Source organism: Lepus europaeus, chromosome 12, assembly GCF_033115175.1.
Source record: "Lepus europaeus isolate LE1 chromosome 12, mLepTim1.pri, whole genome shotgun sequence".
Taxonomy (NCBI): Eukaryota; Metazoa; Chordata; class Mammalia; order Lagomorpha; family Leporidae; genus Lepus; species Lepus europaeus.
In genome coordinates, this window is record NC_084838.1 from 91,675,057 (window position 1) to 91,805,531 (window position 130,475).

The window sequence follows — 130,475 nt, forward strand, 5'->3', positions numbered from 1 at the left end:
GGCCCTGCACCCCATGGGAGACCAGGATAGGCACCTGGCTCCTGCCATCGGATCAGCGCGGTGCGCCGGCCGCAGCGCGCCAGCCGCGGCGGCCATTGGAGGGTGAACCAATGGCAAAGGAAGACCTTTCTCTCTGTCTCTCTCTCTCACTGTCCACTCTGCCTGTCAAAAAAAAAAAAAAAAAAAAAAAAGAAGGGGCCATACTCCTGTGGACTGAGGAATGAACAGACTTTGAGTTTCTGTTCCTGAGTGACTTGACGTGTCGCCACCCAAGTCTTCCCTGTGGGAGAAGGTGGAGGCTTGTCTAGAGATTCAAGGGGCTCCAGGCCCAGACCCCGAGGAATCCCAAGGCAGGTCTCAGGAATTTGGTTGACTCCCAAAGCCCCAAGATTCCATTTATTTCAGATTCATTTGATTTGAGAATTCACCAAGAACTGAGTCAACTTAAAATCCTGAAATTAGTGTGTTATTTCAATTGGTGAGTGGTCTCATCATTTAGCAGTTCATTTGTGCAATATTTTAATTTGAAAAACTGGAAAAAAGAGCTATCATTCTATATAAAACATTAGTTTGAAAAGAACTGAAAATAAAAAGAATATTTTCCTGCTCTGGGCTGTAGATAAACTGATCAAAAACAAACTGGTTGAGATGGTGATGAAAGAGCAGAAAATATTTGGTTTGTCACAAACTCATAATTTTTTTACTCCACGGGCTAGCTTTTTTATTTTATTTTATTTATTTATTTATTTTTTGACAGGCAGAGTGGACAGTGAGAGAGAAACAGAGAGAAAGGTCTTCCTTTTTGCCATTGGTTCACCCTCCAATGGCTGCCGCGGTAGGCGCGCTGCGGCCGGTGCACCGCGCTGATCCGATGGCAGGAGCCAGGTGCTTCTCCTGGTCTCCCATGGGGTGCAGGACCCAAGCACTTGGGCCATCCTCCACTGCACTCCCTGGCCACAGCAGAGAGCTGGCCTGGAAGAGGGGCAACCGGGACAGGATCGGTGCCCCGACTGGGACTAGAACCCGGTGTGCCGGCACCGCAAGGCAGAGGATTAGCCTAGTGAGCCGTGGCGCCGGTCAAGCTTTTTTATTAATTGTAATTTTTTTGAGTTTTTTGAGGGAGTAATTTTTGTGAAAGCATAGTGTCATGTCCTTTTTAGGATTTTTATTCTTCAGTGTTTTTTTCTTTTTTTTTTCTCTCTTGGGGCAATCTTGCGCAATTACAAATTTCTTTTGTAGTCTATGTGACCGTCCAAATATTAAGAGGGTGGAACCATTCATTGTGAAGATATAACTTTGTATTAAACACAGACATTTGCTTTTCCCTTAATATTTCAAAAATTTACCTTTAATCAACTAGTGAATTTGAGCTGAGAATACAGTATGTAAATTATTTGCTAGCCGACTATTTTTGCCAGTCGTTAGTAATGATACTTAAAAGATAAAAAGAATGCTCTTGGCCGGCGCCTTGGCTCAATAGGCTAATCCTCCGCCTTGCAGCGCTGGCACACCGGGTTCTAGTCCCGGTTGGGGTGCCGGATTCTGTCCCGGTTGCCCCTCTTCCAGGCCAGCTCTCTGCTGTGGCCAGGGAGTGCAGTGGAGGATGGCCCAAGTGCTTGGGCCCCTGCACCTGTGTAGGAGACCGGGAAGAAGCTCCAGGCTCCTGGCTTCAAATTGGCCCAGCTCTGGGGCCATTTGGGGAGTGATGGAAAATCTCTCTCTCTGCCTCTGCTTCGGCCTCTCTGTAACTGTTTTTCAAATAAATAAATCTTAAAAAATACATAAAAATTTTGTTTATGAAAATGAATTTTAAACTTTCAAAAATTAACTGGCCCATGTTCTCAAGTGACAAGTCTATTACAATCACAGTATGTGGAAATGGTAACTACAAAAGCCAACCTTTACTGTGCATTTGTGTAACAACTGGGAGGTGCCACGTACTATTAATATCTTCATTTCACAGGTGATAAAAACCTGCTGGAAAAGGTTAAGTAATTTGAGCAAGGGCAGTCAAGATTGTAGGGGGTCTGACCCCAGACCCTTAGCATTTTACACGGCCTTAACGTGAAAATAAACTTATTTCCGGAGTCCCAGACACCCACACTAACGCTTTTTTTTTTAAAATAAAAACTAGACCGTTTTACGAAATCAAAACAGGTACACAGCGGAGGTGAATACAAGAAACGCTAAGCATGAGAATAGGAGCGATTAAATCTCTTAATCTTGTATCCCTACCACGGGTTACACAGGGCAATCTGCTATTTCTGGGGAGCTAATTGCAAAATGGATTCCTCCCTCATTAGCCGAGTGCCCGGGTGAGCGGCATGGGTGGCCACAGTTTTTAAACATCAGAGCAAACTCGTGCACCACCAAGCACACGTCGTCCGTGCGCGTGTCCTCGCGGCCTGGGCGCGGGGTCGTTACCGGAGGCCGACAGCCCCACCTGCCCGGCCCTCGGCGGGCAGGTGCCAGCGCTGCCCGGCGCGGCCGCCGAAGCGCGCTTTCCCGCTCCCGCGAGCTCCGGGTTCCCACACGCCGCGTTCGGAGAGGCACGCATCGCTTCAAGAACGTTTTATGGAAGCCGAACCTACAGACAGCCTAGCCTCGCGTTCCCGCAGAGCCCTGGGGCAGAAATCGCCGACGCGACCTCCTCACAGCAGACGCCGGCGGCGCGCCGAGCGCACCCCGGGCCGCCCCTCCGCGGGGACCCGGGCCCCGCACTACTTGGGTCACTCAAGTCTTTGGTTCCCGGCGGCCGCCGAGGCTCACGCAGCTCCGCCCGGGCCTGCGCGGGCGGCAGCCCTAGCGTCGGGGCCGCCATCTTGCAGCTCCGTCCGGACTCCCGCGCCGGCTCCCGCGGGGGGGAAGCCCGACCAGCCGAGGCGGACTCTCGAGGCGGGCGGGCCCGTCCCGAGCGCAGCCTCCTCGGGCCCGCCCCAGAGGCCCACCCCCGGAGCCCGGCCCGCCCCTGAGGGCCGGAGAGGAGGCCGCCGCTTCCTCCCCTTCCCGCTCCTCGTCGTCGGCCGCCGCCGTCGGCCCGCACGCCGGGCCAGGCCCGGGCCCGCTCGGCGCCGCCTCTTCCGCCCCGGGGCCGCGCGGGCGGGTCCGCGACGTCAGCGCCGCCCACCGCGCCCGCCCGCCCGCCTGCCCGGCCTAGCAGCGCGGCAGCGGCGGCGGCGGCAGGTCCCTCCCAGACTCGGCCCAGGGAGGCGGCAGCACATGGCGGCCGCGGCGGCCATGAGCGCGCCCCCGACCCGCCCCAGCCCGCCCTAGAGGCCGCCGCCGCCGCGCCACGGCCCCGCCGCCCCGCGCCCCGCCGCCCGCGCCGCCGCGCGCCCCCAGCCCCGCCGCCGCCATGGGCGTGCAGGGCTTCCAGGACTACATCGAGAAGCACTGCCCGAGCGCCGTGGTGCCGGTGGAGCTGCAGAAGCTGGCCCGGGGCAGCTTGGTGGGCGGCGGGCGGCAGCGGCCCCCGCAGACCCCGCTTCGCCTGCTGGTGGACGCCGACGACTGCCTGCATCGCCTGTACGGCGGCTTCTACACCGACTGGGTCAGCGGCGGCCAGTGGAGCCACATGCTCGGCTACCTGGCGGCGCTGGCCAAGGCCTGCTTCGGCGGCAACATCGAGCTGCTGGTGTTCTTCAACGGCGCGCTGGAGAAGGCGCGGCTGCACGAGTGGGTCAAGCGGCAGGGCAACGAGCGCCAGACGGCGCAGCAGATCGTCAGCCACGTCCAGAACAAGGGCACGCCGCCGCCCAAGGTCTGGTTCCTGCCGCCCGTCTGCATGGCCCACTGCATCCGCCTGGCGCTCATCCGCTTCCACGTCAAGGTGAGGCCGCGGCCGGGAAGGCTGGGGGTCCCTGGAGCCGAGCTTCGGGGCGGGGTCCGCAGAGCTGAGGTCCAGAGTATCCGGGGTCGGCGCTGGGCCTGGGTCCGGGAAGACTGGGGTCGCTGGAGATTGGGTTTGGCGCTGGGTCCGGGTCCAGGGACCCAGAGCCAAGAGGGCCGGCGTCAGCGCTGGGCCTGGGTCGCTCGGGTGCGAGGTCGGAGCTCGGCCTAGTCCATGGGTGCCGGGGCTGGTGGTGGGGGGTCCAGGAAGCCTGGGATTCGTTTGGGGCCGGAGTCTGGGAGAGCTGAGGCCGCTCGAGCTGAGGGTCAGTGCTGAGCCAGGGTTCTGGGCTGGACCTGGGTCTGGAAGGGTCCGACGGGTCGAGATCCAGGGGACGTCGGTAGTCAGTGTTGGGTCTGGGTTCGGAAGGCTGAGAGCAATCGGGCCGGGACCAGGCCTCGCTGCCCCTGAGCCTTTCCCGGGCGCAGCTGGTCTCCGGACCACGGCCGCCCGGGGATCCCCGGAAGGCTTGCGGGGGTCCCTGGAGAGCTGGCTGAGGGCCGGCGGGGCCGGGCGCAAGATGGACGTCCGGCGGTGCAGGCCGTGCACTGTTGCAGCCCGCCTCCCGCCGGCCCTCCTGCCGGGCCTGCTCGGGCCCCACGGGCGGCTGAGCGCTCTGAGGATCGGGGGGAGTCCGACCGGAACTCGCTGCGGTGGTGTCATCACCCCCGATGTCTTTAATATTTCCCCTTCTTTAGCTTTAACAGAATACTCATTTTCCGGATTTCCCGTTCTTCCCTAGCAACAGGTTTATCGCGGAAGCCAGAGGGAGAAATCGCAGTAGTAGGGGGATGCCAGGGCCGGGGGAAGGCGGCTGGAAACGGTAGTGCTGTCGCTGCCCTCGCAGGTGACAGAGAAACGTGTGTAAGACCAGTGCACTCGCCTCTTCGTGGGAAGGAAGAACTTAGAGAAATTGTGGTTTCTTCTGTTGGATTTCAAGGAATTGTAAATTTGACAAGATGGAGTTCTGTCAGTTCTGTAACTTAAGAGTCTCTGTTTTTAAAGTAGTTTCACTTGATGTATCTGATGGAAAAAAGAAGTGGTATAAATCCAGGGACTAAGCTCATTTGTGGACCGTGCAGTACAGGGTGAACCTGCGGGATTACTTTTCAGGTGCACAGTAAATGTTCAGTGACCTTCAGCGGTGCCCTGATGGATGGGAAATCAGAACTCCTCATTGTGGGCCTCTGCTGTTCCTTTGGCAGAGGGCTCCATGGCTGAAACTGGACCAGAGGAAACCTCGTGGCCCAGCCCTGACTGTAAAGATAAGCACGGCAGTGATCCTGGACTTCGGATTTGAATGGTTGCTTTTTAGTTGTTTTTTTAAAGATATTTTTGGGGGGCTGTTTTTTTCTTTCGTTCTTTCTTTTTTTCTTTTCTTTTTTTTTTTTTTTTAGCCCTGGCCACTCTGTTTTCCATCTCGTTGTTCTTTTATTTCTGCTTGGAATTGTGCTCAAGCTTAAAGTTTGTGAAATTCTCCTTCTTCCTGGTTGCCCCGGCTGCCTAGGATGAGATGGTGGTAGGTAAGCCTAAGATGACAGCGGAAGTCCCACCCAGGATCCTGTGGCAATTGGTGAAACGGTTTCTATGCCTGTGGGAGGAGGTGGCTGGGAAGCTGGCGATTGGCCTGTGAGCCTGGCAGGCAGGCAAGGCCATTCTGCAGGCAAGTTCGTGTGAGAGGAAATGAAGTATGTGCCTCTCACATTTTCTGAATTGGAGCCTGGGGCACGGAGATGCCATTTCTCCGCTGTGATCTGCCTCCAGAAGAGATCACAGAAGTGTTCACGGTTTTATCTTGAGATGGAAGATAGCACTTAAAGACAGGATGAGCTTTACTTGTTTTAGGTAACAACAAGGCTGTATCCACTGTAAATACTACTTAGGATTAGGATCAGTTTGCGGATGTCTGGTCATATAGCTTTGGAAGAACTGTTAGATTCTTTTTCCATTGTAGACTTACATTCCTCTTTGTGCCTCTTTGAGTGCCATGCAGACCTAGCAGGTGCTCCGAATTTTGACCAGTGCTTGATTTAAACTACATTTAAACCCACTTGGGTTTCTAGGCATAGGATAATTTTGCTTATATTTTGCTTTAGACGAGCTTTTTAAACTCCTGATATGAAATTGTAGTGTAGTGTTGATCACAGGTTAATATTGTGAAGACCCAATTAACCTGGTGAGGTCACTTACCTGGCAACTTGACCTTTTTGAGAAGTACCCAAGAAATTTAGCTGTTAAGAATTTCTCACCAACCAAAATACATAATCTGGAAGTTCAGGTTCAGTGACAGGAAAAAACCAGATTCTTCCTTTCTTCACTGGAAAATCCTTTAAGCTCCCATTCTCAGAGGAAGGGCTGCTTTTTTTTTTTTTTAAACTTTTATTTAATTAATATAATTTCCAAAGTAGGAAGGGCTGCTTTTTAAATGGAATTCTGACGAGCTTGGTTATCTGGAAGAGGGTGAAGGGGAAAGCCTGCCAGAGGCAGGAGCACCATTAATAGCAAAAGGTGACAACAAGGGAGAAGAGTTGAAAGCTATAAAAAGCAGATATAATTCTAGGCTATTTTAGAAAAAGGAAAACAACCCTATGGACTTTAGTAGTTTCTGAGTATAGCACCATGTATTTAAGGATGATTTTGAGTCAGTTAGAAAAATGGATGTTCAGTGTTCTCTGTTCTGTTTAAAGGAGTCAAGCTTTTTTTTTTTTTTTTTTTCTTCTGTTTTAGGTGTTCTATTCTCACAGATCAGGGGGAACATATGGTATTTGTCCCTTTGGGACTGGCTTATTTCACTAAGTATGATGTTTTCCAGATTCATCCATTTTGTTGCAAATGACTGGATTTCATTTTTTTAACTGCTGTGTAGTATTCTTGTAGTGTACATATCCCATAATTTCTTTTTTTTTTAAAAGACTTATTTATTTATTTGAAAGTCAGAGTTACATAGAGAGAGGAAAGGCAGAGAGAGAGGTCTTCCATCCACTGGTTTATTCTCCAGTTGGCTACAGCAGCTGGAGCTGCATGGATCCGAAGCTAGGAACCAGGAGCTTCTTTTGGGCCTCCCATATGAGTGCAGGGGCCCAAGCACTTGGGCCATTTTCTACTGCTTTCCCAGGCCATAGCAGAGAGCTGGATTGGAAGAGGAGCAGCCTGGACTTGAACTGGTGCCCATGTGGGATGCCTGCACTGCAAGTGGTGGCTTTACCCACTATGCCACAGTGCTGGCCCTTCCCATAATTTCTTTATCCAGTCTTTGGTTGGTAAGCATTTAGGTTGATTCCATGTCTTAGCTATTGTGAATTGAGCTGCAATAAACATGGAGGTACATATAACTATTTTACTTGCTGATTTCATTTTCCTTGGGTAAATTCCCATGAGTGGGATGGCTGGGTCATATGGTAGGTCAGTATTCATATTTTTGAGGTATCTCCATACTGTCTTCTATAGTGGCTTTCCCATTTACATTCCTACCAACTGTGGTTTAGGGTACCCTTTTCGTGAAGCTGTTTTTAAAAGATGCGTATTAAAATGTTTAAAAAAATAAAATTAAAAAAAACCCTAACAATACCAAGTCCTGGCCAGGACGCTAAACAGCTGGATTACACATGGCTGGTGGGATTGAAGAAAGGCATTGCCACGCTGGGAAAGTTTGGAAGTTTCTTGTAATGAAACATGCATTTATCACATGATCTAACAATGTGGCTCCTGGGTGTTTTCTTGATGAAAACTTCCTATCTTTTTAATTTGAAAAAATAAAAAGATTTGAGCGAGGCAGATAGCTCCTATCTACTGTGTTACTCCAAGTGCCTGTAATAGGCAGGGTTGGTTCAGATGGAAGCTGGGTGCAGGAACTCCATCCAGGTTTCCCACATGGGTGGCAGCAACCCACGTACTTGAATCATGGCTTGCTGCCTCCCAGGGTGCTCATTAACAAGAAGCTGGAATTGGGAATCGAGCCAGGAATTCATCCCAGGTACTCTGCTATGGGGCACGTGCATCTTAACCAACATCTTAACCACTAGACCAAACCCATACCCCTTAATAAAAACTTTTTTTTTTTAAATGATTTTATTTTTTTTTTTATTTTAGAAGCAGAGTTATAGACAGTGAGAGGGAAAGACATCCATCGGCTGGTTCACTCTCCAAATGGCCACAACTGGCTGGAGCTGGGCCAATCTGAAGCCAGGAGCCAGGAGTTTCTTCCTGGTCTCCCACGTGGGTGCCAAGGTCCAAGCACTTGGGCCATCCTCTGCTGTTTTCCCAGGCTGTAGCAGAGAGCTAGATTGGAAGAGGAGCAGCTGAGACACAAACTGGTACCCACATGGGATGCCAGCACTCCAGGTAGAGGCTTAGCCTACTATGCCACAGTGCTGGCCCCAATGATAACTTCTTAAAAAAAAAAGATTTCTGGGCTGGTGCCGCGGCTCAATAGGCTAATCCTCCGCCTGCGGCGCTGGCACACCAGGTTCTAGTCCCGGTTGGGGCGCCGGATTCTGTCCTGATTGCTCCTCTTCCAATCCAGCTCTCTGCTGTGGCCCGGGAGTGCAGTGGAGGATGGCCCAAGTGCTTGTGCCCTGCACCCGCATGGGAGACCAGGAGAAGCACCTGGCTCCTGCCTTCAGATCAGTGCGGTACACCGGCTGCAGCGGCCATTGAGGGGTGAACCAACGGCAAAAGGAAGACCTTTCTCTCTGTCTCTCTCTCTCACTGTCCACTCTGCCTGTCAAAAAAAAAAAAAAAAAAAAGATTTCTTTGGGGCCGCTACTGTGATGCAGCCGGTTAGGCCACTGCAGGTGGCTTACAGTGTGGGTGCTCCTTAGTCCTGGCTGCTCCATTTCCATCCAGTCCAGCTCCCTGCTATTGCTCCTGGGAAAGCAGTGGAAGATGGCCCAAGTTCCTGGGCCTCTGCGCCCACATGGGAGACCCGGATGAAGCTTCTAACTCCTGGCTTCAGCCTGACTCAGCCCTGGCCATTACCTCCATTTGGGGAGTGAACCAGCAGATGGAGGACATCTCTCTCTCTGCTACTGCCTTTCCAAACTCTCCTTAACTCTGCCTATCAAGTAAATAAATAAATCTGTTTTTTAAAGATTTATTTATTTATTTGAAAGGCAGACTGATAGAGGGGGAGAGAGTGATCTATCGGGTGGGTCACTCCCCATGTGGCTGCAACAGCCTGGGCTGGTCCAGGCTGAAGCCAGGAGCCCAGAGCATCTTCATCCTCTCCCATATGAGTGACAGTGGCCCAGGCCCTTGTGCAGTGTTCCACAGCCTTCCTGGGCACATTAGCAGAGAGCTGGACTGGAAGCAGAGAAGCCTGGACTCAAACTGGCATTCTAGTACAGGATGCCACAATGCCTGCCTCTTAATGAAAACTTTTGTTCAGACCTAAGCCATCTCATAGCTTTATTCATAACAGCCAAAAGCTGGAAACAAAGTAGTGATGTGTGGTCCTTCCATACCTCAGATTACTATTTAGCAAGAAAAAAAGAGCTATTGGTGTATGTAGCAACTTGCATGAATCTTTAATGGAGCTTTTGGGCTGAGTGACAGAAGCTGGCTTCCAAAGATATGATTATTTATTTGACATTCTTGTAAAGATAAAACTATGTAATGATAAGTGGTTGTGGGAAGGAAGGGTGTGAGTATAAAGGGACAGTGGGCTGATGGAACTGTTCTGAATCCTGATGGTGATGTGGTGACTTGTCTTAAGATCAGAAGTATATATCAAAAACAAAAATTTTACCATATAATAATTTTAAAAAGTTAAATAAAAGGTATTGGCAAAGGAATTGGCTTGAACGCTATATAATTAGAGGTAAATGGGATATTTGTCTTGCAAAAATGTACCATCTTACTGGCCTCCTGTAGTGTTTTGTAAACTGGCAGAAAGGCCTAAGTTCCTGTCGTCTTTACGTAGAGAAACTTGTTTTGATTTAGAAAGTATAGCTAGAGTAATAATTGTATTTTTTGTACAGAAACAATTGTGCTCCTTTAATTATTAGTAATTGACTATGCATCAACTAATTTTATTTAGGTCATTGAAGAGCCTAACTTCAACTTAGCTTTCATTAGTTACTTGGAGAATTACCTTCTGTTTCTTGAATGAGAACCTTTGAAACTTCAGTGAATGACTTAAGTTTATTTAAAATATTGGTGACATTGAACCACTGGAGCTTTCCCAGTGTTTCTGCCATAGACCTGCATTTCGGAAGAAGTCCTGATATTTTTAATTTTTAAGATTTACTTTCCTTTTATTTAAAATGCCCTGAAACAGAGATCATCTACTGGTTGGCTCATTCCCCAGATGCCCATCACAGCTGGGGCTGGGCCTTAGAATTCAACAGAGTCCCATATGCTGCCTCCTAGGGTCTGCATTAACAGGAAGCTGGAATCAGAAGCAGATCCCGGACTAAAGCCCAGGCAATCCGATATGGAATGTGAAATGTGGGCATCCCCAGGCAGTTGTTAATGCCTGTGCCAAATGCCACCCCAGTCCTTTAGATCTTGAGCTTGCTTCCATTGGAATTTTGTTAAACCAATGCTCTGGGTACGAATACTCAGATCCTCCCTAAAATGACACTTGTGTTTTAAGGCAGTGGAAGAATCTGAGATTAGACTGTGGTTTCAGATTTTCAGGGTGAGCATAACAACATGCTTGTGTTTAGGGCTGATGATCTCTCTTGTGAACTTCATGGCCAAGTAAGTAACTACTCTCAGACCAGGTTCCTGCCAACTCCTTCCTCATACTTGCTGTCTCCTTTAGCCCTCAGAGCACATTTTACCCTATTTTATGTGATCTGCTGATTAGGTGGCATCTAGGGTCAAGTCACTAGTGATCCCTGCAAGAGGGAAGTGTGGTGCTGAAGTCAAAGTTCAGGTTCATTGTGTAAGTGCTTTGGGGTGTGTCTACCTACTTCAGCGCAAGCCAACTCTGATAACAGAATGCTTCTGCTCCTTTTTCCAGTCAGAGCAGGAACAGCAGAGTTTCTAAATGGAAGGAAAGTACTCATCAGTAGACCCTCAACTCTGGACATATTCTTTAATTGACCAGGAAATACTGAAGGTTCAAAATGGAACATATTGGAACTCAAACCAGTCATCCATTTAAAATGTGTACTTTTTTCTAGTGTACCAGTTTTGTGTCTGTAGTCATGCATTCTGAGACACATCATTGTGCAGCTTGATTGCACACCATGGAATGTGCACTTAAACAAAGCCGATAGTACAGCTGTATGCTCAAGCTATGTGATGTAGCCTATTGTTTCTGGGCTCCACACCTGTGCAGCAGGTTACTATACTGAATGTTGTAGGAAATTATAACATGATTGTTAGGTATTTGTATATTTAAATGTGTCTAAAGATAGAAAAGGTAAACGTACGAGGCCTTAGGAATTTTTTAGCACTAGTAATTTTATGAGACCACTGTTGTATATGCTTCTGCTGTTGACTGAAATATTGTTACACAACACATGAGTATAGTAGTTTAATTCACTCAGCACAGTGTCTTCAGGGTTCATTCATATTTGTAGCATGTGTCAGAATTTCTTTTTTAAGACTAAATACTGTTCCATTGCATATATACATACACACACACACACACACTCCATTTTGTTTGTATATTTAGCCATTGATGGACACTTGAGTTGCATCCTCCTTTGACTATTGTGAATCCTGAATAATGCCTTCATTGAATGTAGCATCCAAATATATGTTATAGTACCTCCTTTTACTTCTTTTGAGTATATACTCAGATGTAGAATTGCTAGATCGTATGCTAATATGTTTAACTTTTTCCAGGAAGTACCATACTGTTTTTCACAGTGGCTGTGTAAGCCGTTTATTTTATATCGTACATTATACAATGTGTTATGTATTATTACAATATTGTTCTAATGTTTAACATTAATGTGTTAACACTATACTGTATTCAACAATTTGCTTTTTTTATAAGTAAGTAAAAGGTCTCTCCACACCTGTACTTAGAATTTTAAGTTCTTTTTAACATCTCCATAGTGTTGCATAATTTATCCCACCCCCTGCAGATGGTACACTCATGCCATAAATCTAAGGGTGTGCACATTTTAAAAACTATGCAGGATGATAGAGTCAACATTGCCAGACCTTCAGATTTTTCAAGAAATCCAGATTTTATTTGAAATGATCCCATTTTAAAAAATGCCAGCCAAGCAAAACAGGGCTCCAAGCCAGACTTAGCTTTTTTTTTTTTTTTTTTTTTTTTAAGATCTATTTATTTATTTTGAAAGAGTTAGAGAAGCGAAGAGGCAGAGAGATCTTCCATCTGTTGGTTCATTGCCCATGTGGCATCAATGGCCAGCGCTGGGCCAGGCTGAAGCCAGGAGCTTCATCCAGGTCTCCCACGTGGATGGCGGGGGCCGAAGCACTTGGGCCATCTTCTGCTGCTTCTCCCAGGTCGTTAGCAGGGAGCTGGATTGAAAGTGGAACGGTTGGGACATGAACTGGTGCCCGTATGGAACGCTGGTGTCACAGGTGGCAGCTTTACCCGTTACACCACCACACTGGTCCCCAGATTTAGCTCTTGAGCTACCAGTTTGTGATTTGAGTGCTGAATCAGCAGTTAGCATCCTTCTTTTTCTGTCTTTAGTTTCCCTAAGCCCACTCTGTCTTCCCTACTGGCTCGTTGAACTGTTTTGCATTATCAAAGCACTTGTAGTTGGGAGATCCTGATTGACTCCTGGCTTTGACCTGGCCCGACCCTGGCTGTTGTAGGCATTTGGGGAGTGAACCAACAGATGAAACATCTCTTTGTCTCTGTTTCTCAAATAAATGAAGATTTTTTTTTTTTTTTTTAAAGGCAGAGGGAGGGAGGGAGAGAGAGAGAGAGATCTTCATTCTGGTTCACACCCCAAGTGACTACAACTGCCAGGGCTGGGCAGACTGAAGCCAGAAGCCTGGAACTCCATCCTGGTCTCCCACATGGATTCAGGGAGCCAAGTACTTGGGCCATTTTCCATTTCTTTCCCAGGTGCATTAGCAGGGAACTGGATCAGAAGTGGAGCAACTGTGATTCACTGGCACTCATAAGGGATGCCAGTGTTGCAGGCGGTGGCCTACAAAGAAAGAAAGTAGTTACATTTCTGAAATATGACTTGACCTAAATGCCACCATTCTCCAACCTCCCCTCATATGTGTTTCCCTGTCATGGTTCCTAGTGTCACCTCTGAGGCTGATGCTGTCTTTGTGCTTAGTCTACACCTGAGAGCTCCCTGGTGCTAGAATGGCCCCTCTGTGTCCTATTGATACGCTCTGAGTGTTCTTGTTTTGTTAGCTGCCTGGTGCTCAACTTGTATGGACCCTTTACTCACTGAATAAAGTGGCCTTGTTCTTGGGTCTCCCTTGTGAGCTGTTCATTGTGTTTCCCACCTGCCTTCTCCTTCCTGTGTCCTCTTTTGTCCTCTGTCCTGTTTGATGTCACTGAGCCTGACCCATTTGAACCTCATGGTCACTTAGCACTGGGTCATACCTAAAGTCTCACAAGTGCTTTGCAAGCCTGTTGGTGGGTTATGAAGCCAGATTACTGGGTCTTGATCAGCATTTAGAAAAAAGTAGCATCAAGTGGAACAAAAAAACCTAATGCAAGGCATGTACTATGGACTAGCTTCCTGATCCAGTTGTCTTGCACACCCGGCTGAGTAGCCAAGGCTTCAGGGAGACTCCTGTTCACACCAAAACGAAGCCATTAGGTCTGAACCCCTCCTGAGACTGTCTGGGCCCCCTTCCATCTTTCTTTCCTGTTGCGCATTTCTCTGCTGTGCTTCTTGAATGTTCCCAACCAAGTTGCTCCTTGTTCCCTCAGGAAATGGCCTCCCCTGCTTGTGTCAGTCCCTCCTGTAGTCACCATTACCCATTTTTGTAAGTAAGTTTCACTCATTCTTGAGTCCATCTCAAATGCCAGCTGCCTTCACCACATCTCTTCTGATGATTGAATGAAGAGGTGAGCCTGAGCACACCCAGCAGCTCTATTTGCAGTGGGCACCTTGTGCTTCCTCCCACTCACCTGTGAGCTGCCTGTGTCCCCTGTGTGTGCAGGGTGGGCACTCAACTAACTTTCTAATCAGTATTTGCTTTGTTCTATCATATAGCCAGACAAAATTATATTATTTTCTTTCTCTCTCTCTCTCTCTCTTTTTTTTTTTTTTAGATTTGTTTATTTGAAAGGCAGAGAGAGAGAGATAAGTCTTCCATCCATTGGTTCATTCTTCCAGTTGGCCGCAATGGCCAGAGCTGTGCCTACCCGAAGCCAGAAGCTTCTTCGGGTTTCCCACACAGGTGCAGGGACCCAAGCACTTGGGCCATCTTCCACTGCTTTTCCCAGGCCATAGCAGAGAGCTGGATTGGAAGTGAAGCATTCGGGACTAGAACCGGCACCTGTAAGGGGTGCCGGCCCTGCAGGTGGTAGCTTTACCTGCTGTGCCACAGCATCGGCCCCTATTTTCTTTGAATATCTGGGTCATTGACCATTTTGTGAGTTTTTTTAATGTTTCTTATACTCTGGTTCATTTCTTTTCCTTCTTTAAAAAATTTATTTTTCTAAGGGCAAAGTGACAGAGAGACCGAGAGATCTTCCTTCTACTGGATCACTATCCAAATGGATGCAGTAGCCAGGAGTGAGAACCTTCTGAGTCTCTCATGTGGGTGGCGGAGGCCTAAGTACTTTTGCCATCCATCTGTTGCTTTCCTAGGCACATTAACAGGAAACATGATCAGAAGCAGAGCAATTGGTACTTGAACTGGCACTCTGAAATGGGATTTCAGTATTACAAGCAAACTGAAAGATGCTCACAGTTAAGGGTAGGGGGAGGCATTTACTTAAATAATTTTCCTGTTAATATTTGAAACTTTCTCTGATACTGTACACGAGTGTGTTTACTCAGTGAAGACCTGTGAGTGGTTCTCAATTTGGCCTGATAGTTTAGACATTTTGCAGTGTCTGGAGGCATTTTTGATTGTTGCAGTCTGGGGGAAAGGTTATTAACTGCAGGCATCCATTGGGCAGGGGCCAGGGATGCTGCTAAGCATTCTACAATGAACAAGAGCCCCCATAGCAAAGAACTTCCTGGCTCCAAATAGGGTATCAGTGGTACCAAAGCAAGGAGATCCTGGTGTGAACAAATCAAAGAACCCTAAGATAATACCAGGTAAGTGTTGAAGTAGAGACTTCTAACTATATCAGAAAGATGAGGCCGAAAGTATAACTTAGTTTTCTAAATTAGAATATACCCATAGAGAGCGATTCAAAAGTTGGTGAAATTGGAATTAAATGATACTTTTATTTTGGTACAGAAAATTTTGAAACCATAAATATGAGAGACCGGTCTGCAAAAAGGTCATGGAAAATGAAGATTATGAAAAAAGCATGCAGGGACCTGTGCTGTGGTGCAGTGGGTCCCCTGGCCTTTGGCGCCGGCATCTCATGTGGGTCCCAGCTGCCTACTTCTGATACAGCTCCCTGCTAATGGACCTGGGGAAGCAGCAGAGGATGGCTTCAGTGCTTGGGCCCCTGCAACCCACGTGGGAGATCAGGAAGAAGCTCCTGGCTCCTGGCTTTGGATCTGCACACTTCTGATCCAGGTCTTAGCTATAATGCACCTGGGGAAGCAGCGGAGGATGACCCAAGTGCTTGGATCCCTGCACTCGCTTGGGAGACTCAGATAAAGTTCCTGGCTTTGGCCTGGCCCAGCACCAGCTGTTGTGGCTGTTTGGAGAATAAACCAGCAGATGGAAGATTCTCTCTCTCTTTTTCTCTGTAACTGTGCCTTTCATATAAATAAAAATAAAATTCTTATAAATGACTCATCTGAAGAAAAAGAATTATAATAAAAAATTCATCTTTTAATTCTATTTGCCATAAACTTTTTGAAGAACTCCTGTGTATACATCTTAGCTCTAATATTTTTAAACCCACATTGTTTTTCATTTTAGTTTTCTGAAATTTGTACTAATGGAAATTTTTACATACTCTATACATTCCAACTTTACACAATCAACCATAGGAATATGTGTCAAATATGCTAATCTGAAAAAAAAAGATATTTTAGAATTAGAAAAATTAGTTTTCTAATACGATTTATAAACAATTTTCTAAACAAAACAGATGTATGGAGGCCGGCGCTGTGGTGTAGCGGGTAAAGCTGCTGCCTGCAGTGCCAGCATCCCCACATGGATGCTGGTTCGAGTCCTGGCTGTTCCACTTCCAATCCAGCTCTCTGCTATGGCCTGAGAAAGCAGTAGAAGATGGCCCAAGTCTTTAGGCCCCTGCACCCACATTGGAGACCTGGAAGAAGCTCCCGGCTCCTGGCTTCGGATCCACACAACTCTGGCTCTTGTGGCCATCTGGGGAGTGAACCAGTGGATGGAAGACCTCTCTCTCTCTCTCTCTCTCTCTCCCCCTCCCCCTCCCCCTCCCCCTCTCTCCCTCTCCCTCTCTCCTTTCTCCTCTCTCCTCTCTCCTCTCTATGTAACTCTTTCAAATAAATAAATCTTTAAAAAAACAAACAGATGTATAAATGGTTTAGATAAAAGTATTCTTAAGTTCTCTGAATGTTTCCATATAGCTCGTCGTTTATTTCAGTTTTGTTTTTGTTTTCGCTAGAAGTAAGTTCTGGGAAGACCTTGCTCATTATTTAGCTGTGAGAACAGTGTCTGGTGCACATGGATGTGACTCACAGTTACCCGTGTCCCCTGGAAGAGGGGCTGCAAGCAGCAGGAGGGGTGGGGAGGCAGGTCCTCCAAGTGCAGTGGTGTGCATGGCTGGGGTCAGCCTGGCTCCTGGTTTGGAGGGTTGTCTGCATAAACCTTCCCACTTCTGTTGTATGAGTGTGAGGCAGAAGGGCTGACTGCTGGGGTGGATTGGCTGAATTTAGCTGTCTTTTCTCATTGTATCTAGTTTTGTGACGTGGTTTTCAGGTGTTCGAGGGACAGGGTAGAGTTAATCTTGATACACAATGGTATCTACAAAGGAGGAGGTCAGTTTGCAGATGGTAGTGAGGGAGCTGGGATTTAGAAAAAATACGCCCGCGCCCCGGTTGTTGGCATTTCTCAGTTGTCTTGGAATAGAAGAACTTTTTTGGGAAGAATAAATGTTTCAAGTTGGCATCTTGCTGGTAAGTGAGGGCCAGTGTTCTGGAGTGCTGTTGCTGAAGGAATGACTGTTCACAGGTGTGAAGTGCTCCTGGGAGCTGAAACCCATCTGTGGGAGGGTAACACCAACCCGGCATGAGGGGATCACTGGCCCCTTGGAAGATTCCGATCACTTGAGCATATAGGAGTTTGTAGGTGTCACTCTCTTAAAACAAATTGTGTAAATCTGAGATGCATTTTTCGTAAATTCTGATAATTTTGTCATTTCATTTTTTGGTATGGAAACTTTTTATGAAGATTTATTTATTTATTAGAGAGGAAGAGAGAGTTTTCCATCCACTGGTTCACTCCCCAGATGTCCGCAACTACCAGAGCTGAGCCAATCCAAAGCCAAGAGCCTGGAGCTTCTTCCAGGTCTCCCAATTGGGCGCAGGGGCCCAAGGACTTGGGCCATCTTCTGCTGCTTTCCCAGGCCATAGCAGAGAGCTGGATCAGAAGTGGAGCAGCCGAGAATTGAACCGGCGCCCATATGGGATGCTGAAACTGCAGGCAGAGGCTTTATCCATTATGCCATGGCACCGGCCCCTTGGTGTGAAATTTTAACAAGAATAATATTGCTAGGGTTTAACTGAGTCAATAGACTTATCATAAGCTAAATAGAATCTGAATACAAACATTGTGGATATTTCCTTCTATTACCTTTTTTTAAGATTTTTTTTTATTTGAAAGAGTAAGGTAAAAACAGGAATCTTCTTCCACTGGTTTACTCCTCAGGTAGCCACAATGATTGGACCTGGGCTAGGCCTCAGTTAGCCTGAAGCTAGGAACCTAGAACTTCATCCTTGCCTCCCACTGTGGGTAGCAGGAGCCCAAGCACACTAGGCATCCTCCACTGCTTTCCCAAGCACATTAATGGGGAGCTGGATCGAATGTGCAGCAGCCAGGACTACAACTAGCACCCCATATGGGATTCCCATGTCACAGGTGGCAGCTTAATACATTGAGCCACAGTGGTGGCCCCCCCTTTTACCATTTTATATTTTGATTTTAAAGGTCTATAAAGTTTTCTTTCAACTTTTTTTTAATGAACCACTCCCCCTTTTTTTTTTTTTTAAATTTTCGACAGGCAGAGTGGACAGTGAGAGAGAGAGAGAGAGAGAGAGAGAAAGGTCTTCCTTTGCCGTTGGTTCACCCTCCAATGGCCGCCGCGGTAGGCGCGCTGTGGCCGGCGCACCGCGCTGATCCGATGGCAGGAGCCAGGTGCTTCTCCTGGTCTCCCATGGGGTGCAGGGCCCAAGCACTTGGGCCATCCTCCACTGCACTCCCTGGCCACAGCAGAGAGCTGGCCTGGAAGAGGGGCAACCGGGATAGGATCGGTGCCCCGACCGGGACTAGAACCCGGTGTGCCGGCGCCGCAAGGCGGAGGATTAGCCTATTGAGCCGCGGCGCCGGCCCACTCCCTTATTTTTTTAAAAGGAAATAAAAGTTTTATTATTGAATAAGCATTGAACCAAATTATCACATTACAGGCACTTTGATAAAGTCACAGAGAAAAAAGAAATCTCATCTTTTTATTTAGTCTGGCAGGTATCCATTACATGTGTCCTAATTGCTGTTATCCAAAGGAAAAATAAAACTGCCTTTTCACAGGTGGGAAGTTCCAAGCACCTAGGCCTTCTGAGAAGACAGGGTAACAAGGCAATGCCCTTGTTTTTATTATTGTTTTGAATTATGGTAAAATACAGGTAGCATAATGTTACTTATTTTTATTTATTTTAAAGATAAAGTTACAGAGAGAGGTAGAGGCACAAAGAGAGGTCTTCCATCCACTGGTTCACTCCCCAGTTGGCCGCAATGGCTGGAGCTGCGCCCATCTGAAGCCAGGAGCCAGGAGCTTCTTCCAGGTCTCCCATGCGGGTGCATGGGCCCAAGGACTTGGGTCATCTTCTTCTGCTTTCCCAGGCCATAGCAGAGAGCTGGATTGGAAGTGGCGTAGCCGGGACTAGAACCAGCACCCATATGGGATGCCGGTGCTTCAGGCCAGGGCTTTAACCCACTGCGCCAAATTGCCGGCCCCAATGTTACTGTTTTTAAGTGTACAGTTCAGTGGTGTTAAGTACATTCAAATTGTTGTGTAACCATCACCAATATCCATCTACAGAATTTTTTTCGTTTTGCAAGACTCTATACCCTTTATATAACCACTCCCCCCATTCATCCCCAATCCAACCCCTGGTAACCACCTTTCTACTTTCTGTCTTTGTGAATTTCAGTTCTCCATGAGTACCTCCTGAGTAGGATAATACAATATGTCTCCTTTTGTGTCTGACTTTTTTTATTTTATTTTTTAAAAAGATTTATTTCTTTATTTGAATCAGAGTTACACAGAGAAGGAGAAACAGAGGGTCTTCCATCCACTGATTCATTCCCCAATTGGCTGCGATGGCCAGAGCTGCGCCAGTCCGAAACCAGGAGCCCTTCATGAGTGCAGGGGCCCATGAACTTGGGGCATCTTTGCTTTCCCGGGCCATAGCAGGGAGCTGGGTGGGAAGTGGAGCACCAGGACTCGAACCAGCGCCCATATGGGATGCCAGCACTGCAGGTGTTGGCTTTACCTGCTATGCCACAGCACCAGCCCCCATGCCTGGCTTTTTTCACTTGACATCATGTCCATAAGGTTCATAAATTTTGTAGCATGTCACATGTCAGAATTCCCTTCCTTTTAAAGGCTGGATAATGTTCTTTTTTTTTTTTTTTTTTTTTTTTTTTTTTTGACAGGCAGAATGGACAATGAGAGAGAGACAGAGAGAAAGGTCTTCCTTTTGCTGTTGGTTCACCCTCCAATGGCTGCCGTGGCTGGCGCGCTGCGACCGGCGCACCGCGCTGATCCGAAGCCAGGAGCCAGGTGCTTCTCCTGGTCTCCCATGGGGTGCAGGGCCCAAGGACTTGGGCCATCCTCCACTGCACTTCCTGGCCACAGCAGAGAGCTGGCCTGGAAGAGGGGCAACCGGGACAGGATCGGTGCCCCGACCGGGACTAGAACCTGGTGTGCCGGCGCCGCAAGGCGGAGGATTAGCCTAGTGAGCCGCGGCCCCGGCCGGATAATGTTCTATTATATGGATAGATCACATTGCTTATCCATCTGTGCGTGGTTATTTGGGTTGCATTAATTTTTGTTTATTGTGAATAACACCGCCATGAACATGAGTATGCAAATAACTCTTTGAGACCAAATGTGCAGTGGCTGGACTATGTGATAGTTTTATGTTTAACTTTATGAGGAGCCACTACTATTTTCCATGACAGCTGTACCATTTAATATGCCTACTAGTAGTGCATAAGGCTTCCAGTTCCTCCACGTCTTGCCAATACTTTTTGTCTTGTCCTGAAGGCATTGTGGTATTGATTTAATGTATTTTTAGTGTTTTTTTTTTTTTTAAGATTTATTTATTTATTTGAAAGGCAGAGATATAGAGAGAGGAGACAGGCCTTCTATCTGCTGGTTCACTTCCCAAATGGCTGCAATGGCTGGGGCTGGGCCAGGCTGAAGTCAAGAGCCGGTAGCTTCTTCCTGGGTCTCCCATGGTGCAAGGGCCCAAGCACTTGGGCCATCTTCTGCTGCTTTCGTAGGCACATTAACAGGGAGCTGGATCAGAAGTGGAGCAGCTAGGACTCAAACCGGTGCCCATATGGGATGCTGACACGGCATGCAGAGGTTTAACCTGCTATGCCACAGCACCTGCCCCTTGATTTAATATTTCTCTAATGACTGGTGAGGCTGAGCATTTTTTTCATGTTTCCTCCCTCTCTCCTTCCCTCCCTCCCCTGCTTCCTTCTCTCCTTCCTTCCTTCCCTTTATTTATTTATTTGAAAGGCAGAAGCAGAGAGAGAGAGAGGTCTTCCATCTGCTGGTTCACTCCCCAAATGGCTGCAGTGGCTGGAGCTGGGCTGATCCAAAGCCTGGAGCCAGGAGCTACCTCTGTGTCTCCCATGTGGATGCAGGGGCCCAAGGATTTGGGCCATCTTCTACTGCTTTCCCAGGCCATAGCAGAGAGCTGGATCAGAAGTGGAGCAGCTGGGACTCGAACCTGCGCCCATATGGGATGCCATGCCACAGCACCGGCCCCTCCATTTCTTTATTTTAAAAGAAATCTTTTTCCTTGGTTTTCAGACTGTTGCACCCATTCTTACAGAATAAACACAATAAAGTAGGTAGGAGAATCTCATTCAGCTATGATTTCAGGTTTCCTGACATTGTTAAGGTATGTCATAGCATTTGAATAGAACTTTTAAAGAAAACAAAAAGATCTGCCACCAAATTGTAGTTGGTTTTTGTGTTCTCATTTGTCAGTGGGACAAGTTTGTAGCAGCAGTGCTTGAGTAAGCTTGACCCACCTGCCTAATACCTGTTGACTAGGTGGGTGGTAGAGGTCCAGCCTGTTTTGTAAACTCAAGAATGTAGGCCAACTTGTGCCCCTGGGTGATCCAGGCTGACTTCTGCTAGTTGGATTGGAGAGAGAAGGCACACTTCCTGATATGGTGTACAAGTATTCTGAGGGGAAAAGCCGCATTTTTCTTGGTGCCAGCAGCTCTATTTATGACAGCCCATAGTGTTTCAGGCGCTTTATGAGCAGCACAAGGGAACCTTTTTCACATGACTTATTCAAGAAAAAATAGTGTGGGCATTTATGGAGTGGTTCCTGTCTGTGAGTGATTCTGAGCTGTTTCATGTAGTTTGTTTAATCATCCCAGCTATCTTGTGAGGGAGAAGAGTGCTGTTACATTGGTAGGTGGAGGGAAGGGGGTGCAGAGAGTATTCCTAGGGTGGTGGGATTTCCCGCCTGGAGGCACACACAGACTCTCCAGCTGTGGCTTCACTGGCCATCAGGCAGTGATGGTTCTGGGTTTTCATTCTCAGGGTTTGCCCAATCACTGTTTTTCAGAATTAATAAATACTTCTACTTGTCAAGTGAGTGGGACAGCTTTAATCATTGTTGCTTGTAAAAATGCCAAGTTTTATTTTCCTTTTTAATGATGAATCTCGAAGCTGTTACCCAGGAATCTGGGATCAGTTTATGTTAGCATGGAACTATCATTGTGAGCTGTGTACAGAGTACTTCCTTAGGAGCCGAAGTGGATCCTTTTTGCTGCAGCTTGAACTTTTCTGTGCTCTCTGTGCTACTGTACTTCTTAGGATGAGACTGTGGGCAGGTGTCTTACCTGTTACTGTCTCAGGCTGGTGTTGGTTGAGAAGACTGAAGTGGGTGCCCCTTAGGCTGTGTACAGAAGGAGTATCTGAGTTTTACCTCCTCCATCTTTAGTTGCATTTTGTTATGGTAATCATGGCAGCCCTGGCAACAAGTAATCCAAGTCTGGTGCTCCTGGCAGGGCAGATGGTCTCCTTGGGTGTTAGCCTGGGGTTTCAGTAAAGAGGCATTTCAGAATTCAGTCTGCTCTGCCTTTGTTGGAGAGTGATTTTACCCCCTTTTAAAGGCTACTTGTAAGTCAGTAGTTTGGGAGGGTTTAGTGTTTTGGCTTCTTTATACTTTTGAGGAGTTAAAATGCAATTATCTTCTCAACCTTGTTTAGTAGTTTGCACTTCTAAAATTAAAATTAAGAACTAGAGTTGCAGGGCAGAGGACGAGAAGAGGCAGGTGAGGAGGTGAGGAGAAGGGAGAAACTGAAGACTGGAGGAGAAGCGACGACCCTCCAGTCCGCCAGGCTGTGGTTCCCCAAAGCACAAGTCCTTATACTTCATTTTTATTTTTAATTAAATTGTCTGTTCAGTCCCAGAGTCTTTTTCCTTTTCCCATCCACACTTTTTTTTTCCCCTGGAATCAAATCTTCCACCAAGGTTTTTAGTAAACTTTTTTGAGTTAAATTATTTTTTTAAAGATTTATTTATTTGCTTTGGAAGTCAGAATTACAAAGGGAGAGAGAGAGAGATAGAGATCTTTGATCTGCTGGTTCACTCAGTTAGCCGCAATGGCCAGGTCAAAGCCAGGAGCCAGGAGCTTCTTCTGAGTCTCCCATGTGGGTGGCAGGGACCTATACACTTAGGCTATCTTCACTGCTTTTCCCTGGCAATTAACAGAGAGCTGGAGCTGCCGAGACAGGTACTGGTGCCCTTATGGGGTGCTGGCATTGTGGGCAGTGGCTATATCCACTACACCATAACACCAAACCCCTTTGACATAAATCTTACTAGATGGTTTATGAGTGTCTTATAAATACTATCAGTTGTTTGATAGCATTTATTCATTCATGAATTTACAGTTAGCCAAGTTCTATGCCTTGTAGGCTTTCCTGTTTCTCAGCTGGACTGTCGGGGAAGATTTCTGTTTTCTGGCAGTACGCTTTTTGAGATGGCTGTTTAGGCTAAAATTCATTTTTCAGGATCTTATTTTTGCTTTATTCATAAAAATTTTTTTTTTTTTGACAGGCAGAGTGGACAGTGAGAGAGAGAGACAGAGAGAAAGGTCTTCCTTTTGCCATTGGTTCACCCTCCAATGGCCGCCGCAGCCAGCATGCTGCGGCCGGTGCACCGCACTCATCTGAAGCCAGGAGCCAGGCGCTTTTCCTGGTCTCCCATGTGGGTGCAGGGCCCAAGAACTTGGGCCATCTTCCACTGCACTCCGGGGCCACAGCAGAGAGCTGGCCTGGAAGAGGGGCAACCGGGACTAGAATCTGGTGTGCTGGCGCCGTAGGTGGAGGATTAACCTATTGAACTGCGGTGCCGGCCTCATCAAATTGTTTTGAGGTAGTCTTTTTGATGATATCTTGTAGAATATTAACTTTTGGGGCCGGTAATATGGCGCAGCGGGTTGATGCCCTGGCCTGAAGCGCCAGCATCCCATATGGGCGAAGGTTCGAGACCCGGCTGCTCCTCTTCCGATCCAGCTCTCTGCTATGGCCTGGGAAAGCAGTAGAAGATGGCCCAAGTCCTTGGGTCCCTGCACCCAGGTGGGAGACCCAGAAGAATCTTCTGGCTCCTGGCTTCGGATTGGTGCAGCTCTGGCCATTGCACCCAGTTGGGGAGTGAACCAGCGGATGGAAGACCTTTCTCTCTGTCTCTCTCTCTCACTGTCTATTACTCTACCTCTCAAATAAATAAATAAAAATCTTTTTTAAAAAATCTATATTCAATTTGGCCAGCGCTGTGGCTTAACAGGCTAATCCTCCACCTTGCGGCGCCGGCACACCGGGTTCTAGTCCCGGTTGGGGCGCCGGATTCTATCCCGGTTGCCCCTCTTCCAGGCCAGCTCTCTGCTGTGGCCCGGGAGTGCAGTGGAGGATGGCCCAAGTGCTTGGGCCCTGCACCACATGGGAGACCAGGAGAAGCACCTGGCTCCTGGCTTCGGATCAGCGTGATGCGCCAGCCGCAGCGGCCATTGGAGGGTGAACCAGCAGCAAAAAGGAAGACCTTTCTCTCTGTCTCTCTCTCTCACTATCCACTCTGCCTGTCCCCCCCCCCCCCCCAAAAAAAAAATCTATATTCAATTTGGTCATCTCCAAGTCCACGAAGCATCCAAAGGGGTTTACCTCTGATGAGAGTTAGTGGATGCAGTTTCCAGCACTTAAATAAATAAAAAACTAAAAAAATTCTTTGAATTTTGGATTTTTTTTTTTTTTTTTTTGTAGAAAAGTTGCAAAGATAGTAAAAGAGTTCCTGAATATGCTTCACTGGGCTTCCACAATGTTAACTTCCCACTGGCTCACACAGTGATGAGAATGAAGACCTTGGCCTTGGTGGAATACTGTGAACCATAATGTGAGCGTGGATGTCAGCTGTGTTCCCATCAGGGCCCTCATCTGTCTGGGGCACCTGCAGGACTCCATTCTGTGTTAGGTCCCTATCTCCGCAGTCCATTCTGATCTGGCATGGCTTCTCTGGTTGTCCTTTGTGGTCCTGACACTTTTGAGGGTACTGATCAGGTATTTTGTAGACTGTTCCCCCATTTGAGTTTGTCTGACGTTTTTTCAGGATTAAACTATGGCTGTGTTGTTTAGAGGAGGAGTCACTCAGATTGGCTGCTTTTGTCAGTTGCCCTGCAGTATCCACAGGACCTGGATCACCCTGCTGGGGTTCTGTGTGCAGGTAGTGGCTCTGTGGGAGCATTTCTCCCTTTGCATATTGGTAACATCCATACTCTTTGGAAGCCACATTCAGGGAAGGGGGTGTGAAGTTAATCTCCATCTACAGAGATAGGATTATACATTGTTTGAATCCTTATGTATGGAAAATGTTGTCTTCTTACCCTCTTGTTTAATCATTTATTTATTTACTGTGGAGTGTGTACTTAAAGGACTATGATCGGTTTGTTTAGGCCTGGGATCCAGTACTGTACTACTTGTCCTCTTTTTTTTTTTTTAAAAAAAGATTTATATATTTATTTGAAAGTCAAAGTTACACAGAGAGAGGAGAGGCAAAGAGAGAGAGAGAGGTCTTCCATCTGCTGGTTCACTCCCCAACTGGCCACAACCGCCAGAGCTGCGCCGATCCGAAGCCAGGAGCTTCTTCTGGGTTTCCCACGTGGGTGCAGGGGCTCAAGGGCTTGGGCCATCTTCTACTGCTTTCCCAGGCCATAGCAGAGAGCTGGATCAGAAATGGAGCAGCCAGGACTCAAACTGGCACCCATATGGGATGTAAGCACTTCAGTCCGGAGCGTTAACTTGCTGCACCACAGTGTTGGCCCCTGTCTTGCTTCTTACATTATCCCAGCTCTGGTCTTGGGAGCGGTTTTTTTTTTTTTTTTTTTTTTTTTTTTTTTTTTTTTTTTTTTAAAGATGGCTGCATCCTCCAGGGGCTGGGCCAGGCTGAAGCCAAGAGCTTCATCTGGGGGGTCTAATGTGGGTGACAAGGGGTCAAAGTACTTAGGTCATCTGCTGCTTTTCCCAGACCATTAGCAGGGAGCTGGATGGGAAGTGGAACAGCCGGGACTTGAACCAGCACCCATATGGGATGCCAGTGTCACAGGCAGCAGCTTTACCCACTATGCCACAGTCTGCCCCCCCATCCCCCTCCCCAAGTAATCTTAAGTTGGCTGCTAGGACCCTTGTCATCCTCTGTTTGGGAACTTCTCCTTGCTTCCAGGCCTTACAAGATACTTTGGACATCTTAGCTTTCCCTGCTCCTGGGAGATGCCTGGACTCAGGGCTGGTCCTCACCACTGGCAGACAGGAGATTTGTGTGCACTAACCTGGGTGTGCATCAGCTCCACCTTCCTTACCTGTCTGTCTCTTCTGAGCGATAGTCTCATGCCAAGGGCTCATTCCAGTCTTCTCCCATGTTTGTGCCTTCTTTTTCTGATGGGGAGAACATGGCTTAGGTACCATTTACCGGACCCTGGCGCTTCTGCAAAGTGGCTTCAGAACTATTAGTCCAGACCAAGTAGACACACTTGCCAAGTAGAGCACAGTGTTTGTCTTAAGTTCCTGTCAAGTAGCTTCCAAAGTTTCCCAGGCATCTCCTCTGAGAGGTGATTTTGTACACTTTATAATACAGTTAGCTACATTGATGAGACTAAGTTTTGTCCTGGCATTCCCTCACACATTAAAAATCTAGGTGATTTTTAATTTTTTATTTGAAATGTAGAATTAGAGCAGAGGAGAGGGGAGGTAGGGAGAGAGACAGAGAGAGACAGAATGAATCTTCCATCTGCAGGTTCATTCCCCAGGTGGTTGCAACATCCAGGGCTGGGCCAGGTGGAAGTGAGGCGCCTGGAACGCCATCCTGGTCTCCCACATGAGTGCAGGGGTCCAAGCACTTGGCCATTTTCTGCTGTTTGCCCAGGTGTATTAGGTGTGAATTTGAATTGGAGCAGCTGGCACTTGAACTGGTTCTCAGGCCCACTGGGGCACAATACCACCAGCTCTGTGACCTTTTAATTTACATATATTAAAATTCATTCTTTGTGCTATACACTTGCAAACATTTTGACACATGCATAGAGTCATCTTGTGCCCATGGACTTAAACTCTCATTTAGGTTTATTTGTTGTTTTCCCATAACTAACTAACTAAATCACATTTTGTCAGTTGCCCATTGGAAACGAGAATTTCTTGGTTTTCCTTGGTGGTTTTTAATGCCATGTTGTATTTCCTCAGATAAGGTAAAATGAGTTTTAGCATGGAGGAAGAAAACAAGAATTTTAGAGTTTGAAGGAACATTAAAGATCCATCACATTTCACCATGGTAGTTGGGCTGGCTCTCCTGGCAGGTGGGGTACTGCAACAGAGCTGGAGCCCCAACAGTTTTTGTTCCCTGGAGGAAGGTGAGTTTGGAGTGGGCTCCCACCTTTGCTGCAGGTGTTCCTGGGTTGTTTCCTTTATCTTTTCTTTCAGGACATTGCAGCCTGCTGTTTCTTTAATGCTTTGCATACTTTTGGGGAGGATTAAGGTATTGTTAATCATTTGTCAATTAGAGTTGGTTGTGAGTAATTAGTAGTTCATTCACTTCAAAAATGCCAGTCTGAAGTTAAGTGTTCTGATGAAGAAGGACTTCAGTTGGGAGCTGGGGGAGGTGATTCTGCAGAGCCTCACATACCATTTTGCTCTGTGGCCTGTGGGAAGAGCTGTAGTTTACTAATTTTGTTGGATTATTTAAGGAATCTGTGGGGACTCACAGTGGGCCTCAAAATGGAACAGTTTTTAATCTTTCTGTGTCTTTTGGGTGTCAGGTGCCAAAGTTGTGATCCTTGTCCTCTGATGAGACAAATGTGTGAAGTGGGAATTCATCCAAAATGTGGAAGCAGAGAGAACCAGACTGTGGGTGTGGTTTATAATAGAACTTCAGCTTTGTTTTAGTTTTTTTTCTTTTAAAAAAAGTTTATTTTAGGGACTGGTGTTGTGTCCTAACAGGTTAAGCCACTAGCTGAGATGCCGGTATCCCATATGGGTGCAGGTTTGAGCCCTGGCTGTTTCACTTCCGATCCAGTTCCCTGATAATGTGCTTGGGGAAGCAGCCAAAGATGGCTTATAATACTTGGGCCCCTGCACCCATGTGGGAGACCTGGATGAAGTTCTTGGCTCCTGGTTTTGGCCTGGCTCAGTCCTGGCCTTTGTAGCCACTTTGGGAGTGAACCAGCTGATGGAAGATCTCTGTGTTTCCCTCTCTTTCTGTAACTTTCAAATAAATAAAAATAAATCTTAAAAAATTATTTTAAAGCATAACTTTACCACTTTGATAGAACTATGTTGAAGTTTGCTTTTCCCCCCCAGTCTTTTTCAGCAATATTATATTCTGAAATGATTTTGTTTAGTATTTTTTTCAAAGCTTTTCCCAGGTTTCTCCAGCACAGTGTTGTTGCTGTGTATACCTATCTCAGTAGTGGTAATTTATTTTTTCCATAGAAGTGTATACCATGATCCTTTTTATGCTTTTTTTTTTTTAAAAGATTTATTTATTTATTTGAAAGAGTCAACACAGAGAGGGGAGAGGCAGAAAGCGGGGCGGGGGGGGGGGGGGTCCTCCATCCGATGGCTCACTCCCCAGTTGGCTGCAATGGCCAGAGATTTGCCGATCTGAAGCCAGGAGCCAGGAGCTTCCTCTGGGTCTCCCACATGGGTATAGGGGCCTAAGGACTTGGGTCATCTTCTATTGCTATCCTAAGCCATAGCAGAGAGCTGGCTTGGAAGTGAAGCAGCTGGTCTCGAACCAGCGCCCATATAGGATGCCAGTGCTTCAGGCCAGGGCATTAACTAGCTGTGCCACAGTGCCAGCCCCCATTTATTTATTTTTAAATCCCTGTTTGACATACCTACATTGAAGAAACTATTTTGGGAGTTGGTGTTGTGGCGCAGTGGGTTAACTCACCACCTGCAACGCTGGCATCCCATATCTGTGATGATTTGAGTCTCAGCTGCTCTACTTCTGATCCAGCTCCATGATAATGGCCTGGGAAAACAGTAGAAGATGGCTCAATTACCTGGGCCCCTGCACCCACGTGGGACACCCAAAAGAAGCTTCTGGCTCCTGGCTTCTGCCTAGCCCAGCCCTGGCCATCTGGGTAGTGAACCAGCGGATGGGAGAGCTCTCTATCTCTCTGCCCCTGCCCTAACTCAGATTTTTTTTTTTTTTTTTTTTTTTTTTGACAGGCAGAGTGGACAGTGAGAGAGAGAGACAGAGAGAAAGGTCTTCCTTTTTCCGTTGGTTCACCCCCCAATGGCCGCTGCGGCCGGCGCATCGCGCTGATCCGTAGCCAGGGGCCAGGTGCTTCTCCTGGTCTTCCATGCGGGTGCAGGGCCCAAGCACTTGAGCCATCCTCCACTGCCTTCCTGGGCCATAGCAGAGAGCTGGCCTGGAAGAGGAGCAACTGGGATAGAATCCGGCACCCCGACCGGGACTAGAACCCAGTGTGCCGGCGCCACAGGCGGAGGATTAGCCTAGTGAGCCGCGGCGCCGGCCAATAAATAAATCTTTAAAAAAATAAACTATTTTGATTTTTCTGAAGGGGACAGTACTTTCTTCTCTCTTCCTCCTTCTCTTTTTCTCTTCTGTTTTTCCTTCTTTCCCTCCCTTCCTTCCAATCAGTATCAGAAGCTAGCTTTATGTATTTTAAAGTAAGGGAATCTTTGTGCTCAACAAGAATGGCAAGAATCATAGGGTACTGACGAGGTGCTTTAATCTGACTTCCCACAGAGCTGTTGGAGCTGTGTGCTGTACACTTGATCCTGGCACTTTTTGACCTTGTGGATTTTTGGGTAGTTTTCCTTCAAGTTTTCAGCTTCTGTACAAACATGTGCTTTGAAGTGTGCCATTCTGATCTCACCCCATGTCTGATGTTTGCTGTCCCCTTCTGTTGCAGGTCGCACAGAGCATTGAGGATCACCATCAGGAGGTGATTGGCTTCTGCAGAGAGAATGGCTTCCACGGCCTGGTGGCATACGACTCTGACTACGCCCTGTGCAACATCCCTTGTTACTTCAGCGCCCATGCTCTCAAACTGAGCCGCAACGGGAAGAGCCTCACCACGAGCCAGTACCTGATGCACGAGGTTGCCAAGCAGCTGGACCTGAATCCAAACCGTTTTCCTGTTTTTGCTGCTCTGCTAGGTAGGTGGGGCAGCATGAAACCTCATCTTATTTTATAGAGGATGTCTACGCTGTGAACACATCGGTCTTTTAACTTGTTCAGTTTTGAGATGTGTGCCTTACATGTAAAAGAACCAAGGAATGGGCTCTTAGCATTTCTTCCCATTGCTTTTGATGTAGCTGATAATGTACTGCTTTTGTCCTTCAGTGTTTTTATGTATTGTTCTGTTCTGGTTGAAAAACTAATTTTGTGAATAAACTTCCTTAAAGTTTTAGAAAAATAAATAATATTTCTAAGTCACAGATGTTTACACATGCTCACTAAGATAATCAGACATTTAAAACTTTGCCATAAACTGTGTTTTTAATAGAAGCAGACATGCTGTTAGCCCTGTTAGATTTTCCCTCATTTTCAGGACCTTCAATATTTTAAAAGAAAAACAATAACAAAAAAAAATCATCTTCCCTTGTTTCCGTCACCTACCCTTTTAGTAAATGTATACATGTTTTTAAAAGTTCCCTTGTGGGTAGATGTTTGGTGCAGCAGTTAAGGCTTCACGTTGGGTACCTGCATCCCGTATCAGCGTAGTGCTGGTTTGCGGCCTGACTCCTTTGCTGCTAATCCAGCTTTTGGTAGCAGATGATAGCCCCAGTGCTTGGGCTCCAGCCACCCATGTGGGAAACTAGGATGGAGGTGCTGGCTCCTGGCATAAGCTTGGCCTAACCCTGGCTGTTGCAGGCATTTGGGGGAGTGAACCAGCAGATGGAAAATCTTTTTCTCTGTGTTTCTCCCTCTCCCTCTATCACTTTGCCTTTCAAATAAATCTTTAAAAAGTTTTTTTTTTCCAAGACGTAATTTATTCATCTGTCGTTTTGTATCTGTCAGCTACTTTTTCTTGTGTGCTAAGTGTCTCAGTCTTGCTTTGATTTGCTGAGGGTTTGTAAGAATTGTGTCCAAATAGAGGTGTGTTCTAATCACTGCTGTGATTAGAATCCTGGTTCTGATGGGATAAGGGCTGTTGGTGATTCACAGTTCTGGAAGCTGTGTGGTTTCCACTGAAACTATTGTCTGGTTCTGTTGTATCCCACAGAGGTCAGCAGCTCCATCCATCCTGCTTAAGAAGAGAATTATATTGTGGGTTATTTTTAGAAATCCCTGGTTACTAGAAAGATTGTTATACGTATTCCAAAATAGTTTATACAGTTAGAAATTTTATTGAAGGAGTCACAATTTTGTGTGTTTTATTCTTGTGGTAGCATTTTAAATTATATAACAATGAACAAAATTCTAATTTTACAACTTGTTTTTGTATCTAATCTCAAATTCTTAGGAAATTTGGGGGTTTGGAAGACTAAGACTAATCTTATATTTTCAAATATTAATATATAAAAATATTTCCTCTGAAATTGGATAACATATGCAAAGCTGCACATTTGCTTCAGTACTACGCAGTATAGCTTGGCAGATAATTGACTTTCAGTGAATATGAAAATTGCATACTCTTTGAATATGGATGCTTGAGCTGATTTGAAATATAGAAAAATATCTTATTTAAGAAACCTTAAATGTATTTCTTAGGCGATAATGCCAACTCATACTTTTCTACCTAATTGCCTTGTGGAAATTTAAAGTAAATGAAAAGTACAATCAGTTGTAATCATCAGATTACTTTAAGGCTTGGTATCTCTTAAAAAAAAAGTTTGTGCCAATTATAAGTAAACTTTTAGCTGGATGAATTTTTTTATTTTAGTTTTGAAAGTTTCAGTGTCTTCAAATATCAATGTTTATTTTCTCTCCTGTAATATAAAGTATAAGTGTAATTTTGTTTAGGAAAGTTTTGTGAAATAATAAAGGTACTTCAGAAATCTGGTAGAAAAATGGAATTAAAAGATAAATTTATTTTGGTGCAAGAAGTTTTTCATTAGTTTGCATTTTCCATGAACTTTTTGAAGTTCTCTTGTATTCATTTGTGTATTTGACCCATTTCCAGAGACTACTTGTATTACTGATGTTGGAATTGACTTTGTAGTTTTTCAGAATGACGATTCAAAGATAATCTCTGGGCTGGCGCCGCGGCTCACTTGGCTAATCCTCCGCCTGCGGTGCCGGCACCCCGGGTTCTAGTCCCGGTTAGGGTGCCGGATTCTGTCCCGGTTGTTCCTCTTCCAGTCCAGCTCTCTGCTGTGGCCCGGGAAGGCAGTGGAGGATGGCCCAAGTATTTGGGCCCCTGCACCTGCGTGGGAGACCAGGAAGAAGCACCTGGCTCCTGGCTTCGGATCGGCGCAGCACGCCGGCTGTAGCGGCCATTTGGGGGGTGAACCAACGGAAAAAGGAAGACCTTTCTCTCTGTCTCTCTCTCTCACTGTCTAATTCTGCCTGTCCAAAAAAAAAAAAAAAAAAAAAAAAAAAAAAAAAAAAATCTCTGACACTTCAGACTTGACAGTAAAATTCTGTGCAGCCCATTGGGGGAAAACCACGGGAAGCACAATAGTGCTGGACATGTGGGCCAAGCCTTGCTCATTGTGTGTGCTGGTCGTTTGGGAGCTCTGTGCTATGTGTTGCTGTGTTTGGAATAATATATGAAGAGTTGCAGATGATCTTACCTTGTTTGTTATCAGCTAATTAATGAATTTGCTATCTTAATGTGGATATGATTAGATCACATTATATATAAAGACCACAGGAGTTATTTAAGAACTTATACTGCTTTTAAATTGTTTTCAGAGAACTGATGTACTAAGGATGTTAGTATATCAGGCATTCAGGCACTACCACGAGAGTGGAGTATTCCCCTCAAAATGTAGTTTCTGCAATTGTAGACTGTGCACAGTACAGGTGATGAGGTAGCACAACATGACTGTTACTGTGGGATGTGCTTTGTCAGATTGTTACATGTACTGGGGGGCAGTAAAGGAAATCAGAGGAGCAGGTATTAATCCTTTTACAGTCAACAGTCACTGTCTAATGTTTAATCTTGCTAAGATTTTGTAATCATGCAGATTCTACCTTTAGTTTTTGAACCTAGTTCACATAATTTTGAACCACACTTGTTGCATGAATAAATGAAAACAGCTTGGTCAGTATTTGGCATCCTGGCATTACCACACCTGTTTGCAAACTGGTATTTACTGTTACTACTGTGCTGGGAAGTTGCTGAGGTTGGTAGCACTGTGCAGCTCCCATTTCGGATGCTGTTGGGACCACACTGGGCATCAGGTGGAACTCTAGGCTGCCTTGCGGATTGTCCCTGCTGTGTTGCCTTCTGTTAATACATGGAAGTTGTTGTGGTACATAGGGATCATCAGGTTGCCTGTATCACTGTGATGCTTGCTTTTACGTCACCTACTTTTGTGTTTCAGGAAATCACATTCTACCTGATGAGGATCTGGCGTCGTTTCACTGGAGTCTGCTAGGTCCAGAACATCCACTAGCCTCACTAAAGGTACAGACTTCACCTCCCCTCCAGTCACAGATCAGCATCTTTCAGTAGAGTTTGATAAATTTTATAGCTTTCTTACTAATTTTTTAATAATAATAAAGTAATCTTATTTAGGCTTAAATGCTTTTTGGATGATAGAGGACCTAAATTCCTTAGAAAAACCTCCATTTGTACTGTTTTATTAAACATAACTGGTTTTCTTATCTTTCTCCCTTTCAATTCCCTTCCTTTCTGTGATAGTAAAGAACATCAAAGAAGCACTTCCCTTGATTCTCTGAACTGGGAAGGTACATGTTGTTGTGAGTGTAGCAGTAGTGAGTGAGTTTGGGATGAGCCACCAGGAAATTCCGGTATACAAAAATACTCCTTATGTGTAGGACAACAGTGGGATATGTCATGACATACCCTTTCCCTAAGTGGAAAATACTGTAAGCTGGGGGTCATCTGTACTTGGTGGTGGTTCCTGTGACCTTGGCTGTCACTTGTTAGGTGCAAAGTGCCCTTGGTGACAGGGAATCAGGGAAGATGGGCTCATATCTGCTCTTAGCTCTGCAACTGCGAGAGAATGTTTGAGCAAAGACTTCTGGAGGCAGGCTGCCCTGTAAGATTCTCAGTTCTGTCAGAAGTGACCTTCTCTACAAACAACTTTAACTGGCGGTTAGTTTCCAGTTGGAAGTTTTCTGCCCACATTTTAATTCACACTCATAATTCCTGAATATGCAAGCAGATGTTCTTTCCCACTTCTGTCTGCCCTTGGCCATAGTGCCTCTCCTGAGTGTTTTTAGGAATGAAGTGATGGGTCTATGAAGCCAGCGACTGTGCTCATCAGCACTGTTGGACACTGGTTTATATGTACAGACACAGATAGAAGCTCACTTCTCGGAAGGGTCCTTTTCTCTTGAAGAGCAGGGTGGGAAACTTGCAAGATCTCAAGCCTGAGTGTATGTAGTCTAGAAGTGTAGTCTGACAAAAGTGGAGGATGGCCCAAATATTTGGGTCCCTGTACCCTTGTTTGGGACCCCGAGGAAGCTCCTAGCTCCTGGCTTTGGATTGGCCCAGTTCTGGCAGTTGTTGCCATTTAGGGAGTGATCAAGTGGATGGAACACCTTTCTTTCTGTCTCTCCCTCTCTGTCTCTGTGGCTCTGCTTTTCATAAATAGATAAAATCTTTAAAAAAGATTCCTTTAAAAAAGGAAAATAACCTGTAAATCCAGCATACTGTTTTTAAAAAGGAATTAATAAAAATCAGGAGAAAATTTCATTTTGTTACCTAATGTAAATTTCCATGGATAGGAAATCAGGCATCAGTAGTCCATCGGTTGCCTCTGTATGGTGGCAGCACAGTGACTTTATTTACTTGTTTTGTGCATGAGCAGCCCTCTTAGACTCATCTTATTTATTTTTTTAAAGATTTATTTTATTTATATGAAAGACAGAGTTGCAGAGAGAAAGGTAGAGCCAGAGAGAGAGGTCTTCCATTCCATTGGTTCACTCCCCAAATGACCGCAACGGCCAGAGCTGAGCTGATCCGGAGACAAGAGCTTCTTCCGGGTCCCCCACGCGGGTGCAGGGACCCAAGGACTTGGGCCATCTTCTATTGCTTTCCCAGGCCATAGCAGAGAGCTGGATCAGAAGAGGAGCAGCTGGGACTTCAACCAGCGTCCATATGGGATGCCAGTGCTGCTGTCTGGGGCTTTAACCTGCTGCGCCACAGTGCCAGTCCCTTAGACTCACTTTAAAAAAATTATTATTTGAGAGGTAGATACAGAGTGAACATTCCCATCCACTGGTTTATTCCACAAATGCCAACAAGGGTCGGGGGGACTAGAGATGGGAGCTGGTAACCCAAGTCTCCCCAGTGTGTGGCAGGAGCCCAGTTACTTGAATCATCCTGCTGCCTCTGGTGTGAGCATTAGCCGGCAGCTGGAGTCAGGAGTGGAGCCAGGTAGAGAACTCTGGCACTCTGATGTGGGATGCATGTCTTAGCCTCTCAGCCCACATGTATGCCCCTAGGCCCATTTTCTTTAGCATGTCTTTACCTGCTTCACCACTGCATCGTATCTGCTCACTGTGAATATGCCTCTCAACCCCTCAGCCGGGTGGATCAGCAAGAAGCTGTCTACACCTCTGATGACATGAAAAGAACTGTGTGTCTCCTGTAGGGTGGTGAGCATAGAACAACCTGGAGTGCCCAGGGAGAATAGCATGGGTGATGAGATCATTGGATAACACCTGAAACTGTGTTTTGTGCTACCTTGTTGATCAGTAGGTTGTGCTTAGTATGAGATTACGAATGCAGTGCTGAGCACGCTCATGGCCTAGAATTGCAAGAAAGCAACTGGAAATAGGAGTGATTTGGCTCCTCTAGCTTTATACATATCCACACTTCACAGTCAGTATTGAGGTGCTAGCAAAAGGTGGGCGTCAAGTTTATTACATTTAGAAGTCAAAAATCTTTCATTTAGGACAGTGGGGGCCATTTCATTTAACACATAAAATTCTAGGTTGGGGGGGCAGCTTGTAAGACAGGGTCTACTCTCTAGTGAAAGGAAGAATGTCGGGATTGTATGTCAGCCCTGCTGCTGCCAGTGGGGAGTGGGGCTGCTTTGTGAGCCAATGGGCCGCACACTGGCTGGGGGCCCAGTCCTGAGGCTGAGTTTTCCTTACTTTGCTTTAGGAAACTTACTCTGTTTTGTTTATAGGGACTTAGAGGAGAATGTTCTGCACATCTGTAATAGTTGAACTGTGCTCCCGTGATGCCTTGTTTCCAAATAATGGGGAGAGCTTCACTTATTTAAACTTTTTTCCGGTGAAAGTATTTCAGAAAGGATCATGCTTACTAGCAAAATGAGTGAAGCATTGTTACAATGTGTTTGTGACCCTGTGTTAGCGAAGATCTAGTATGGCATCTGAGAATGGAGACCAGGCCTGTGTGTGCTGACCTTTGGAAGAGGCTTCCAGATCCTGTCTTGCCTGGGCTACCCTGCCCCTTCAGTTGGTCTGTGAGAGATGGGAAAGGCCTTGGCAGCCTAGTGCTCTCCTAGAAAGCCGAGCAGGTGGAGCTCAGGCTTTAGAGTCCACGGCCTGAGCTTTGCGTGTTCGTGCCTCCTCTGGTCACTCTGCCTGGGTATGCCCCTACATAGCCTGATGTAGCTATGAGCCCGCAGGTCTGTTGGGTATAGGCAGATACCAGATGAGTGGTTTCTAGAAATGTGCTTTTGGAATTTCTTTTTTTTTGACAGGCAGAGTGGACAGCGCGAGAGAGAGAGACAGAGACAAAGGTCTTCCTTTTCCGTTGGTTCACCCCACAGTGGCTGCTGCAGCCGGCGCACTGCAGCCAGCGCACCACGCTGATCTGAAGCCAGGAGCCAGGTGCTTCCTCCTGGTCTCCCACGCGGGTGCAGGGCCCAAGTACTCGGGCCATCCTCCACTGCCTTCCCAGGCCACAGCAGAGAGCTGGACTGGAAGAGGAGCAACCGGGACAGAATCTGGTGCCCTGTCCGGGACTAGAACCTGGTGTGCCAGCACCGTAGGCGGAGGATTAGCCTATAGAGCCGCGGTGCCAGCCAAATTTTTTTTTAAGATTTATTTATTTATTAGAAAGGCAGAGTTAAAAGAGAGATTTTCCATCTGCTGGTTCACTCCCCAAATGGTTCCATCAACTAGGGCTGAGCCAGCCAGAAGCCAGGAGCCTGGAAATCTATCCTGGTCTCCCAGGTGGGTGGCAGGGACTGAAACCCTCGGGCTATATTCTGTTTTCCCAGGTGCATTAACAGGGAGCTAGATTAGAACTGGAGCATGGCTGGCGCTGTGGTATAGCAGGTAAAGCTGCTGCCTGCAGTGCTGGCATCCCATATCGGTGCCGGTTTGAGTCTAGGCTGCTCCACTTCCACTCCAGCTCTCTGCTGTGGCCTGGGAAAGCAGTGGAAGATGGCCCAAGTCCTTGGGCCCCTGCACCCACATGGCTTCGGATCAGCACAGCTCCAGCCGTTGCGGCCAATTGGGAGGTGAACTAGCAGATGGAAGACCTCTGTCTCTCTCTCTCTCTCTGCCTCTCCTTCTCTCTGTGTAATTCTGACTTTCAAATAAATAAATAAATCTTTTTTAAAAAAAGACCACAGCAGAAATAAATAAGGGAGACTCTTAAGCAATATTAAAATTAATAAAATGAAGAGCTAGTTCTTTGAAAAGAAAAAAAGAACTGGAGCAGCTGGGACTTGAACCAGGCCTCCAGTACCAGATGCCAGTGTTGCGGACTGTGGCTTAACTCTGCCACAACGTTGGCCCCTGTTTTAATTTTTTAAGGAAATGTTTCTGTAGGTCTTTGCTGGGCTTCAGTTGTTTTTTACATGTTATCTTCTGTTGCCTCTGGTTTTTCTGAAGCTCAAGTTTTTGGATTGGTTTTCTTTTCTTTTCTTTTCCTTTTTTTTTTTTTTTGACAGGCAGAGTGGATAGTGAGAGAGAGAGAGACAGAAAAGGTCTTCCTTTTTGCTGTTGGTTCACCCTCCAATGGCCGCTGCGGCCGGCGCATCTCGCTGATCCGAAGCCAGGAGCCAGGTGCTTCTCCTGGTCTCCCATGCAGGTGTAGGGCCCAAGGACTTGGGCCATCCTCCACTGCCTTCCCGGGCCACAGCAGAGAGCTGGCCTGGAAGAGGGGCAACCGGGATAGAATCCGGCGCTCCAACCGGGACTAGAACCCGGTGTGCCGGCGCCGCAAGGCGGAGGATTAGCCTGTTAAGCCACGGCGCCGGCCTGGATTGGTTTTCTTAACACACCTTATATTTGGTATACTATTTATGTGGTATCATTAGTTACAGAACATCTGTTCATCAAATGTTTTTATGTGTTCCTAAAATTGTGTTCCTTAATTTCCTATGTTTTGAGATTCTGTCCCTAGGGGTTGTTAGTGATCAAGTTTCCCTGCCATGGAGCCCCTTTTGCTGCTACGAGCGGATACGTAGCCTGGGGCCTATGTCTGTGCTCATACTCCCCAGCCCACCCTTCTCCACAGCCCTTCCCCATGCTTCTCCGGAGCCTACTTTTTCCCCAGGAGTTCCCTCTGGCCCTGGCATTTCTTCCTTTTTGGTTTGAATATCTTTATCTTGCACTTGGGTTAGTTTCTTCCTTTACCAGCTTATCTTCCTGGAGGCCACTGACCATCTTCAACCACAAGACACTGAGAATACTTGCAGAAAGTGTCCATTAGAGATGTATGGCAGTGGGGTCTGGTTCTGAGAGGAGCGAGGATGCTCTGTGTAGGTCTCTAGGACATGGAGCAGACAACAGGCAGCAGTGTGGTGCTGGGCTTGCCAAGACTGTGTTGCTTCCACAGGGAAACGCACAACAGAGCACACAGCAGCCAGTGTGTTGTAGCTCAGTGTCCTTCAGGACAAAGAAGTCTGACTAGCCCTCCCTGGGCTTCCAGATGACTGCTCTGATACTGGACACTGGTGGCCCAGTGTCACCAGTCTGCGGCCCTTGGGCCCATGATGCCTGACTTCTTCCATGGACCTCTGGCTGGGCAACCCTGTGGGTCACATGTGCCGCTTGGTGCCAGCTGCCCAGAGGGGCTGCCGCGTGTAGAGCATGTGAGGCTTTATAGTATGCTATATGTTCTCTGTAAATTTACGGGAGCTAAACTGACTACCAGCAGGTAACCATGTCCTAGATTGCTATTTGATTCTCCAGAATTTAAAAAAAAAAAAAAAAAAAAAAGTACATCCTGCAAACCTTTGTCATGAGAATCATCATCATCATCATCATGCGTGTCTGCCTGCTGTGTGTTCTTTCTGGTTAATAGAGTCACTGTACTGAGTTTAAGCTTTTGGGTCTTGAAAACCTGCATGTAAGGAGAAGCTGCTAATTTTTAAATTATGTGGAATTGTTAGATGGAATGATTTTGAATACAAGACTGAACTCAGTATTTTCTGCTTCTTTATATCTTCAGTGAGAACTTCCTTCTCTGTTCCCTGTTCATTTTAAAATAAGGGTGGAAAGCATGAAGTTCTGAGGGATCTGCTGGAGTCTGTAGGGATCAGGACTAGTGTTTCTGTCTGTTTCAGTCCCGGCACCAGGGGCCAGGTCCCGGGAAGAGATTGCACTCCTTACTTGTCACATCATTCCTTTAGCTTGGCTCCCCTGTGCAGTGAGGGGGATTGCCAGGCAGTGGGAGTAGGGATAAGGCCAGCAGAGTGGGCTGCACAGCCTGAGTGGTCTGAGAAACCAGTGCTTCTGATGGCCTGGGGAGATTGAGAGTGAGTGGGCCACAGGAGGCTCAGCATTGCTTTTTTTTTTCTTTTTTTTTTTTTGACAGGCAGAGTGGACAGTGAGAGAGACAGAGAGAAAGGTCTTCCTTTGCCATTGGTTCACCCTCCAATGGCCGCTGTGGCTGGCGCACCACACTGATCCGATGGCAGGAGCCATGTGCTTTTCCTGGTCTCCCATGCACTTGGGCCATCCTCCACTGCCTTCCTGGGCCATAGCAGAGAGCTGGCCTGGAAGAGGGGCAACCAGGACAGAGTCCGGTGCCCCGACTGGGACTAGAATCCGGTGTGCCGGCGCCGCCAGGCGGAGGATTAGCCTATTGAGCCACGGCGCCGGCTTCAGCATTGCTTTTATAAATAACAGTGTAGAGGTGGGTATTTGGTCTAGTGGTCAAGATACCTGCGTCCCTTATTGGAGTACCTGGGTTGGATTGCTGGCTCTACCCTTGATTCCATCTCCCTGCTACTGCAGACCCTGTGGGGATGGCTCAAGTAGTTGGATCCCTGCCACTCATCTGGGAGATATGGATTGAATTCTTGGCTCCTGAGTTTAGTCCCTAGCTCATGGCTGTTGCAGGCATTTGGGGAGTAAACCAGCAAAAGGGAGCCCTCTATATCTGTCTCTCTAAACATATATTTTTAAAAAAACCAAAACAGTGTAAACAGTTTGTAATTCATTTCCTACCTGATGAGTCCTTGGCCTCAGCCTTCTCGTTGCTTCCTGCAAGGACTCTGGCCTCACTGTGAACGTCATGACAGTGCTTGGTGCTGCTTATCCTCACCTGATACCACCTCCTCTGCCTGGGCAGATGACGCAGACCCTGGTGTCATCGTCTGGTGAATATTAGAGGCTCCAGGACAGCCAGCAGCCTGGGGAATGTCACCCTTTACTGATGTTAGTCCCTGTATGCCCACAATCTGGCTTACCTACATATCTCCCTCTCCCTCTCCCTCTCCGTCTCCCTCCTCCCCCTTCCTCCCTCTTTAGTATTTATTTATTTGAGAGGTAGAATGACAGAAAATAGAAATCTTCTCTTTGCTGGTTCATTCCCCAAATGTCTGGGCCAGGCTGAAGCCAAGAGCCTAGAACTCCATCCAGGTCTCCTACGTGGGTAGCAGAGTCCCAAGTACTTGGGCCATCTTCTGCTGCTTTCCCAGGTGCATTAGCAGAGAGCTGGATCAGAAGTGGAGCAGCCGAAACTAAACTGGTGCTCAGATGGGATGCTGGCATCACAGGTGGTGGCTTAATCCACTGTACCACAATGCTGACCCCATTTTCCCACCTTGAGGCTGGGGTGTTTCTGGCATTCTTTTTTTTTTTTTTTTTTTAATTTATTTGAAAGGCAAAGTTACAGAGAGCAGAGAGAAAGAGAAAGAGAGAGAGTTCTTCATCTGCTTATTCACTCCCCAAAGGGCCACAGTGGCAGTAGCTGTGCAGATCCAAAGCCAGGAGCCAGGAGCTTCTTCCAGGTCTCCCACATGGTTACAGAGGCCCAAGGACTTGAGCCATCTTCTACTGCTTCCCCAGGCGTATTAGCAGGGAGCTGTATTGGAAGTGGAGCAGCTGGGACTTGAACTGGTGCACATATTGGGATGCTGGCACCGCAGGTGGTAGCTTTACCCTCAGTGCCACAGCACTGACCCCATTCCTGGCATTCCTGAACTCTTAATCATGAACACACTTTGTAGGATAAGTACTTCTGGTATACCTCTGGTACACTGTCCTGTGAGCACCTTGGTCCTGTGTGCTTTTTCTCTTGCTTGCTTCTCAGCTTCAGTTTGTAACTATAGTTAGTTTTCTCCTGTGTTCCCCACCTGCCTGTCTCCCTGTTCTCACTACATCTGTCCCTGACAGTTTAATCTCTCCCTCATTGGAGGACTTGCTTTTGAGATTATTTTGATCAAGACTGCTGATACCTCCATTGCCTAACCTTGAATGTGGTTGTCAGCCTTACCTTCTCCCTCCCTGTGGCTCTGTTGCCTGGCTCCCCACATTGGTGGTGTGTATGGTCCTTCTGACAAGTTCTTTTTGGAGAGAACTGTGGTTCTCACCCTCTTGGCAGGTCTTCATTGAAATGTCCACCAGGGCGTTCCATTTACACGTTCCACCGCATGCTGAATTTGATATTTTGATTAAATGTGTCATTACCCTTCTCCCCCTTCTCCCCCCCAGTTATCTTCCTGTTTTGCACTTCCTAGGCTGTGATACCATTGCCCTGCAGTCATCAGGGTAGAATTGCAGTCATCTGATTTTCCCCACTCCTGGGTCTGTTCTGACTATTCTTCTCCATACTCTGCCTCTGTTACCACTCAAACTTGGACTTGAGCTGGAGCTTTGTGTCCTCTCTGTGACTGCCTCCTTCCTAACATGGCCACCTATTTCCATCTGCCTTATCCCCTGCTTAGGGTCTCAGTGACTCTCATCTATAGAGTGGTTTGAGTTTCATAAATCTGTTCAAAAACTAAAAAAAGATGAGGGACTACAGTTGTTGATTTCCAATTTTTCTATGTAAGAATATTAGAAGAGGGGACTGTGCACTGGTGTAGCTAGCAGGTAAAACTGCCGCCTGCAGTGCCAGCATCCCTTATGGGTGCCGCTTTGAGTTCCAACCGGTCCGCTTCTGATCCAGCTCTCTGCTATGGCCTGGGAAAGCAGTAGAGGATGGCCCAAGTCCTCAGGCTCCTGCATCCACGTGGGACACCTGAAAGAAGCTCCTGGCTTCTGGCTTCAGATTGGTGCAGCGCCGGCCTCTGTGGCCATCTGGAAGCGGGTGGAAGACCTCTCTCTCTCTCTCTCTCTCTCTCTCTCTGCCTCTAACTCTGCCTTTCAAATAAATAAATAAATCTTTCATATAAAAAAAGAATATTAGAAGAAAAAAGAATTATCTGTCTGCCATCTTTTCATTTAAAGAAAGCACATCCCAGTGTAAAAGGAAAGGACCAGCCTATAGTGGCCAAATGTGTTGAATTCACTCAGAGGCTCACCGGCAGGTCTGGCATAGGTGGTGGCTCCTATGGGGTGGGGTGGGAATGGTGGTGATGATAAGTGAGAGGCATGTGCTTAGAGAAGTTCCTGCACACAGTGCTCACTGAGCTGCTAGGATGTAGCACAGCCTTCCTCCAGGCAAGAAGGACCTCGGGGCACTGTGGGCTCATGGCACTTCTTCCTTAGGAGACCCTGCCACCTCAGTAGGAGGGTGCCCAGATTCTCCTTTGGGCCCTTAGCCTGCAGAATGGGGTGAGGAACTGGTCCATTACAAGGCGCATCAGCCTGCAGAGCTGTGATCACTCTTAGTATTATTTGTGATTAGTTGCATTTGGGCAGCTTACTCATGGCTTTATTTGGGCAGATTATAGAAGGTACTTATATATCATGACTTTTTAAGAGTTTGGGAGGCGTAACTATTAGTGATTATCTTTAACAATTATAGCATTAAGTATTTTCTTTCTCTTGGCTGTTTTAATAGAAAACTTTGGTCCTGCTCAAGGGCATGCTAAATAAAGCAGAGATTATTGGAGCCTCTACCGTCTCCCCTCCCCTCCAGTAGATCTGGGCTGAGGCCCAGGACTGTAAGGGTGACAGATTCTTAGAGACCGCACCTTGAGCCCTGCCTACCACTGCCGCTACATCCAAGGAAGCCTTTCTCTCTCTGTCCTCCTCCTGGGTCCAGCGTTTACCTCATCCGTTCAGCATCTTGCTGTCAGGGAACTTGGAGAGCCTTGGCATTCTGCTGTCTAGTGTGTGCCTCTCCCACAATGGAGTATGGAAATTTTGCCAAAAGAGTTATTCATAATCCTTATACTTTAGTGTTCTGTGTGTGATGAAGTGGCCAGGTCTCCACCTCCATGTGCTATTTGGAGCTGCACACTGGTCTCAAAGCCATTCAGTTCTGGTTCCATATGCTATGTTAATCAGCTTGCGAGAGCTGCAAGTACATGCTGCTGAGGGGTGTTGAAGATCTAGGTAGACGAGCACATGAAGGGTGATCCTACTGTTGGTGTCACTGTCTGGGTCTCTGTGCTATTTCTGTTGTTGCTGGGAAACTGATGCATGTTCTTGTCTGTGCATTGCATCATGGTGACTAGGTGGTCTTCAGAGTGGAGATAAAGCATCCAGGCACCATGGTATTCAGTAATGCACATGACGAGTCGCATTCACAAGATGCGGGTCACGGTCTTGGTGAGCCTCAGGAAGGGTCTTCTATTGTTCTTTTCTTGTAATCAAGCTTTACTTCAATGCTTAGATGCATTCAGCTAATCATAATAGTGGTACTACACTTTCCTGTCATATACAAATACTTCATATAAAACCTTTGAAAGGGTAGAGACTGTTTCCTAAGCTCTAATAGCACTTTTCCTTTTTTTTTTTTTTTTTTTTTTTTGACAGTTAGAGTGGACAGTAGAGAGAGAGACAGAGAGAAAGGTCTTCCTTTTTGCCGTTGGTTCACCCTCCAATGGCCGCGGCGGTAGGCGCGCTGCGGCCGGCGCACCGCGCCGATCCAATGGCAGGAGCCAGGTGCTTCTCCTGGTCTCCCATGGGGTGCAGGGCCCAAGCACTTGGGCCATCCTCCACTGCACTCCCTGGCCACAGCAGAGAGCTGGCCTGGAAGAGGGGCAGCCGGGACAGGATCGGTGCCCCGACCGGGACTAGAACCCAGTGTGCCGGCGCCGCAAGGCGGAGGATTAGCCTAGTGAGCCGCGGCGCCGGCCTCTAATAGCACTTAAAAAAAAAAAAAAAAAAAAAACAACTTATCTATTTATTTGAATGTTGGAGTTACACTGAGAAGGAGAGGCAGAGAGAGAGGTCTTCCATCTGCTGGTTCACCCCCCATTTGGCTGCACTGGCCGGAGCTCCACCAATCCGAAGCCAGGAGCCAGGAACCAGGAGTTTCTTCCCAGTCTCCCACATGGGTGCAAAGGCCCACGCACTAGGGCCATCTTCTGCTGCTAAAGCAGAGAGCCATAGCAGAGAATTGGATTGGAAGTAGAGAAGCTGGGATTTGAACCAGGGCCCATATGGGATGCTGGCACTGCAGGCTGTAGCTTTACCCAATATGCCACAGCGCTGGCCCCCCAATCGCACATTTTAAGATGTCCTTTAAAAGTAAAATAAAATGCCAAAGAATTTGACATCCTTACAAGGATATAATTAGCAGTAAGAAAATGGATATATGACATACTACTATTCAAACAAAGCAAATAGACATCTGGTTTTATACTTTGTATATTTTTAACTTTGAAGACTTTGCTTCATTTCTTTCTTTTTTTTTTTTTTTTAAAGATTTATTTATTTGAAATATAGAGTTATGCAGAAAGAGAAGGAGAGAGAGAGAGATCTTCCATCTGATCCAAAGCCAGGAGCCTGGAGCTTCTTCTGGGTCTCCCACATGAGTGCAGGGGTCCAAGGACTTGGGGCCATTTTCTGCTGCTTTCCCAGGCCATAGCAGAGAGCTGGATCAGGAAGTGGAGCAGCTGGGACTTGAACCGGCATCCATATGAGATGCTGGCACTGCAGGCAGTAGCTTTACCCGCTACACTCCAGGGCTATTCTCTTCATTTATTGAAGTTTCTAAATTTCTAACTTTTATTTAGATTTTCTAAACATGTAAAGAGAATATCTTTTTTTATTTTAGAGATAGTTTTGATTTTTCTTTAAAGGTTTATTTATTTATTTGAAAGGCAGAGTTAGAGAGAGAGAGAGAGAGAGAGATCAATCCTCCATCCACTGGTTCACTCCCCAAATGGCTGCAATGGCTGGAGCTGAACCAACCTGAAGCCAGGAACCAGGAGCTTCTTCTGGGTCTCCCACGTGGGTGCAGGGGCCCAAGCACTTGGGCCATCTTCTGCTGCTTTTCCAGGCCATAGCAGAGAGCCGGTTCAAAAGTGGAGCAGCCGTGTCCATATGGAATACTGGTACCGCAGGCAGTGGCTTTACCCCCTATGCCACGTCTCCAGCTCCAGAAAATGTCTAGTTACTATCCTGTAAAGTAGAACACAGTCCAGCTGAATGCATTAATCTTCCTCTATTTAGATATCAGTTTTAGACATCATTTTAAAATACCTTTTATAAGCAATTTACTAAAGTCAGAGTTCTTATTTAAGGAAATTTGGGAACACTGATTTATATTGAATTGTTATCACTTTAAAAGTTGCTTTCCACAAACTTTATTTCGCACCCCAAACATAAGTAAAACCTGCAATGCATTTACTGCTTCAGGAGCTCTGATAGTTGTGGCTTTAGTTTTCTGGGCATCCAGAAATTCAAATTTCTGATAATAAAAGAAAAATACCCAAGTGGCTAAAAATCAAATATTTTAAATTAGGTTAATGGAGAGGTTGAGGATTATTTAAAGAATAATTTGGGGCCGGCGCTGTGGTATAGTGGTAAAGCCGCTGCCTGCAGTGTCGGCATCCCATATGGGCACTGGTTCAAGTCTTGGCTGCTCTGCTTCCAGTTTAGCTCTCTGCTATGGCCTGAGAAAGCAGTAGACGATGGTCTACGTCCTTGGGCCCCTGCGCCCATGTGGGAGATTCAGAGAAGGCTCCTGGCTCCTGGCTTTGGATTGGTGCAGCTCCAACCGTTGTGGCCAATTGGAGAGTGAACCAGTGGATGGAAGATCGACCCCTCCCTCCCTCCTTCCCTCTCTCCCTCTCCCTCTCCCTCTCCCTCTCCCTCTCCCTCTCCCTCTCTCTCTGCGTAACACTGACTTTCAAATAAATAAATAAATCTTTATTAAAAAAGAGTAAGTAAAATATTATTACTTGTGCCTTTTGAGAGCTGCGTGCACTGGCATTAAGTTACATTGTGCACACACACCTCCAGTAGAGTTTAACTGGTCTTATATACTTTCCTGGGGTGAGGACACCTCATTTTTTGTGTTAAGAAGCTGGTGTATATAAAGGTGTTTATCTAAATTTTGTAGCCAAACTAATGTTGAAGTTTTTTTCCTTGAAAATGCAGTACTGATAGGCATGGTACTCCCTGTTCATGTGGAAAAGGGAATCAAGAAACCTAACGGATGTGATTATGAGGTATTCTACATAGAAAAACTGACATAATTGCTTAAAGTAAAATGAAAAAAAATTTTTGAATGAGAATTTGCGTCCTTAAAAAGGGGAAATGGGGGTGGGCCTTTGGCACAGCTGTTACAGTGCTGCTGGGGGCAGTCCTCTCTTACGTTGGAGAGCCTGGATTCAAGTCCCAGCTCTGTTTCCAGTTCCAGCTTCCTGCAGCGATAGCTCAAGTATTTGGGTCTCTGCCACCTGTGTGGGAAACCAGATTGAGTTTGGGGCTCTAGGCTTTGGCTTGGCACTTGCTGTTTGTGGGCATTTGGAGAGTGGACCAGCCAGTGAACGATCTCTCTCTCTCTCTCTCTCTCTGTCTCTCTGTCTCTCTGTCTCTTTTTCTTTGCCTTTCAAATAAAGAATAAATTTTTAAAAACTAAGAAGAGAAAACTGTTAGCTAATATAAAAATAAAACACTTAATTTGGAAAATGCTTGTTTTCTTTGTCTTTAAAACATAAAAAACATAAATAGAATGGTCTGAGTGGGATATTGAGATCACTTAGAATTTGGGGCAAAAAGTCTATTACAAAGGCTTGCTCACTGATGCAGCCTTATGAAGGAAATGACATTAAAATGATACTTCACAGTTTCCATGAAGTCTAGTAATTTTTTAAGATTTTATTTATTTATTTTAAAGGCAAAGTTACAGTGAGAGAGGAGGAGAGAAGGGGTGAGGGAGAGAGAGAGAGAGAGAATATCTTAACCAGTGGTGCAGTCCTCAAATGGCCGAAAGGCCAAGGCTGGGCCAGGCTGAAGCCAGGAGCCTAAAACTCCATTCAGGTCTTCCATGTGGGTGACTAGGGCCCATGTACTCGGGGCTGTTTTCTGCTGCTCTCCTGGGTGTATTAGCAGGGAGCTGATTCAGAACTGGAGCAGCTGAACTTGAACTAGTGCTCATATGGGATGTCAGTGTGGCAAGAGGGCGAGGCTTAAACAGCTGTGCCACAGGGGCAGCCCTCTATAATAAAATTTTGATGCATGGTATACCAAAAGTCTGGATTTCCCCACATTCTGTGGGATACAGATCGTGTAGTACAAGCAGACCTCAGAGACTGGACCTACATGGTAGGGAGGGGCTGGAGAGGGTTGCCTCTTCACACCTGTGCCTTTTTAGTCCCACTTTTGAAAGATCCCTTTTCAAGGTAAATAGAAAAGTTGTGAAAGAGTTTTTATCAGTGTATTACATGAATTTTGATCTAATCGTTTGAGTACTAGCTTGATAAGCTTCATAAAGCAATTGGATGTAATATGGTGACATCATTTAATCAGATTCACAGCTATAGGAAAATACTTGATTTTTAGAACAGAACAAAGAATAAAGTTATAAAAGTAAAAGCCGTGAAATATTAGCAGCAAATGAGCAAATAAATGACTAGCAGCAGTCACTTGCTGTTTTTGCCTTCAAGAACTTGGCAAGTGTTATTTGGGTTTCAAGTGTTAGGGTATAGTTATTTTGTAGTTTCTTATTTTCCCCCTTGAATAGCTGAACAAATTGACTAAACAATCAAGTCTTTTCTGTCTGGGGTGCCAGCAAGTGGTCACAGTGAAGGCTTTGTGTTAGTCCTTTAATAAAAAAAGGAAAAGATTCATTTATTTATTTGAAAGTCATTACAAAGAGAGAGAGAGATCTTCCATCTGCTGGTTCACTCCCCAGATGGCTACAGTGGCTGGGGCTGGGTCAGGCTGAAGCCAGGAGCTTCATCTGGGTCTTTCACATGGGTAACGGGGGTCCAAACACTTGGGCCAACTTCTGTCGGTTTTCCTAGGCCATTGGCAGGGAGTTGGATCTGAAGTGGAGTGGTCAGGACACAAATTGGCACCTGCATGGGATGCCATTATCACAGGTGGTGACTTTATCCTTTTGCCACAATGCCAGCCCCTTTTTGAGGACATGAATGCCTGGGGTTTCTGTGGACTTGCTGTGTTCTGGAATGTGGGAGCCATCCTGTGCTCACCACTGTCTAGGTATGTCTCTGCCTCCAGCCGTGTGGTAAGAACTTGCATAGTGAATATGTCCTGGAGTGTGGCTGGCTGGCACCCATGCTACCAAACCAGTTCTAGGGCTTGCAGCCTCATGCTGTTTTTGTTTTTTAAAGATTTGTTCATTTGTTTGAAAGGCGGAGTTACAGAGAGAGAAGCAGAGACAGAGAAGGAGGTCTTCTGTCTGCTGGCCCGAATGGCTAGCGCTGGGCCAGGCTGAAACCAAGAGCCTGGAATTCCATCCAGGTCTCCCATGTGGCTGGCAGGGGCCCAAGTACTTGGGCCATCTTCTGCTGCTTTCCCAGATGCATTAGCAGGGAGCTGGATCAGAAGTGGAGCACCTGGGACCTACAAATCAGTTGCGAGTGTTGTAGGGAATGGCTTAACCTACTGTGCCCCAGTGCAGAGGTTTTAAAAATACAAATTAGATTACAGGAGCTTATCATGAAACAGGAAATGTCTACTGTCTCATGGACTGTGATATGTCAAAGAGATGGAGCCTGTGCAGTAGGTTGCTAGGCATCTTTTGTTCCGCAAGCACTTTCCATATTAGGCCTGTCACTGATGGAGGTTGCAGCACAAAATTTTTCAGTATGGAGTGGCTAGAAGACTGGGGGAAAGATGATGCCAAAAGTGAAAATCTCATTTAAGAGAATCTTTTTGCCTAGAGACAGTCATTAATTTCCACCAAACAGTGCCTATGTATTATTTAATTTTCTCTTCTGCAGGAAGAGGAATACCTGAATCTATGTCTTCTGCAGTCCTAAATTTCTTTTTTATTTTTAAACATTAATTTTATCTATTTGAATAGCAGAATTAGAGGGAGAGAGAGAGAGAGAGAGAAATCTTTCATTCACTAGATCACTCCCCAAATGGCTTTAACTGCTAGGGCTGGGCCAAACCAAAGCCAAGAGCCAGGTGCTTCATCCAGCCTCCCGTGTGGGTGCAGGGGTCCAAGGACTTGGGCCATCTTCTGCTGCTTTTCCAGGGAGGAAAAAGCAGGGAGCTGGATCAGAAGTGGATCAGCAGGGACTTAAACCAGCACCCACATAGGATGCCTGCAGCTGAACCTGTTATGCCATAATGCAAGCCCCCTAAATTAATTTCTTTGCTTAGGAAGCAAGTAACTAACAACTAATGAAATTGCTGCAGAGTCCCATGAAAAAGGCAACTGATCATGAACATTTGCTTTCTTTTTCTTAAAGATGATGAAAGAAAAAAGAGGAAGTAATGAAATTTTCATTACAGTATTTTTGTAGTCTGTGTTTTTGAGCAGAAAGGGCAGTCTTCATTAACCCTCCTATGCAGTTACGGCTGTGATGAGATGAACCGAGGCTATTTTAGAATCCAGCACAGCCAATGACATGTTTTGTGAGTAAACAAGTCTTGGTATAGTTTTCCCAGTTTAAAACATGTTGATAAATAGCTTATCTATATGATGCATGTACTTATGTAGTTACTTGTAAATATCAGAGCTCTTCAAAGAGTTCATGGAAAATATATATTATGAAAACATGTGGATTTCAAGAATTTTTGCACCAAAATAAACTTTTAATTCCATTTTCTAAGACCCTTTTGAAGTAGGGATCTTCAAAAAGTTTGTGGATAAATGGAATTAAAAGATAAAAATATAAACTTTATCATTTCTCGGCATTAGCTCTATAATGTTCAAGACACTTTTTTAAGTGATAATAACAAGCACTAATTGGTATTAGAACAGAGGGGCCTGTGAATTTAGCCATGTCAATGCAGTGGGTTTTTTTACATTATTAAATGAAGACATTAAGAAACAAGAATAAGAGGAACCAAATCAGGACTACAGAGCGGGAACCTCATGACTTCCTGTTAAGAAATTGCCTTTGTTTGGTATAGAGGCGTGATGAACTTTGTCAAAGCACTCTGGTAGGCGTGATGAACTTTGTCAAAGCACTCTGGTGTTTCGCCTAACAGGTAAGATGACTGCATCTCAGATGGCAGTGCCTGGGTTCAGTTCCTGGCTCCAGGCCCTGACTGCAGCTTCCTGCAAATGTGGACCCTGATGGCAGCAATGATGGCTCAAGTGATTGGGTTCCTGCCACTCACATGGGAGGCTTGCATTGAGTTCCTGGCTCCTGGCTTTGTCCCTAGATAGCAGCTGTTGTAGTCATTTGGGAAGTCAACTAATAGAAGAGAGCTCTCTGTTTCTTATAAAAAGAAGAGGATTCAGAATAAGCAAATGTTATTTCCCTTTCGTTTGGAAAGTCAACAAGGAAAATACTTTGAGTATCCCAAAAAACTGTTGCCACAACCTTCTGCTTTGTCCCGGTCTGCTTTGGATAGACCACTTTTACCTCTTTGTGCTTTGTCTTTATGATTGTACAGGTAAAGCCATGTTTCATACCCTATTCCAGTTATTGGAAGAAATACCTCAGAATCCTAATGATACTTTTTAAAAATTGCCCTTGAAAGTTCTGATCTTTTCTGCAGTTGATCTGGGTGCAACAATTTTGGCATCCTCTGAGCAGAAAGTTTGTTCTGTTTGAATTTTTCATTCAAAATGATACAAGCTGAATCCAGCTTATATTGAGATACCCATGGTGTTGGCTGTTGTCTCTGTAGATAATCATTAGTTTTCTTCAGTTAGGGTGTGAATAAGATTAGCCACTGATGTGGACGGTCTGCTGCTGTGGGCTTCAGCATCACCTTGTCTCTTAAGGCAAGTTATCTATTTGTAAGCTGCTGACTGGGGGGAGCATTGTCCCCATAAACGTTTTGTAAAGCATCACCAGTTTCACTATTCTTTACCATCAATTTGATGCTTGTTTTTGTTTCAATTTTAGCAAAATTGATATTGTTTTGATCTGTACAACAGATGTACTTCTTAGGACCTCAGACTAGATCTTGTCCAGATACATTATAACAAATTAACATGAGTTTACTTTGGTGCAAAAGAATTTTGAAATCCATGCAGTTTATAAGCTGCATTTTATGAACTTTTTGGAGATTCCTTATAGATTTTATGTTTGTAAATATATGTCTTCATTTAAGTGTATCAGGGAATCTTGTTACTACAAGGAATTCTCTGGTAAATCCTGTTGAAAACGTCACGTATAGAATCTAGGTGTTCAGTTGAGTGCTGTGGTAAGTATAAGTGCCTCAGTGCAGTAAAATCCTCCTGCATGTCCCTGTAGCATTATATTTTTCTGTCCCCAGCCGCTTTCTTGTGGTGGTGGGGGGGGGATCTACTGTTATGATCGTGCCCTAAGGATGTTCCTTCAGGATGCTGTCAGCAAACTCACTCTCAGCTGGGTTGGAAACCAGTCAGGTATGGCAGGTGTATGTTGGGCTACAGACACCATCTGGGCTGTGTTTTCCATGTCTAGGCAGAGTCCCAGCTTTGGTGTTGTTTAGCCAATCAGAAGGGTTTAGGGAACACTTTAGTTTTTTTTTTTTTTTTCCTAATTTTCTTCTTCCTTTTTTTGTTTAATGATCAACAGATTTGTTACCTTTTTGTTAGAGACCAGAGGTACAAAACGAGGCTAACTGGGCTAAATCAAGGTGTGGGCAGGGCCTTGCTCCTTCTGGGAAAGCCTAGGAGAATATTCCTGACCCTGTCCAGCTTTTCCAAGTTTCTTGGCTTGTGGCCCCTCCTTTGTCATCCAGGCCAACCACAGGCAGTGACTGACACTAACCCCTCTGCTTCCTTTCCTAGTGGTTGCAGTGGCCTGTCTGAATTACCCATGACAGTCTTATTTTTTGAGCAACCTTAATCCCGTCTTGCTGCCCAACACAACACACAGGCTCTGCAGAGTGGCTTTGGACAGCCTGGGGAGGCCGATACTCTGATTAACATAAAGCCTCTCCTTTTAGATGTATTTTTAATCATCATTAGGTGTTTTTTTAGACGTCTCATCAGTGATGGAAGGCTGCTGGTTGTGCTTTTAACCTGATGGGTGTAAGCAGCTGTATTGTATGTCATCTGTGAAAAGTAAAGCCTAGTTCTTAAGCTTCACAGCATGAGAGCTCCGGAGGAGAAGCGCTGGGGCCAAGGTCTCATGGATGGGTGAGAATTGGGGGCTGACAGGTATGTTGTTTTCCCAGGTCCGGGCCCACCAGCTGGTCTTGCCACCCTGTGATGTAGTGATCAAAGCTGTCGCCGACTACGTCCGCAACATTCAGGATACCTCTGACCTGGATGCCATAGCTAAAGATGTTTTCCAGCACTCACAGGTAAACCTCAGATTTGCAGGGTAGGCTTTGCCCAGTGGTGTACTAGGTGAGGAGGGCTTAGGAGGCACAAGCTGATTCTTTGTGTCTGAGCACGTCATGGCCATCAGGCCACTCTGAAGAAGCTCTGGGCTCTGGGCTTCCAAATTCTCCATCTTAATGGGATTTGTGTTGCAGAATTTCAAGTTATCTGTATCACATGGGTCCGAGGGTATTGAGTCTGTGATGTGTGTGTTCCCGTCAGGGGATTGTCGGGGTTTTTCTTCCCTTGGGGAGTAAGGCCTGCAAGCAGGTTAGCTTTAGGAGAGAAGGTGAGGTTGAGGGACTCCTGTTCTGCCTCTGGAAAGCTGGAACCTTGGGCAGATGTGTTCAAGTTGCCGGCTGCTCTCAGCTCCGTGGACTGAGATGGTGAGTGAGGCCTCTCTGCGCGGGGCCAGGGGCGTGACAGAGAAGTCGGAGGTGGTGGTGCTGGAGCCCAGGCTTGCTGCCGCCTCACAGTTCTGCTTTCCTGCTGTGCCACTTTCAGAGAGTTAAAGTTCAGGAATAATCTCTTAACTTCCTGGAAGATTTTAATGTCACTCTAACTTCTGTCTAACATGAAAAGCTGAATTATAGAAATGTTAGTGCACATGACCAGTGTCATCCTAATTTACAAAGGCTTTCCTACATCTGTTTCAGTCTAGAACAGGTGACAAAGTCACTCGATTTAAGAGAGCGATTGGATATTACTCAGCAACTAGTAAGCCTGTGTCATTTCACCCACCACATTACTTAGGTAAGTAAATACGGGCCTCAATGATCAATACTGACCATTCAGTAATCCAGAGCTGTAGATGTTCATGGAGCATGCTTGTTTTGAAGTGTCGGTTTTCTGTGGTTGTACAAGTAAGTGCAGCTGAGCTTCCTGGGCAGACTCAGGCAATCCCTGACCCTGCTGAGGGCATCCCTAGAGTGGAGGAGATGAGTGGGCCACCTGACCAGGCACGGCCCTGCAGGGTGGAGCTCTTACTGTCTGTGTTCCTCCAGGGCACAGGCGGCTGAAGGAACTGCAGAGGACTTCATATGTGCGGTGAACTTGTCACTGCTCCTTTATTGCCTTTTATTTATTTATTTTTTGGAGAAGAGACTTGGAATTGGGAAAAGGGAGTAAATGGAAACTGTCAACCCAGGGCCTGCTTGCAGGTCCTGTCTCCTGGGGTTATGAAGCCCTTAGCTGAGCACTGACTCCCCAAGGTGAATGGGCCTCCTGTGAGTCCAGAGCACCACCGTCTGGGGAGTAGTTCCCAGCTTTGCTGGGATTGTGAGGTTTGCTTCGTGTCAGCTGTTAACCAAAGAAGGCATGTGCGGCTCTGAGGGGAATCAGACTAATTCCAAGGTTGAAAATGCCCCTGAGAGCAGTCCTTTACTGAGACAGTGTCCTTGTGTGCACTGTATTACTGGCTGCCTGTGCCTGACACTGGGGCCACAGCCTAGAAGACAGTGCTGGGTTAGGGTAACTGTGTGGGAGGTGGGTGGGCAGCTCACTGTGACCATCACTGCCTGCCCCAGCCTCTCTTTGGGGCACGTTCCTTGCTGCCTACTCCCCTTCAGTTCAGCCTCCTCACAGCAGCCAGAGTGACACTGACAGTGTATACTGGACAGCTCTAGCACCTGAAACCCTCTGTGGACACCCATCGCACTCAGATAAACTCCTAGCTTTTTACCTGCTCACACCCCTCATCTACCCCTGCCTGCTGTCTGTTCCTTACACTGAGGCCCATCTTCCTTGAGTGAACCAAGCTGCCTCTGCTGTGGCTGATGTGTTGGGCTTTTCTGAGGTAGGAGAACCTGACTTGGACGTCCCTACTCTTAGGCCACGAGCTTGTCAGGTTGACTCTGATTCTCCTCACACTTGTTACTCCTCCAAGAATGTGGATTCTGGAGGAACTCTTGTATGACTTTCAGTCTTGTGTCCCCTGTGAATAAATATTTGCATTAATCCACTAACAGGTTTTAAATCTGGGGGATGAAGTGATGAGTTGTGTTGTAGGATTACTGCTAGAAAAGTGATGTGAGCTGTTGGGAGGATGCAGACTAGCTACACATGTTAATTAACATATGTCTACTGTATACATCACACACAGAAGACTTCAATAGTGGGTTATGGAGACAACGGAGAGCAAGCAGTTGACACCAAAATCTGCATCTGGCCCTGCTGCTTCTGTGTTTCTGAACAGAGGTTATTATGTGACTGTCAGGAAGAAAGTGTGCTGCAGGGACATGGTTGTTCCGGGCAGGTACTGTCGCTGTTGCTCCTCAAGCAGAGTGACCTCAGCAGGTATTGAACTGGACAGTCAGGAAGGCAGATGGTACCCACGGGTGGGAGGAGCACCCTTCATGGCCCTGCCAACACTCGGCTCCTTCTCACACTGTCTTTGTAAAGAGTTGTCACCATGTGCTTGGGATTAGGATGGTTTGTTCAGGAGGAGGAAAACAGGAATGTCAATGTGGGTAGGAGCAGTCTGCCTTACATTGGCATTGGTCTGGGATAACAGTCACAGTTTTGAATAGACAAGGAGAGTACTAAGTCACGTTAGTATGTGGTAGACTACCAAACACCTTCCTGCCCTCTGAAACCATCAACCTGGCATTGCTGGTGAGTATTTTCTAGATGATACTGACCCTGGGTCATTTTTTTTAATATTCAAAAATTTTTTTTAAATTTTATTTGACAGATAGACAGTGCGAGAGAAAGGTCTTCCTTCCGTTGGTTCACCCTCCAAATGGCCACTACAATTGATGCTGCGCCGATCAGGAGCCAGGTGCTTCCTCCTGGTCTCCCATGCAGGTGCAGGCACCCAAACACTTGGGCCATCCTCCACTGCCTTCGACCCTGGGTCATTTCTACTCAAGAGTTTATGGAGAGGAAAAGTAGAATTGATAAAGAATTTGGGATGTCTAGAAAATTATTTTCAGGCAGGCAGATGCACATGGTAACTGCCTGTAAATCCTTCTGTACAATACTTCTTGATGCTCTGACTGTGGCAGATCAGAATCATATGAGGGGCTCAAATCAGTGCCAGGTGCAGAATTATCACGTTGGATGTTGGCAGTGCTGAGCTTGTGGGTGGTGGTATGGCCTGGGGCAGCAGGAGATGAGGTTGAATGGAGCCAGAGCAGGACTGGGGCAGGCTTGTCTTAGGCTACATGTGTACCATGTAGAACCAGTAGAATTGACTCTTTAACAACTACCTTGGTTGTTTTTCTGATAGTTCTAAAGAAACAAGTACTGTGTAGAAGGGTCTTGCTGGTTTCACCTCTGCACCCTGCCAGGGAAGCCAGAGGGCAGGCCTGGAAACCAATAGGAGTCCACAAGACGCTGCGTGTATGTGGGAGGGCACTTTTTGGACACCTTGGTTGGAGCCCAAGAAGTATTTCCTATGAAGTATTCACTTGAGTGGCAGGTGAGGCATGAGTGGCCCCTGGCAATCTGTGTTAGAACCTTCCCATGGTGCACTGTGTTGAAAGAGTCCTACTAGAAGATTAGAGTATGGCCACTTGGGGAGGTGGTGGTTAGTTGACGTTAACTGGAGGTTTCTAATCTTAGCTGGAATTTCTGATTTACCTCAAAACTGTCGGGCTCTTTTTGGGGCCTCAGGAATCTCTGTTTACAAAACAAAGTATCCTTGGCCTGACCCCAGCCATCTTACACTTTGGGAATCACTGCTCACCCTTCCTCCTGAACCTGTGGGTCTTCTTGCAGTGTTGAGAAAAAAAATTCAGATTTCCAGGAGTTGGCGGCAGTGCAGTTCATAGGAGGAAATACACACCTTGTTCTGTTGTCCCAGCAGTGCTGTCTGGGCAGAGGCAGGGCATTGTTCCTGGGTGGGAAGGGTGGGCTCTGGTATATACTGACTCTGCACCATGCATTCATGAAATGTTACTCCCAGCTCACTTACTTGTGTTGGCTCGTAAAGTGCTTCCTTTCAGGCTTTCACTGTGTCATAGATACTGTGGGGACCTGCAGACCAGAGGCAGTTGCAGCTTGTCCTTGCTGTCATAGCGCATGGTCTGCTGTAGCTCATTGGGAAGCACCCCTCCCAATGCCAGCACACAAACAAGATCAGCCACAATCAACTTGTCAAAATATTTGGTTCCCTGGTTACACAAGTAGCTTCAAAATCATTGGCAGAATTTTCATAACACATAACATAGGTGCTGGGATCCCGCCTCTGGTCGTGCATGTAGAATTTGTGGCACTAGCTAGTCCTGTCATATATTTAGAAGCTGCGCAGGTGGAGCTGAGGCCCCCTGAGGCTGAAGGAGCAGCTGCTGTGTCTCACTGGCCTTTCATGGAGCACTGTAAGTAAATGAGCTCCCACTGCACATGTGTTGAAATGACTAAAGCATAAAACTGCACCTGCACCCAGTGCAGGTGAGGTTGTAGAGCAACAGGAACTCCTCATTCACCACTGGTGGGAATGCAAAGTGATACAGCCACTTTGGAAGATTGTCAGTTTTTTGCAAAACGAAACATGAGTGTACTCTTGCGTGTGATCCAGCAATCATTCCTTGATGTTTACCCAAAGGAGCTGACAACTGAGGTTTATACAAAAACCTGCACTCAGATTTTTATAGCAGTTTTACTCACAAATTGCAAAATTTAGAAGCAACCAAGATGTCCTTTGATAGGTGAACGGATAAATAAACTGACACAAGTCATGAAAAGACAGGGATTTTAAATACATTATATGATGTCAACAAAACTGATCCGAAATACTCCCTGCTGTGTAATTGCCACTCTCTGACCTCAAAAAAGCAAAACTATGGAGCCAATAAAAAGATCAGTGGCTGCCAGGTGTTAGTGAGGATGGGGGATGAATAGCTGGAACACAGGACTTTCAGGCAGTGAAACTGTTATGTAACTGTCAAAGTGGACATATGTCATTATGCATTTGCCCAAACCCATAGAATGTACATCTCTTAAGAATGTATCCTAGTGAAGACCGCTTCAGGTGATAATGTGTACGTTCCTCAGCTGCAGCAGGTGAACCTCAGCAGTGCAAGGTGTGTGCTTCCTCAGGTGTCCTTTACACCTAAAAACGCTCAAAGCAATAAAGTCTGTTAACCTTTGTTTAAACAGAAGAGAGTACATTGACTTGTTCTTTCCATGCCAGGCATTGTGCTGGGTGCTGGATTATGTGGCAAACAAGAGAGCTCTCATTGTTGCCCTTATAGGTGAGTGTACAGACTAGTGGGGGAGACCAACACCAAGGATCCTGCACGAGTAAGAACAGGACGCTCAAGGAAAGCCAGTCTGAGGGAGCTAACACAGGATGAGCTCAGCCCTCTGATTCTGACGGATTAGATTGATGCTGAGGGTGGGATTGGAAGTTGGTGGGGATTTAGTGAGGTGCTGATATGGGAGATAGGGTACTCCTTGTAGCAGAGACAGTGTGCAAAGGCCTTGAGGTAAGAGGACATGGTGTGGAAGCAAAGGAACACCATGTTCAGAGCCAGGAAGCAGAGAGGAATGGGCTGGTGATGCTGAAGCTGTGGTGCTGGGCCATGCACCACCATGGATTTCAGACTTTGATCTTAGGACAATGGAAGTTCATCCAAGGAGTTTTAATTATAAAAACTCACAAGTTTTGTAACTACTGTGCTATGATGCATTTGTTAGTAGAGCACTATTAGTATTTTAACTCTCTTATATATTTTTCTCTGGTTGCATTCCCCAGTGAATTTGGTATTTATTGTTCCCTTTTCTGTATAATTTTATCTTGTCTCTGTCCCTCAATACTAGATAGTTTCATTTGTCTGTCATTAAATGAAATCTCATGGCGTGTAGTGTTCTAACTTGCTCTTTCAGCTCGATAGCAATGTGACTGGATTTCACTCATGTTGGTGTGATTCTATTTTGATTGCTATATGGCATTCCATTGCATCAATATATACTTGTGCATTCTGCTGATGGAAGTTGGGCTAATTCCAATTGCTTGGCATTTACTGACAGCGACGTTGAGAACATTCCTCAGGGGCCTGCTGTGTTCCAGGCAGACTGCAGGGCAGGGTCCTGCTCGTGCTCACAGTGTAGACACTCTCGTTTCTTCTTCCAGCAGAAGACAGGAAGCTCTCTAGTTACTCCACTTTTTTTTTCCATCTAGTGATTGTGAAACTATATTTCATGATGGTTTCAGTTTTTGTTTCCCTGGTTACTAATGGGGTTACATGTCTTTAAGATCAGAAGTTCATAGTATTTCCCACTTTGAGAAATACCTGCTCATGTTGTGTGCCTGGGTTTCTATTGGCTTGTTCGTCTATGTGTGTGTTGATTCATGGGAATACTTTATATATATATATATATATATATATATAAAGTATATAAAATATATATAAAGTATATACATACACACATATATATATATGAGGGGACTTCAAAAAGTTCATGGTAAAATGGAATTAAATAAGTTTATCTTGGTACAAAAATTTTTTAAAATCCATTCTTAGTTTTTCACAATCTCATTTTCTTATGAATTTTTTGAAGACTCCACATAGGTGTGAGTTTCAGAACTTTTTTTTTTTTGCACCAAAATAAACTTGTCTTTTAATTCCATTTCTCATTAAATTTTGAAGTACCTTCCTTATATGGATGCCTCTTGTCAGGCCATGTGGATTGCAAATATAGTCTCCCAAGTTTAGCAGTGTTTATTTTTCTCTTTGTGATGTGCTTTTATTTCTATTATTTTTTTAAATTAAGATTTGTTTATTTATTTGAAAAGCAGAGAGTTCCAGAGAGGTAGAAAGAGAGAGAGAAGTCTTCCATCCACTGGTTCACTCTCCAAATGACCATAAAAGCCAGAGCTGGGTGGATCTGAAGCCAGGAGCCAAGAACAACTTCTGGGTCTGCCACGTGGGTGCAGGGGCCCAAGGCCTTGGTCCATCTTTTACTGCTTTCCCAGGCAATAGCAGAGAGCTGGATTGGAAGTGGAGCAGCCAGGTCTGGAACTGGCACCCATATGGGTTGCTGGCACTGCAGGCAGCAGCTTTACCCGCTATAGCACATTGCTGGCTCCTGTGCTTTTATTTATTTATTTATTTACTTACTTACTTACTTATTTATTTTTTATTTTTTTGACAGGCAGAGTGCATAGTGTTATTTTTAACATCAAATGCATGATTATTTTCCTTCATTGTGTGTGCACTGTTGAGAAATTCTGTTCTGTGTTGGTGAAATGATATTGTGTCTGAGGTTTGCTTCATAAGAATGTAGCATTGGGGAGGAAGGCTAGACATGCAGATAACAGGCCAAGTAGGTGGGTCATTGGCTCATCATGTGTTCCTTTCCCTCTTGTGTGTGCTTTGAAGATGTATTCAATTGAAAGGCGGGTGGTGGAGGGGGACAGAAATCTCTTCCATTTGGTTCTCTCCCCAAATGCTCACAATAGTCAAGGCTGAGCCAGGTTAAAGCCTAGAGCCTGGAACTCAAGCCAGTTCTCCTATATAGGTGGCAGCAACTGAAGTATTTGAGCCATCGTCTCCCAGGGTGTTGATGAGCAGGAAGCTGAATCGTAGACCATTCTGAGACTCAAACCGAGGGCCTCTGAAGTGGGATACAAGTGTCCAAGCAGTATCTTTAACTGCTGCACCAAACATCAACCCTGATGCCTTTTTTTTTTTTATCCTTAAGTTTCCTGAACCAGCTGTGACCTGGAACACACTATATAATAGAACATAGGGATGGTGAATATTCTCCTGTAGTTCCTGATCTAAGGAGGAAAGTTTGAGGGCAGGTATTTAGTCTGGTGGTTAAGATGCCGATTAGAATGTCCATTTCCCTTATCAGAATGTCTGGGTTTGATTCCAAGCTTTGCTTCTGATTCTAGGTCCTTACTCACAGACGTCCTGAGAGGCAGTCGTGATAATTCAAGTACTTAGGTCACCTGCCACCCGTGTGAGAGACCTGGGTTGAATTCCCAGCTCCTGGCTTCCACTGGCCCAAACCCAGCTGTTGTTGGCATTCAAGGAGTGAACCAGCTGATGGAAGTTTGCTCTTTCTGTCTCACTCTCTCTCAAATAACTCACTCCAAATTTTAAAAATAATAAAATAAAGGGGAAAGCTTAACTTTTCATCACTTAACATTTAGCACTATCTACCCACCTTTCCAGATGAACAAACATCCTTGTTCAGGAGGTGTATTCTGAGGAGTGCTATATGCAAGCTCATCTCAGTCACTGGGCTTCAGTGTGTCGTGGGCAGGGGCAGGTGTGAGGAAGTGGTGAGGCAGGTATAGGGCCACCAGGCTGGACCCTACACAGAGCAGGAGGAAGGAGAAGGAGCGGTCCACAGACTTGGAAGATAGCCTAGCAAGTGCTGATAGTTTGGTGAACTATCTCCCAGGTGTTTGGCCTGAGCAGCACAGATGCAGGTACCATTTGTGAGCCAGAAAATTAGAGCTAGGGCATATCCAGTTTTCAGTAAGCAGGTGAATTCCCAGGTGGAAGCAGAGTAGGAGTGCCAGTCCTGACCTGGGATTCCTTGGTACATGATACTGTCTGGAGCTGTGGGATGGCATAAGTACTGAGGAATCTGAGACAGTGTCTCAGGCCAGGCCAAGGAGAACAGTGCAGCAGAGAGTGGCCCTAGTGAGGCTAAGGAGACCTGTGAGTCATACGAGATGGGACTAGGGAAGGCGACAGACCACCAGTGGAGAGTCAGCAGACAGCAGCAGGCCTTGGCCACACGCCAGGTGCGTTTGGTTGCTTGGTGCAGATGCATTTGGTTGCTTGGCTATCAACAAGGAGCCAGGAGTCCTAAAATATAGTGTTTAGCAGGGCCGGCGCCATGGTGCAGTGGGTTAAGACTCTGCCTGTGGCGCTGGCATCCCATATGGGTGCCGGTTCTCGTCCAGGCTGCCCTACTTCCGGTCCAGCTCTCTACTATGGCCTGGGAAAGCAGTGGAAGATGGCCCAAATCCATGGGCCCCTGCACCCACATGGGAGACCAGGAAGCAGCTCCTGGCTCCTTGCTTCAGATTGGCGCAGTTCCAGCCCTTGCGGCCATTTGGGGATTGAACCAATGGAGGGAAGACCTTTCTCCCTATCTCTTCCTCTCACTCTCTGTAACTCTTAACTCTCAAATAAAATAAATAAAATCTTTTAAAAAATAGTGTTTAGCTTTCTACCTTGTTCAGCAGGGAAAGCCAGAAGGGTATGGCCAGCGATGTCCTCCAAGTCTGCCTCTGGTCAGACCTACCCATGAAGGGGTGGGATTCTGAAGTGGGATGGGGGATTACACATGCTTAAGTTGTGACAGGGCTGAATGAACTGAGAGGGGAGACTTGATGACCCAGAGCTGTTTTTGCAGAACTTATATGGAGAAAGTAGCTTGTGGCAAACCGAAGTGTGCGTTGTGCACTCCCTTACCTATACTTTAAATGTTGCTGCAGCCTGCAGCACTATCACTTTGCTCTATACACTGTGCTAATGGTTATTTGGGAAATAAAGTGCACCTCCAAAATCTGAGGAAACAAAGAAACAATGTATGAAGAATGGTGTTAGCCACCTGCAGAGACCCCCAAGCTGACAGAGAGGTGGTCAGTGTCCAAGGGCAAGAGCTGGACCCTCTGGTCTAACTGAGGCCATGCAGACCCTCCAGAAAACAAGCCACTTGTGACCTGAGGCAGCTCGGATGTCAGTTACAGGAACTCTAGGAAAAGGGCTAAAAGTGAGAGAGACTGTGTGGCACTGCTCAGCTCCGGGCCTCCCCTCCCTTGGCCTCGCAAACCCCAAGGCCGACAAGTGGCCCATCATGCAAGCTGCACAGTAGCCAGCCTGCTTTCACTTCCCAGCAGCCTGTGCTTATGAGAACAGGGGCATGGTGCTCAGAGGGTGCTGCACTGTGGTTCACCCTGCCCCTGCTGCCAGCACCTAGAGCATGTTCAGTTTTTGCTATTAAAAACGTTTTGTCTCCACCAAGTACTCTATTTTATTTTTGCTCTACTTGACTAATAATTTTTTTTTTTGAAGACATATTTATTTAAAAGGCAGTTAGAAAGAGGTGGGGAGGGAGATCTTCAATCTGCTGCTTCATTCCCCAAATGGCTGCAATCGCCAGAGTTGGGCCAGGTGAATACCAGGAGCCTGGATCTCCTTCTGGGTCTCCCACATGGATGGCTCAGGCCAAATCCTCTGCTTCCCCAAGCACATCAGAGGGAGCTGGATCAGATGTGGAGCCAGCTGGGACTCAAACTGGCACTCATATGGAATGCCAGCACTGCAGGTGGTGGCCTAACCTGCTACATGACAATTGGCAGCTCCTACTAAAGACTTTTTTTTAATATAATGTTGGAGGGAGCGGATTTCTTTTTCTTTTTTTAAAACATTATTTGAAAGAATTAGAGAGAGACCTTCCCCCAACTGGTTCATTTCCTAAGTGGCTACTATGGCTGGGCCTGGGCCAGGCAGAAGCCAGTAGCCCCTTAGAACTTCATCTGGATCTCCCATGTGTGTGACAGAGGCCCAAATATTTGGGCCATCCTCCACTGCATTCCCAGGCACGTTACCTGGTAATTAGATTGGAAGCAGAACGGCTGGGATTCAGATTGGTGTTCCCGTATGGGATGTTGGCATTGCAGGCAGCAACTTAGCTGTGCCATAACATTGGCACCTCTTTCTGCTTTATAAATACATCAGGCTATAATGAGAGTCATTATTTTGCCCCTTGAGCTTGCTTTTGTGTTTTTTTAACTCACACTTATAGAATAGTAAATAAGATTGTTTTGATTCAGTATTATCCTTACATGTTCTGCACTTGATTTATTTTTTGAAATATGTCCTGTTCACCATTCTGTTTTTATCCTGTTAGAGCTAATGTGTTGAAGTCAAGAGTTTGGTAGGACAGGCAGGTGGCATCTGCTGCAGAGAAGCGGGGCACTGTTAAGGCTGGGTGGGAAGTACACGGAGCCTTCCTGTCCAGCCCAGATTTCCCAAGTAAAGGTTGGAGTTTCCTGAGTCCCACTGGAGCTTTGCTTTCCAGACCATGTTCTTGCAACCTATCATTTCATTTTCAGTGTGTTTATTTTAGCTGATGGGTAAAATAAAGCTGTCTGGTCTTGTGGTTTTGAAAGATCTTTGTGGCCTGTGGAAGTTGTGTGTGTGTGTGTGTGTGTGTGTGATGTATAACTTAAAAGTTAGTTATTTTGAAAGAACCGAGAAGATATCCTTCTTCCTATGCAGCTGTGTTCTGGTCTGAAAGAGTGAAGATGTGACTGCCCAGGAGGAACATGGTTAGGGTTATCAGTGTTGTTTGAATGTTAGGTCCCAGGACAGGAATCAGTTCAGTTAACCAGTGACTCTGATTAAGGACCCATAGACCCTATAGGTGTACTTTCTAGATTGCCTCCAAGGACGGACATTAATTTATCTTATTTAATTGCTGACTGCTATACCACTGAGGCTTCTTGCTCTGTTTCTTCTGCATCCTGAGCTTTCCCCTTCAGTGCAACTGTCCTCGACTGGCCAGACTCATGTGAGATGGACTGTAGGAAGTGGAACCCACGATTGAATATATGTAGGTAACGTTTGCATCTCAGGACTCAGGTGCTGGGTGGACTTTGTTAGCGGGGCTGTGCCTCTTGAAGTCTGTCTCCCTCTTGCCATCCACGTTCAGCAGCAGGAACGTTTGGGTAAGAGGCTTGAAGCTCTCATGTGCAGCCTCACGTTGTGAAGGCAGCCCCTCTCAGTGTTGACTCATCTGGTTCTGGAAGTTCTTGCTTATGCTGACTTGATTGACTTCCACAGTTCAGTTATTTTCCATTGTTCCTGGTTCTTCAGGTGCTGCAGAGTTGCCTGTTGTGCCTGCTCACTTTACCAGTATTTTTTTCACTTCTTTGCACAAAGCTATCCCCAAGCTGATTACCCCTCAGGGTCTGCAGCTTCACTCTCCAGGATGGTGACTTTGCACCTGGTCTCTATTGGGGCTTGGCCACCCAACTTATGTACCTGGGCCCCCTCTGCCTACAACTGCAGCCAGACTGTCCTTGCCCCTTCTCTGGCTATCCAGGGCCACCCCTGTCTTTCCAGAAACTGTCCACTTGCAGGGCAATGAGAGCAGAGTACATGAACATTCCTTACCATAACTTTGTGTCTTTTTTTTTTTTTTTTTAAGCTTTCTGTATTTATTTGAAAGTCAGAGTTACACAGAGAGAGAAGGAGAGGCAGGAGATCTTCCATCCACTGGTTCACTCCCCAATTGGCTGCAATGGCCAGAGGTGTGCCAGTCCGAAGCCAGGAGGCAGGAACATTCTCCGGGTCTCCCACACAGGTGCAGGGGCCCAAGACCTTGGTCCATCTCTTACTGCTTTCCCAGGCTGTAGCAGAGAGCTGGATTGGAAGTGGAGCAGCCAGGACTTGAACTGGAGCCCATATGGGATGCCGGCACTACAGGTGGCAGCTCTACCCGCTATGCCACAGTGCCGCCCCCAACTTTGTGTCTTAACTTCTATAGAATATGAGTAATTAATAAATATGCCTCTATAACCATGTTTAAAATATTTGGACAATTGTGCTTAAAAAAAAAAAAAACTTTTTTTTTTTTCTTTATGATAAAAACACCTCAGCAACAGTATGCCCTAGGAGTAGGGCTATGCAGGGCTGCTGGGTAGAGGTTCTGGTTTAACTCCATCCCTTGTTAAACTTATCTTACTTTAATTCAGAGCAGAACTGGGAGTCACTGGAGGTAGTCCCAAGGTGAAAAGCCTGCAGGGCACGCCAGGGCCGTCTTTTTTCATCCTTAAAATGGTCCTCATAACTTGAAACACATGTTTAGCACAATGAAAATGATTTGCGTGTGGTAATTAAGAGGTCTTTCTGCATTTTCCTCCAGTCTGTCTTCAGTCTGCATACTTTTCTGTAACAGTGTACTGCTGCAGTCGGTGTAAATGAGGATGGAGATGCCGTGCTGGGTGCCATGGGCAGGCTGCTTCAGAGGAGGCCGCAGCCCTCAGGAGCAGCCTTGGGAGCAGAGCGCACAAATCTGTTCGCTTACTGGGCCGAGTTATGAGGGAATAGTGCGTTGCTCTGTGGCTTCGCAGGGGTTCACTGAAGGTTGATGATTGCTGTCTGATTTTAGAAGATATTCTTTCCTTTGCAGCTATAATAAGGTTTGTGTAAAGGAAAGTTGATGCTGTTCAGGAACTTTTTAGCACTAAAAGCCCCAAATAGAATAAAACAAAAATGATCATCTTCACCCAAGGGCTGTTACTATTTGATAGGTGAGTCTGGTCTTTCATTGTTGCTACTCAGAAATTAGGTTTGAAGGTTGGCTACCAGAGTTTGTGAACTAGACTTTTTATGGTAATTAATTATAGTGCAAGAACCTGAGTGGATTTTGTAATAGTCTGTGCTCTGAATCTGACTGATTCCGAATCACCTGAGAATAGGCCCTTTACAGGTACATGACTTTTGTCTCTCATTGGAGGCACAGAACTGGTGGACATGCTGTTTGGTTAGGAATGTCTGCTGTGTGTCAATGTGTCCCTGTTTAACTGTGCATGTTGCGTGCTGAGTGTAGCTTGCAAGTGAGCGTGCACAGTCTGTACTCCCAGAGCTGCAGCTTCTTTGTTCAGCACAAAGGTGGAAGCTGTGCCAAGACTCTCCGCGCCAGGAGGAAAGGCCCGTGGCATTTCAGATCTTAGGAGCTGAAGGCCCTCGGAGATAGGAAGATTGCAGCTGGTACAACTTCGGGGCCGTCCTGGGTGGGTAGAAATAAGCAGGGGCTGTACTCCAGTCCTGGCCTCCGCGCCCCATGTCTTTGCTTCCAGGAGGCGACAGGTCCACAGCGTCAGGACAGGGTTCACATTGCTGGTTTCACCATGGCTTGTGTTTGCTGAGGAAACATCTTGCCAGCTCCACCGCTTTCAGAGTCTGAGAGGGCAGGTTGGGGGCTTTTGTGGCTTATTTATCTTGGCGAGAGGTGGTGGTTTGTGGCTGTGCTCCTCCTGCCAACGCTGTTTTCTTCAGAGGCTAGGAAGCCACAGCCCAGTATGAGGGCCAGGCAGGCCTGTGGTGTTTCCTCATGGGTTGTGTGTTCTCTATGACCCTGGCAGGCCGAGTCTCAGCTGTGCCCTCCCTGGCTCCTTAGGTCACTGTTCAGTATCGGGCAGTGCTGTGCAGGCCATGCCATGCCCTACGTGTATTTGCTTCCTGTAGTCTGCAGTGTTGCCATGGGGATACCCATGCTTCGTGTACCTCAGGTTTGGGGTCAGCTTGGGAAACCCCTTACCGGCTGCTTTGCAGAGAGTCAGCGGGTTCTTTATGGCGCTGATGTGGCCCCTGAAGCCTCCTTAGGTCCCACAAAACTATGGGGGGGCCAAGTGTTGAGAGAGCGCAGTACCTGGTATCCTGTGTCTTTCCCTTCCCAGACAGAATTCATCACTTTACAAATTAGCGTGAGAATAAAAGATAAGTATACCAGTGTGCATCAGAATAGGTTTGTCACATTGACTTAGGAGAGCACAAAATCCCAAATTACTGATACTATAATATTAAGATGTGTAACCTAATAATGGTTTTGCTTTAGCATTAAAAACAAACCAAAGTAGCAGCAGCAATAATCACCCTTTTTAAAAAAAATTTTTTTATGTATTTATTTGAAAGAGCTGGGGAGGAGGGTAGCTGTCTTCCATCCCCTGATTCACTCCCCAGTTGACCACAACAGCCAAGTCTGGGCCAGGCTGAAGCCAGGAGCTTGGATCTCATTGGGGTCTCCCACGTGGTTACAGAGACCCAAGCACTTGGGCAGCGAACTGGATCAGAAGTGGAGCAGCTGGGACACGAACCGGCTTCCAAATGGGATGCCGGCACTGCAGGCAGCTGATTTGCCTGCTGTGCCACCATGCTGACCCCAATTATCACCCTTTTTATATTTCAAAATTTGGTGGATGAGTGAGAACTTAATTGTAAAGCTAAAGTAGAAAAATTCTCATGCCTTATGAAAGTCAAGGAAAATGTCTGTTTTGTTCCTTTGTTGCCTGCCAGGGCTCCTGGTTCTGCTGGGATTTCAGGCTGGGAAAGACTGAGGCACAGTGAGGGCTGTTGGGTACAGACAGGGACATGTCAGGCATGTGGGGCTGCATGAGAACAAAAAGACCATCAAAAGTTAACTGAGACATCTGGGAAGTTAAAACCATAGCCCACATGTATCAAAGTGAGCATTGTAAGACTGAGTATTTCCTAACATTAAACCCCAATTTCTCTGAGAAGCAGGACTGGTGGGGGTCAGCGTCCAGAGGTGAGAGCCAGGACTGTAGGCTGGCCCTGGGATACCCTGGGGTGATGGTGTTCTGCTTACAGTTGTATTCTTGTCTTCCCCTATGGTTGACACAGCCAGACCAAATCCATTTGGAATGCCTGGGATGGTGCCGCCCTATGTTCCCCCTCAGATGCTCAACATTCCACAGACCTCTCTGCAAGTGAAGCCTGCGGTAAGGTGACCCTGGTGGGGGGCGGTTGGTCTTGGACGCTGCGCGTGTGTCACATTTCAGTGAATGTTTAAGTCATTTCTTAAGCGATGGGGTTGATTTGTGAGGTAGTTCCCAATGTTGAATTAAAAATTAACAAGGAAGAGGCAGCCTGGGCCTACGTCTGGCCCTGTGCATGTGACCTGTGCCTTATGCTGTGTGCTTCAGGCCCCACAGGTGCCCGGCCCAGGGGGCACCCCGGGCCAGGGGCCGTACCCCTATGGTCTGGACACGAGCGGGAAGGCCCTGGTGGAGCAGAACAGCTACAGCAACATTCCGCACGAGGGGAAGCACACGCCGCTGTACGAGCGCTCCTCACCCATCAATCCAGCGCAGGGTGGCAGCCCCAACCACGTGGATTCTACCTACTTCCCTGGCTCTTCCACTTCATCGTCTTCAGACAACGATGAGGGCAGTGCAGGGGCAACAAAGTAAGTGTGCACAGGCCATGGGCTGCCCTGCAGCCTGGGACCTAGAGGGCCACCTGGGGCACAGCTGCACAAGTGTCTGTTCAGAGATGCTTGTTGAGGGTGGGAGGGTCACTGTGTTCCGTGTGAGACTCTCTGGCCTGGAGGAGTAAGGCAGGTTGGCCATCTCTGGAGGGTTCCCATCCACGGCCTGGCACTTCAGGAAAGTTTTGGGGGAGGGCTTTGACCAAGACATAAGGGGTATCATTCCCTGGGTGGCACTATTCACTCACTATTCACACACCAACCCCACCATTCACCCAGAGGCCTCTGAATCAAGAGGCTGCTGCATTTCCTCACCTTCTAAATTCAGCAACCCATAGGATTGCTCATGAATTAACACTGCCCAGCCCAAACCACGGAAAGCAGCCTAGACCCAGGCTGTGTTCTAGAGGACTGTTGTCGTTCACAGACCCACATTTGGTTAGCGTCTGATTGAGGAGATCTTGCACTTATAGCCCGTGCCCCTAAACTATCTAACGGTTCAGAAAAGAGAGAAGAAAGGACGGAGTGTTTTTCCTTTGAGTCTGTCTCCTTTTCCTTAGTTTGAACTCTACTGTATGGGGTAGCTAAGAGGGACAGTTCCCAGCCTTTGTGAGGGTTTTCTGTTGTATCACCTACAGCACTCATGTTCCCTTCTGTCCTCTGACCACCCGTGGAATGGGAGCAAATGTCTGCTGGCCTTGTGAGAGTCATTGGAGAGTTCATTGCCACCAGGGATTGCCCCCTCTGTCACAGAGCAGGATAATACTCAAATGATCCTTTGCTGTTTGTGCAGTTCTAAAACTCTAGAATGAAGTAGAGAGTTATAAATGATCCTTCTAGCATGATAGTTTATTTATGATATCAAGCCAGAAGTTCTGGGTTGGGGCCCAGAAATCTGCATTTAAATAAGTGAATCCTAAGCTCCTGGGAGTGGTTACCACGTGGCAGCCTAAGAACTGGCAGATGATCTAAGAAGCCTCGCTCCAGAATTCCAAGACCCTGTGGATTTTCTTTTAAAAATTGGCAAAGTAGGATCAAAGTGTGCGAGACAGACTCATCTCAGCACGCAGTCTTCCTTCTGAGCTCTGAGACATATGCAGCAGCTATAAGCTTTTTGACTTGGCTTCCTGTGCCAGTGACTGGCAGGCACAAGTCCAGGTTGAGGTTCCTTCTATGTCTAAGGGCAGACTGCCCTGCCCTTAGGGCCAGGGTCACAAGATGGTAAGGGGCCATCCAACTCCACAGGTTAGTGAGTGGAATTGTCTGAGGTGTCCCCACCCTGCTGTGTGTGTAGCCCTGCCCATTGGTAAAGCTTCCTTGCCCCTGGGGTTCTGTTTTCCTCCAAACTCATGCTGCTTGTGTTGTCTTTACCCCCAACAGGGCATGTTCTAGCCTTGGCCGTCTTTGTGGTATAAAATGCCTTGCAGAGGGCAGTGTGTGTGCCACAGGGAGTCACAGTGTGGACCCAAGCCATGCAACTCCACAGGACTCTGCCTGTACTTCTTCATCATAGATCAGAGATGGTCCTGTTAGAATTGAGGCTGGGGAGCCTCTGGCTGCGTTTGTACCCTTGCTGGTAGCATCCTTTGCTTATGCAGGTGCTATGGCACCTGGGGCAAGAAACGATGCTGGCTTCTCACAAGGGCTCCAGCATGTTGAATGCACCGAGTATGGTGTGTTTTATGTAGCTGGAGGCTGTGCTTAAGAGGAAAGAAAATTGCTCTTGTAGTTGAAAAAAATAAACTCACTAGGAGTAACAAGTCTGGACTTCTCCCTTTGAATCAAGACCCTGCACTTACACTGTGCTTCCAGGATGGTCTTGAGATAAAGGAAATTACCCATTCATTTTGCAAAGAAATGCTTGAACACTTAGTTTTTACCAGTGCAAGGACAGTGAACAGGATAGGAGAGAGTTTTGCTCATTGTGGCATTCCCTTGGGGGGTGGTGTAAACATTGAACTCACAAACCCCTGGCAAATGTGGTCAGAGGAGGTGCAGAAGAGCAGCTGGTGCAGAGCAGGCAGAAGGCAAGAGTGGGGGAGAAGGGGGATGGAAGTGAGAGGAGGCCCCGGACTGTGATGGAGGTGCCCAGAGTGGGCCTAGCCTGGCTCGGGGCAGGGGTGGGGAGGAGGGAGACCCTTCCAGTCCTTGGGAGGGAGTTTGCTCACCTCTGGCGACAGATGGATCCCTGTACTGTGGGATCGTTCGCTGCTGGAAATTCATGAGTTCCTGTACCCCAGAACTCTGCCCTTAGCTTCTTTAACAGATTGATTGTAGAGATGTTTATACTTTCTAGACAGCAAAGTAACAAAGGAGAGAGATCTTCTGGTCATCCTATGAGATGTGCCTCATGCCCTGGGCACACACCCTTTACCCTCTACCCTTAGGACTGCGCAGAGTACTCCAGGTCAGGCCAAGGCTTGCTCTGTACGGACTTACCAGATGGGACAAGATGTCTGCTACAGAAAACAAAGGGCTAATTTTACAATTTAGAAATGTTTCCTAAGAGCATGTTAAATGGTACCACGAGGAAGCAAAAAGTCAAATTCCAAATATGGGACAATCTACAAAATAAATGGCCTGGCTTCCCAGCGGTAAATCAGTGGCATTTTCTTAAAGGGTGATCGTGTTAGGTGGTAGGGACTGTTACTTATAAAAAAGACAACTGAAAAAGAAAAGCACCCCTACGCATTATACAGACAAGTGTCTTAAATGGCTGAAGGTCTAACACAGCTTACAGAGGAATCACAGACGGCAAATGAACATGTCAGAGAATGGTTGTCTTCATTTGAAAAATCTGAGGAGTGCAACTGAAAGCAGAACATCTTTATTTTTATTTAATTTTTTTAAAGATTTATTTGAAAGGCAGAGTTACAGAGAGAAAGAGAGAGACAGAGAGGTTTTCCATCTGCTGACTGGTTCACTCCCCAAATGGTCACAGTGGCCGGGGAGCTGGGCTGGTCTGAAGCCAGGAGCCAGGAGCTTCATCTGGTTCTCCCACATGGGTGCAGGGGACCAAACACTTAGCCATCCTCTGCTGCTTTCCCAGGCACATTAGCGGGAGTTAGATGGGAAGTGGAACAGCAGGAAACTGGCGTCACAGGCGGTGACTTTACCCACTATGTCACAACGCCGGCAAGAATACTTTTATTTAACTTATGAAATTGTCAAGTGTTGTTTGAGATTTATTTATTTATTTGAAAGAGTTGCAGAAAGGGGTCTTCCATCCTCTGTTTTACTCCCCAGTTGCTGCTACGGCCAGGGCAGGGCTAGGCCAAAGCTGGGAGCCAGGAGCTTCTTCTAGGTCTCTCACATGGGTGGCAGGGGCCCAAGTACTTGGGCCATCCTCCACTGTTTTCCCAGGCACATTAGCAAGGAGCTAGATTGGAAGTGGAGCAGCCAGAACCCATATGGGATGCTGGTGTCACAGCAGCTTAACCCACTACATCACAGCACCAGCCCACAACATTGGTTTTTAATAGTAAAATGTGATAGAAGGGGCCCGGTGCTGTGGGGTAGAAGGTTAAGACTCTGCCGCAATGAGCATCAGGTCCAGGCTGCTGTACTTCAATCCAGCTCTTTGCTAATTTGCTTAGGAAAACAACGGAAGATGGGCTGAGTACTTGAGCCGTTGTACGCATGTAGGAGACCTGGAAGAAACTCCTGGCTCCTTACTTGGGCTTGGCCCAGCCTTGGCTGTTGCTGTCATTTGGGGAGTAAACCAGTAGATGGAAGATAACTCTGTGTGTGTGTGTGTGTATCCTTTTTTCTCTGTTTCTCTGCCTTTCGAATGAATAAGTCATTTAACAAAAATGGTGTGGGTTTGGTGGGGCATGGGGGCCCAGCTCTCCAGAAGTTGCCCCTCAGCCCCCAGCCTTGCCCATGAGTGCTCTAGGGAGGGTGGAGTGTACTGTGCAGCACAGGTGCACACAGCTGGCAGATGGGACGTGCTCTTGGCAGCCATGTTCATTACCCCTCCTCTTCAGTTCATTGTTCCAGTGCCTCATCTGGCATTCCAGTTTCTTCAGTTGGACACTTGTTCGATGTCTGTTTCACTGGACATGGGGCTGTGAGTCATGGGCTCTTCACTCTAGGGAGGCTGAATTCCTCTTTAGAATTTTTGAAAAGTCCTTGATAGATGGGGCATCCTCAAGATACATGGGGCTTGTCAGGCTTAGTAGCTGGATGCCTGGTGTCTTCCGAGAGAGGACAGAGGCCACACCTGTGGGGAGCCTGGCCTGCGTCTGAGCTCAGCTTTTCTGCGCCACATAGACCGGTAACTTCCTTCGGGCCCAGCCTTTCATAGTGTGGCAGGAAAATGAGAAACGTGCTGTTTTCTAACTGAATACTTCCCTCATTATTTTTGTTATAGCAGCATTGGCATATATTTCTAGCTTTATTCCTGGTTAAAGTTTTTTTAAAAATTGAAATAGCTCTCTTGTTTTTCTTTTGGTACTTTTCAGATCATCTTAGTCCTGGTTTGGTTTTATAAAAAATTCAGTTGAATCCTTGTGCAGATGTTTATTTTGTGTTGTTTTCAGGGATTCATTTAGGTTGGTAGAATTTGAGTCAAGTCTGAGATTGCTGAATTGAAGTTTCTAATTCGTAGTTGTATATCTTTTTCTAATTATTATCTCAATACAAAGGTGTATTACAATAAGAGGAATCTCTCATGATCCCACTTCAAAAGTGATAACTGTATTCAAAGAATCGATGAATATTCAGATAATTATTTTTCTCTGCATATTCTAAAATGTGACTTTTATAGTAATGAGGTCTTAGGGACAACAATTTGCCTTAATTTCTTTTCTTCTTTTATATTTAATACATTTATAAGGATATTCATATTCTTATCTGTGTATGTAAATGTAGATCTATATATAGACAAGTATATGCAATATTGCATCAGTGTTTTTATACTTTATTACTGACAATTGTAAATGGATATGCAAATGTCCTATTCAGAAAGAAAACTATCTTGATTTCTCTTTTTTTTTTTTTTTTTGACAGGCAGAGTGGACAGTGAGAGAGAGAGACAGAGAGAAAGGTCTTCCTTTGCTGTTGGTTCACCCTCCAATGGCTGCTGCGGCCGGCACACCGCGCTGATCCAAAGGCAGGAGCCAGGTGCTTCTCCTGGTCTCCCATGCGGGTGCAGGGCCCAAGCACTTGGGCCATCCTCCACTGCACTCCCGGGCCATAGCAGAGAGCTGGCCTGGAAGAGGGGCAATTGGGACAGAATCCGGCACCCCGACTGGGACTAGAACCCGGTGTGCCGGCGCCGCTAGGCGGAGGATTAACCTATTGAGCCACGGCGCAGGCCTTGATTTCTCTTAAAACTTTTTGCCTTTATTTATAGATATTTGTTTTACTTTCTGATTTTTAAAAAAAGATCTATTTATTTACTTGAAAGAGTTACAGAGAGAGGGTAAGAGGCAGATCTTCCATCTGCTGGTTCACTCCCTCACTAGCTACAACAGCAGCTGGACCTAGAGCTTCACCTGGGTCTCCCATGTGGGTAACAGGGACTCAAACACTTGGGCCATCTTCCACTATTTTTCCCAGGTCATTAGCAGGGAGCTGGACCAGAAGTGGAGCAGCCAGGACATGAACTGGTGCCCATATGGGATGCCAGCTTTGCAGGCAATGGCTTAACCTGCCATGCCACAATGCTGTCCCAGAGACATTTGATATTTGAAGGGATGGTTGTGTGGCCTTGAGTTCACCAGTTCCCATAGCTATCATATTAGATGAGAAGCTTGCTGTATTGTTTGTGAATTAAATTAGTGAGTATGTTAAAGCTTACGCTGTTGCTTCAAAGTTAACTATCGGTGCAGTATAAAACCAGACCATTGCTTTGGTTTTTAATGTAGAATAACTAACTGGTTCCATTCGGCTCCCCTTTACCTGTCACTCCAGGGCCTGGGCCCTGTGTCCTCCTTTTGGGGTGGTGTGGATGCTTCCTGTGATTCCTCACACCAGCCTGCTCTAGGGTCAGGGCCTCCAGGCAGGGGGCTGGTCGTTTCCTTACATGCCATTGCCTGTCTGTTGTGCTGATATACTGCTGCTATATACTTACTTAGGTTTTGAGGTTTTAACACATGGTAACGTGTTGACTATCTTATAAAAGCAATTCTGAATGTTACTGTTGGCAAAATCTAGTTTTGGTTTCTCCTATTGCAATGAGAGGTTCCAGCCATTCCCTTCATTGATGCAGATATTTGCGTCAGTCTTGTCACCAGGCTGCAGTGCAGTTACTATCTCCGGACCTTCACTTGCAGGTGGAAGAGGGTAGCTCCATGACTGGTGGGCCTGCCAGATAATAGTGAAAAACCCCAATAAGCCTGAGAAAGCAGCGAGAGCCATGTGTGTCTATTTGCCGCTTAGGAAAGCACTTTGTCTATTCCTAACATTTGTGTCCTCATTGCCATGCATGTGTGCCCTAGGCCATGACTGAGTGATTTGCTCTCCCCAGCTTCTCACCACTGCACCCTGATTCCCCTCCCATCAGGACCCACCTCCTGAGCCTCCCCTTGCATCATGTCAGCCTAGCTTGGGTACTTCCATCTCCTGGCCTGTCAGGGGAACAGACCCTTCCACCCCAGTGGTGTTTGCCCTGATGTCGATCCACCTGGTGTCACTAGGCTTCTCTGGTCTGCTAAGGTGCACCTTGAAATCCCATATCAGAGCCAGTCTATGCAGAGGAGTGGTATGCTGTGCTGTGGAGACCTTGGAGCCTGGGCGTGATGGCAGTCTTGTCACATTGGGTGTATAGGTCATTGACCAGAGGAACTCCTTGTGGAACTGGGATCAAAGGGCTAGAATGAGGCGAGGCCATCTCATATCTCCTCTTTTGTAGATTTTAAAGATAGAACTAAAATGAAGCCAATTGGAATATAAAATTAATGGATCCTAAAATCTTTCAGTCTGTCACACAGGTCAGTTAGGAAGGGAAGTGGGGGGCAGTGTGCCGCGCTGGGTGCTGCCCTGTGGTGAGCACTGCTCTGAGAGGCTGTGCAGGGACAGTGCTCGGAGCTGTGTGCTCTGTCCTCCCACCTTGTTGGGGTCTGCTCCATTTCAGTTTTTAAAGTGCTGCTTAAACCAGCCACATGTTTTCTTAGGCTATAAACGAGTCACGCTCAGTGCGTTGGTTTTTTTTGTTTTGTTTTGTTTTGTTTTGTTTTGTTTTTTTTTTTGAGAGGCAGAGAGAGAGACAGAGGTCTTCCATCTGCTGGTTCACTCACCAAATAGCCGCAACAGCTGAAATCTGAAGCCAGGAGCTTGGAGCTTCTTCCGGGTCTCCCATGCAGGTTCAGGGGCCCAAGGACTTGGGCCATCTTCTTCTGCTTTCCCAGGCCATAGCAGAGAGCTGGATCAGAAGTGGAGCAGCTTGGGATTTTAACCAGCACCCATATGGGATGCCTGCATTGCAGGTGGTGGCTTTACCTGCTACACCACAGCTCTGCCCCCCAACAGTTTTATAACAAGTGCTTAGTGAAATCCTTCCCCCTGGTGTTTGAGACGCTCCATAATCTGCCCATCACTTTCCTACCCTATTTTTTACTATTTTGCCCAAAGTAGCCATTTTCCAAATACATGTCCGTTAACTCCTTGTTTGCTAAATCTCTCCTTGGCCTGAGTGCACTTTCTCAGCCTTCCTGATTTTGCAATCTGAGTCATCTGTCCAAGATCATGGCCAGTGATGCACCTTTCTGTGAACAGACTGAATGTGCTATACGTGTTGTTGCATTAAATTAGTCTCTAGGGTCCAGTAGCAGGTAAAGCCGCTGCCTGCAGTGCCGGCATCCCATAAGGGTGCTGGTTCAAGTCCCTGCTGCTCCACTTCTGATCCAGCTCTCTGCTATGGCCTGGGAAAGCAGTACAAGATAGCTTAAGTCCTTGGTCCCCTGCACCTGCTTGGGAAACATGGAAGAATTTCCTGGCTCCTGGCTTTGGATCGGCACAGCTCCGGCCGTTGTGGCCAATTGGGGAGCGAACCAGCGGTTCTCCTCACTCTGTATGACTCTGACTTTCAAGTAAAAAAATAAATCTTTAAAGTGTTGTATGACATTTGATCTCAATAACACAAACTCTCATCCTGGCCAATAGCAGTCAGTTACACAGTGGGACTCTGTTGGGTCTCCCTATGATGCCTGGGGGCTTCTCCAGGCAGGGCCTGTCTGTGTCTTTCCTGTGCCCACCATGGTGCTGTGCTCATCATGGATATGTGGGCTGCTGGGTGAAATCTTCCTTTATTAGAATTACATCTGTAGGGAAGGGGTGTTAAGGAGTGAGATTTGTAAAGCATGAAAGGTATTCTAATTATTGAGTCTGTAGATTCAGTTTAGGGTCCTCCTCATTCTTGTGAGCTTCTTGGGAACATGATTCACGGGAACCAGTAATTGTGTCCTCTTTACCTTCAGCCACATCAGCGGGAACAAGATTGGCTGGGAGAAGACAGGAAGCCATGCAGAGCCTCAGGCACGGGGGGACGCAGGAGACCAAACAAAGGTACAGAGTCTGTGCCTTTTATTCTTTAAGTCCTGGCTCTTTATACCCTTAGTGCTGGTGATCCTTTTAAAGACACCCCCCCTAAGCATGCTATCAGTGATACATGCTTTTCCACGGGGACAACAGGGCTGAAGGTGTCCTTGCCAGCCCTCATCCTGCCTGTCTCCCTGCAGCCCCTCCCTGCTGGACATGGTGCTGGAACCTTGCTGAACTCAACTTCCTTGTGGGGTTTTGTGAGGATTAACTGAGAAAGTACCTGGGATATGTGTGTTTAAAATGGAAGCTAATTCCATTTCTCTTTTCTTCCTTCTCCTACCTGTTGATAATGACGTGAAGAGATGTGTTTTTACTTTGCAAAGCCACATCTGCCACATGCAGTCACTGAGAGCAAGCAGGGCTGCTGCAGGAAGGATTGTCCTGCAAATAAGCAACGAAAATGCTTTGTGGATGCCTGTTATTTTCAAAGCACTTGGAGTTGCTTCCCATCTGTATTCTTGTGGCATGGAAAATGTAGAAAACACTTGTGAACTATCTGTGAGTTATGCTTCTTAAGACTAATTTTGGCCCTTTGTATTTTAAAGGATAAAATTAAACAGTCAAGTACCATTGTAAAGAGTGCATTTTGTTCCAAAACAGAAAATTGTACATATTTTTAGCATTAAGTCAAGTAATTGGCAATGCTTATTTCGAACATATATAATTGCTCTTGGACACTACTGAGACAGTTCAGACCATGGTGAAGCATCTCTCTTCTTCCCTCCCTCTCTCTGCCCTCACCTCTTGGGAACCGAAACTGAGCTAGTCATGTGAGGTCCAGGCCCATTCCTGTCCTGTATACATCATGGGTTTTGGGGCCAGATGTTAAGAGAATGGAACATTTTCTGCCTCAGCATGCTATGCAGGTATCTCAATCTTAGTGTCTATGCATCTGTGCCTTTGTTTTTAATGAGATTAGCTTATTGGTTGCTGCTTTTAATTTTTGCCTGCATCTGATTAATTTGAAGCTTTATAATAACAGCAGAATGCCTGAGGCAGTGAAGAGTGACAGTGAGGAAGGCCTAGATTTGACTCCCAGTTCTCTGAGTCACTGGCTGGCTGCATAACTAACTGTGGTCAGATCATCACTCCTCTGAGTGCTGATTTCCTCATCTGGAAAGACATTAGCAAAATCCCAAGGAAAGCAGAGCAGGGAGGCCCTGGGCCGTGTGGGTGTTGGGAGGCGCTGAGTGCAGAGAGCCAAAGGCCCAAGGAGCAGTTGGTGGGGTTGGGAGGACAGGACCAGAGTTGCCTCCTGAGATGCGTCCTCCAGGCCCCTCCCCGTCAACACCACAGCTGTGCCAGGTGAGTGATCAGGTTGAGCACTCTGATTGCTCCGTCCTTAGGACAGTTCTAGCTGGTCTCTCTAGGCAGGGTTCATTCTTACCCTCCTATGGCAGGTGGATAACACCCAGCACCTTCACGATGAGGAGAAACTTGACATGAGCTTGCATCTCTTCTCCCTGCCTTTTACTCTGCAGGCAGAAGGTTCATCCACTGCCTCTTCGGGAAGCCAGCCAGTGGAAGGCAAAGGGAGCCAGATGGGCACAGTCCAGCCGATCCCGTGCCTCCTGTCGATGCCCACCAGGAACCACATGGACATCACTACCCCTCCCCTGCCCCCTGTTGCACCTGAGGTGCTAAGAGTGGCTGAGCACAGGCACAAGAAGGGGCTGATGTACCCCTACATCTTCCATGTCCTGACCAAGGTATTATCCAGGGTCCCTGGAGTGGCTTCTGCTTTCTGACAGATGGTCTTCCCACGGCTGTTTGGTCTTTGTGTCTTTTATGAATCATTTTTCTTATTAACACTATTTGAAACTGAGTTCATTTTCCCCTTTCTATCCATTGAACAAAAGGTCAAAATTTATATTTATGAACATAGTTTTAAAATGACTTGTGGAAAGTCTCATTCTCCCCTTTAATTCAGTATAAAATATTTTTGAAACTTCTAATGAAATAATGACACTTGATATTATGACTTGTAATATTTTTTTCTTTTTATTTCAATTTCAGAATTTCTTAACACCATAGGAGGGTACTTCAAAAAGTTCTTGGAAAATGTGTATTATGAAAAAACTGTGAATGGATTTCAAAAATTTTTTTGCACCAAAATAAACTTAAATTTCCTTGTTTTCCTCTAAAGGCAGAGAGAAAGAGAGCTAGCTTCCATCTGCTGCTTCACTCCTCAGATGCCACAGTGGTCTAGCAGGAAGCTAGAGTCAGACGCCAGAGCTAAGAATTGAATGCAGGCACGCAGGCGCTCCCATACGGGATGTGGCTGTCTTAACCAGTGACTTAACTGTTAGACTAAAAGCCTACCCCTAAACTTTTCTTTCAATTCTGTTTTCCATGAACTTTTGTAAGTACCCTGGTATTTGTGATGTAATATCAGGTTTAGTTTTAACATCAGATACAATGTCTGATATGATCTCTTAATATGCATCCATTGAAAATATATTCCACTTTTTGAGTGGTTAATTTAGCACTTTATGTATTTTGACTTATTCATCTATCTCATTGAGTGCAATTTTAATAGTGCTAATAGAAAAAAATGGAATGTGTGATTTTTTAGTCAGAAAATGCAGTTTTTTTAACATGGTGTCATAATTTCATTTTATTAGTGTCATAATTTCATTTTATTAGTCATATTTATTAGTGTCCACCAAATCTGTACTTAAATATATATATATATATATATATATATATAGTGTGGTGTTAATTGTTTTTAAATCTCTTAGAATGCAGCTTTGTGTATTTAAATTTCCTCATTGATGTGTAATCTTTGTGTTACCCTTATAATCACAGACCTACAAGTAACAGGTTATCTCAGTGACAAGATTTGTCATGCAATTGGTTTATTATTATGCATTATTAACATGTTTTCATCAATACCTATCCTACTATATATAATCAGATTTTTTTCTGTTTTCTGCATTCCATCTGTGGTTAATAAAACGGAGCCATTAACTGACAAAAAGACACTCCTATTCCACAGTGCTCCTGAGATGGACCTCAACTGTGAACCAGTGCAGATCTGGCTTATTTTTGTACAGTAAAGAACATGAAGAATATTAAGCTAGTACTAGTTATTTAGCTCCTTTAATTTTGTTTTTAATCGTAATTGCCTGCAAATATTATCTCTTATTTGATGTGGTATATACCTGTAGTATCACTTTTCAGACTGTGATTGTAAGTACGTCTTATTTTTTCGGGTTCCATATAAATTATAAAGTATAAGTAAAAATTTGTTGTTATGGGGAAAGGATTTTGCTTAGTACGAGAGATCAAAATTTGGGAAAGGCATCTTTCAAAATAACAGTAGAGAGGTGGCATCCCCTCCCCTAGGGACTGCTTGAGGTGCAAGGTGTCCCAGGTCACCCACAGTCTGCGTTGCTGGGTTTGATATGTGGGTGGTCAGCAGATCGCGTGAGGGTTGTAAGATGTACCAACAAACTTCTTCAGTTCTGCCAAATTTCAAGGGAAGATATTGATAACATGACTGTGGTTGACGAAAGTAAACTGTCTTTTCAGATTTTAAAATAGTACTTTAAAAAGTTTTCCAGTATGTTAGCAAGGTTAGACCATAATGTGCACTATGTCCTATGAACCAGATGGCTCTGGTATTGAATTATACAGGTTGAGACATTTGCAGTGAGTTGAAGCTTCATAGTAATGTAGAAGATTATCACACATAATATTAAGAGAAACACTCTCTAAACCAGAATGCTACAACACACATAGCTGCTGTATTACTGAACACAAAAGCAATTTGGATAAGGGAAAAGTTTGAAATTAAACATAGACAAAAGAAAGAATATATGCTATGAAATTGTTACTGAAAAAATATATATCAATAAATTGAGTGGACATTGAAGGTCATAAATGTATTTTCATGTTATGAATATACCTAAATAAAATTTCTTGTGAAATATCTTGAGATGTATCCGGGTACCGTGCCCCTGTGCCAGGTGCCACAGTGTTCTGGTAGTGATCTCAGTGCCGGAGGCTGCAGTCAGTCATTTGTCTCTTGGCAGCCTGTTCTTGAGCCAGATGAAATTTGTGTCATGTTGGCCATGGAGAGTGAATGCAATGGGGTGCCTGCAGTGAGACACACTGCACACTCCCCACACTATGGCAGGGGCCCAGTACACCTCATGGTGGAGAGTTCTCTTAGGTACACCATTTTTAATATATGATAGTTTTTTTATGAGTGAATTTGGAGAAGAAAATTTGACTCAGTTTATTTCCAGGATACCATTTGCTTGGATTCCATAGAGATCATTTAAAATTATAAATTTTATTACGTATAACCATCTTGGCTCTCTAAATGAAAGTTAAAAATCTCAGTGTTTTCTCTGCTATTTGTTGTCTGGTGTTATCTGTCTAGATTGTTTCAAAAACTTTGGATCATCTATGTGGCTTTCTTGTGTTCTTGGTTTCAGATTAAAAATAAAATAATGTTGATTTTATTTTGATTCTGAGTATGCAAATTGACCTTAGCCTGCCAAATGAACTGTTCCTAATGTCTCAATGTAGGCGAGTTCTTAAACCATTGGTTTGGAATAGAATTGCAATGTCATTAATGGAAATAATACAGTATATTTCTGTGAGTTTATTGTAAATTCAACATGAAAAATGTGCAATATTATTCTGCTTTCTTCCATGCAAAGGGTGAAATCAAAATTGCTGTTTCTATTGAAGATGAAGCCAACAAAGACCTGCCTCCGGCCGCCCTGCTCTATAGGCCAGTTCGTCAGTATGTTTACGGAGTCCTGTTTAGTTTGGCAGAAAGCAGAAAGAAAACTGAGAGACTTGCTTTTAGAAAGAACAGACTTCCACCAGAATGTATGTACTGTGACAATCCGTTGTTTGTTTACCTCGCTACCTCGTAATCTCTTGTGCATTTTCTAAAGCCTTAGAAGACTCATGACTGAGTTGGCCTAAGGGCCTGCGTGTCCAGGAGGTGGGTCATCACTGGGGTGGTAGGCCAGGGTGGAGGCTCTCAGAACAGGAGAAGCCAGACTTCTTCCTCAGTAACGTCCTAGTAACGATGTTTGTTTGGTAATAATGATAAAACAGTAGGGTTTTACTTTGCACCGAATGTTGACCTGAAAACAGCCATGGATTGCTGTCACTCTGTAATGACCACGTCTCAGTGATCGGGATGCGAGTGTGTGTGCTCTGGTTTATGAAGTGCAGATCTGTTCTCTCCAAGCATCCAGTGGTCTGGAGAGCTGGTCTGCAGTGCTCTGGTGCTGCCGTGCACAGCTCTGTGGCTGTAGTTGAGGCCTTAGGACCTGAGGGGGCATCATGGGGTTGGCCATGATTTGCCTCCAAGCCCCTGAGGTACCCTGTGCACTTGTAGCTGATTGTGGGGCAGGTTGGTGGAAAGACTGAAAAGTATTATTTGAAACGGTGGTTGAGTTTTGGGATCAGTAGCTTTTTCCTTCATCTTCTTGTGGGCCTGTATCCTATTTTGGGAAAACAATTCCTTTCTGTTCTAGGTAATTTTATTGCCTAATGAAAAGAATGTAAAAGACACTGTGTATTTACTAGGAAGTACAGGAAAGATCCCAAAACATGCAGTCTGAAATAAGGATATTACAAATTGTGGAAATGAAAAATTACCAGGTCACTCTCCAAAGCAGGACCTTCAGATACGGGCTACCCATGATCTGTGTGGAAGGAAGTACAGGCCTGGTCAGGAGCTGAAGCTCATCGCCTGCACCAGCCAAGTGGTTCTGAGCTTTGGAGCCTCCAACTAGAGTCAGTGTCTACTTACGATTAGCATACCAAAACTACGATGCACCAGGCTTTGAAATGAAGCGACTTTTGCCACTGTTCCCTGGGGATGGTTGCTCTGGAGCCACTGCTGACCTGCGTGATGGGAGCTGACGGAAGGTGACGCCTGTGCTCCCGCCTACTGCCTCTCACCCTCGCATCCTTGATGGCTGGAGATGCCAACTGGGGCACCTAGTGTGGTAGATGATGTTCTCCAGGGATCCGGGACATAGTCATACGTGCACACTCTTATTCTTTCCTTGTGTTGTGATTGTCTTGTCATGTACATGGCCAATTGCTGCCCTGCAGTCCTGTGGCCTGCCTGGCCTGGGCCCCTTTGTTCTGCACTCCTTTTCTTCTTGGCTGATAGTGCTTGTGCTATGCCCATCTAGTCCCGCTTCCTGGGACACCCAGGCTGCTGTGGCACCCTCCTTATCAGCTTCTGAGTGCTACACTGGTGCCACAGTGGAAGGTATCCTTTCTTTATTTGTTCACGTGTCCCCCACACATAGTTACCTTTTCTCAGCAGACCTCTCAAGGTGTTTCCAGCAGTTGGAATCTCGGACGCCAAGGCCTCTGTTGCATCCTGTGGAGTCAGATGTGACTATCCCCTGCTCCTCTGGCTTCATAACCTTCTGCATCATGGCCCCAGCACCACGCCAGGTTTCACAGGAAGTGGAGTCCTTGCCCTGTGTGCCCTGCTGCAGATCTACAGTACACAGGGCTAACCTTGTGCTGACGTTATGCCTGCCAACTACCTTGTGCCTTTGCTGGGCCTAGAAGGCTGTCCTGTTAACAGCCAGGAGTGACACCAGTCTGCAGAGCTGCAGGAGAGGGAGTTGCTGGGAGCCAGATAAAGCCAGGACTTCAAGGGTGTCCATCTATACTGACCCTGCCCCAAGAGGCCAACTCTACTGGGATTAGAGGTCGTGGGAATGGAACTGTTGAGAGAAGGAAAGACAGGAAGGGTTGGGGAAGTCTGAGATGACTTAGGTAGTTACGTCAGGCCCCAGATGGGGATGCCATCAAGGAAAGGGAAGCAGGAAGATGCTTAAAGGATTGGAGGCCGAGACAGCTGGGAGAAGGCCGTGGATTCTGAGCAAGAGCTCGCGGGGCTTGTCTCTCCTTTGCCCCGACTCTGTTCCCCCTTCCTTCCCCTTTCCCTCACTTCCCCCTTTTAAGGATAAGACACTGAATAGTTTGATTATTGCTTTCTTTTGGTCATGGAAGGATCTAGTAGGGGAGAGAAAAGAGGAATGCATCAGGATAGGGAAAGCTCAGAAAGCTGTGGATAGGAGCAGATACTCTAGGCTTAGACAGAGGGAGGAGAAGAGAAAGGAATCTGTGCTTGGGGGCCACCTTTCTTATGAAGGCAGGAAGAAGGGTGAGGATCCCGCCAGGTTGGTGTTGGGAAAGAAGTCAACCAGCAATAGACAGTGGGCTTAGTCAGGAGGAGGAGTTAATGGGGGTCAGGGTGTTCTTCACACAGGGGAGGAACAAAGGTTGCCATTTGCCAAATACCATTTCACAGTTTTGAAATGGCAAAGAAAATTTTAAAAGCTCTTTCATAAATATTTATGTCTGTTACTTTGGTATTATCCTCTTAGAGCAGAGTCTAGCAAGCAGTTAGAACTGAATGAATAATTAATTATAGATGCATGGCTTATTGGAGGGGAAGATCAGAAGTTCTTGTGTTAGAAAATTGGACTCATACGGCTGGTGTTGTGGTTTAGAGGGCAAAGCTGCCGCCTGCAGTGCTGGAATCCCATATAAGTGCTGGTTCATGTCCCGGCTGCTCCACTTCTGATCCAGCTCCTTGCTGATGGCCTGGGAAAGGCAGTGGAAGATGGCCCAAGTGTTTGGGCACCTGCCACCCATGTGGGAGACCTGGATGAAACTCCTGGCTCCTGGCCTCGGCCTGGCCCAGCCCTAGCCATTGCAGCCCTCTGGACAATGAACCAGTTAGTGGAAGATCACTTTCTCTGCCTCTCCCTCTCTGTAACTCTGACTTTCAAATTAATCAATCAGTAAATCCATCAATGAATAAACTCAAATAAACTTTCATTAAGTGAGAGTGAGAGCACATACATAATAACTGAGGTCTTTGGAAAGGTCGGTGCTAAACAAGTTGTGGTCTTTTCTGCCCAGGTGATTCATGAACATGGGTTTTGCCTTAATTATTTTTTTAAGATTGATTTATTTAGGGGCTGGCACTGTAGTATAGTAGGTTAAACCTCCTCCTCCTCCTGCAGTGCCAGCATCCCATGTGGGTGTTGATTCAAGTCCCAGCTGCCCCACTTCCAATCCAGCTCCCTGTTAATGACCTGGGAATGCGGTGGAAGATGGCCCAAGTGCTTGTCTCCCTGCACTCATGTGGGAGACCTGGAAGAAGTTCCTGGCTCCTGGCTTCAGATAGGCCCAGCTCAGGCTGTTGCAGCCATTTGGGAAGTGAACCAGTAGATGAAAGACACCCCCCCCCCCCCGTCTCTCCCTTTCACTGTAACACTGCCTCTCAAATAAAAATGAGCAAATCGTTATTTTTTTTTTATAAAATTTTATAAAGGATTTATTTTTATTTGCAGAGAGGGACTTAGGGAAAGGGGGGGAGGGGGCTAATTCCCCAAATCGCCGCAATGGCAAGGGTTGGATCAGGCCAAAGTCAGGAACCAGGAGCTTCTTCTGGGTCTCCCACATGGGTGGCAGGGGCCCAAGCACTTGGGCCATCTTCTACTTTCCCAGGTGCATTAGCAGGGAGCTGGATTGGAACTAGAGCAGCCAGAATTTGAACTGGCACCCATTCAGGATGCTGGCAGTGCAGGCAGCAGCTTAACCTGCTATACCACAGTGCTGGCCCTAGTCTTTCATTTTTCAGTAGATATGGGAAAGCCGCCGAAGGTTTGGCATAAGTGATTTTGCTATGTAGATGGCTGAGGTGGATACTGAACTGCAACAGATGAAGCCTTTGCTGAGGAAGAAAGGGCATGTCCCAGAGACCTTTGCCTAGATGGAATTCCTCGTGCCCCTGGAAGCTAAGAGTTTAGGGAAGTGTATTATTGTGCTGTTACAAATAAAAATTTACCTCTGAATGGAAAAGATGTGTAAAACTTGACCTCTCTTTTTTAAAAGTTGAGAGACCTGGGTTAGAACCGTAATTTTGGTGAGATTTTGTATGTGGCTTTGGAATCTTGGTTTTCGTGGGGAGCTGATAAAACTGAACTGTGCGGAGGCTCTCGTCCTCTCTGACTCGCACTCTCCACAGGAGGTTTTGTCTAGAGAATCTGCTGAGTACAGAGCCTGAAAACTCAGAACAGGCCTTGTGTGTGCACGGGGTGGGAATCTTCCGAGGCCCCCTGTCTCCAGTTCAGCTGACCAAACACTCACTCTGCTCAGATAGGCTTTGTTACCTGGAGTGCCTGTTAGTGACTGCACACTTTGTAGTATGAATGAGAATACTGGAGCCTCTTGGCACTCCCGGGTGAGCTGGAAAACAGGGATGCTGGGCTGAAGCTCCCCAGGGGAGAGTTTTCCAGCATGCTTGGGTGACAAGGTGAGCCACGATTGGGTTTGAGACTTACTGCCATTTGCTGTCCACCGTGTGGCCATTCTGGGAACACCTGGAGGTTCTGTGGCATCACTGACACATGGAATAAAGTCCTTGTGGAACTGTTTTCCTTCAGGCTGTCCGTCGGCTCCGAGTGAGCCTGCTGCAAGCGCCTCGTATGGCATCTGTGGTCGGAGGTCTGAGAGCTGAGGTGACCTCAGAATCTTACCGTGCAGTGTGTACTCGTGTCACTGATCACTGTGCCAGTGCAGACTCCCTATGATGGCCCCCTCACAGAGGGCACATCACAGTCTTAAGGTGTTTTTTTGTTTTGTTTTGTTTTTAAATTTATTTGAAAGACAGAGTTACAGAGAGAGGTAGAGACAGAGAAAGGGAGGTCTTCCCTCCACTGGTTTACTCCCCCAAAGGACCGCAGCAGCCAGAGCTGAGCCAATCCGAAGTCAGGAGCCAGGAGCTTCTTCTGGGTCTCCCAGACGGGTACAGGGGCCCAAACACTTGGGCCGTCTTCCACTGCTTTCCCAGGCTATAGCAGAGAGCTGGATCGGAAAGAGGAGCAGCCAGGACTAGAACTATCGCCCATATGGGATGCCGAGGATTTAACCTGCTGTACCACAGAACCGGCCCTTTAAGGGTTGTTTAAAACTATTTCTCAGGAGAGTTAGGACATGTCTTCATTTGGAAATGTACAGTCTGTTGATGAAGGCGGATGATAAAATGTGCATAGTTTAAGTTAGTTTTCATGTGTCTTACCAGTGTCATTTCTTTTTTTAAAGATTTATTTATTTGAAAGTCAGAGTTACACAGAGAGAGGAGAGGCAGAGAAAGAGAGAGAGAGAGGTCTTCCATCCGCTGGTTCACTCCCCAATTGGCCACAACAACTGGAGCTGCACTGATCTGAAGCCAGAAGCCAGGAGCTTCTTCCAGGTCTCCCACACGGGTGCAGGGGCCTAAGGACTTGGGCCATCCTTTACTGCTTTCCCAGGCCACAGCAGAGAGCTGGGTCAGAAGTGGAACAGCCGGGTCTTGAGCTGGCGCTTCAGGCCAGGGCGTGAACCTGCTGTGCCACAGCACTGGCCCCACCGGTGTCATTTTTAAGATGCCACCGTTATGAAAATCATAACAAATTACAGGCTGGCAATTTAGTATTCTGTTCCTCTCTGTCCATCCCCAAGTTGTATAATTTTACTTTTGAGAACTTCCTCACAATCTCTGCCTAATAAGGCAGTGTGTGTGGAATCCTAGTGGAATCTAAGCTCTCCCAGCACTCACGCTGGGGCCAGATTGTGTTGCTGCTGGAGTAAAAGCTAGGCCTGGACTGTGCTCCTGGCTTTGAAGCATCACAAGCAAGAATGCAGAGTAGGGGCAAGTTCCCTGGGCTGCACCTCCTCCTGCACCCTCTTCTCCCATCACCCTGCTTGGGGTCTTCCCCCCACCACCAGTTGTATCTCTGCTCCCCTTCTCCCACACGTTCTCCCCAGGCATTGGGGTGGGGGGCTGCAGTGATATGGGGAGAGCACATGAGGGTGCAAGTCCCAAGTTTAATTTTATTTATTTATTTATTTATTTTAATTTTTTTTGACAGGCAGAATGGACAGAGAGAGAGAGAGACAGAGAGAAAGGTCTTCCTTTTTGCCGTTGGTTCACCCTCCAATGGCCGCCGCGGTAGGCGCGCTGCTGCCGGCACACCGTGCTGATCCAATGGCAGGAGCCAGGTGCTTCTCCTGGTCTCCCATGGGGTGCAGGGCCCAAGCACTTGGGCCATCCTCCACTGCACTCCCGGGCCACAGCAGAGAGCTGGCCTGGAAGAGGGGCAACCGGGACAGGATCGGTGCCCCGACTGGGACTAGAACCCGGTGTGCCGGCGCCGCAAGGTGGAGGATTAGCCTAATGAGCCGCGGCGCTGGCCCAAGTCCCAAGTTTAAAAGGTTGTGTGTAATGAGTAGCCCCTGCTGCAGAGTGAAGAGTTCAGGACACAGGTACAGCTCAGTGATTTTTACTTTGTTCAATTAGTGTTGTCTATTTGATAACATTGGCTTTCTTTTCTTGCCTCATCTTGGTAATGAATGTTCCCTATTGCCCCAAAATTAAATAAGTGAAAGCAGTAGGCTTTCAAAAAGTAGATGGACATAAATGACAGACCTGAGAAGTGAATGTATGGAACTAGAAAGTGAACGGATAGATTGTGAGTACTGTTGTATAAAGGATTTCTCTGTATTTATTCTTGTAATTTTTAAGCTAGCAAATCAGCTAAAAGAAACATTTACTTTTTTTCTGGTACAGTTTGCCTTAGAAATGTTTTTGTTTGTGCTAATAATTGGGACTGCTAATTTGAAATAAATAAACTAATTCTGTTCATTGTGGATTATATTATGAAATAGTACTTTCACTGTGCAATATTGCTGACTTAAAATATGTGAAAAATGGTTATTGTTATCATCTTCCCCATCATTTCTGTGAACACTGTTTATAAGTCAAGCTTAATTTTCTTTACACAGTTTCTCAGGAGTAGCAGTGACTACTGTTTTCATGGGTGGGTGCTTGGGAGGCAAGTCATGGAGTAGGTGGTCTGGTGCCACGCTTTTGAATTAATATTGATTTTATATGTCTGTGACTGTCGATTCTAGGAGCATTGTTTACCCACACGTCGGACTGTTCTGCCCCTTGTCCTATGGTTAGCTGAGGATGTATAGTTTTGTGGATAGAAGGTTTCCCTTAGCCTCAGGTAGCAAAAGTTTAAGGAGCTCATTCACAGTTTTTTGCTTTGGGACTCATGGAGGTTCTCACAGGTGCATCACTGAGAGGGGACAGAGAGCCATGGCACACACTAGAAAGAGTAGCCACTATCATATCCACCTTTGTTTCTGCCCTGATATGTGGGAGCTACAGTTTTTGGTTATTATTATTTATTTATTTTATTATTATTATTATTTTTTTCATAAAAACCCCAGGAAAGCTCAGCAAACAAACCAATAGCTCCCCGCATGTGCACACATGTTCACGCAGATCAAAAGTCCAGCAGGCTGTAGTTTGGAAGCCACTCATCTCGCTGTGTCGTGGCTGGTTGGGACTGGTGCCCTGGTAGTGAGCAAAGACATACTTTATCACTGGCACTGTAGACAGCCAGTGCCTGCAATGGGGATTGGCTTACAAGATGAGCTGTGTTTTTTATTCCTGAACTGGGGTTGGTCCCAGAGTTGGCTTTGTAACAGTTTCTCAAGGTGGCTGGTTGTATCAGGAGAAGATGATTAAGGTCTAGTGGGAAACATTGGGTTTGTACTGACAGCTGAAGGATAGTGGTGTCCTTCGGGCCCAGTTGTATCTTGAAGAGGTTCTGTGTAACAGAAAGCTGATGCCCTGGGGTGGTTTTTGGTAGTGTAAAAATGCAGTTCTGTGTATGAGAAGGGAATGTAACCTTATATTCAGTGTTTTAGAAGCTATTTCAGGCTATTTCCTGAAATAGTTTTTCAGTCAGTAGAAGAGATAACTATTTCTTGGTGGGGATGCACAAAATTCATTTCCAGACGTCCAGCTGGATGAGCTGACCTAAGGGCTTCCCTGTTGGTCTATCCTAAGAGGCATTGTGGGCATCTCTCTCTGCAGCTGTGTTGGCACTGATGACGCCATACCTCCAGAGCCGCAGGCAGCATCCAGGCAGCCAGTCCTCCTGTGCGGAAAGTCTGTGTGCCCAGGGGCTTTTGCAAAACTCAGGAATTACTCACTGTTAGCCGACTACTTTGTATTTGATTATTTCCTGAGAGCTGAACAATGCAGTGAAGCTGAAAAGCCCTCCCTTCCCAGCAGCAGAGAGAGAGAGAGAGAAGCAGGTGTGACAAACACGCCCCTGGTGGCCTAGGCCAGGGGACTTGGGAAGCAGAGCTATGCCTTTTCTTTTGTCTACTTCTTGGAACCCTTGAGACTGCTATGTGGCAACCTGAAAATTGGACTCCTGGAATTCTTGGATTTATGGGTACTAATTTTTAATTATTGTAAGTAATATGAGATGTTAGCTGACCTCACATGGTTTTCCCTCCATGCAAGGGTGCTAGGTGCTTTTTACATTTATTGGTTGGGATTGTGTTTCATAGTGAAGATTCAGCCCTTCCTGGGTCTTAGTGCTGCTGCTCACCTGCCTCACCTGGTCCTGGCCTTGCTAGCACAAATCACTGCTCACTAATGCTTGTCACACATTTGGCCATAGGTACACTCAGGAAGTCTCCAAATGGTAGATTGTCTAAAAATAGAAATCAAGGGCACTTTTGCATAAAGTGAGCCTTGGGCATACCTGTTTTCTCAAATTTCTTTTCCTAAATTAAATTGGAGCCATACTTGTTGTGAACATTGCAGAAGGGCAGTAGAAATGCCCAGCACCATAAGCAAAAACACCTATCCTCATCTATCCCTACTGTGTGACTGACTGCTGCTGCCCTGCGCCTGCCTGAATGTTAGTGTTGTCCATGAGAGTCCCAGGTGGAGAGGTGGGCCCACCCAGCTCACAGCCCAGGGGAAGCTGGTGGACTGGCCTATTTCACTAAGTGTAGTTTTCCAGTTGCATTTCTATGGTCAGTGTTTCTGAGGGCCTGCAAAGTGAAATATGCAAATGTCTAAGGGCTCTAAATTAGAAAGTAAACATCCTTTTCCAATAGTTTTTTCCTAGAATAAAACAAAACAATAAAATGACTGCTAAAAAATTATTGTGGAAAGAACAGCTGACAAAAGGGAAAGAGAAATAGCAAAGACAAAGAGAGATTTAATTCCTCTCTTGTGAATCTTCTAGAGGATTTCTAACAATACAATCATGTATTTTTTAGATTCAGTAAACTCACACTTAAAAAGATTTATTTATTTATTTATTTATTTATTTGGAAGAGTGATAGAGAAAGGGAGACACAGAGAGATCTTATCTGTTAGCTCACTCCCTCATTGGTCACAACTGGAGCTGGGCCAAGCCAAAGCTAGGAGCCAAGAGCTTCATCCTCATCTCCCATGTCATCCACTGCTTTCCGAGGTGCCACAGCAGGGAGCTAGATTGGAAGTGGAGCGTCTGGAACTCTAACCAGTGCTCCAATGGGATGCTGGCACAAGAGGCAGCTTATTGCACTGCACCACAGCTAATGGGGGGGGGGGGCCCACCCACCCCCTGCTATTTTTGAGTGTGTGGTGAGTAGTGTGATGATGTGTGTATGTAGCATAGTTACCTAGTGGAAACAGCATACTGGTTATCCACTCTCGAAGGCTGCCCTCTGTGCAGGGGGTTCCTGCAGTGTTGTTGGGTGGCAAGAGGGGTTGGCTTACGGGAAACCCTTTGATGATGATGATGATGATGATGATGGTGATGATCCTCCTATATGTTCTGACAGTGCTGCTGGGGAAGTTTCTGGAAGCTGGGCTACACTGGAGCTCCGTGCATTGTGGTGGGGTGGGGCCTTAGATTGTGCGTCCAAGGACAGGGTCTGCTGGATGGTATTGTGTTTATGTTTCATCCCTAAAAATATTGAATAAAAGCAAATAAGTGTACATTTACATATACATGGTATCTGTGTTCTGAGTTCTGGGCTTCAAAATAAACCGTTGAGTGTCTTGAATATTCCTTTATCATTTAAATGCTGATAGCAGTGACTTTTTTGTAAAAGGGAAACTTTTGGTGAATGTCTTCATTTATGCCCCTGTGCAAGTCCTGAGGTCCCTGACTGTTCCCAGGTGTGACGCTGTCACCTGAGGATTGCTGATAATGCATACATCTGACTGTCTGACTCCTGGCAGTTTTGATGACATTTTAAGAGATCTTGCCTGACTAAATTTAGATTTGGAGAAGAACTAGAAATCAGCCAGTCACAAGTTTGGATTCTTCAGAATCTCTCATCTGTCTGAGGCCTTCTTTTAGAGAAAATGGACCTTTGGATTAATGTTATTTGGATAGAACTAATGTGCTGAAAATTGCTCTAGAATTGAGGGTGCTCTCCTGATTCTGGTCGTGCATGGACTCGGCCGTGGGGCATGGGACCATGTGGGTCCCCACTCTGGTTCTGGTGTTTACCACTTGTCACTCAGTGCATATCCAAATCTCACCATTGGATTCTTGCCTGAGGCCAGTTGATGAGAAATTTCAACATGCTGCCGTGCAGAATGCATCATTCATTGTATTTCCCCATAGTTCTTTCCCTAACTTATTTGAAAATTATGTGGGGAAATGGACATGTTTATGTATTTGTAAGAATTAATTGACTCTAATGATGGTAAAAACAACTGTGGATACAAGGTCACTGGTTTTGTGTTCTATCAATTTAGAAACTCTTGCCTTTGTTGCAGTGAAATGTTGGAGAATCGTACACTCTTGTCTTCATTCTGCCTGCGTATAATTACTGTGCTGAGATCATGTGGGATTTCAACACTTGGGAGTATTGCTTCTAGTTGCTTCTTACCGGCTGGCCTTGCAAATGGAGTTTAATGTTTGTTAAAGTAGGATACCCTCATGTAAAGTGGCTCCCAAATGCAGATTATTTTCTCAAACCTAATTTGTAGACATTTAGAAAAGGAGAAGCTATCTAGCTTGGATTTTTCTTCCATGTTAAAATAATGGTAAAATAACCAGGTGATGACATCTGTGACTATATACCAATTGTTGTTAGTAAAACTATCAATAGATGTAAAATATCAGAACAAAGTTTGTGTAACTGAGGGACACAGATTAGTTATGGGGAAATCAGATCCCGACTGGCCTGAGGAGAGCGCTGTGGCCTGCCTGAGGGTCTGAGTGAGCAGCGATGCAGCATGGCTCTCGGGAGCCTGTGTGCGGTGGCTTGCTGAGGGCCTCGCCGGCAGGTGCCTTGCTAGAGCAGCTTGTCTTTGTGCAGACTGAACGTTGGCGAGCTGATGCCCGAATGAGCCCTCTCTGGTTCTCTTTTCTCCAGTCTCGCCGGTGATCATTAAGGAATGGGCAGCTTACAAAGGGAAGTCTCCTCAAACTCCGGAACTGGTGGAAGCCCTGGCCTTCAGGGAGTGGACCTGCCCCAACTTGAAGAGGCTTTGGCTGGGCAAGGCAGTGGAGGACAAGAACCGCAGGATGAGGGCCTTTCTGGCTTGCATGCGGTCAGATACTCCTGCCATGCTGAACCCTGCCAACGTGCCCACCCACCTCATGGTGCTCTGCTGCGTCTTACGGTGGGTGGCGAGCCGAGTGTTCGGTGGGGTTGGGGGAGGCACCTGGGACCAAGCAGGGGCTGGGGCATGGTGTGGAGCATTCTGAAAAGGACTTATTAGGGATGAATTGTAAGCATTACAGAGTGTACACCAGGCAGGGTTTTTTTCTTTTATTTTTGTTTTTGTTTATGATTTATTTATTTATTTATCTGAGAGGTAGAGTTACAGACAGAGAGGGGGAGATCAAGAGAAAGAACTTCCGTCTGCTGGTTCACTCCTCAAATGGCCACAACAGTTGAGCTGAGCCGATCCAAAGCCTGGAGCTTCTTCCAGGTCTCCCACGTGGGTGCAGGAGCCCAGGCACTCGGGCCATCTTCCACTGCCTTCCCAGCCCATAAGCAGAGAGCTGGATCGGGACACAAACTAGAAGAGGAGCAGTTGACACATGGGATTCTGGCACCACAGGTGGAAACTTAGCCTACTACACCACAGCACTGGCCCCTGGTTTACTTAGATCTTGTGGATCATGTACTCCTAGGGCTGTGGTGAGTTTGTTTGAGGTTGGGATCCAGTGCTGTTACTCACTTCATTGTTCACATTGTCAGCTCTGGCCTTAGCAATCTCAGGTTGGCCCAAGGGACCCTTAACACTATCTGGGGGCTTCTCCTTGCTTCCTGGCCCTGCAAGATGCTTCTGTGCACCTTGTGTCTCCCCACTCTGGGGAACAGCCTAGTCCCAGTTGTGAGCCCTGGACCTTGCTGATGTAGACACTGCTGGCTCTTTGCTGACATTCGCATTCATGGATGTTTATTAAGTTTCTAGGGTTTGTTGATCTGGTTTGGTTTTGAAACAATGTAGGAAAAAATCACAACCACAGAAAGCTTTTTTTTTTATTCCATACTTCAGTGTGATTTTTTAATAACATTTTCCTACATAACCACCATGTGGCCAATAGAACCAACCTACCTGGATTCTTTGGTTTATCCTGTCTCATACCAATATGCTTTCAGGGGTTCCTGACCAGAGGGCACACAGCTCTGTGTGTCCCGTGAGGCAGGACTCTGGTTCTGAGGGCACAGGGTGGTTGTGTGGTGTGTGGGGTTACTCCCTCTTCTGTGACTGCTGCAGGTTTTGGGAACCTTGACAGCTGGAACTCCTCTTCCTTGGTGACCCTCAGAATATACTCTTCACTTGTTTGTTTATTGTTTATTTATTTAAAATTTTTTTGACAGGCAGAGTTAGAGACAGAAAGGTCTTCCTTCCACTGGTTCACCCCCAAAATGGCTGCTATGACCGGCGCGCTGCGCCAATCCAAAGCCAGGAGCCAGGTGCTTCCTCCTGGTCTCTCTTGTGAGTGCAGGGCCCAAGCACTTGGGCCATCCTCCACTGCCTTCCTGGGCCAAGCAGAGAGCTGGACTGGAAGAGGAGCAACCAGGACAGACCCCGGTGCCCCGACTGGGACTAGAACCTGGGGTGCCAGTGTCGCAGGCGGAAGATTAGCCTTTGACAGCTTTATGAGGTTTCTTGAATTTTTAAAAATATTTATTTATTTGAAAGGCAGAGCTATAGAGAGAGGTGAGACAGAGAGATCTTCCATCTGCTGGTTCATTCCCCAAATGGCCATAAGAGCCAGGACTGGGCCGGGTCAAAGCCAAGAGCCAGGAGCTTCTTCTGGGTCTCAGGTGGGTGCAGGGAACCAAGCACTTGGACCATCTGCTGCTGCTTTCCCAGGCCATTAATAGGGAGCTAGATTGGAAGTGGAGCAGCTAGAACTTGAACCAGCACTCATATGGGATGCCTGCACTGTGGACTGTGGCTTAATCTGCTGCATACAGCTCTGGCCCCGGGAATTTTGCTTTTTTACTAGTGATGCTGACCTTGGACCCTGGCAAGATAGTGTTGGGTACACGTGCATCCTAAGTGTTACTTGATGACAGCAGTTGAGAGGGACAGGGGACAAATGTCATCCAGATCTGTGGATTACTCAGCAGCAGAGATGCAGGGAGGTAGCTTGAGCAGGTTTGGTGCAGGAGAGGGGGAGGTGGGCAGCGTAGAGCTGAGCAGAGGTCTTTGTGGGGAAATAAGGTGGACAAGGGAGGGACAAGACAGCAGGTGGACAGACGCAGACTGGGATAAGTCCTGCAAGAACTTAAAGTCAGATAGTAAATAACAAGGAGAGAGGACGTGAGGCCCCAAAGCAAGGCTCCCCAGGAATGGTGTTGGCCATACCAGTTGTGTCCTGGTGGTGGTATCGGGCCACCGTTCCCCAGTAACGAAGCAGGGCCCATGCCAACTATGCCCTTTCCATCTCCATGAAGCCCTGGATTTCCCCAGCGTCCAGGCCTCAGGGGCAGTGAGAGAACATCCTTCTCTGGGCCCAGAACAGTGTGGACGTCCTCACCCCTCCACACTATCAAGGTGAGGCCAGGCAAGTCCAGCAGCTCTCCTCCGTTCTCATAGCTGTTGAGCATATCGCTCAGGGTTTCCACATTCTATTCATGTTCAGGAAAGAACATCTGGAGAAAATTCTCCCACAGATCCATGGGTAGGTTTAGCAGCATGGAAAGGGATTTGAAAACTCGCCAAATGCACAGACAGGGAGATCTGGAATCAGTGAGACAACCAAGAGAAGGCTGTTAGCCACCTTCCCCTTAACTCACCTGAGGCTTGCACCTGCTGTTCCAGTATTCTGGTGTTAATCCAGATGTTTCCCTGTGTGCATTCTTTACACTCTGCATTCAGGAAGGTGTTGGTAGGACCTGTGAGGAGGAGGAGGAGGAGCTAAATGTCACCTTTGCCATAGAAAGCCCAGTGGAGGCAACAGCAGATGTCCTCACCAACATAGCTGTGTCACTTCAGCTAAATTGAGTTCCTGGAGCCTTCACTGCCAGGAAAGCAGGACAGATCTTAAGAAATCCAGCCTTTCCCAAAACAGCCTTTTTCTGATTCCAATTTATAAAAGGCTCCTATGGCTGGGGGCTGGGGAAGAGTTAATATTTATTCATTGACCTTGAAATTGCATTTTCTTCCTACATTGTCACATAATTTTTCCATGCAGTATATATGCTGTCTGTACCTCAATTTCCCCACCTCTAAAAGGGGGTATTAATGATTCTTGCCACAGCGTTGCTGGGTGGTGAGTGAGCCATTGTGTGTGAGATGCTTTGACCCAGTCTTGGAGCCAGCAAGTGAGCAGGCCTTGCAGTGGGAACTGGGAATGTAACAGACAGTGTGTCTCTCAGTGAGAGATGATTGAATGACTATATTCACACACAGTAATGATCTCTCAGTGGATATAGTTATCACAGGAACACACTAGGGCTGAGTGTCAACCCTGCCCCTGGCTTTTGTTGGTCACTCAGTAGATAGATGAGACAGCTTTGCTGATCCTGCCATGGCACTCAGGACTCCCTGAGTCATTTGCCAGAGATCACATGGAAGTTGGTTTTTAGTTGTTGCTTTAGTCATCACTGGGCAGCTTGATTAGGGCAGAGAGTTGGGGGCTGTTGGACTTGCAGGAAGGTTTGTAACAGCCATGGAGGTTAGCTGTTCATTAGTTGATGGCAGATAACATGTGGGCTGTGCCCTATACATGGGCCCAGGGTGCTTGTTATTTCGGTAGTGCAAGGTGCCAAGGGAAGCCTGCACCTGCAACTTCCCAGCACGTACTCTTTCTAGCTGATGATATGGAAGGTGATTTCCTTTCAGCTGCCCATACCAGTGCACCCATTTTGAAGGCCGCGCTTCAGTGACCACCCTGGGCAGTGCCTTCCTCAAGTCCCTACCTCCCCATGGTCCTCCATGTACCATCACAAGAGCACAGTTGTATCAGAAATCACTGACCAGGGTGGGTCTTTGGCCTAGCCACTAAGATGTGGGACAGGGGGTCTACATCACACTGCAGAGTGCCTGGGTGTGATTCCTGACTCCAACTTCATGCAGACCCAGGGAGGCAGTGGTGATGGTTCAGGTTTAAGTGATTAGGTTCCTGCCACCCACATGGGAGTCCTGGATCCAGTTTGCAGCTCTGGAGAGTGAACCAGGAATTGGGAACTTGCTCTCTTTCTGTCTCTCAAATAGTTGTTTTTTAAGAATTAAAAAAATACAAAATTACTGATCATCTCATTCTGAGCATGCACTATTTTTACTCTAAATTAAAACATTCCCTTCAGCCCAGATGGTGATTGTGTTTTTGTTTGTAATTGGCTCCATGAAGCGAAAAGAGCAGGGCTGCATGAGAAATCCTGATTCTTGGGTAGCTCCTGTCCTAACCCTGACTCACCCTGACCCTGACCCCACATTGACTCAGACCCTCCTACCAGGTGTGCTGTGTAATGGGTGGCCATTCAGTTAAATACCAATGATTTGTGTCCCATACCAGGTATATGGTGCAGTGGCCAGGAGCTCGAATACTACGGCGTCAGGAGCTCGACGCCTTCCTGGCCCAGGCGCTGTCCCCCAAGCTCTACGAGCCAGATCAGCTGCAGGAGCTCAAGGTAACGTATCCTCCTCTTTTCATGATCCTGGGAAGTCTGGCTTTTTTTTGACTTGGTATGACGCAGCTCACCCTCCCAGGCAGGAGAGCCCAATGCTCTGAACTGGTGACACCACTGCAGGGTGAACTGAGGGCTCTCAGGGCCGGGGGACATTCCTTTCTAGTTAGAGATTTGCCATCCCCAGTTTGGAAGCAGTCGATTCCACTTCTGTCAGGGAAAGGTTTTTCTTTGTTTACCAATGGATATTTATTCTTGTTTGTCTTATCAGGAAATAAACTGGCCTTTTTTATTTTAGGAGGGGATTCCAAACCTGAGGTGAGGAGGGCTTGATCTTAAGAATTTCGTAACATCTAGTCAGGATTCTTTTTCTTATTTCATCCCATTGTTCCTAGTTACAATTCTGGTTTTCTCTAAAAAGTGCTCTTTGCCCTTCTGGTATTGTAAAATCCCTTAAGCCACTTGAAGGACGGTGTGACCCCATCATCCCGAAGCCCGTTTAGTCAGCATTTAACATCATATTCCTTTTAATTTTGCCTTCTAGTAATTCCTTTTGTTCTTTAATTGTTTTGACAACATTGATTTTTCTCTGAGTTGTCACCTAATTTTTTAGTGTGCTTGTCTTTTCAGTGCACTTTTATTGATTGCTGTGTTCGCCTGGTTGTAATTGCTTTCTAATTTCTATATTGTATTTTCGGAAGGCCAAGATGTTTCGAAGTTAGCTAAACTCATAGATCTGCTTTTTCTTTTTACTGTGCAGGGTTTAATTTTTGGTTTGCCATCAGTTTTGTTTTTTTTGTTTTCTGTTTTTCATGAAGTTTGATTTGTAATCAGTTAATCTCTTTTGACAAACCCGCCTTCCCTTGTAGATCTTTTTGTCGTTCTTTACGAAGGCGTTCTTTCCCTGCAGAGGAATTTTAGGCTTGCTTCCTAGGGTGTTAGTGTTTACCAGTTGGAGCTCAGTAAATGTCTGGTACTCCCCAGATTATTGTATTACATTGAGTATTTGGTGTTGAGACCCTCCTCAACTGTGTGCAGCTCACCTGAGGCTCTGAAACAAGATATATAAAAACCAGCACATGGGATAATTGACCCCAAATTGTATTCTTTACTTTGCAGATCCAGTTTCTGTTTTCTGGACAGAATTATTATTATTTTAACATTTTTGCTCTCAATGTCTGGTCAGGTGCCCTGTCGGGCAGTGTGGCGGGGCCCAGTCACGGCCTCCCGTGTCCTCGCCGGGTCTCATCACGCTGTCTTCGTTGCAGGCTGTGCTTCAGGGGGTGGAAACACTTTTCCTAGAGTGTGGTGCCACCCTCTACCTCTACTCCTGTTTCTCTTATATAGATTATTACATCAGTATTGACATCCCACTTCTGAAAATCAGACCGCCAGGGACCAGGTATGCCCACCGAGCCGTATTCACCATCAAGTTACTTTAACCAGAGTTCATCTTCTATCCCATGTCCTTTTCATTTTTGGATCAACACATAGGAGATAACTTTTGAAAAACAATCACACCCTTAAGCTTTCATTTTGGTTCTTTTGAGGTCTTAGTGCTTTCATGGTTTTCTCCTGATTCTTCATCTAAAGTGAGACATTTCTAGATGTATTCCAAAAGACACATTTCATGTAGAGTTGCCTTCAGGCTCATTCATCGTTCCCCGGGGTCTTGCTTATGTGGAGGTAGACAGTTACTTTCACAAGGACAGCCTACACTGTGAGCACAGGGTTAGTGTGAGATCTGAGATAGCAGTCATTGGCCGGGGTGGTGGGAGGTGGTTGTTTGCTTTTTTTTTTTTTTTTTTTTTTTTAAACTATTGAAGATCCTCTCAGCTCCACATTGAGAATTAATAGGAATAATCATTATTTAAGTGCTACAAACATTACACAGAGTTGAGGATTTCAAAACTCAGTGGTAGAAAATTGCCATTTTAAAATTACTGTTTTCATTTAACCATTGGTTTTTGACATACCAAAAGCAACGACATTGCTTTTTCACACTATACCATTTCACTGATTATGATGTGGTCAACTCTTGACTGTTGCACTGCTCTGTCTGGCCCTGCCCAGTTTGTGGATTGCCCAGATTCCCCTCCTGTCCCCTCCCCATGTGTTGTCCACTCCAGGCTTTGCTATCAGAGGAGAAAAAGAAGAAAACACCCAGTTCGGACAGTTTGAACTCTTAGGTCCTCTGGGAGAGGTTTGGGGAGCAGACATTGAGACCTGAGGTGGATCTGTGAGGCCCCATCTCATCCATGTTTCCTCCACCTCCGTGTCCATGAGTAAGCTGGGTTTCTCATGTGGTTCTTGAACTCCTGTGCCAGTGAGTTACGGCCCTTATTCCCTCCCTGCTACATTGCTGTGCTGTCCTTGGTTGCCAGCAGAAATGCAGTTATGAAGGTAACATTCCCACCAAGCCCGGGCCTTGAGGCAGGTAGGTGGACAGTCAGGAGAGGTAGCTCTGCACAGTTGTAATATCTGCCCAGCTTCTTACTCCCCTGTTCTTGACATCTCTATAATTGCCTCAAATTATATTAACAGTTTCACGTGCCAAGTGCAGAATATGAAAGATGGAAATTGAAGAGCTTTAAAGATAGTACTAGGGAAGCGCAACATGTCTGATCCCTGAAAGAACTGTTTGTCATATAGGTAAATATGACAAAGGAAGAGTCTGCTGCCCACTAATAAGAAATCAGACAGTGTAACTTCACTAGAATTTGATTCTTGAACTGGGTAGAAATTAAGTTCCAAATTTGTATTTGCTATAAAATCAGAATTGTTTTTGTCTGTTTCTCTAGTTGAGGAGCTGTGGGTAATGTTGAACATATTATCTTAGAGTCAGAAAATGAGGTTAGAATGTGAATATGGCAGCAGTTTCAACGATTGAGGATTCAGATTTGAGCCCTGCAGTGTCTGGCTTTGTGTCCACGAGCTCCCTGGGCCCCAGCTCTGCCGTGGACTCTTTCTCAGAAGTGCCCGTGTTCTGCACTGGTGAGCAGTGGAAATGAGACAGTATGTGCAGAAGTACATGTGAAAAGGGCAGTGTCTGTTAGGCATTTATTAAGTTCCCATGAATATTAGCCGTTATCATTTACATAACTAACATTTGGAGAAAGAAATAAAAACACTATTTAATATAAGTTTTAAAATCGTTACAAGGAAGCAAAATCTGTACAGCAATTGTGATTTTATTCACATTGTTTTTACAGCTTTTAAGAAGCGTTCTGTTAAATATTGGTAATGGTCACTACTACAACTAATTTTCTTGAAACTGTAACATTGTCTTAAAAAGATTTATTTATTTATTTGAAAGAGTTACACAGAGAGAGGAGAGGCAGAGAAAGAGGTCTTCCATCTGATGGTTCACTCCCCAGTTGGCCACAATGGCCAGAGCTGCGCCAATTCAAAGCCAGGAGCCAGGAGCTTCTTCCAGGGCTCCCACGTGGGTGCAGGGGCCCAAGGACTTGGGCCATCTTTTACTGCTTTCCCAGGCCATACAGAGAGCTGGATCGGAAGTGGAACAGCCGGGTCTCGAACTGGCATCCATATGGGATGCTGGCACTGCAGGCAAGGGCATTAACTTGCTGTGCCACAGTGCTGGCCCCTGTAACATCGCTTTTAAATCCATAAAATACAGAGTCTCAACTAACTCTAAGGCCATTTACTAATATGTGTTTGTATGTACCACTCACACAATGCATCAAAAAGTTCATGGAGAGTCGTATCAAGAGATAGGGTTATTTTGGTGCAAAAACATTTTGGGGGACCATACAGTATTTTGGAATACAAATTTTTCCATGAATGTTTCGAAGACCCCTCATATGCATGGCTTTCAAAAACTTTTGCACCAAAATCACACACACACGTCTGTTTGAGACAGAGCTTTTATCTAAATGTCCGTAACAGCCACAGCTAGGCTGGGCTGAAGTTGGGAGCCAGGAACTTTATCCAGGACTCTCATGTTTGTGGCAGGAACTTGAGCCATCGCCTACTGGCCCCCAGAGTCCAAATTAGCAAGAACCTAGAATTAAGAGCCAGAGTTAGGACTGGAACCCAGGCACTCAGATATATAGGACTTGGGCATCTTACCTGTAATCTTACCCAGTGGCCTGAACACCTAGTTCTAAACTAAACTTTAGTTCTATTTGTCACTGAACTTTGAACTACCTTGTACACACATATCTGTGTGGATGTGGGTATGTGTGTGTATGGGTAGTGTAGCCTTGCTCCAGTTCCTCATGCCAGCAGGTTTGGAGATGAGTGATTTTGATGAGAATACATCTGTGCAGGGCACATCTGCAGAGACTTTTTAAACTCAGCATGCAGATGGCTGTGTGAGTTCCCTGGGTCACTAGGGGCTTGAATCTGGATGTGTCCAGTGATAGTGCGTGAGTGAGAACCACTGGTGCCATTTTGTACGTGACATTCAGATGGTGAGGCACATCTGAGACGACACCCACCCCATCACTCTTCTCCCTGATCCCTGACTCTGGGAGAGGCTCCATGTGGGAAGTGCTGGCGTCCCATGTCACTGGGAGGGATTCATGGCTGGTTGTGCTGTTGTGCTGGGGAAACTGTTTACCCACGGCCACACCTCTGCCAGGCCCTTTCCAGCTGGCCTGGCTTCCTCCTCCTTGAGGATTCTCCTTCCTTTCTGTAGTAGTTCAGAGACAGTGGCTGGCTTCTAACTAAACCAAATACATTTCTGTTTTGTTCCAGCTTGGCCCTCTCTTTCTCCACTTGGCACATAAACATAAAAATGTTTCTGATTCTGTCAGTCCAGCTCCCCTGCCCTCAACTGGACACTCTTCAGTTCACTTCCCTGCGAGGGAAAGTGGGAGTGGTTATGCATGGTAGGACTGGGGTGGAGATGAGCAGCTTTCCTACATTTGTGGACAGATGTTTCCAGGCTTTGGATATTTGACCACATTTACCTCAAGTGTAAAGAAAGGTTTCAAACTCAGTGTTGGCTGATCACTGGGAATGTTGACACAAATAGCATAGAACAGCAGGTAATCATAGATTTGTTAGCATTCGGCATTAGAAAGACTTTGTTTTCTCTTTAATGAGCAGCCATTGTACTTCCCGTGGGTCTGTGGCCCCATAAAGAGTATATTCCTTAAGAAGTCACCAGATTGGGAAGATAAAAACCAGAGCAGAGTGAAGACTTAGTTCTGGATAATCCACAAACTAGGCCCTCACAGGCAATCAAGAGTTGACTGTGCCTGTTAGATTGCTGCCCTGCTCCCCACCCCTGGGGAAATCACACGTGCAAATTCTGTAGCATGCATGGTGCAAACACAGCATTTTTGTTGTTGCATTCTTTCATTTATAATCTATCCATTTCTCCTAAAAACATTTTGACAGTCTCATTAATAAGTTGCTATCTAAAACATTAACATATAAAATACCAAAGTACAAATTTACTTTAGAGTGAAATTATACCAAGTAATTTTTTACTATAACTACTTGAAAAATGCAAAATCTTGACTGTTCCTTTTTGACACCCTTGCTGTAGTACATTCCCGTGTTCACTTTCTGAGGTGTGGAATAGTATTCTGTACAGGATTTTTGGGCTCTGGTCTGCTCAAGACTATACATCATGGCTGATGGTGTTATGAGCCAGCCTTATGCAGAGTATCCCTCCACACTGTGTGAGGCTTTGCAAAGCCCAAACTGGAATAGATTCAGTTAAATCACTGAAAAGTATTTCTGTTCAATGTGGGGCCAACGGGGTCACTGTAAGATAGTGACGGGATGACTTAGGGGTGCTGTTTTGTTGAGGAATGTTCTCTGCTAACTTTGGGGGAGGGGATGTAGTGAGACGCTGGAAGAATTAATGCTATAGTGCTCTTATTCCATAGAAATTACTCTTTTCAATTTAAGATTGAGAACCTCGATCCCCGAGGGATTCAGCTGTCAGCTCTCTTCATGAGTGGGGTGGACATGGCGCTGTTCGCAAACGACGCGTGTGGACAGCCCATCCCCTGGGAGCACTGTTGTCCATGGATGTATTTTGATGGGAAGCTCTTCCAGTCCAAGCTCCTCAAAGCCAGCCGGGAAAAGACCCCGCTCATCGACCTCTGTGATGGTCAGGTATGTCGGGGGGCACCTCTGGCTAGCACGGAATACAGCACACTAGCTGAATCTCATCCTTTGGGATCATGGTTTTAGATTAGGCCGAGCCAGTGTGTGACTGAGTGCTCCCATTAGACCATGGACTGCTTACTTCTCAGTTGTTAGGTTGTGAAATTTGCCTTGAAAACTGAACCGCCCCTTCGGGGGTGGGGGTAGTGGTGGTGTCCAGAATGAGGTTCCTGTGAGGCTCTGGTCATACGCTGTCTTCAGCCAATCAGTATGTGGCTTTGTTTGTATTGTTGATTACTGTTGCACTCACGGCCAATAGCACTGTAACTTATGCCTGAAGGAAACCTCTCTGATGTGTGTGTTTTTTCAACAAGCATGTCATACTTCACGTGCATTTGGACAGCACATCAGCACCACACTTAGGGACCATTTTTAACAGCAAAATCACCACCAAAAGCACCCGAACTGAAAAATGTGGCAAACACAGGCCATGGAGGGGAGTGTTTGCAGCATGAGCTGAAGCAAGCAGGCAGGCTTGTCCCACTCAACCCGTGCCCAGGCCTGCCAACAACCAGGGAAGTGCCGAGAGCATCAGTCTGGGGTGCAGACAACGCAGTATTTCACAGTAGGTGAAGCTGCAGATACAGAACTCGAGCAGTGGAGTTGGCATGTGTGGTTCTGCCAGTATGCGTGTGGGCCTGGCAGGAGCAGAGCTGGATACTCACCGCTGTCCTCGCTTTGCAGGCCGAGCAGGCTGCCAAGGTGGAGAAGATGCGCCAGAGCATCCTCGAGGGGCTCAACCTCTCCCGGCAGAACCACCCCCTGCCCTTCCCCCCACCCCCTGCCCTGCCCTTCTACCCCACCTCAGTGTACCCACGGCACTTCGGGCCCGTGCCACCCTCCCAAGGCAGGGGCAGAGGCTTTGCAGGTGAGTCGTGTGGCAGCATTTGTCTAGGTGGGAGGAGAGGCAGTCTGCTAGGGAGCCAGAGCTACAGTGCAGAGACCCTGTAACTGTCAGTCTGTCTGCAAAGCAGCAAGGGGGTGGTGGGGAGGGAGAGTGGGAGCCGCCACGCTGACCAGAACCTGTTCACACAGCTAGAAACCCTTTCCTCAAAATTTTGGATTAAGGTTTCTTTTTTTTTTTTTTTTTTGACAAGCAGAGTGGTCAGTGAGAGAGAGAGAGAGAGAGAGAGAAAGGTCCTCCCCTTTGCCGTTGGTTCACCCTCCAATGGCCGCTGCGGACGGCGCATCGCGCTGATCCGAAGCCAGGAGCCAGGTGCTTCTCCTGGTCTCCCATGGGGTGCAGGGCCCAAGGACTTGGGCCATCCTCCACTGCACTCCCGGGCCATAGCAGAGAACTGGCCTGGAAGAGGGGCAACCGGGATAGAGTCCGGCACCCCAACTGGGACTAGAACCCGGTGTGCCGGCGCCGCAAGGCGGAGGATTAGCCTGTTGAGCCACAGCGCCGGCCAGATTAAGGTTTCTTTGGGAGAAAATAAATCATGTGAGTCGGGGAGCTGTCTTTGAGTTCAGCCCTCGTCAGTGCACTCTTGGAGGCCCTGCTACAGGGAGGGTGGCCAGCGCTGCTATCCCTGAGGACCTGGGGTGCAGATGGTGCGCTAGCAACTGCCACTGAAGGAGACGCTGTCCCTCATGCTTTTCCCCTGTCTCTCTCTGCCTGGGTCCTACAGGAGTCTGTGGCTTTGGAGGCCCCTATGGGGAAGCGGTAGCAACAGGCCCCTACCGAGCCTTCCGGGTGGCAGCGTCGGGACCCTGCGGAGCCTTCTCAGGCAGTGACAGCAGCAGAACTAGCAAGGCCCAGGGCGGTAATTATCACCCTCCTCCTCTCCCCCCATGAAAGCTGTTGCTGCCAGCACTTCTTGCTCCAGCCCCCTTCCTGTCCTCTTGAGCCACCCCGGTGCACACCCTATCTCCTGGGCCCTCTCTCCTTGAGGGTAGACTGTCCAGTCTGCTAGAGCAGAGCTGGCCACGCCCCATACACACAGGATCAGCGCGGATTCCTGCCCAGCGGCGTCTTGGTCCTCGGTGGGGATCCTTGGTAAAGGTGCCTTGCTGGGACAGAGGGCTCTAAGGGGCATGCGAGTCCTGGTGTGAACAGTCTGTCACAGTTTGTTTCATAGAAACATTTTTACAAAAGATCTAACACCAGGTATATAAATAAGTTAGATTACTGTCCATTCCCGCTGCTCCTGTTCTCATTTATGTTGTGTGTGTGAGGGGAACAAAGCCTTATTTGTTCTGGAGACACTTGTGACTCTGCTGTGGCTTTGTCCTCTTCCCACATCTTGGAGCTGCAGATCTCTGTAGCCATCAAGTGACCCCGCGGGGTAACGGAGGACAGGCAAGCCTCGCTGCAGCCCCACGCTCTGTCTCTGACTCAGGTCCCTAGGGTGCTCAGGGAGGCCAACAGGAGGCGCCGGCTGTGGGAAGGAGACTCCAGCAGACCAGCTGTGCCTGCGCCTTCTGCAGTGGAGGCCTCCTCCTTTCCCCAAGGCTCCCATGGGGCTTTTCTGCCCCTGGCTGCGCCTCCTGCAGCTCCGCCGCGTCCTCTGCCACTTGGCTGCTGCCGCTCCTTCAGCGCCGGCCCTGTGTAGGCCCAAAAGGCTGAAGGACAGGGCCGGTGTTGCCATGGGTGCTGTGGGGTGAGAGGGACCTTCTAGTCAAAGGGAACGCCCCTAACATTGTGTCTGGAGTTCAGGCCCTTGCTGGGCAGGGCTGCGCCCGGGACCCACTGGGTGCTGCTGCTGCGGTGCACAGCAGCTCCTGAAGAGTGACTAGGGAAGAGCTGTAAAGTAGTTTAACTGGATGGCGTATGGAAACGCTATTATTTTGGATATTTTGTGTTAAGTAGGATTTATTATTAAAACTTACTTCATCCACGTCATTGGCTACCAGAAAATATAAGGCCAAGCAGTGAGGTGGCTGTGACCACAGCTGACACCGGAAACCGGGACCTCATTATAACCCAGCCCCCTGCCAGAAAACAAGATACCTGAGGTTCTATTTTATTTCTTTTTAAAAACGTATTTATTTATTTGTTTGTTTGAAAGGCGAGAGAGTTAGAGAGAGATCTTTCATTTGCTGGTTCACTCCAAATGGGCACAACAGCCAGGGCTGTGCCAGGCTGAAGCCAGGGGCTTGGAACTTTTTTGAGTCTCCCATGTGGATGCAGGAGCCCAAGCACTTGGGCCATCTGCTGCTGCTTTCCCAGACCATCAGCAGGGAGCTGGATGGGAAGCAGCAGCTGAGACTTGAACTGGCACTCATGGGATGCCGGATTGCAGGTGGGAGCTTAACTCAGTGTGCCAGCGCTCACCCCTGTTGTATTTCTTTTTATCAGATGCTTATCAGTTAATAATTTGAGAGTTTTCTTACATTAGAAAACCTAACAATATGCAGGCTACCAGAAATGAATAGAAGTTAGTGATTTCAATGAATAGTTGTGATTCTGCTTAAGGAAATTCTACAGACTAATTGCCTTCTGTAATGTTTGCTAAGGTAGTAAACATGAAAGCGATTTGCCTAAAGAGGAAAACGCTGACCGCAGAAACCCTCCCAGTGATGCCGGGCGAGCCTCTCGCGCGGCTGTGGTACCTCGTTTGATCCACTTCTCTCTGAAGCACCTTGCAGCTGCAACCACATTCAGTTGTCACAGGTTTTTCATGACAGTTGAAAATCAAGCGGTGTAGAGTCTTCTCAGGGCAGGATGAAGCAGCTTCATCCAACATATGAACCCAAATGCAAAGAAGTGGCTTGCTTGTTTTTTTGTTCACTGTTCTCAGTGCTGTGGTTGTAAAGATGTTTTCTTCTTGTGTATTTTCTGTGCAGGAGTCCAACCTATGCCTTCTCAGGGAGGGAAGCTAGAAATCGCTGGCACCGTGGTGGGCCACTGGGCCGGGAGCAGGCGGGGCCGGGGGGGCCGTGGGCCCTTCCCCTTGCAGGTGGTCTCTGTTGGAGGATCTGCCAGAGGGTGCGTTGGGACTGGGAACATACATTTCACATGAATAGAAAAACAGCCTCTCACTTGCCTTTTTACATGAGTTTTTATATTGTTTCATATACTCTAAAACACCTTCTTAATGATTGCATAGGATTCCATAACAGAGCATTAAGTAAATTATTAAATAACCACACACATTATTCAGTTAACCAGATGGCTTTTCCAAATATTATTTCTAAACAGTTTTTTTTAGATTTGTTTATTTTTTTGAAAGTCAAGTTAAGACAGAGAGAGATCTTCCATCTTCTGGTTCACTCCCCAATTGTCTGCAATGGCCAGGGCTGGGCCAAGCTGGAGCCATGAGACAGGAACTTCTTCCAGGTTCTATGTGGGTACAAGGGCCAGAGCACTTAGTCCATATTCCACTGCTTTTCCCAGGTCATTAGCAGGGAGCTGGATCAGAAATGAAGCAGCCAGGACTCTAATCGGGGCCCATATGGGATGCCAGCATTGCAGGCAGTGGCTTTACTCCACAAAGTCAGCCCTTAAACTTAATATTTTTAAAGTGTCATTTAAAGCAGATGATTGAATATAAACCAAATATATATATATATACACACACACACATATATATATATATAAATGTTTGAAGTAGCCATACTTAAACTCTATGCTTTATAGAGCATAGATTAAAAAAAAAAAAAAAAGATTTATTTATTTATTAGAGAGAGAGGAAGGGAGGGAGGGAGGTCTTCTGTCCGCTGCTTCACTTCCCAAATGGTCGCAAAGGCCAATCCGAAAGCTGGACATGGGCTGATCTGAAGCCAGGAGCTGGAGCTTCTTTGGAGTCTCCTATGCGGGTGCAGGGGCCCAACCAAATACTTGGGCCATCTTCTACTGCTTTCCCACACCATGGCAGAGAGCTGAATTGGAAGTGAAGCAGCTGGAACTCGAACTAGTACCCAGATGGGATGCCGGCACTGCGGGCGGTGGCTTTACCCACTGCTCCACAGTGCTGGCCCCTAGATGAGACATTTTTAAAGGCTTTTGCTATATTATTGTGAATGCCATCTGTAATGGCTCTATGTCTGTTTGCTGTTGTCCCTTCTGTTCACTTAGGCGTCCAAGAGGAGTTATTTCCACCCCAGTGATTCGAACCTTTGGAAGAGGTGGAAGGTACTACGGCAGAGGCTATAAGAACCAGGGAGCGATTCAGGTAATTGTGCACACAGCACTGTTGCTGTTGTCCCGGCTGTGTCTCCTCCCTGAGGTGGGTTTTCCGTGCCTGTGCTCAGACTTAGGGGTGAAGGTGTTCTGTAGATGTCCTGCATGAGCAATGCCTGGCACAAGGGTGCTTTTCTTTTTTAAAACTAAGATCCTTGGGGCTGGTGTCATGGCATAGTGGGTAAAGGCACCACCTGTGATGCTGTCATCCCAAATAGGCACCAATTCATGTCCTGGTTGCTCCACGTCCAGTCCAGCTGCCTGTTAATGGCCTGGGACGACAGCTGAAGATGACCCAAGCACTTGGGGACCTGGAAGAAGCTCCAGGTTCGTGGCTTCTTATTGGCCCAGCTACTGGTTTTGGATCGGCCATTGTGACCATGTAGGGAATGAACCAACAGATGGAGTATCTCTCTCTCTTTTTTTTAAAGATTTATTTATTTATTTATTTGGAAGTCAGAGCTACAAAGAGAGAAGGAGAGAGAGCGAGAGATAGTGTATCCGTTGGTTTACTCCTCAAGTGGCCGCAACAGCTGGAGCTGTGTCAGTCTGAAGCTAGGGTCTCCCACGTGGGTGCAGGGGTCCAAAGCCTTGGGCCATCTTCTACTGCTTTCCCAGGGCATAGCAGAGAGCGAGGTCGGAAGTGGAGCAGCTGGGTCTTGAACCGGCGCCCATATGGGATGCCAGCACTGCAGATGGTGGCTTTACCTGCTACGCCACAGCGCCGGCCCCGAGGATATCTCTTTCTCGCTCCCTCTAACTCTTTCAAATAAATAAATAAATCTTTAAAAAAAAATTGACACTGCTTTATTTTTATTTATTTGTTTATTTTTTGACAGGCAGAGTTAGAGAGAGAGAGAGAGACAGAGAAAGGTCTTCCTTTGCCGTTGGTTCACCCCCCAAGTGGCCGTAACGGCCGACGCTGCGCTGATCCGGAGCCAGGAAAGGCCCAGATTGAGTCCCTGGTTTCTGGCTTTGGCCTGGTTCAGGCTCCGCTGTTGTGGGAATTTGTGGACTAGTGGATGGAAGCACGTTCTCTCTCTCTCATCTCCCCGCCGCCCCACCCCACCCCACCCCACCCCCCCCCCCCCGGCCTTAGAAATAAATAAATAATTAAGAATTAAGAAAAAAATCTTTATGCACTCCTTGATGTTTCTAATTCAGATTGAGAACTATAGGGCTCTTAAGTAACATCTGTCAGGTCTTTGTTTCCTTTCTCCTGTACCTTGTCAGAGTCTGGGCTTTTCCTGTGGATGGTGCTGGGGGAAGGTGCGCCGGTGCTCATATATATCCACTATGCACATGGACACATTGCATGCACAGGCTGAGGAAGTCTCTTAATGCATGTCCCCTCCTCATTCTCCACCATTCTTGTGCTTAAAAAAAAAGGTAGCAGTGCTATTATTATCTGTGTTGTCTGTGCAGATGGCCATGACCTACTATACTATACTTTACCTCGTTTGTTTTGGTTCTATAAATACCTTCCTGTCCGATGCCCCCCACCATCCAGTGTCTTTGCATGTCTTTTGGGCTCTGAAACCCTTTCTTTCATAGATTATCCTGAAAGAATACCTTCAGAAAGATTTAGAGAGACAATCTTTGGTGTGAAGTAGAGATTTCTCCTTATCCTTGTAAGCATGGCTCCTGTTTTTTCTACTCACGTTATCTTGTGTCATTTTCTTCTTGCATAAAGTGTTGCTGAAAAGACTGACAGAAATATAATTTTCTTTCCCTTTGAAGCAACTTGCTGATTTGATGCAAGTGTTCAAACTGGTTTTGTTTCCTCATGCAAGTTCAGTGCCTTTCCTTGTGCCGTGGTGCCAGTTGTTTGGGATCCCTGTTCCTAGTGCAGGGGACCCTCTTCCCAAATGTGGTTTCTGATCGTATTTCAGAAAGTCATCCAGGATGAATGGTTCTGTGTTTGTTCCTTTACTTTGCTTTGTCGCTGTCCTGGCGCTCCCGTCACCCCGTCATGCTCTTCTGGGCCTGTGTTCAATATGTGGCTTACTCATTTGATTCTTTTTAAATCTCTTCTGTCTTTGTTGGCACATAACTCACATACAGTTTATCTATTTAAAGTGTACAATTCAGTGATTTTTTTTAAAGACTGATTTGTAGACCAACTTCAGGTTAAGGTTTTTTTTTTTTTTTTTTTTGACAGGCAGAGTGGATAGTGAGAGAGAGGGACAGAGAGAAAGGTCTTCCTTTTTGCCATTGGTTCACCCTCCAATGGCCACTGCGGCCAGCATGCTGTGGCCGGCGCTCCGCACTGATCTGAAGCCAGGAGCCAGGTGTTTCTCCTGGTCTCCTATGCGGGTGCAGGGCCCAAGCATTTGGGCCATCCTCCACTGCACTCCCGGGCCACAGCAGAGAGCTGGACTGGAAGAGGGGCAACCGGGACAGAATCCGGCACCCCAACTGGGACTAGAATTCAGTGTGCCGGCGCCGCTAGGCGGAGGATTAGCTTACTGAGCCACGGCGCCGGCCCAGGTTAAGTTTTAATAGGCAGATACAGAGTTTTCCCATATACCTCCCACTCCTTCCCCCTCACAATGTCCTCCACTGTGAGCATCCCCTTCCAGAATGGTACATTTGTTTCAATCCATGATCTACACGGACACATCATTATCATTCATATGAGGGTTCTGTCCCGATGTCCTGTATTCTGTGGGTTTAGACAGTGTATCATGACAGGATCCACTGCTGTAGGCTCATACAGAGTAGTATGATGGACCTAAAAGTCCTCCATGTGCTATTTAGTCAGCCTCCCTCACAATGACCCCATAATCCATTGATCTTTTAAAAATTTTTTTTAAAGATTTATTTATTTGAGAGGCAGAGTTATAGACAATGAGAGGAAGAGACAGAGAGAAAGGTCTTCCATCTACTGGTTCACTACCCACATGGCCACAACGTTCAGAGCTGGGTCAATCCAGGTCTCCCATGAGGGTGCAGAGCCCCAAGCACTCGGGCTGTCTGACACTGCTTTCCCCGGCCATAGCAGAGAGCTGGATTGGAAGAGGAGCAGCTGGGACTTGAACTGGTGCCCATATGGGCTGCCGGCACCACATGCAGAGGATTAACCTGTGCCACAGCACTGGCCCCCCCAGTGATCTTTTCACTGCCCCCATAATTTTGCCTTTTCCAAAATATCACATACTTGGAATCGTACAGCATGGTGCCTTTTCAGACTGGCTTCTTGCTCTCAGTGATACACATTTAAGGTTCTTCCATGTTTTTTCATGGCTTGATAGCTTATTTTTTAGTGTTGAATGATATTCCATTGTCCAGATCAGCCGATTTATTTATACACTCCTCTCTGGAGGACACAGTGGTTGCCAAGCTGTCTTCCAAAGTAGCTGCAGCATGTTGCACGCCCACCAGCAGTGAATAAGTTGTTTTTAAAGATTGATTTATTTATTTGAAAGTCAGAGTTACGGACCCAGCGTTGTATTATAGCAAGTAAAGCTGCCACCTGCAACTCCAGTATCCCATGTGGGCACCAGTTCAAGTCCCAGCTGCTCCACTTCCCATCCAACTCCCTGCTAACGTAGCTGGGAAGGCAGCAGAAGATGGCCCAAGTCCATGGGCCCCTGCACTCACATGGGTGAGAGAAAAAGTTTCTGGCTCCTGGCTTCAACCTGGCCCAGCACCAGCCATTTGGAGAGTAAGATAGCAGATGGACGATCTCTCTCAGTCTCTTCTCTCTTGTAAACTCTGACTTTCAAATAAATAAATAAATCTTTAAAGAGAGAGAGAAAGAATTACAGAGAGAGGTCTTCCATCCATTGATTCACTCCCCAGATGGTCCATGACAGGGCTGGGCCAGGCCAGAGCCAGGAGCTTCATCTTGGTCTCCCATGTAGGTGGCAGAGATCCAAACACTTTAGCCATCCTAAGTTGCTTTTATCAGGCCATTAGCAGAGACCTGGACCAGAAGTAGAGCACGTAGGAAAAATGAACTGGCTGGCTGGCGCCGTGGCACAGTAGGTTAATCCTCTGCCTGCGGCGCCGGCATCCCATATGGGCACCAGTTCTAGTCCAAGCTGCTGTTCTTCCAATCCAGCTCTCTGCTATGGCCTGGGAAAGCAGTAGAAGATGGCCCAGATGCTTGGGCCCCTGCTCCCACGTGGGAGACCCAAAAGAAGCTCCTGGCTCCTGGCTCCTGGCTTTGTATCGGTGCAGCTCCGGCCATTGTTGCTATTTGGGGAGTAAACCAACGGAAGGAAGACCTTTCTCTCTGTCTCTCCCTCTCACTGTCTAACTCTACCTCTCAAATAAATAAATAAAATCTTAAAAAAAAAAAAAGAAGAAGAAGAAAAGAAAAACAAACTGGCAAATGTATGGGATGCCGGCATCATAGCCATCAGCTTTATCTGTTACCCCACAATGCTGGACCCCAGTGAATGAGTTTTTATTGCTCCAGATCCTCACCAGCATTTGGTGGTGTCAGTATGGTGGATTCTGGCCATTCTGATGTGTGTGTAGTATAGCTCCTTGTCACTTTAATTGTGCTCCCCTGATGACACATGTGGTCGAGCACCTTTTCATCAGCTTATTTGCCATCTGTGTTTTAGCTTTGTGGAGTCTGTTCAGGTCTTTGCCCTAATATGTCGTCATGTTATTTTAATTTGGTGGGTTTCGGCGTATTTGCAAGGTCAAGCGGCCAGCAGTGCTAACTCTAGGACATTCATCACTCCCCTAGTAGAAACTCCTTTCTCATTCATGGGCAGTCACCCCCCCATCATGCCACCCCTAGCTGCTGGTGATTGCTGACCAATTCTGTGTGTCCTTGGACTGCCTGTTAGGGGTGTTTCACTGGAGAGTGCAGCTGGTAACATGTATCAGGACGTTTTATCGCTGAGTCATGTTCCATTCTATGGACAGACCACATTTTTAAAATCCATTGATGGATATTTGGGCTTCTGCCTTTTGGATATTGGGAATAATAGTGATATACATATTCATCTGTAAGCTTTTCTGTGGACAAACGTTTTCAGTTCTTTTGGGAGTGGAATTGCTGGGTTAACTGCTCTCTCTGCCACACTGGTTCCCACCAGCAGTGCACAGGGCCTGCAGTATCTCCACGGCCTCAACAACATGTTGAGAGTCTGCACCTCGTGCGTGTGGAGTGGTAGCATTGTGTGTTTGATTTGCATTTCCCCTATCTTCCTTTCTTTTGGATCTTTAAAATGTTCTTCCTCTAGATTTTCTTCAGTTATTTGTTCTTGGTGTTTCTTCTGCCTTAGTCTTTATTCTTAAGGTTTGATTTCTGCTGTTCTTTCATTTCTTCCATCATGTTATTCTCCTGTTTTGTCAGAGGAGGTGCTCTTGGTCTTTCTTATGCTCCCATCTTCCTGATGTGTTTGGTTGTCTGTGGGATGTGTCTGCATTCCATATTTTCTCATTGCTTTTATGTTGTGTGTGAGTCCATCTTGGTGTTTTCTGTCGCACATTTTTTTTTTTTTTTTTTGACAGGCAGAGTGGACAGTGAGAGAGAGAGACAGAGAGAAAGGTCTTCCTTTTGCCGTTGGTTCACCCTCCAATGGCCGCTGCGGTAGCGCGCTGCGGCCGGCGCACCGCGCTGTTCCGATGGCAGGAGCCAGGTGCTTATCCTGGTCTCCCATGGGGTGCAGAGCCCAAGCACTTGGGCCATCCTCCACTGCACTCCCTGGCCACAGCAGAGAGCTGGCCTGGAAGAGGGGCAACCGGGACAGGATCGGTGCCCCGACCGGGACTAGAACCCGGTGTGCCGGCGCCGTGTCTGTTGCACATTTTTAGGTGAAGTTGGGTCTTATGTACCTTGAGAGTTTGGCTGGACGCTGTGTGCAATGTTGCTCTCATTCCTGTTATTCTCAGCTCGTGTTAAACACACACAGCTTGCTTCTTGCATTTCAGGGCCTTCTCTTTCCCTGCCTCTGTTGCTGCTGTCCACGCCGCTTGTATTTCACTCCCAGCACTTGTTCTCACTGGGAGCCCATCCTGGTGGTCGGTGGGTTCTCAGAGGAGGCTGCGCTGCTGAGATGGTGCGCTTGGCAGTAGTGGAAGGAGCTATCTGGAGCAGAGCTTCTAGGGGAAACAGACAGGGTGCCTGTTTCCACACGGGGAAAGCCAGCTTTTTTTTATCGCCTGTGTCCTTTATGCACACCCTTCCCCTGCTACCCTGAGCACTCCCAACGGCCAGACCCCTGGCGGTGCACCTGGGGGATGTGTGTGCTCCCACGCCTCCCACGCCAGGTGTTGCTTCAGCCCTGCAGGCGGCTCTGCTGCAGCAGGTGGGCTCTGAGATTTGAAAGGAGGTAGTGAAAATGTCAGCAATTTTTCTTCCCCTTCTTGGTCCTGCTATAATTTTATATTGGGTATTTGTCTCACAGTTCCACAGAATGACTCAAGGAGAAGGGCACTAAAAAAAGATTTATTTATTTGAAAGGTGAAATTATAGAGAGAGGTCTTCCATCCACTGGTTCCCTTCCCAGATCCCAGATGGCCGCAACAGCCGGAGCTGCGCTGATCCAAAGCCAGGAGCCTGGAGCTTCTTCTGGGTCAGGGGCCCAAGGACTTGGGCCATCTTTTACTGCTTTCCCAGGCCATAGCAGAGAGCTGGATTGGAAGTGGAGCAGCCGGGTCTTGAACTGGTGCCCATGTGGGATGCTGGCACCGCAGGCAGTGACTTTACCCACTATGCCACAGCACTGGCCCCGAGAAGGGCATTTTAGTATCTTAACATTTTTATTTGGAAGCTAAGATAAGATACTGTGGGGGGATTGGTGGTATGCTGCTCCCTGGAGGTCTCTGGGCACAACCTGAATTGAGCAGTGGGCTTTTATAAGGCCAAATGCCCTGTATATCAGGATAGAAGGAATGGAAGGTGCTAGAAGGCACCATCTGGGGTGGGGAGGGAGTAGGGTGATGAGACAGAAATGCTTGTTCTCATCTGAGACATGGCCATTGGGGGGGGAAGCCATGCAAGTTTGCTTCTGCACTGCGTGTGATGCCTCTTGGCTCTGAGGGATACCTGCAGACATGGGCGGGGGGCAGAGCTGCTGCTGGACACCCCACAGTGGCCTGGAGTGACTGTGCATCAGTCCCTAGGCTGATTGTTTTTTCTAAGAGTTATATTTATCTATTTATTTTTAAAAGATTTATTTCTGCATAGTTACAGAAGGGGGAGACACAAACACACGTACACACACAGATCTTTGACCTGCTGATTCATGCCCTAAATGCCTGCAACAGCCAGACTGGGCCAGGCTGGAGCCAGGAACTCCATTTGTCCCGCAAGAATGGCATGGGCCCAAGCACAGAGCCCATCTGCTACATCTGAACCAGGCGCTCCAAAATGGGGTGTAGGCATCCGAAGCAGTGGTGTGACCCACTGCACCACAACACTTCATTCTAGAGTTAGCTTTAAATCTGTTACCAGGAGGGGGCCCACTCAGAAGCCACCACCACAGGTGTGCCACCATGATCAATGCCAGTTTGTGGCTTGTTGAGGTTTCCCACATACATGGGGTTTATGCATGCTCAGAAGACCTGTTAATTTGGGGTGCATGTGTTACCCCATTATGTCTCATCATCCTATATATATATGGGACACATATAAACTTAAATTGAGCACATAATATCCCACCTACAGTGCTCTGGTATCTGCGGGCACCCTGAGGCCGCTGCTTGTCCGAAGCCTCCTCCTCACGCCCTGTCTTCTTCCATGCAGGGCAGACCTCCGTATGCTGCTTCAGCAGAGGAAGTGGCCAAAGAGCTCAAGTCGAAATCCGGGGAACCCAAGTCATCTGCTGCCTCTTCAGACGGGTCCCTGGCAGAAAACGGAGTGACCGCCGAGGAGAAGCCCCTGCCCCAGATGAATGGGAGTGCGGGTGATGCCAGGGCCCCCAGCCGCTCCGAAAGTGCCTTGAACAGTGACTCTAAAACGTGCAATACAAATCCTCGCTTAAATGCACTAAGTACAGACAGCGCCTGCCGCAGAGAAGCTGCTCTGGAGGCGGCTGTCTTAAATAAAGAAGAGTAAACTTATTTTTTATAGAGGGTGAAGGATGCTGGAAGGGTAAGGATTTAGGAATATCTGGAGAGAAAGAGAGCCTGCAGTTACGTACATTTTGTCCTTTCCGTAAGAGAAAAATGAGGACTTTGGAAATTCAGATCCCTCTTTGATATCAGAGATTTAAACAACACATTTTTAGTTTTAACCAGTTGTGGTCAAAATGCTACAATAAAACAAAAAAAGAGAGAAAGAAAATGAAGAGCATTTGACTCCCGCACTTAAAATGAAGTACACATAAAGTTTAAACTGGTTATGACAAAAGCCTATAGTTGTGTTTCTTGAACTATAAAGAAAACAAATTTTGGCAGTCTTTAAGTATATATAGCTTAAAATATAATTTTTAGCATTTGGCACCATATGTATGCCATTATATTTGATTTTGCATTACTGTTTCACAATGAAGCTTTGTTTAAGGCTTTGTTTTTTATGATTATGAAAGAAATAAGGCACAACCACAGTTTTTCTTTCTTAAATTTCATCACTGTTGATGTGGTTCTTTTGTGTTAAAAAAAAAAAGTGCAACTATCGAAACTGAAAAATTATAGAGTAATATTGCCGTTCTGCTGATTTTAAATACACAGTACATCATACATACTTTATAAGCAAGTTAAATGGAGGTAAAGTTGAAATCATAGAAGATGCAAATGACCTTTCAAAATCCACACAATGTGTTCTGAAACTTTTGGTGACTAATACCATGCATCTGCGATCAGTGAACTATGTGGTTTTGAATCGGATGTAGACGTTAGTACTACTACTTGAGCTAAACTTCTGCATGGTTCATAATTTTTAAAGTGTGTAGTTAATATTATGCATGTTATTGTCCTTTCTTCCATTCTTACCAGTATGTGCCCATTTGCAAAACAAAAATGCTAATAATCAGTAATAGTCCTATAAAAGATGTTAACTCTGTTTAGTAATTGACTGATCTTGCTCTAACCTTAAAATTTTGTGATTATTGACCTCTGTTGCATTTATTCTAAAACCCCCCAAAATTATCTAGCCGTCTCAAATATCAACATTACCCTGGTGTATTCACTGCTGTATGCATTATTGTTCTTTGTTGCTGTTTTATGCCTTCATATTAGCAAAATATGAAATTCTGTGAAAAAAAAAAAACCCTTTGATCTTAAAAAAAAAAATACCCCCCCCCTTCTGTAGCAGGAAACAAATTGCTTGTTCTGAGAACTTTCCCATCAAGAATTTAGTAGAAGCAGGTATACTTCTATCATTTTGATGTTTTTGTTAATGTTTCCAAACAATGTACTTTGAAATCAGAATCACTTCTTATCGTTTTCATATACTTCTGATGCTCTTCATCACATTAGTGATCAGAAATGAAGTGTAATTCCCCAACCCCTGCCCGCAAGAGCTAAGTAGGATCTTACTGTAAGTTGAAGGGAGTTCTGCCCTAACTCATGGATTGTGAAGAATGAACTGCTGTTGGGTTTGATTGACTGTCGATGGACTGTGGTGTGGCGTATTGGAGGCTATTGAATGCAACTTACAATGCTTAATAAAAATCTTTATTCTTTTAGTATAAAGTATGGCGTGGCTCTTCAGTTCCCTTGTGAGGCGTCATTCAAATCGAGAAGGCTGCTGACAGCCCACAGCAGACCGGCCAGCCTTTAGAAGAGGTCTGCCCTATCGGAGTGGCCTGGGGGCGTCCACACAGGCAACCACGGGGGCGCTCCCACGGGCTTACACGGCAGCGTCCCGAGACCAAAGGCATTAAAGAAAAGATAACGCGAATAAAGCTGGCCTAGTAACCGAAGAGTCGGCTGTAAGCCCCGCGTTTATACGCGTTTTTACACCTGGTAGTTACAGCGGCGGCGCGCCCGCCTGGCCCACAGGCGAGGCGGCCTGGCACCGGCGCGGGGCACACGCCCGGCCGCCGCCGCGCGGGAAACGGGGAACGGCGGCGGGGGCGGGGCCCGCCCGAGGCGCGCGCACTTCCGGCGGCGGGCGGGGCCCCGCGTGTCCCCGCCCCCGGAGTGCGCGCGGCGGCGGGCGGCTGCGTGTCGGCCGGGAGGGTCCGTGCGGCCGCGGGAGCGGGGTGAGCGCTGCGTCGGGCGGGAAGGGCTGGCGAGCGGCTCCGCTGCGGAGGGGCCCCGGAGCCGCCGGCCCGGCTGTCCACACCAGCCCCACGGGCTCGCCTGCTCCCGGCCGCGCAGACCGGAAGCGAATTTACCCGCTCCGTCTTCCGCGGGGCTTGGCGTTCCGATTCTGGAGGAAATGAAGCCGCGGGTGCCGTGGGAGCGGGACGGCTCCGCCCCACGCGGCCGCCGTGCCGCCGAGGACTGCCCGCGGGGCCTTCCGCCGTGAAGAGCGCACGCACTGCCTTTTCACGTCCTCCCAGGGGCCAGGCCCACGCCACCTGCCAGCAGCAAAGCGAGCGGACGGCCCTCTGGGTCGGCGAGGGGACGGCCGCAGGCTCAGCAAGGTGGCGGCGGGGGCGCTCCCGCGGGCTCCCACATCATGTCTAAGTGCTGCAGGACTCTGGGTGGCTACCGCAGGAAGTGTCCTCCCAGCCCCTGCCAGCGGTCCCTCCCCGACTCCTTATGCAAGGGAGGTGCAGGCTGCAGAACCCAGTGGGGTTGGAGGAGCGAGCAAGGAAGCACGATCCCTCCCCCCATCACCAAAGTGACAGGCCTGAGGACCCACTGTTCCGAGGCTGGTGCTGCCCTGGGTGAGGGGCAAGGCACACACACCTGGCCAGTTTCTTCCTTCTTAAAGTCACTTAATTGATTTTTTTTTTCTTGTTTCAAAAGTAGTATGTTTATTGTGCTAGGTTTAAAAAATATAAAACAGAACAATCAAGTGATTGCATCCTGGGACACCTGTTGTTAACATTGGGTCTCCTTTTTCTATGCAGTGTATCAATATTTTATTTACTTTTTTTTAAATAAGTCTTTCTGAGACTTTTTTTTTTTTTTAAGATTTTATTTATTTGAGAGGTAGAGTTACAGACAGTGAGAGGGAGAGAGAGAGAGAAAGGTCTTATGTCCGTTGGTTCACTCCCCAAATGGCCACAACAGCTGGAGCTGTGCTAATCACAAGCCAGGAGCCAGGAGCTTCCTCCAGGTTTCCTTTGTGGGTGCAGGGGCCCAAGGACCTGGGCCATCTTCTACTGCTATCCCAGGCTGTATCAGAGAGCTGGATTGGAAGAGCAGCAGCCAGGACTAGAACAGGTGCCCATATAGGATGCTGGCACCACAGGCAGAGGACCAACCCACTGCACCAGGGCGCTGGTCCCAGTATATAGATTTTTTAAACAGGAAATGGTCCTAACATTTTTCCCATTCTGTGTTCTGCCGCAGCCCTGTGGACTCCATGCTGTGTGGCACCACTGTCCGGTCCCCATCTTTCCCGTCCACAGGCTGGGACATTTCATTCCCTTGCCCTCAGGAGTGGCTGTGTCCACCTGCCCCCTCCCCCTGGCAGAAAGGTAGCAAGGACTCTGCCTTTGTGGCATTGACACTTGAATGAGGGGGGAAGCATATGTGAGGGCCAAGAAAAATAATTTCTGGCCAGAAAATATGCAAATAAAATGAGGTGATGAGAGGACCTGGGCCAGAACTAGAACAGTGTTCAGCAGTGGGCAGAAGGGAGCAGCCTGGGGCGTCCCCAAAAGGCTGAGACAGGACCAGCTCCAAGAGCTCCAGGTGTCCAGCACACGTATAGGTAAGTCTTGTGGTTGTCATTACGCCTGGTTCCGGAGGTGCTGCAGGTCCAGGAAGGGAGTCTTGATGCCCCCACCCATGTGGCCCTGGATGGCGCAGTGCCCCCATCAGAGCCATGTATCTCCGTGGGCCCAGCCGGAGCACTGGTCTTTGCCGGTCTGACAGGGAACAGCGGGTTTTCACGTGCGTGACTCTGGTCTCTGAGGCGGACGCGTCCTCTGTTACTACACCCTGGTTTCCTCACTTCCTCCTCGACAGGGAACTCGGCCTTTCCCCATCTCTAGTGATCCGCCACACAGGCCTGCGGCACGAATTCGGAGAGATGATGCACTCACTGTCCGTTCCTTAAGCCAGGTCCTTGTCTGCGGGGACAAGGGGCCAGTGGCTGCAGAGTCGCGAAGGCCCTCCTGAGGGAGGGAGGACGACCTTGGGGAGCTGTCTTTGCCATCCATTTAATACCCCCTTCGCTGCACCTGGGAAAGCCCCTTGCCTCCCAGCTCTTCACTTGGTGGGGAGGACCTCCTTGCCCTGAGCCTGCCACCAGCGTCCCCCTCCCCTGCCCTGCGTCCTCCCCGCTGGTCCCCAGGCTGTCTGCTCAGTGCGCACATGCCCCAAGGAGCCACAGCAGGTGTTCCGTAGCATGGGGCGAGCTAGGTGACCCCAGGCCCGAGGCAAGCCTTTCATTCAGTTATTTCACCCCATGCTGTGGACTGTGTCCCCCCAGATTTGTAAGATGAAACCACAGCCCAGGGCCCCTGCCTCACTATGTGAACTTACTTGGAAATGGGGCCTTTGCAGATGCACTTATCGGACCAGGTCGTATTGGAGCAGGGTGGGCCCTGCTCCTATGGGACTGTTTCTGTGAAGAGGGGCTGTCTGGGCAGAGGGTGACACACACAGGAAGCGTGCTGAAGGCAGACTGGAGCCCCTAGAGGCTGGAGGGGCTGGCATAGATCTTTCCCAAGCATCCTTGGAGGGGCCGGGTCCTGCCAGCACCCTCATCTCTGACTTCTGGCTCCAGAACTTGAAGTGCTAAATGTCCAAGGCACCTGTCTGTGGTCCTTGGTCCCCTAGCCCTGGACGCTTGCACACCCCTAATGCCACTGTCCATCACCTTTCCTGTCCCACAGCAGGTGTGTGTTGGCTCAAGCCATACACATTTTTTTTCCTATTTTTTTTTTTCTTTTTTTTGACAGAGTTAGTGAGAGAGAGAGAGAGAGAGAGAGAGACAGAAAAGTCTTCCTTTATCCATTGGTTCACCCCCCAAGTGGTCGCCACGGCCGGCACCCCACCAATCTGAAGCCTGGAGCCAGGTGCTTCCTCCTGGTCTCCCAGAACTGGACATGGCCTGGGCCACCAGAACACAGAAAGTCCTGTCGGGAATGAAGCTGCCTCCCCAGTGGGCGGAGGTGGGACTTGAGGCTGAGGGGGTTGACCCAGTGACCAGGCTGGGCCCTGCACAAGCACCCCCCAACCCCTGCACCCAGAAGGAAAGCCTTCCTGTTTCCCCCACAGAGGAGGATGTCAGTCTGTGCCTGCAGGTCACCCCAGGAGGGCGTGGGGGCGCTGTGCTGTGTGCTGCTCAGGAGATGGCCCTGAGAACGCATCCTGTGTGAAAATGCACAAGAAAGACAACCCGAAGTAAGATGGCAGCTGCAGCAGGAGCAGGTCCCACCAGGAGCCACGCTGGGGAATGAGGAGCTCACCTAGGGCAGGGCAAGGCGGGCATCATAGACGCCTCCACCCCTTGGAGGTGGGAATTACCCAGAAGAGCGCCAGGCACCAGGGAAAGCCCGGCAGGCAGCAGCAGCCCAGATAAGAGCACATCACACCGTGCCTGCCCCTGACGCTGATGCCTGCCCATCCCTGCAGACAGCTGAGCCCAGCGTGGGCCGGGGGGACGGTCGCCCCAGCTGCCCAGCAGTGCTCCAGTCGGCCAGTGCTGGAGTTTTATGAACAACATCCTCTTGGGTAGCAAACAGTGAGGTCAGCTGGCTGAGGGGCGCTGCTTGTCTACAGACCCCCTGCATACAGACGTGCCAGGGCCATCCTGCAGACGGCAACAAGAATGTGTCATGTGTCTCTGTAAAGATTGATTTTATTTGGCCAGCGCCGTGGCTTAACAGGCTAATCCTCCGCCTTGTGGCGCCAGCACACCGGGTTCTAGTCCCGGTCAGGGCGCCGGATTCTGTCCCAATTGCCCCTCTTCCAGGCCAGCTCTCTGCTGTGGCCCGGGAAGGCAGTGGAGGATGGCCCAAGTGTTTGGGCCCTGCACCCCATGGGAGACCAGGAGAAGCACCTGGCTCCTGGCTTCGGATCAGTGAGATGCGCTGGCCGCAGCAGCCATTGGAGGGTGAACCAACAGCAAAAAGGAAGACCTTTCTCTCTGTCTCTCTCTCTCACTATCCACTCTGCCTGTCAAAAAGAAAAAAAGAAAAAAAATTGATTTTATTGATTTGGAAGGCACGGGGTGCGGTGGGGCAAAGAGAGAAAAAGTGGGTTTTCATCCACTGGTTCATTCCCCCAAATGGCTACAACAGCGAGAGCTGGGACTATCTGAAGCCAAGAGCTGCTTCCAGGTCTCCCACGTGGGTGCAGGGACCAAAGCACTTGGGCCATCTTCTGCTGCTCTCCCAGGTGCATTAGCCTGGGGCTGGATTGGAGGAGGAGCATCCAGGACTCCACCTGCTACACCACGACACTGACCAGGAAGAAGGCCACTTTCATACCCACCACGTGGCTTACAGAATGCTCATGTGGCCTGTTTGTTTAGATGTGTTCTGGATCACATCAGCTTTGTCCGGGTCCCCCAAGAAGGGGCCCACTTGCAGAACTCGGTGTATCCTGCAGATGGGTTCACCTGTCACAAAGCACTCACCCAACTGCAAAATGGCGTCTCCTTTCTGCTATTTCCCACGCCTATATGGGTATTACTTACCTGTCTCTTGCTCAGGCCTGTGAGCTCCCTGGACGTGGCAACGAAGCTGTCTTGTGCCCAGCTGTGTAACCTGACAATGAAGTCACCCAGGAACACACAACCGACCCACACCGAATCATGAACAACAAAATCTCAGTAGTCCTGTGAGGTCAGATCAGTCATCAACACTTTTCCAACAAAGCAAAGCCCTCCTGTACCAAACATTTAAAGAAAAATAAACTAGACTTCGTCAAAGTCTCACAGAAGGTTGGAGAGGAGGAGCCGGTGTGCCGTGGCAGGCAGGTATCTCATATTCCAGCACCAGTTCGAGTCCTGGCTGCTCCACTATGAATCCAGCTCCCTGAACATGCACCTGGGAAGGCAGGGATGGCGCAAGTGCTAGTGTCCCTGTCGCCGCTAGGGAAGACCCAGGTAGCGTTCCGGGCTGCTAGCTTCAGCCTGGTTCAGTTCTCACGGTAGTGGCCATTTTGGGAGTGAACCAGCAGATGAAAGCTATCTGTGTGTGTGTGTTTCTCTGACACTCTGCCTTTCAAATAAACAAATCTTAAAAAAAAAAAAAAAAAAGAGGAAGAGGAACACTTCCAAGCTCATTCTCTGAGGCCATCATGACGGTGACACCAAAGCCAAAGACACGAGCAGAAAACTACAATATTGCTTATGAATTCTGATGCCAAATTCCTTGACCAGATACTAGCCAACAGGTACCAGCAGAATAGTAAGAGGATTATACACTGTGACCAAGTAGGAGTTAGCCCTGAAATGTAAGGATAGTTCAACATGAAAATCAGTGGAATTCACCATGATAATAGAATGAGGGGTACAAAACAAAACAAAACAAAACAAAAACCTACATGATCATTTCAATTGTTGTAGGAAAAAATCTTAACAAAAATCCAACCCTCTTATTATTAAACCAAAAATCAAAAAATTTAGAAGGAAATTTCCTCAACATAGTGAAGGCCACCTGTGGAAAGCCCATAGTTAACATCATAGTCAATGGTAAAAAGTTGAAAGCTTTCCCTCTAAGATCAGGAATAGAGCAAGGATGCCCATTCTCACCACTTCTAGTCAACACAGTATTGGAAGTCTTTGCCAGAGCTGTTAGGCAAAAATAAACAAATAAAGGCATCCAAGTTGGAAAGGCAGAGATAAACTGATCTCTGCTTACAGTGATATGGTATCATATACATATGTGTATGTATGTATGTATTATATATGCATATGTATGTATTATATATATATATATATGTATGTATGTATGTATACACACACACACACAATCATCAAGATTTAGGAAACCTAGGGCCACCGCCTGTGACACTAGCATACCATATAGACTGAGTCCAGCTTCTCCATTTCTGATCCATCTCCCTGCTAATGCGCCTGGGAAAAGCAACAGAAGATGGCCTAAATGCTTGGGTCCCTGCACACAGTGGGAGACCTGGAAGAAACTCCTGGCTCCTGACATCAGCCTGGCCCAGCCTCAGCCATTGTGACCATCTGGGGAGTGAAACAGCAGATGGAAGATCTTTCTCTTTCTCTCTTTCTCTCTCTCTCTCTGAGTGAACCAGAGTATAGAAGATATCTCTCTCCTCTCTCTGTAACTCTTTCAAATAAATAAAATTAATTTTTTTTTAAATTTAGGAAAACTAAAGATTCCCCAAGACAAACAACCAAACCTGTGAGAATTAATAAAGTCACTGAAGAGCAGGACACAAAACTGACATATAAAAATCCATTTTGTTTCCATACTCTAACAGTAAAAAATGCAAAAGAGGAAATTAAAAATTCCATTTACATCAAAAACAATAAAATACTCAAGAATAAACTTAATCAAGGAGACAAAAGACTTGTACACTGAACACTACCAGACATTGCTGAAAGGAATTAAAGAAGACACACATAATTGAAAAGACAGCCTGTGGTCATGGCTTACAAGATTTATTATTAAGAGTCATTCTCTTAAAAAGTAATATACAAATTTACTGTAATCCCTATCAAAATACTGATGAGATTTTTTTGCATAAACAATATTTTTTAGAAAAAAATTCATATGTAATCTCAATGGACCCCAAATAGCCCAAAGAATCTTAAAGCAGAATTCACACTTCCTGATTTCAAAACTTACTACAAGCAGTAATCAGTGTGGCACTGGCATACAGACATACAGAGCAACGGAATGGAATACAGTGCCCAGAAATAAACCCTCACATATATGGTGAAAAGCTACTTGACAAGGTGGCAAAACCCATTTGATGGGAAAAGGACAAAGGACAATCCCTTCAACAATAATGCTGGGAAAACTTGACATCCACATGCAAAAGAATGAAGCCAGAACCTTACCTTACATTAAGCACAAAAATGGACTGAAAATGGAATGAAGACCCAAACACAGAGCTACAACATAAAGCTCTTAGAAGAAACACAGGGGGAAAGCTTCATGACATTGAATTTGGCAGTGACTCCTTGGATATGGAACCAAAAATACAGGCAACAAAAGAGCAAGTAGATAATTCAGAATTCATTAAAACAAAAAAACTTTTATTAAAGAACCAGAGATTAGTAATAGAATAAAAAGGCAACTGACACAATGGGAGAAAATATTTGCAAATCATCTAAGTGATAAGGGATCAATATACAGAATACTGTACATAAAGGACTCCTAAGCTCCACAACCAGGAAACAAACAACCCAATTTAAAAATGGGCAGGGGCCGGTGCTGTGGCATAGGAGGTTAATACTCCTCCTGCGACACTGGCATCCCGTATGGGTGCTGGTTCTAATCCCGGCTGCTCCTCTTCCACTCCAGCTCTCTGCTATGGCCTGGGAGAGCAGTGGAGGATGGCCCAAGTGCTTGGGCTCCTGTACCCACATGGGAGACCAGGAGGAAGCACCTGGCTCCTGGCTGCAGATCGGCACACCCCCGCCATTGTGGCCATATGGGGAGTGAACCAACGGATGGAAGACCTTTCTCTGTCTTTCCCTCTCACTGTCTAACTCTATGTCTCAAATAAAAAAAAAAAAAAAAAAAAAAAACAAACAACAACAACCAAAAAAACGCTTTGAAGATGACCAACAGAGGTTGTAAAAAAAAAAAAAAAATTGGGCAAAGGATTGTAATAGACTTCTACACAGATGATACATAGGTGGCCAAGAAGCACACAAAAGAATATCAAGTATCACTCGTCATCAGGAAATGCAAATTAAAACCCCAAGAAGTTACTACTTTACATCCATCCCAATGGCTACTGTAAAACAAAATAACACACATTGGCATGGATGTGGAGCAACTGGGACTCTTGTGGAAATGTAAAATGGAACAGTGACTGTGGAAAGTGGTGTGAGTCCCCTTGGACCAAATAACAATCCTGCCCTATGCCCCACGGAGTCCACTTCTGGACACATACCTGAACGTGAAAGCAGGTTCTACAGCGGGTATCTGCATGCCAGCGTTCTCAGCAGTGCTATTCACAACAGCCAAAGGGTAGAAGCACCCCAAGTGTCCACTGAGTGACACAGGACAGATAAACAAACTGCGGTCTACACACACATGAAATGAAACACTAGGCAGTGTTGAAAAGGCATGGACTTCTGACCCAGTGTAGTAGAGACGAACCTCGAGGACACTGTGCTCGGTGAGATCAGTCAGTCACAAAAGGACACACACTGTGTGAACCCATGTGTACAAGGTCCCTAGAGTAGTCAAATTAATGGAGGCAGGAGGGAGAAGGGGTGTAGAGGGGTGTGTGTGTGTGTGTGTGTATGTGTGCATGCGCCAGGGGCTGGGGGAGGCAAATGTGGAGTCCGTGTTGAATGGGATGGAGTATCAGTTTGTGGAGACGAGGGGTTCTGCAGAACAATGGTAGAGATGGTTAAACAGCAAAGTGAATGGCCTTCACGCTGCCCAAAGATGGTTAAAGATGGTAAATTTTGGGGGGCCAATGTTGTGCTGTGGCAGGTAAAGCTGCTGCCTGCAGTGCCGGCATCTCATGTGGGTGCCAGTTCAAGTCCTGGCTGCTCCACTTCTGATTCAGCTCCCTGCTAGTGGCCCGGGAAAGCAGCAGAAGATGGCCCAAGTGCTTGGGTTTCTGCACCCCCGTGAGACCTGGATGAAGCTCCTGGCTCCTGGGTTCAGTCTGGCCCAGCCCTGGCCGTTGTGGCCAATTGGGGAGTGAACCAGCAGATGGAAGCCCTCTCTCTGTGTGTCTCTCCCTCTCACTTTCTGTAACTTGACCTTTCAAATAAAATAAATCATTTTTAAAAATGATACATTATTTATACTATGGGTATTTAACAAAAAAAAAAATTTTTTTTTTGACAGGCAGAGTGGACAGTGAGAGAGAGAGAGAGAAAGGTCTTCCTTTTTGCCGTTGGTTCACCCTCCCATGGCTGCTGCGGCTGGCTCATCATGCTGATCCGAAGGCAGGAGCCAGGTGCTTCTCCTGGTCTCCCATGCGGGTGCAGGGCCCAAGGACTTGGGCCATCCTCCACTGCCTTCCCGGGCCATAGCAGTGAGCTGGCCTGGAAGAGGGGCAATTGGGACAGAATCCGGCGCCCCAACCGGGACTAGAACCCGGTGTGCCTGCGCCGCAAGGCAGAGGATTAGCCTGTTAAGCCACGGCGCCGGCCGCAAACTGGGTTTTGAACGGAGCTCTGTCTGGACATGCTCAGAACCAGACGCCGTGGGCAGGGCTGGCTGTAGACAGGAGACCTCCGGGGGCAAGTGGGAGGGAGGACAGACTGTCCCAGGCATGTTCTGTGAGGCAGCTGAGGCACCGGCCAGGCCTCCAGTTCACCCTTCTCTCTCCCCAGGCGGCTGCTCTTGCTGGCTGACACTGAGACACTCCAAGCCTCCGTCTTCACGGCTGTCAAACGGCCCCAGGACCATCTCTCTAGCAGCAGCAGCCTGAGCGTCCAGTGTGGCGATCCACCCTGGCACAAGGTTTTCCAAGGCCTGGCTGGGCACTACAAGGCCCAGGGCCACGCAGAGGTGCTGCACCTGGGGAGCCCGCGGCACGCGCTGTGCAATCGTTTCCTTATTTGTAAACAAGGAAAGACAAGTATTGGGATAGGGAGGGCTGCCCAGAACCAGGGCCGCACACGGTGTTCTCCAGAAGCGTCCAGCACTCACCCGACTGCCCTCATGGCGCTGTCAGGGGAACGGCAGTGTGCCCATCAGCACCAGGCGGTGCCCGCCCAGCTGGGCCCAGAGCCTCAGCAGTCAAAGCAGCAGGCAGAAGGAAAAAACCGGGATGAAGCCTTCCTGTGACCCCACGGGGCGGCTCCCAGGTGCGAGAGGTCGGGGTGCCCCTTCCTCCCATCATGCATCAGCACAGGGCACCTGCTGGGGACAGGAGGAGGGCTTGGAGGGCAAGCTGCATGCTGTGGGCCAAACAGCCCCTTGTCAAGGGTGTCCTGAGGCACGGCGGGCCAAGATTCCTGCCCTGAGCTGCCCACCACCTCCCAGCATTAGGCAGCTTCTGCCACAGGAGGCTGGGGCAAGAGGGAGTGAGGAGGGCAAGTCAGGCCTGACAGGTTTCTTACTATGAATGTGGCCTCTGTCCAGCACAGATGCCCGAGGGACGCCAGCAGCTGGGGCGGCAGGGCAGGTGCAGCTGGAGGGGGGGTGGGGGGAGTCCATCTCAGAGGGCACCTCTCCCACCCCACTCACCAAAGACTCCGGGCACTGCAGGTGAGGTGGGGCAGGCTGCAAGGACGGCGCAATGCCAAGCCCCTGGCTTCCTCTCCTGTGGACACAGAAGTGGGGTAGCCGGCCTCCCGGCTGAGGTCTGGACTTTCAGTGGGGTTCCCGGGCAGCTCCACGCCACACTCTCCTCGTGCCTCTTGATCTGTCCCCGGCGTCTGGGAAGCGAGCATCTTCAGCTAGGATAAGGGGAGTGAGGAGGAGGAGGAGGAGGAGGAGGAGGAGGAGGAGGAGGAGGAGGAGGAGGAGGAGGAGGAGGAGGAGGAGGAGGAGGAGGAGTATTTGGGCCAGCACCACCACTGGGGATTAAGGGCTGGGGAAGAGGCAGGGAGGCCAAAGAAGGTATC

General features: G+C 47.0%; 1 protein-coding gene across 2 annotated transcripts; it reads left to right on the forward strand.

Annotated features, from left to right (window-relative positions):
• Window positions 1-3,327: 3,327 nt before the first annotated feature.
• FAM120A (family with sequence similarity 120 member A) lies at window positions 3,328-119,347 on the forward strand. 2 transcript variants are annotated; one of them, XM_062208511.1, is made up of 18 exons: window positions 3,328-3,829; window positions 29,818-30,064; window positions 33,404-33,486; window positions 52,872-53,000; window positions 53,676-53,772; window positions 68,364-68,461; window positions 68,666-68,928; window positions 77,370-77,457; window positions 78,975-79,202; window positions 82,167-82,341; window positions 93,748-93,997; window positions 98,358-98,472; window positions 104,359-104,568; window positions 105,304-105,487; window positions 106,251-106,385; window positions 108,409-108,550; window positions 109,640-109,736; window positions 117,459-119,347. In XM_062208511.1, the coding sequence occupies exons 1-18, from the start codon at window positions 3,356-3,358 to the stop codon at window positions 117,768-117,770; spliced, it is 3,327 nt and encodes a 1,108-aa protein (XP_062064495.1). In that variant the 5' UTR covers window positions 3,328-3,355; the 3' UTR covers window positions 117,771-119,347. The 2 variants fall into 2 exon arrangements, with proteins under 2 accessions (XP_062064495.1, XP_062064496.1); XM_062208512.1 differs by lacking the exon at window positions 106,251-106,385.
• Window positions 119,348-130,475: the final 11,128 nt, after the last annotated feature.

Bases quoted from the DNA above. Each gene is read 5' to 3' on its own strand.
- FAM120A (XM_062208511.1), top strand. From the start codon at position 3,356: ATGGGCGTGCAGGGCTTCCAGGACTACATCGAGAAGCACTGCCCGAGC. The intron at 30,065-33,403 runs GTAGGTGGGGCA...TTTGTGTTTCAG, and splicing joins TGTTTTTGCTGCTCTGCTAG to GAAATCACATTCTACCTGAT. The intron at 108,551-109,639 runs GTGCGTTGGGAC...CTGTTCACTTAG, and splicing joins GTTGGAGGATCTGCCAGAGG to GCGTCCAAGAGGAGTTATTT.